We start from the raw sequence: 141,140 nt of genomic DNA on the forward strand, positions 1-141,140 counted from the left end.
TTTATTGACTGAACAAAGTATGACATTTTTTTTGTTATTTTCTCTATTTTGAAATCTTGAAAATAAACAAAATTGTGTATTTTTTATCAATTTATTAAGAGGGACAATAAATACTTCCACAAATGTCAAACTAATAATAGTAGTAAGAAGGAGTAAAAACAAATAATTGAAGTTATAGTTTAAGTAGAATTACTTCTAAAAAAAATGAAACGAAAACATTAAATTGTTATCGGTCTTTGATCAAGATAATGGTCTCGCTCTGACATCACAAAGACCAACTGAACCAGTCTAACTATTCCAGGGTTAGACAGTTAATTATGAATTAACCATAACATAACTTAACGCCTTTAAAATTGTTTTTTCAGAAATCGTGTTCTGTCATTTCCAGTTAATTTCTGACGTTTAAGGGTAAATTATATTTATACATAATATATAACAAATTTAAAATATTCAAAACATTTATTTATTCTGTTTTTTCTATATTGCACTATTTTTAACTTATTAATATTTATATTTACTGTATACTTTTATATACATTCAATCTATGCAATATTTAAAACATTTATTTATTCTGTTTATTCTATATTGCACTGTTTTTAACTTATTTATATTTATATTCATACTTATATACATTCACTCTATGCTGTGTTTCTTTAACGGTTGCCAAGCAACGAAATTCCTTTGCTAGTTTCACTGCCGTGTTTTTTCTGTGCAATGACGATTAAAGAAAGTCTAAAGTAAATGTTGAAAATCAATAGTTAAAGTAGTGATTTAGGGAATTTAAAATGGCGCATCTTATCTACATTCGAATAACACAAGTTATTCGGCCTTTTGTGGGCAACAAAGTATTATTGATTTTAATTAATATACAGTAAAAGGCGACCTCAGGTGGTGATACTAGTAACTGCATTGTCGTGGAACAACGCATTGTTTCTGCTCGATTCATATTATGTCTGGTTTTATGTACAAACATGTTTATTAGGATTATTAGGAATTGTTATTATTATTTATTCTAATGTCGCTAATTTGACGATGGCTTCAGCGGAACTGTTTTTCTCCGCCATTTATGCTACCGGAAGTATAAAAGTGTAACACAGGCGGAAATAGTGGGACAAAGACGAAAAAAAATTGAGCTTCGTTTCCAAAACATCATCATCGAGTCTCGTCTCTGGATCTGAGGCGGATCCACGTCCGATGGAGAGTCAGGACGAGTCTGACGGTCAGAGTGAAGTCCTGGATCCGGACGTGAAGACGGAACACAAAGGTCCAGAACTAACGTTCCTGCTCTTGGACGAAAATCATTAATGTCAGATAGTTTTTACTTTTAGTTTGAGTTTAATCTTCTTTTTTTCTCCAGTATCTGAGGTTTTAATCCACGTGGACTGAATGTCACGTTCATTTTTAAACATGAATACGATTTTTTTTAAAGGTTTTCTCTGATTTTTAAAAAGGTTTTCTCTGATTTTTTTCAATTATTAAAAGCAAACATGAGCCTCTTAAAGTTCAACAAAAAAAACACACTTTCCAAAAGGTCCAGATAATGAAGAAGCTTCTAAACTAAAAACTATTTTAAACAAACGTCAAACACATTTTTAAACCGTTACATTTGCAGTATTGAATTGTTTAAATATTTAACTGTTTTTGTTAAAAATTGAATTAATAATTTGTATATTGAGAGGCCGATTTTTTGGGGTTTTTTAAATAATAAAATTCATATTGTTGAATATTTTGGATATTCTAATTACAATTATTCATTTATTACATTTTTAAATGTATTTCAAACTTTTTAAATTCAACATACAGTATTTATATATCGGTGCAAATAAATGTTATATTGAAATTAAATGGCTACTCATTTAAAAACAAAAAATGAATTTTATTTTATAATTAGAATGAGAATTTGGGTAAAAATTAATTAATTGAAATAATTCATTTCGATTTTTTGGAATATAAATTAAAAAACATAAAAACAAATGCAACTTTTCAAAATAAAAAAATAATAGTATTTAGTATTTAATTATATTAAATATAATAATAATAAATAAATAATAAAAAAAAACATCAATATTTATATTTATTAGATTTTTCAATCCCATTTATATCCAAGATCAGGACTTTGTTCATTTAATCAGTGAGTAAGTAAGTTGTGTTCGTGTCTCTGCAGATGACAAGGTTCTACTCGAGGACGAGGACAGGAGCTCCAGTCCTGACCAGGACGAGCGAGAACATGCGCACATCAAAGAAGAAGAAGAAGAGGAGGACGTCTCCAAGTTGCCCTTCAACATCGTCGTGGTGCAGTTTGACGACGAGGACCAGTCGTCGCAAAAGCAAGAAAGTGTTAAAGCGGAGACCGAAGTCAACGACTGCGAAGGAGAAAACACACCTTCTACGTTAGAGGCCGACGATCACGACGCCTGGAGAGACACCGGCGACTCTCGGTCGGGTTCTCGAGTGAACTCCGTCGGCGAGAAGAGCGACGACTCCGACGACCTGTCGTGCGACGGCTGCGGCCGGTTGTTCACCTCCAAGAGAGGCCTGACTCTGCACAAGAAAACCTGCAGCGGAGAATCTCTGTCGTGTTTGTTTTGTGGCAAATCTTTTACCCAGAGAGGGAATCTGGAAAACCACATGAGGATCCACACGGGAGAGAAACCATTCCAGTGCTCCATATGCGAGAAGTGCTTCAACCAGAGGGAACATCTGAAAGCTCATTTGCGAAGTCACGCGGGCGTGAAACCGTTTCGCTGCTCAGAATGTGGAAAGTATTTCACGGAGAACGGGAGTCTAAGGACGCACATGCGGATTCACACCGGGGAGAAACCGTTTAGCTGCAGCATATGTGGTCGATGTTTTAACCACAGAGAGCACATGAAGAGGCACATGAGAATCCACACGGGGGAAAAACCCTTCCGTTGCTCTCAGTGCGGTAAGACTTTCACCGAGAGCGGGAACCTGAAGGCCCACATGAGGATCCACACGGGCGAGAAGCCTTTCAGCTGCTCACAATGTGGTAAATGTTTCACAGAGAGCGGGAATTTGAAAGCTCACTTGAGAATTCACACGGGGGAGAAACCGTCCAGTTGCTCAGTTTGTGGTAAGGCTTTCAATCAGATAAAGAATCTGAAGAGACACGAGAAAATTCACACATCGGGGAGCGTGTCGACAGCCAAAAAGTCATAGAAAGAAGGTCCTCATATATCAGATATTATACGTCATGTGTGGTCAGTAACTATTGATGTACACGACTTTTTCAAGGTTTCCCACAATATTGCATTTGAACACTTTTTGTGTGTTTTTTGTGAGTGATTTACTTGAAGGTTTCAGTATTTTGTGGAGGCAAAATATTCATTCATACTTAAATTGTGTTCATGATAGTTTCAGATCTTGTGTCACTGTCTAACACGTTTGATGTTTTTGGCCAAACGGTGACAACAACAAAGTTTAATCTCTTCACTTTAACAGTCAATGTCGTACGAACCAAAGACATGATGTTTTGACCACAGTATCCTTGAGCTCCTTTATCAAACACTATGAATGTATTTTAAGTCTATCATCAAAACCAAAAATGGACACGATTATCGGATGAATCGGATCATCATTGAGTCGTTTAATCTCGTCGTCGAAGCCACGTGAACAAACCGGAACCTTCTGAACAAGACTGAAGGAAATACTCACACATTTCTATTTTTCAAGGCATTTAACACTTTATACATCAACTATGACTGTTTGTATTTATTAGTGCTACGTTTTACAGTTGCTACTGTCAACCAACTGTCATGAGGTGACTTTGTACTTCACTAAATAAAAACGTTTTGATGGTTTTGTTTCTCTGTCGAGAATAAGAAGCCTCTGGAAAAGTTACAGGACGATGGGAGTCACTGCAGACGTGTCAATATTATATATAAGTGTTCGATCACGGGTTGTTTGTACGTTTCTTTTGAAACGTTTCATATCATGTTCATGCATTAACTTCCTCAATAAGAAGATTTTTTAAAAACAAAGGTCAATAAACTGTTAAATATTTCACGTTTCATTCCTTTTTGGCGCTGATATAAAATGTCAGAGTCAGGATGTATAAAAAAAGAAATCAGGAACAATTTTATGGAAATATAAATTAAAATATAAATTGATAGTTGACAAACAATCTTAGTCAACTACTACTAATCTTAATATCTAGTCGAATAAGGATCACCTGCTTTAATTTAATATTAAAACTCGGTTTAGACTCTTATCGTTCCTTTCTTGCCTCAGTTAGATCCACCAGTATTACACGTCTCTTCAGAGCTGATAGGAGCAACAGTGCTTCAGGTCTCCGGTTGGTGTGGACAAAACCTACCTTCAGCATCTGCACCGTCATGTTCTTGTCGCTTCCTGCCTCTCACTTGCTCGAAATCAGTCCATAGTTGGCACCTCTGCCACCTGGACCTGCTCTTGCTTATAATAATAATAATAATAATAATCTCTAGTTATATAGCGCCTTTCTAGACCAGGGTCTTATGGAAAATATTTAATTATTGCATTAATAAAACAGCAGGATTGGGATTCTCTGAACACCCGTTCAACTACTAATATTTAACGTCAATGTTTAAGCTAACAAATGATGCATATAAATCGAAAGTTCAGTTTGCAATATATAATATTAGTTGTCATTTCTATTCTTATATTATTTAGTTTATATATTTTGTGTATTTTTGTCGTGTATTATTTAATTTATTTTATCTTTTTTCCATTTACTTTAAACGTGTATTTTAAACCAGCACCAGCAGTGTAGAAATGTTAGCCTGAATTTCACAGCTTTGTTACACTTTGATGATTAAGAAATACTGATGAAGTTATATTTGCACAATATAAACCTTCATTTTCTCTTCATAAGGTTATTTATCTCTACCTTCAACACTTCTGCACATCTTTTGCAGAACATTTTTACTCATGAATGATTTTGTAGAAACTTTATTGACTGACGCAAGAGTGAAAAACTGTTTTCACACACCAATCTTCTTTTAATGCATTTGTATTTTGTGTAAGTGTTTCCTCACATGTGAACGCACCACTAACACTGGCTCTATACATCTTTTTATTATGCTTTGAAACATTCATTTTCAGATTCTCATCCTATTTCTTCCGTGTGACTTCTCTTATGTCTCTTTAGATCTTCTCTCCGATAATAGCAATTTCCACACTTTGAGCAAGGGAACGGTTTTTCTCCCGTGTGGATCCTCATGTGACTCGTCAGATGATGCCGTTGATTAAACGTTTTTCCACATTCTGCGCAGCAAAACGGTTTCTCTCTGGTGTGGATTCCCATGTGTCTCTTTAGGCTGTTTTTCTGATTAAAACCTTTACCACATTCCGAACACACAAACGGTTTCTCGCCGGTGTAAATCCTCATGTGCGTCTTCAGGTCTCCTTTACGATTGTAACGCTTTCCACAGTTCAAGCAGCAGAACGGTTTCTCGCCCGTGTGAATCCTCACGTGGTTCTTTAAATGATTCCGCTGGACAAAACATTTGCCACATTTTGGGCAGGTGAAAGGTTTCTCCCCCGTGTGTGTTCGCAGGTGTTTTTTTAGATCTCCTTTATGATTGAAAGATTTCCCACATTCTGAACAGCGAAATGGTTTTTCTCCTGTGTGTATTTTCAAATGAGTCCGTAGATGTCCCTTCTGAGCGAAGGATTTCCCGCAAAAGACACAAGATAACGGTTTTCCATCGCAGGTTTGATTATGAAGAGTCAGTCCAGACTTGGAGGAACATTTCTTCCCACAATCAGAGCAGACGAGGGATTTGTCGTTCGTGTTATCTCCGTCTTCACTGACGGCGACTTCATGGTTTTCCAAAGCGTTCGAACCAGACTGAGCCGCGTCCCTCCAGTCGTCACTTTCATCTCTGTCCATTTCTGACAAGAGTGACCCGGAATCTAAGCTGCTCTCCGCACCTGGTTCTCCACCATCTTCTGTCTTCAGGTGTTGAATCCTGCTGCTTTGTGGAAGCTCCTCCTCTTCTTCATCATCTTCATCTCCTCCCTTCTTTACGACCACAAGACTGAAGGGAATTTTCGTGACGTCTTCCTCCTCTTCTTCGTCTTTTACCTGTGCAGGTCCGGGTTCATGCTGGTCTGGACTGCAACTCCTCTCTTGTCCTCCAGGGAAAGTCGGCCGCTGGAGGTCTGTTGAGATAAATGTGCTCACGAACATCAACGCTTGGTAACGAAGAAAAATGAATCAATAAACACAACTTTCACATTTAACATCAATCAACACTTCTTTTTATTTATTTATTTTAATTTGGATCCCTCGTTTCACATTGGAGTTTACGATGTGATATGATTTGAAATTATACAATGATCTTCCCATATTGCGGAAATTTAGTTGTCACATTAGTTCACAAAAAAATATATATAAACAAACAAAATATATTGAGACTAAAAAAATAAACAATAAAACCAGTAATAATAATACAAAAGCAATATAAATCAGAATGATAATGAAAAGCATTTAAGAACAATAATAAATTAAAAATTATATACAACAATAAACATTAGTGCACGTAAACAAGTACAGAGGTGGGGAGGGGAAGTTAAAAACTTAAAATTAAATATATTATCCTATATTATATCTCATTCCTGCAGCGATGATGAATTATTCTAGAGTTCAGTCAAATTCATTAAGCAATAATAATAATCTTTCCTTCTTCTACTTACATAAAAGTCTAGAAATACACATTTATTCCTGTGCAGATATTCTAGGAACTCAATGATATAGGAAGTAAGCAGTAAAGCATTTGTAATGTCGTTAAAATACAATATTTGTTTTTATTCCTTCACTTTATAAAGACCAGATCCCACTGTATTTATGTGGACATTTAGAAAATGCAATAAAATAAAAGTTTTAGCATATTAAACTTGATTTTATTACTTGATTTTATCCAAACTTGTCCCTCATTTTTTGCTTGATGGCCCCTCACGACTGCCACAGTATAAAATGTGGCCCCTGAGCCAATTTTATTTCCTTACAACTTGTATAAATGACAATATGAACAAGACTTCAAACAAATATATTTCGTGCGAACCTCGCCTGTCTGACTGGACTGCAGTTGTTCTTCCAGATCGTCGTCCAGTCTTTTCTTGTTCCTCCATCACTGCCACAATTTTGGGTTTAGAACCCGAGCCTCCGGGACACGGAAGCGCCGTGTGTGTGTGAGTGTTTGTTTACTTCCGCCGGTGTCACAGCGATAAGTCTCCCCTCTCCTCCTCAAATCACCGATTGCTGTTCCGGATCCATAAAAGTGTGACACCTTTAGATAAACAACATGGCGGCTCTGGAAAAAGAAGGTTCGTCTGGGCTTTTGTTCTGAATTGGTCCCAAAAAAATGTTTTAATCCTATACTTTTTTCTTAATAGTTATTCTCATTATTTATTAGTCTGCGTTTTTAAAAATAAGAGTTAATAGAACGAAGAAGACGCGAGTTGCTGGGGGTTCGGTCGGTAACTCGACCATGGGTTCGAACAAAGGCAGAAAACAGATAAAATGTCCGATCAGAATAAAGGCTGGTTCTGTAGATTTTTGTGTCGTACATGTTAAATGTTTGAAGATATTTGGTGCACTTGAAGTGATTATGTTTGGCCACTTTAAAAGCTTGTTATCACCAGGAAGTTTTTATCGTTTTGTTTCCTTAAAGGTCAAAGAAAAGATGACGGGATGGATGTTTAGTAACATGTTGTTTTCATCTACAGGAGAAAACTCTCAGCAGGGATGGAGCTCCAGTCTGGACCAGGAGGAATCAGAAGTTCTCCATATAAAAGAAGAAGATGATGATGATGATATCACCAAGTTCACCATAACTCGCGTCCTTATCAAGAGCGAAGGCGAATCGGACGAAGGCGACGCGTCACCACGGTTCGACCGGAGACGAGACGAACCTCAGACCAGCGGCTCGTCTCATTACGTGGATCCGCCGTCCGACCACGAGGAGTCGACGTCTTCAGAATCTGAATCCGACGCCGAAGAACTAGAGGCCGGCAACCAGAACCCTGAGGAAAATCCCGGAGTCTCCGTCACCGATGACAAGTCTCTGACCTGCTGCGACTGCGGGAAGATGTGTTCCTCATGGTCCGGCCTGACCAAACACAGGGAGTCCTGCAGCGGGGGTCCTCTGTCCTGCCTGGTGTGCGGGAAAGGCTTCACTCACAGAGGAACTCTGAACATCCACCTGCGCATCCACACGGGGGAGAAACCGTTTAACTGCCCCATGTGTGGGAAGTGTTTCAATCAAAGACAGCATCTGAAGAGACACATACGGACGCACAGCGGAGAGAAACCGTACTACTGCTCACTGTGCGGGAAGCAGTTTATGGAGAGAAGAAGTCTGAAGGCTCACATAATAAGCCACAGCAGGGAGAAACCGCTCGATTACTCGCAATATGGTAAATGGTTATGTTTTATTTTCTTGCTTTCATGGTTATGAGTATAGGTTTTGGCAAGAATATAATATATTACAACAAAATTATATATTGCTAAACTGGGGGAAAAAGGATATATTTGTAGTATTTTCGAGTACTTGACTCTGGTGTTGCAGAATTTACAGACCACATGACTCTTGATGAATTCTTAACTGCTTTTATTTGTTTTGAAACCAAAATATGTCCAAACATCAGCTTTAAAAGCTCCTTAAGGCAAATGTATCCTCTCGTCCTTAGTCACCCCAAGTATCTTATTGGATTTCATTGTTCCTTTAACTGCTGAGGACCTACAAACACCGTGAATATTTGCATGTTAATTGTAAATGTAAAAAAATGATAATTTTGTTGAAATTTTAACCATTAAACAACTATGATAAATATACAATCATATGGAAGTAAAAACAAAGTTTTATATCGATCAAGTGCTGTTGAAAATCATTGTTGAAAATGATTGTGATGTTTAAGTTTTGCTCCCCTAATGTGAAGCATGTCTATGTATCCCTTGGTTTTTCAAACCTCTCGTTTGTCCCACAGATGTCCAGCAGATGCTGATCACAGAAGGTGCGTCACCCGAGCAGGAGGACTCCAGTGTCGACCAGGAGGAACCAGAAGCTCTACACATCAAAGAAGAGGGCGATGTCTCCCCGCTTTCTTTCAGTCCTGTCCGTGTGAAAAGTGAAGACGATGAAGATGGGTCCTTACAAGTTCATGATGGAGAGGAGGAGGAAGATCTCAAAATAGAAGATGGTAAAGCCAACAGTGGGGGACCGACTCCGTCCAGCTACTTGGATCGGGATCAACATTTTGAGCAGCAGAGGTCACGCTCCTCTGAATGTGACACAGATAACAGCGAGTCGGCCTCCAACTCCCTGGACAACCCAGACGGTGACGAGAAGACCGACGAGGACAAGTCCCTGACCTGCTCAGGATGTGGGCGACAATGCTCCTCCAAGTCTGGTCTGACCGGACACAAGAAAACGTGCAGCGGAGAAAAGTATTTCACCTGCCCGGTTTGCGGAAAGTTCTTCACAAAGAAGGATAACTTGAAGGCGCACATGAGGATTCACACCGGCGAGAGACCGTTTATCTGCGCACAGTGTGGCAAATGTTTCAATCAACGAGAACACATGGTTCGACACATGCGGATCCACACGGGGGAGAAGCCGTACGGCTGCTCACAGTGCGACAAGAGTTTCATCCAGAGAGAGGATCTGAAGAGACACGAGAGGATCCACACCAGGGAGAAACCGTACCCTTGCTTGGATTGTGGGAAATGCTTCACCTCTACAGGCAGTCTGAAGAAGCACACTCGAATCCACACGGGAGAAAAACCGTTCAGCTGCCCTCAGTGTGGCAAATTCTTTAATCAGAGTCAACATTTGAAAAGACACATCCGGATTCACATGGCAGAGAGAGAGTACCCGTGCATAGATTGTGGGAAAAGTTTCACCACGGTTGCTAATCTGAACACGCACAGAATGAGCCATGCAGCTGCGAGTGCAACTATGAATCATTAAGGTTTTTTTCCAGGAGAGGAGGAAGGTTTTGGTTCTTCTCCCACCGACCCAAGACTCTACAATTGCTGCAGTGTTTAATTATTGAGACATGATTTTAGCAGCAACGAACTTCAGTGATAAACCATCCCTACAATTATGTCATCGTTTGGATGAAGGGAATAAAAACGTGGTGGAGTCTGAGCCGCATGTGAATCGTCATGGTCGGTCAATTCAATATATAACATTGTTGGTCTTTGATGTCGATATTCTGGACATGTTCATAGCAGTGAGCTCCCAGGAAGAGAAGCTTGTGTTAAACTGCATGTAGTGATGAATCTTGAAGAGAGAGCTGATGTGAATATTATTTAGACTGAAATAAAACCTTGGACTAAAACGTGTGCCTAAGTATTAAATAAGGTTTAACAGCTGGTGATGAAGTAGAACATTTATTACACTCAAACACAGGATAACATGAGATCCGTGGATACGACGCCATGCGGGACCAGCGTCCACAGGTCGGTGTTACATGAGAAGTCACGAGAGGAATCCATACTAAGATTAATCGACAACGAACAGATTGAAGATGACAGTTAAGGCATAGATATACAGGTTTGGTCTTCACACACGCGTTCTCTCACGCACGACACGACACAAAGCGAAAATAATGTGATTGACACTTTTTCTTTTTATGGCGAAATACAACAAAGCTAGTTAAAAAAAAAAGAAGAAAATCTTCAGTGTTACTTTCTGGCCTTTTTTTTTAATAATGTTTATTAAATCATTCTTTTCTTAGTGCATAGTGAAATAAATCTTTCTATAGCTGCTTAGAGAAAAATACACTTCTAGTTTTACTGACTGGCTGAAGATCAACAGAGATGAGGAACAATTTAGTAGCGAGTATGGTTTTCCTGAATTCTCACGGAACCCTCTCAGCATCCTGGAACTTTTCTAAACTTTAAAGACTTTCAAGAAAAAAGACTGATTGTAACAGATGGAATTGAGGTGAATAAAAACGTTCTCTTCTCGTTCCGAACCATCCACGTACTGTAGGGATCCCACTCAACAAGACAAAATCAAGCAGATGTTTCAAAAAATCGACTCGAAAGCCGACTCGAACGGCTAGTTTGTCACGTAAAAACGATAAAACACGTATAAAAGTGGTAAAACATTCAAACTGGCATCCGAGAGAGCAAACGGTTAAAGCTCTGACCCTGAGCGAGAAGCTCTGAGGAAGTCCCGCGTCATATTCTTAAGGCTAACGTTTGTGTGACTCTGTTTTTTTTTATACTTTCTGAGTGTTATACTTCAAAACATGCACGAAGAGTGACAGAACATTCCTGTTAGTACGACGGCCACGACGGTTAATAGCTGGAGATTTATATCGTTCTCGTCTACGTCACACAGTGATATATATATATATATCTATATATTCATTCTCTCTCGGAGGAAAACTAACCCATCGTCCTACAGGATTGGGCACTTGAGTGGTGAACAGGCACTGCACATGGAGACGAGAAGCAACAGAACCGGAGGATGTAAAAGCTCTTCACGATCATATAAAGCAGAGAATACAGAAGGTCGTCCAACTTTCAGGCTGATAAACAGATGGACCCTGATGTTTTTAGAGTAAAAACCTCTCCTCGGGGTTGAAGGTGTCGTAAAAAGAAATCATAGAAATTGAACATGTAGTCTGGTCCTTCAGGATTTCTTGTCGAGTAGTAGTGGTCCGGGTGTGGTGGTGGGGTTGAGGCAGAGTGTGTTTAGACGGCGACCTGGCTCTGTTGACCCACCATCTTCTGTAGCAGAGGGATCTGGGACGAGGGAAAGGAACCACAAAAAAGTGATGAGTCATAAACAGACACATTTAAAGTTTATCTCTAAATGGTTTCGAACCAGCAGTCGGGGAGAGAGTTGATATGTTTCAATATTGAAGTATTTTTGTATCAATATTCAAGAACAATGTATTGTTTGTGTTGCAATTAAACTCATGGTCAGTAATTACACTGCAATAGGAACAATGAGATCCAGAGAGATCACATGATAACTGAGGACGAGAGGATACAGTGACTCCAGCAGCTTGTAAAGCTGATGTTTGGACATATTTTGGTTTCAAAACAAACGAAAGCAGTTACGACTTCGTCAAGAGTCATGTGATCTGTAAATACTGCAACATAAGAGTAGAGTACTCAAAGATTACTACAAATATATCCTTGTTAATACAGTATCACTATATATTGTAATATATTGTATCATTGCCCTATTACTGTTATGGGTGTTCTTTTACCAGATTGTTGCCAATACACACTTCTACAAATAACACAATGTTAATTTCTACAGAGACATTTAAGTACATTTTTTATTTGTTTGTTTTTTTTATCACAGAGGACGAGAGGATACAGTGACTCCAGCAGCTTTTAAAGCTGATGTTTGGACATATTTTGGTTTCAAAACAAATGAAAGCAGTTACAACTTCGTCAAGAGTCATGTGGTCTGAAAATTCTTCACCACCAGAGTCAAGTACTCGACGATACTACACATATATCCTCGTTACTACAGTGTCACTATATATAGTACTTATAATAAAGTAATATATTGTATCGTTATCCCTGTATTTTGATCAAGATTCTTGCCGACTAGTCGAGGGTCAAACCAAATATTGACCCCACAGGGACATAATAGTCTGATTTTCATGTTGCCCTTTTTATTGAAGCTCAATTTATCTTAATTATCTCAAACAAAGTCCAGTTTAACTCTTATCCATCATCTCTGCTACTTAACTTAAACACTGACCTCTTTACAGGTCAACATATCAACACATAAGAATCTTTATGTAAATTAAAACCTTTTAATTTGTGCTTTTTCTTAAATTTCTTGTTGCTGTTGAGTTTGTGTCCATGTTGTCTTGACTTTTTAAATTATATATTTTTTACTGTGTATTGTTTTCAATTGTTAAAACGCTTTGTGACCCTGGTCTTAGAAAAATCTTTACTAATAATAATTACTTTCTGGCCATTTTAATAGAACCATTTGGCCACATAAAAGAAACTGGCGGGTCAGATTCAGGCCCCTAAAGACCGAAGACCATGATGGAGTCTTACCTTGGTCAGGTCGACACCCGTCAGGGCGTTCACAGACACGGGCAGCTCAGCCAGGAGTCGGTTCACCTCTCCGGTGACGCGGCTTCCTTCTCCGCTCAGGATCACGATCTCATTGGTCCTGGCCAGCGGCGCCGCCACCTTGCCTGCGATCTGAAACAAGACTCTGAGATTAGAAAAACTTCCGACAAAAGATACATTAATTGACTAGTTTTTACACATTGAGGTTTGTATGTTTATGTCGTCGTGTTACTGCCGTGTTACCGTACCTTGGGCAGAGCCTCCAGCACCAGAGCGGTCTTGGCGGCCTCGCCGTACTGCATGTACGCGTCGGCCTTCAGCCTCATCTTCTCGGCCTCGGCTTTGCCCACGGCCTCGATGGAGGCGGCCTCGGCTTCACCGATGCAGCGGATCTTCTCGGCCTCGGCCTGCGCCGTCAGCACCTTCTTGATCCTGGGAGGAGAAACCACGGTGAAGCTCTTCATCGCGCCCTCGAGATGTTTGTCATCCAGACCCGACACTCACTTATGGCCCTCGGCCAGCTGCTGCATCTTGTAGGCTTCGGCCTCGGCGGGTCTCTTCACCGTCGCGATCAGCACCTTGTCGGTTCGGTCGATCTCCTTCTCCTCGATGGTGATCTGCTTCTTCCTCTGCACCACCTCGATCTCGATCTCCTCCAGTCGAATCTTCTGCTGCTCCTTGGCCGCCTGCAGCTCGTACGCCAGCTGAGCTTCTGCTTTCTAGAGAGAGAGAGAAAAACACTTTCTAGCAGAAGCTCGACTTGTTGCTGAAGCTGATCTGAAGCTTTCATTCACCTTGGTGTTCACTTCCTGGTTGAAGGAGGCTTTTTGCATTTCTAATTCACGCTTGGAGTCGGCCATCTTTGTGTCAGCGAGGAACTTCACGTCCATCATTTCTTTCTTGCACTCGGCCTCCTGTGAAAGTACTTGAGTTACTCACAACATAAGCTGCACTAGATTACTTTAGGGCATAAGAAAAATAAAATGAAAACAATTCTACCCAGTTCAGTATATCAGCGCCATCAGAATATTGCATTCTTGAATTCAACATTTAAAATGTTGAAACTATGATTTTTTTTAAAGAAATTAATTATTTTTCAAACAATTGAATTCAACAAGTTACTCTTTGAATTTTTAATTATAGAGTTTGATTATTAAATTTGAATATTTGAAAAAGAATGTCTCTAAATTGAATATTAAATACAAAAATATTGGTGTAATAGTCCAAGCAGATGATACAAGCAAAACATACATTTCAATTAAGTTGCTCTGAACTTCTTTTGTAACTCAAATTATTGTCAAGTCATTTATACATACATTAATACAATAAAATCAACACGAGCCTTTCAATATCGATTTTTTTTAATTAAATTATTCCAAAATATATGTATATGTCACAACATTATGCTTAATAGTTATTAGTAGTAATACATTTCTATTACATAATTAATTTTTAAATAAGGTTTTCTATTTGAGATCAAAGTTTGTGTCAAGGTTTTCATTGTAGTTTATTGTGAAAATAAGAATAATTAATAAGCTCCAGCACTCATTTATCTATACTTTTTTATTTAACCATTGTCGTCATTAAATCAGTCGAATATATGTTATATGAACAACAAATGCAGAAAAAGTTGATGATTCATAATCATGAGCAGCAAAAAGTAGACATTTCGATTGCTCTGAAATCTTCTATTTCATCACGTGAGAAGGCAGCCAAGCAGCATCTAAGCAGGGTACGAGGATCTACATTTGATTCCATTCATTTTTTGTATTAAAATACATTATGACCAATAATATGATCTATAATATGATCTAAAATAGGACCGAAAGTCTCCATGGCTGGTTTTCCTGATTAGTTATCGAGATCTATAATACATTAACAGAGTCTTCCTTAGAGGCAGGAATTCCTTTTTAAATTGTGAACCTACCCTAATGCCAGCATCTCTCTCGGCCTCAGCCACACCGATGTCTGCGTCTCTCTGCACGGCGGCGGTCTGCGTCTTCCCCAGCGAGCTCAGGTACTCCACTTTATCGTACACGTCCTGTCAGGCACAAACACGAAGATTAAATATTAAACACGATTTTCCACTTTGCATTCGGAATCATCGGAGCTTCGTTCCGTCTCACCTTGATGGTGAAGCTGAGGATCTCGATGCCCATGCGACCCACGTCCGGTGAGGCCACTTCTCGCACAAGAGTGGCGAACTTATCTCTGTCCTGGTATATCTGTTCCACCGTCAGTGTGCCTTGAAAATGAAAGTTGATCAATAAAATGAACTGAAACAAACACTTACATTATAACTCTAAATCTGTTTAAGCTTTTGTTTGCTGAATGCATGAAAAAAAACAAAAATGGCAGAATATATTATATAAAAGTTATTGATCTTTTATTGATCTGTGATTACCATTTTCTTAAATGATGACAATTGTTTACATTATTACAGATCATAAGATAATGAAATGTATTTATCCAACCTTCAAGCTCAATCGAACAAGGGGCCAAAACAAGTCATGGACAGAAGAAGATGTAATGTATTTCAATCGAGGAGATTTCGATTGTTTTTATTCTTTAGAATAAAATCATTTAATTATCTTTGCGTCTTTTTCTTCACAAAAAATAATATATTTTCTTCATCATCAGTTGTACTTTGATCTCCTTGCCCATAAACTTATCTTTAAACATTTTTATAGGTCAACAATTTACTGAAATGCCTATTTATCTACTTATTTAAAGCCAAACATCTGTCGGCAACCACATAAAATGATCAAAATGGGAATTAAAAAATGAAATAATATGACTTAAAAGTTGGTAATATATTGAACACTGTGTTATCTACGGGTCAAGGTGACCCAGTGGCCCTACAACTAATGTGTTTGTGGTATCCCTCGTGTTGTCTCTGGGTAAATGTGAACATAAAGGCTTCCATAAATACATGGTGGAGGTAAGGTAAGGTAAGGTAAAACTTTATTGATCCTGAATAAAGAAATTGGTTCAACAACACAAGGGTTAACTAATGTAAACAAAAGCAGGACATGGAGAAATAATAAACACCTGCATAAAGAACAATGAATAAAATGAATCAATGTATTTTCCTTGACCCACCGAGGATGGCGCGAAGGTGACCCTCGAGCGTCTGGAGGATCACACTCTTGATCTCTACGACCGTCTTTCCGAGGAACTGCTCGCAGGCGTAACCCAGCAGCTCGTTCTCCGTCATCACCTTGACCTGGCGTCGGAGCGGACAGACGAGATCAGATGAACACACACCCGGGTAACGTGGAACAAACAACAACATCCTGACTGTCTAAACTAGTGAGTATATTCCACAAACGTCTACTGATCGGTTAAAAATGAATCCGAAAAAAGGAATTGTAGTTTTTAAATGTTGTGTGTAAAAAGGAAAAAACAAAACCTAATAGCATCATCATTACCGGACATTAACATCAACAGCGATGTCGCTCCCTATGGTCGGCCTCAAGTGAATTATGAAGCGATTTGGAAAAGGACCAGATACATTTAATCAGCCTCTTATTCAATGGGCAGCAGGAAATATTATCCTCACAGACTCTGCCGTCTTAACCCGATTATATATTCAAGAAAAAGATAGTGGTCTTGTGATGTTGAAAACTGTCGGTTACTGCAATAATTAACCATGAATCTGCCTTCATTGAAGGAGTTTTAGTCAATTGAAAATGATAATAACATACGTTTGCCTTTATTTTCCTTTAAAAACTGAAGTTTTTCACAATGATATTGCAATTCAAAGTGGTCCAAGAAAGAAATGCTGCGTTCAACCGTAACATCCACAAATGGATAAAAAGGGTTAACGCTGTAACTGCCGCGCCAACAGGTGGTTCCTAATATTAACCGGGGAATGTCACTCCAACCACATTCCCAGTAATTGTGCGATTAGAGCGTCTGGCAGAACGAAGCACTGCTACTTGACTGTTTGCCATTTTTAGACCAGAACAAACTGCTTTTAAACTAGACACGAGCAGATCCACCTTCTTTCTTTGAACCACTTTTGGTTGCATCAAACTTTAAGATCTTGCAATTATAGAAAACAAACTTTATTATAAACTTTATTCCCACAAATCCTGGCTTAAGTTAATCTAAAATTAAAACGAATGTTAAAAATAAAATGTTAATTTTGCAACAATGATGGCCATAAGAAAGGCAATATTTAGAGAACTGAAGATAACGTAGATCATTTTAGAATCCGATCCTTTTCCAAAGTAAACAGAACAGAAACCAGTAACCATTAAGAGACGAGATTCTGAACAGAATTCAATTGGGGCTGAAGGAGAAGAGGTGAGCTGGGTCCTCAGGCGAGTGGTCACACAGTTTATTGCAACATGCACTCCAGGATGGAAAACAACAAAAGAAAATCGTCAAAGGAAGATGGAAGTCATTCCCACGAAACGTGTCGACAAACGGAAGACGATGCAAGCCAGACAATCAAGCAGCAGACGGTGAGACAACAGCTGCCACTCCTGACCTAAATAATCCTGTCTCACTCCACCTTTTCCTCATCTCTGATACTATGAAGTAAATGATACTATTGGAAAACGTCAAGCGTTCCAAATTCCTTGCATTTCAGTAGAGAGAAAAAAACATTAGAGCGAGAGATGGAAGAAACAAAAAGAGAGAGACGAGAAGAAAGAGTTGAAGAGAGACAGAGAGAAAAGAAAGGGGGTAGGTGAAAAAGGGAGAAAAAATAAGAGAAAGGGGAAGAAAGAGCGAGAGGAAGAGACGGATCAAGAGTAGAAGAAAAGAAAAAATAAGAGCGAGATAAAGAGAGGGAGAGAGAAACAGGAAGTGAGAGAAAGAGATACAGGCCGAGTAAGAGAGACAGAGAAAATAAAAGAGAATGAAAGGGATAGAGAGAGATAGAAAAAAAGAGGGGGATGAAGAGAAGAATTTGAGACACCTCCAGGGCCCCTCTCCTCTTTCTTAGCTCTATTCAGGGAATGTGTAGGATTAAATAAATGCATGACTAATTACTCTTGCAGAAGATTTGTACACATGTTTTAAATCATGACGACTTCTGCAAGAATCCTGACTGTTTTTTTAACAAGTTGTTGGTCGTTTGGACACAAAAGATCCACAACATCTTTTCCAAAAAAGAAAAAAAAAGGGGCGCCTGAGAACTCTTTACTGTGAGAGTGAGCAGCTCGTCCAAACACTGGGCCCATTGTCAACATGCGTGGAGGGGAAACACGGACAGAAACAAACACGGTCACTAGTAACAGTGCAGCCTCGTGGGAAGATAAAAGGACATGCAAAGGGTAAATTAGTACATTTAAAATAAGAAGAATTAAAGCTTTGGTCCGTTTAAAACTAACTGTAATGTTACAAAGTATAAATGTCTGAGTGCAAACATATGTTTGTTTTATTAAATGATTAACAAGAAGGTTGAATTTAGAGTGAACGAGTGAGGAAAGCATTCCTGTCCCGATCAATGCTACACTGTATAGACAACTTGCTGTTCTCAGTTACAGTCGACTTCATTTAAATCCTCCAAAAAAAATGGTTGCTGCTGCAATAATAAGTATTTCTTATTGTCACGTTACTTCTGGCCATTATATTGTCTGCTTTCAATTCCAGCATTTTAGCAGCTTCCACCTGCTCTTCACTGACCATGAGAGGTATTTTACTTAAGTTTATAATAAAAATAACTGAAGGGTTCAAGGATATCAGTTGCTAAAGCCTTTGAGTTTATTAAAAAACGGTGCAGGCCTCGACTGTAATACAAATGTGCTGGTTTGTAAGAACATCCGAGAGGCAAAGGCTTGAATAAACAGAGTTGTTTGGATTTATATGAAGCGTAGAATGGATCGATATCTATATCTATATCTAGATATAGATATCGATAGATCTTTCATTCAGGTAATGAATCGTATTTTTGATGGTCTACCATAGAATGTGTTTACATGGATTTTAAAAGTTTGATTTATGTCAAATCTAAGCTTATAATTGGAGTTTTTACAATAGAGTTAAATAGCAAATACCTCTTAAAAGGCAATGTGTGAGTAGAGACTTGTAATAAACATGTTCTGTTTCTTACCAGAAGTCTGCATATAACAATGGTGTCAAGAAAATAAAAATGCCTTAAAAATCAATGACACAAGAGGCCAAAATATTTTAAGCATGCAAGTCGTGGTGCTGAACAAAATGTACGTTTTACTATTACAAACTGTCTGTATGAGTCTAATTTATTGAGTTATTTTAAGACGGAATCTAAATTAATTATCTTTGTATTTGTTCTGTCTCACCAAACAATCAAATCTCTTTCCTTTAACATCAGTTTTACTCTTACTTGAAGTATAATTTTGGACATAGATTATCCCTGTTACTTATATTTTGTTAAAAACTGCCTTCTTTTTTTTTAATAATCAGTATAAACAATAATATACTGTGATTATAAGCAAAACATGTGGTGGGCCACATAAAGGCCTGATTTTATTCTGACTTAAATCTTAAGAGTAAAATGGAGCAAGATTGAAAACAGCAGTTGTTACAGATGCATCATGGGGTGTCTATCGTCAGATCTACAGGTCAGTAAAAGGAAGAAAAAAAAGAATATTTTCCTCATCTCCCACAGAGAGTCATTGAAAAGCAAGAACGTCGGGGCAGGTTTAGGAGGGTTAGTGGAGTCTGACTGGCATTCCTTGAAAACAAAAAGGTGTGGTGATTTACCTGTGCCACCCCAGTGACAGTAATAGCTACACCCTCCGCTGTCTCTACATCATCACACTTGGGCTGCAGGGTCATAATCTCAAGCGTTATCCTGTGAAGAATGTGAAAACAAAAAATAAAAATTGACATGTTCGGAAAGGGTAAGGAAAGTAAACGGAGGGAGGGGGATCAGAACACAAGGAAAATAAACAGGACACCCATTCACCCAAGGACTCCAGAACACCTACAGAGTGAAGTCAAAACCAAGACCTACTTCTCCTGACCCAGGAAGAGTTTGTGAAATTGATTTGAGACGTCGAGTCTCACTTAATGACACCGAAAAGGTGAAACTTAAGCATGTCAGTGCGAGCGCTCTCAGGTAACATCTCCATCTCCCGCTGGAGCTGAGGCGCGACGAGGGTCTTCACAATTGAATGCATTACCTGAGCCACCCCTGTAACATCCAGGGGGACACCCTCCGAGGTTTCGATATTCTCACAGCGACACAGGATGGTCATAACTTCCAGAGACATTCTAGGCAGGCGGGCAGGATGGAGGGAGCAGCAGAAGCAAAACAGTCAGTTTGACAGCAGCTGTTAGGAATGTCAGTAACCAAGAGGAAGGCAAGGGGGGGGCACAGACACTTGATGATCAATGGTCAATTTATCTTCGCAAAAATGTCATCCTTATAAAGAGTTGAAACACTCACATCAATAACATCAAATAACCCCAAGGATGTCTTGTATATCGAGTATTAGGGTTACCGTTTTTCTTTTAACATTAAGAGATTAAAGTTGTATAATTTACGCTCATGACGACAATAAATATGAATCTTTCTTTATCTTTCTGTGTTCATCTGATCTTTTATTTCTTCTTTTAATTTCTTAAGATATTAAAGTAATAAACACAGAGTTTTCAAGGGATTAACGATGCATATAATACATTTATTGCAAGATTAAAATAGTTGAAAAGTTAAAAATTATGAGATTCATTTATTAATAAGAGATTAAAGTTGTATACATTACAGTTATTTACTTGATGTTGAAGTCGTACGTATTCCTTTTATTAAGAGATTAAAATCATATATATTCCATTTATTACGAGGCTTGAGTTTTAAATATTATGAAATCATATATAAAACATTTTTTACGAGAATAAAATTGAATGCACTACTTTTAAAGTACGTGGTTAACGTTGTATACATTATGTTTATTACAAGATTAACTCAATATGTTTATTGCAAGACTCAAGTCATGTTTATAACATATATTACAACATAAATATCTAGTAACCCCAATACTAGTAATGTACACCATAAATGCAGGGCCAAATGGTTATTTTAAGTCATTTATTCTAACCTTTAGCTCACTTAAACTATCACGTGTTGTCTGGTAACACTTAAATATTTTAACAAGATGTTTGTACCATAAGCATTATAGAAGACCTTTATTTTAAACCACTTAAGAGTTTACCGTGTGGCAGCATGTCCCACCAGAGGCGCCGGTTCTAGTTTGTTTATACACTTATATTCTGTAAGTACAGGTTTGTTTGCTTTTAAACATACGCGTTGTGTGAAATGTCAAGATTTGGATTCATGGTTTACTTCCCGAACTCATCTTGTTAAAATACTTATTTATGAAGACACTTCATAAATATTTTAATATAACATTGCAGAGAAAACAAACTCTCAATTTCTTGCTCTTTCATTATGACATGACTGGAAACACACCACGTATAGTGAGAATTATCTAAATAAAACAGTGAATAACAAAGCTGTACCTCATCTGTACCTTATTTTCTAATGTAATTTCTGCCATGAGTTACCGGCAGGAAATAACTCTCACTGGGCGTCTCTTAAAGGGAAACATGGCTGTAGATTTGTTTCCTCTGTGACTCCGTCAGATTTCAATGTTTGAGATCAAACAAAACCTTTAAACAATCTTTACACTTCAGTTGAAAGGCAGTCTGGCGGGTTTGTTTACGGGGATAAACGACAAGGGTGAACATCCCACAGGTGTTTTATTACAGTAAACAGGGGCCTGTAACAGTTTTCTTACCAAAAAAACACACTTCTTTAAAAAAAATAACAGCCATGCCTGGATTAGTCTCCTCCGCCTTTTACACAAGAGGATCAATAAGTCACCGGATATTTACATAAAAGCTGCATCACTGGTGGGAAGCTTCCAGTCCGTCTCTCTCTAAGAGCATCAAATGGAATGTAGTTAAATACTCATTTCTAAGTGGATTAAATCCATTCCAAAAAATGACATGACGTGGCCAAGACAGACTCTCTTTTATCCTGCTCTGTATTCTGCATCATGATGTGTGTTATATAATTTCCAAGAAAACGGTTATTTATCTCTGACGTATCACAGATATAAACACAAGTCCATTTTTCCACTCACACCCCGAAGGTCACAGCTACAAACATAAACGCCCCTCAGATCCTGTTCTGGAGTCTTTCTAGTTTGAGAATGTTTAATTCACTCGTGTGTCAAATCGACTATACACATACATCAACCATTATCGTTTCCTTGCAACCAATGGCTAAGAAGTGAACTTAATTGGAAATGTGTAACCCGATACACGGAGGGTGGACGGCGGCGAAGCAGGCTGGTCACGCCAGAAGAATGAAGCAGTCAAACATTGACGGATAGATAGACACATTGGAGATGGTGAGTTTAGTTAGAGAGAGAAAATTGAAATGTTTAACAGCAAGTCTCTTCTAACTATTTAATCATTGCCAAGAATTTTAAGTATTTATATACATTTATAATTACTTTTAGTTTGGCATTTATCCTCATGTTGGACTGAGTCAAAACCAGCAAAATGGTCCATAATTTCTATCAAACGTTTAGAATTACAGAGGCTTGAGGAGCCTTAAGATTTAAATGACTGAAACTCTAATAAATCTCTAACAGTCTGATTTAAACGACCTCTACTGGTTCAGTTTAGTAAAGTTATTTTTTTTAACTTTAGTTTACGTATTGGAGGAAAGGTTTACATAAAGAAGATTAACCTCAAATATGACAATGTACTTTTTAAAATACATCCCCTCCTTGTTTCCTGGAGCACATTAAAAACCCACACATTTGTAACGTCACTTCTACACACATTAAACCACATTCATAGATAGTCTGCAAATGTTTTGTGATAGGAAAATACACAGAAAAGCAATGTTTGTCATCCAAGAATGTTGACTTAGATTCATAATTTTTGTTGAAGTGTTTGCAGCTTAAATCAGAAACAGCTTTATCATCAGTAATGTACGAACAAAAGAGGATTTTTTGAAGCAGTGAAAAAAGCAAGCCAATCATCAATAAAACCACATTATAAACAATAATTATAATACATAATGTTTATAATACCAAAAATAAAATCATGGAGTAATTATTATTTTACAATAAGCATCATAAAATCCTAGTGTGTGTATGTATTTACACTCATCGTTTTTCTTTTGTCGTATAATAGTTGTGTCTGTTTGTGTTGCGTACGAGTGCGACTGTTAGATGAAAGCCACTAGATCTTACCTCTGGATGTCAGAGATGAGCCACCAGGCCCAGGACCAGCCACCCACCACATACGTCTTCTGGTCAGAACCACAGCAGCCACCTGAAGCACAATATACCATGAAGTCAACAGTTCTAGTACTGAAAGAATGTAATCAATGACATAGAATATATTGATTAAAACGTCAGTATTTCATTGAACCGATCCACAGATTTCTAACACATTTAAGGAACAGTTTAACGGTGGGTTTGTGGTCATTCTTATATATCAGACATGTTATAATGGCAAAACAATGAGGTGGCCATTTGGAAAAGGGGTCCAACTGTGACCTCCAGCCGAACGCCATTGTCAACTCAGACTCAAGACCTACAGAAGGGATAAGCGCAGCACCCCCTCTTCTTGCAGTCGAAGCTTAGCACCGGAATTACTGGCATTCCTGACAGCACTAGAAAGAGGAGGGGCTTGATTCCGCAAAACCAGAGCTGACACAAGTGTGACGCTGGTTCCTTTATACGTTTCATAAACATTCCTAATTCCGCTTTAATAACCACTTCTCTAGAAGCCAAGCCTACTGTTCACTTAGTGTTGGGGCGACGTGACTAATACAAGCATGATTTGAGAAGTTGGACTTTTATTTCTTCCCTCTAACAGAAACAGAGGGATCAATAAAGTTTATCTATTTCTTTCAAATACTTGGACGTTGAATCACAATACATTACAGAGGCTTGAGGAGCTACAAAAGAAAAACGATGAGTGTATATGTATATATATATATATATATATATATATATATATATAGTAAAAATGTTTAAAATACTATCTATATATATATATAATACTACATGATTTTTTTTCTATAATTTTAAAACGTTAAATTAAAAAAAAAACATGAATTGGGGTGCACTGTTGTAATTGATATTTTGAATAATCCTGTATGTTTGAAGCTCATTTTATGTGTTAATTTTTACGTCAATAGAATTGCTAATGTTGCTAGCTAGCGCTAGCACAGCTGTTGGATCTTTATTTTGCACCAAATTAACAGGTCAAAGTTGATTAATACCCGGATGAACATAATCATTTTAAACGAAAGTAAACAATGAAAGCATGCGTTGTTTAGAACATAGAAACCCGACTGAAAATGAAAAAGAAATTAGGTATAAACATATAGTTTCGGAGGCGTTAAGTCAATCTAATGGGGGGTTGGGGGATGTTAGCTACAGGCGGCTAACAGAACACAAAATGGGGGCAAAAAAAAATCCCCAAAACATCGTACCTGAAACCACCAGCGCCTCGTTCGGTCCAACTGTGTGACAGTTTCCCATTTTCAGTTCGCGAACGACAGTTTTCTCGCAATATAACGTCGTTTTAAATCGTGTATTTACTCGTTTTTCCTTTGCGTAAGCAGACGCGCTCCCCACATCAGCTCTCCACGCCCCTGTCAATACACAGCACACAGCGGTTGGAGTCTCAATGTGTTTCCGGGAAAACAAACATTTATCAGAATAAAAGCACAGCGATACCGGGAGAGTAAAAGCTCAATTGTGGTTTATTTTGTGTAGATTTGTGCCAAACAATTTAATTTGTTGTGAAATTTAGACCATTGTATTCTCTATAAACCAGTGTATTCGCTATAAATCATTAAACCAGGTAGAAACCTTCACACATGTTGGGGGTTTGTTATCATTGCGGGTCTTTCCCAGCAAGCACTGCAACACAGTGCTCTCTAATCTCTGGTCTATATAAACTCGTAGTATACATACAACAATATAGTTATTTCTATGGTTTTAATATCATAATTACATACAGTAGATCAAAGCAAAAAAAGTTAAATAAATATTCAAAATGTATGATTTGTGTCTGTTGTTAATATTGTTGTATTGCTGTTAGTCATGATTTCATTATTATTGTTTATTTATTTCTAAAAATGGTTTATGGTGTAGTTGACGTTAATCTTTTTTTTTTTTATTGTTTTTTATGAAGTATATATAATTGTTTATCATTCTTAAGATCTGCTTGTTATCTTTCTGCTTGTAATAATCATTGTTAGTATAATGACATTTCTCTTTAGGCCATAAATGCGTTAAAAGGTCGCGGGGGTCAAACTCGAAAATGAATGGGAAACTTACTGAGCCTTGACGTTTGCCCCTCATGACTTCTCGTTATCCATCTTATTCTAGCTCATAATGATAAGAATTAAAGACACGTATACAGTTTGAGGTCATTATTACACACGTCTCACGTGTGAGAAGATATAAAAATGTTTTTTAAGATGTTTTTTTGATTTGTTAATAACACTTTAGTTGGATGTAATCTATCACCAGATCTTCTACCAGATATAATTAACCGACAGATAAGGTCTTCACGTTGTTTTCCTCCTCAGCTAATCATTAATCGTAGTAAAAAAAAACGAGCTTATATCACAGGCGGTCGCTGGAGTTTGGGTCCAGGTGAGCAGCAGGAATGACTCAAGGAGATCAGCCGAAGAGGGCAACATGGAGCCGGCAGCTGGAGTTCACCCTGGCTGGAATGGGGTACGCAGTGGGGTTGGGTAACGTCTGGAGGTTCCCATACCTGTGCTACAGGAGTGGAGGAGGTGAGAGACATCATATCGTCTGATAAGAAAACAAAAGGAATCAATGGTGGAAACTTTATGAAATCTATTCAATTTCTCTACTTACAACAGTTAAAACTTTATTTTGCTGTAATTATTTGCTTGAATTCCGAAGATTAATGTAAAAAAAAAAACTACTTAGGACTCAGTACTTCCTGGTACGTGATACAGAACATATGCAAATGAATCCAAATCTGCCAAGAAAAACATTCAAGACGAAGAGAAATTTATATTTTTCCAGGATTAATTAGAAATGTTGCCAGATTTTTTTTGTATATTTGATACATTCTAAAACAATGTTTAAACAATGATGTTGTAACTCCTTTGTGAGGGGTTTCAGGAAAAAAAAACATGGAATGACTAAAAGCAAAGTTTTGGTGTCAAAACTATTAATGTAAGAACTTTTGTTTATGATTTTTATCAAGAAAAACATGTAAAAAATCTCTGAATATCAGCTCTTGAATGAAATATAAAGGCTATTTATTCTTATTATTATTTTGTTTGTCCTAACAAATTTGCCTTTAGTTGTACCAGACTTAAAATCAACCATGAATTTAAGCAAACAAACTGAAACTGTATTTAATTTCAGTTTGACAAAAAATAATTGGCGAAAGCTTCTTATATGCTGAACATTTATAAAAAATACGGTCAAATATCAAAATGTTTTGTTGGTTCTGTGAAAACACGATATGCAATTAAATAAACTGCAATATATTATCGGGTTAATTAAATATAATGAGGGACCCATAAGTACACATAAGTAATTAAAGACGCTCAAAGGTCAACTGATGTGAAACTCCTGAGTCACTCTCATGTTGTAAATGTTATCCAAGACGCAGTAAGTCTCTCATCATGACCAGGTTTTCAACTTTTTACTTTTCTAATGTCAATATTTCAATGAAAAGAGAGTTTTGTACAAACACACACTGATGATACAATAGAGGTCCGAGATGTTATAACTGAGTTGTTCAAAATGTTTTTTTTTTACAGATTTGATGAGGAGGAACTCGTAAACAATGAGATTTATTTATTTTATATTCATTAGTTTTATTCAGTGAACTCTTCCTGGGACAGAAAATACTTTTTTTTAACATCTTTTCATCAGGTGCTTTCCTGGTGCCGTACCTGTTGATGCTGGTGCTGCTCGGAATCCCGCTGCTCTACCTGGAGCTGATCATCGGTCAGTACATGAAGAAAGGACCCGTCCACGCTCTGGCTATTATCTGTCCTCTATTGAAAGGTAACGCATGTTCAGATGGAAATGCAGGTCAAGAAAGATGTTCTTCATCCGTGTGTGTGTGTCCCTCAGGTGTGGGAGTGGCATCGGTAGCCATCTCCTTCATCATGTGCACCTACTACAACGTGGTTATTACGTGGGCCCTTTACTATCTCTTCAGCTCCTTCCAGGATCCGTTGCCTTGGCTCGGCTGCAACAACACATGGAACACGCTCAACTGCAGCGTCGGCGGCAACATCAGCAGCTACACCTACACACCCAGCCAAGAGTTCTTCAAGTGAGTGTGTGTTTTAATATGCACTCATTTAAAACCATTGAATAGGCTTGTTTTCTTTAATTTCTTGATGACTTTAACACAACTAAAGGTACATTTGTTTAGAAAAATATAAGTATAATAATAAATAAATTTAATCTTGTACTGAAAAAGGCATTCAAAGTTTTCTTGTTTGTCTGTTAGTCACATGATGCACAAAGAAGTATACACTTGATTGAACTTGATTTGAAGAAAACATTAGCAGACTAATGTTTACTTTTTTTACATCAAAATCAGAAAACTATTATTTCCATTTTATTTTGGGGTTGCAACATAAAATTACGAAACAATTGTGAAAAGAAATAAAAGAAAATTAACTTTATTCAATTGAATTAAATAATATTCATGATCTAGATATGACTTTATATATAAATAAAAGAACAGAAAACGTTTATTGCCTGTAATGTAAAAAGAAAAGTACTTTTTCTTTGTGTGGTGATCTAGAAATAACAATATAAAATAAAATGAATGTAATAAAATACAATGAAATAGAATGAGATCAATAAAATTAAAAGTATAAATATGGAAGTATATCTGTGTCATCAGAATATTGAATTGTTGATTTTAACATTTTAAATGTTACTATGATTTTTTAAATTGAAACTGTATATATATATATATATACATTTTTAAAGCATTTATTAAAGCATTTGTTTAAACAATTGAATTCCAAAATTGAATTACATTTTCTTTACAATTATAGTTTGATATTCTATTTACAATTATTCTATAAATCAATTTCCAAATGCAATATTGTTTTCATTTGTAGCCTTTAAAATCCAACATAAAGATTGTTGGTATAATAGTGTCATCTTAACTAGACTAATGCAACCGAGCACTGAGCCACTCACTTTTACTCCTCATTTTAAATAATCATGACTCGCAATGATAAAAAAAAAAACTCTGTATTCTTTTGGTATTGTCTGGTACCAACATTATCATATTGAACTTAAAAGGCTTCAAGTGAAAAAATATTGAATTTACAAAATCTATTTTAAAATAATTGGAATTATCAGATCAAACTCTATGAGTAAAAAAAATATTTTCAAAATTTCGAATGTTTAAATAACATTACTTTAATTACTTTTAACCTTTTAATATAAAAAATATTTAATTCAAATATTCAGTAAAATAAATGACACATTTAAAAATAACTATTTAAACCTCATTTTAAACTTAATTTTTGTTGAAAACTAAATGTTTTTCTATTAAAGACAAAAACTATCGAGTGTATCTTTGAAGGCACAGGATGTTGGAGCAGACCGATGGAGTCGAGGAAGCAGGAACGTTACGCTGGCAGCTGTTCCTCATCCTGGCTCTGGCCTGGATCATCATCTACTTTTGCATCTTCAAAGGCGTGAAGTCGACAGGCAAGGTAAATGAAAGTGATCATTCAAAGCGTTCATTCAAAAAGTGTCGATCAATCCATTAAAAAAAGATGACTACGGTGAATAAATACAACAACTAACATATGCCATGTTGTTGTTTAGGTTGTGTACTTCACTGCTTTGTTCCCGTACGTGATCCTGATCGCCTTCCTGATCAACAACACGCAACTACCTGGAGCCATAGATGGAATTTATTTCTTTATCGTGCCCGACTGGCAGAAACTTCTCTCAGTGGAGGTGAGAGTTATTATGGTCCACAATTTCACAAGTTCATCGATAACTGTTTTTTTATTGGAATTATATCAGAATATTTTGAATGGATCAATTCAAGACTTCAAATTTGATTGAAATTCTGTTTTTTTTAAGTCATTAAATATTATCATTATTTGAATAATTGAGTTCAATAATTGCTATATGAAAAGGTTTAATTTGTTTAAAAAATATACCAAAAATACACCAAAAGATTATTGAATAACATATAGAGTTTCATATTATAATTACAAAGAAACATCTTAAGACGTTTTTATTTGTTCAGGCTTTTCCTTGATTTTCTGGAACTCCTGTTGTGTTATCAGTTTTATCTTGATCTTTAAAGTATATACTTTATTGAATATTGTTTTGATTGTTAAAGCGCTTTATGACCGTGGTCTGGAAAAGCGCTATACAAATACAAATTACTTACTTACCTACTTAATTATTAAAAAATAAAACGTCTAAATTCAACGTGTTTTAATTAAAAGCCCTTTAAATTCAGTATAAAAAAAAAATGCAGCCAGACAATACCAAAAGAGCACCGAGCTACTTGATAGTACTTTCAGCCAATCACGTGACACCCAGACGATCATGTGACAAAGTAGATGCTCAAGTATTATAGTATTATACCAACATTTTTGATATTGAATTAATATGACTACCAATTGAAAGATTTAATATATACAACATTTATTCAGGAATTATTGGAATAAGAATCTCAAACTGTATGTGTAAAAAGATTAATACATTTTGAAAAAAAAAAAAATTCAAATAGAAAGAAAAAAAGTGTCTGTTTCGTTTGAGCCTCCAAACATTTGGTTAGTTTTCTCAAGGTGTGGGTGAACGCCGCCGCCCAGATCTTCAACTCCATCGGCATCGGCTTCGGTTCCCTCATCGCCATGTCCAGCTACAACTCCTTCAACAACAACATCTTAAAGTAAACCAGTTAGAGTTAAAATCTCTTTTGAAACGAGAGACGATTGAAGCATGTTCTCCATCTTCAGGGACACGCTGACCATCGGCATCATCAACTCGCTGACCAGCATCTTGTCTGGATTCGTCATCTTCTCCGCTTTCGGGTACATGTCCTACCTGCAGGGGGTTCCGGTCAGTGACCTGGCGGTAGATGGTACGATTTATTTATTTGCAAAAGGAACATGATGCGACAATTTCTAATCACGCTGGGTTTTGTGTGTCAAGGCCCGGGTCTCGTTTACGTGGTTTACCCACAAGCCTTTGCCAACATGCCGTTGCCTCAGCTGTGGGCCGTGCTCTTCTTCTTCATGCTGCTGTGTCTGGGCCTGGACAGCGAGGTAAGTCTGTCAGGTGGTGTATCTTCAGCGGCTGAAGCTGACCTTCTCTTCTGTCCGACACCAGTTTGCGATGGTGGAGGTTCTGATCACCAGCCTCATGGATCAATACGAACAGTATCTGTTGGCCGTCTTCAAGAGGAAGGAGCTGTTTGTTCTGTTCATCTGCGCTGTCGCCTGTCTCTTCGGGATTCCTTGTGTCATGCAGGTAAAGTCGCTTTCAATTTCAGAACTTGATGCTCATGGAAACGACTACTATAGCAGCCTTTATGGAAGAATATCAGCAGAATATTGAGTGGTTGAATATAAATATATAAATATAAATATATAGTATTACAATTATTGGATTTAAAACCTGAAATTTGTTTTTTAAATTAATGTTATTCGAAGCATTGATTTTTTTAAATAATTAAATTCAATAATATCGAAAGATTGAATTAGTTTTTATTTATATAACTTTATCAAATAATCTGTGTATTGAATTAGTTGTTTCTAGATAATTGAACAAAAGAAATGGAATATTTTCAATTAATCTTTATTACATATAGAGTTTGATATTCTAATTCCAATAATTCAAAAATGATATGTCTAAATGTAATATTTTCTAATTTGTTGACTTTTCAATTCAATATGAAAATGTTTGCACAATAGAGTCACCAGAAAAATACCAGAAATACACAAATACACAAAAAATAATTGAATTTAAAGAAAAAATCGTTTTAGACATAGAGTTTGATATTATAATTCCAATTATTAAAAAATATAATTTTAAATTCAATATGTTTTTTATAAATAATCTTTTAAATTCAATAAAAAAAATGCAGCCAGACAATACCAATAGAGCACCGAGCTACTTGATCGAACTTCCAGCCAATCACGCGAAGCGAGGAAAGATCACGTGATGACGCAGGAAATAAGTCGGTTTTGCACTAGCATAATAGCACTATTATGCTAGCATTTTTATATTGAATTCAAAAGGCTACAAATAAAAAAATTAAAAAAATGTAGAAGATGTATCTTTGAATGATTGGAATAAAATATAAAGCGTTGTGTAAAAGAAAATTGATTAATTTTGAAAATGTTGGAATTTCTTTATTAATTATTAAAAACACTAACTCAACCTTTAAATATAGAAATGATTGAATATAATAACTGGGAAAAATAATTGTTTTTGTGAGTACATTGTCATAGTTATTAATATTAAGTGGTTATTATTAAAAGGGACATGTCTAGATATAAACTTGAATAAAACACTTGTGAGCTATTTTTGTTTTTATCACATTTATCCAAACAATTGAACCTCTAGTTTGTCCCACACATTATTCTCAACGAGAATTGAATCAATTGAATAAAGTCCTATAATCATTATTCTACGTGTCCAGGTGGGGATCTATGTCTTCCAGCTGATGGATCACTACACCGCCATCGTGTCCATCATTTTCCTGGTGTTCTTCGAGATCATAGCCATTTGCTGGAGCTACGGTGAGTTCATTCCAAAGATCACAAAACAAAAACACCACTCGTGACATCATCGTGTGTTCGCAGGCGTGACCCGACTTTCCGACAACCTGCAGGAGATGACTGGGAAAAGGGCGAACATATTCTTCAAAGTGTGCTGGCTGGTAGTCGATCCTGCTCTGGTCGCCGTGAGTCAACGCACGTCTTCACTTTAGGGTTCTCAGGGGGGTAACGAACTACAGTTTTAACTACCGTTTTAAGTAATAATTAAAATGACTTTGGAAGAACCTGCAAGTAAAGAAACAATGAATGATCTACTTTCTGTCAGAATAACCCGGTTATCTATATAACCACGGTTCTACGATTTTATACAACATTCTCTACAGGCTGTTGCTATTTCATGCTCTGCCTCGTCACTGACAAAGAAATCGATGAACTCGCCAGCCATCAGGGGCCACCCCCTTATTTAAGGCATTACCCCCCCCCCCCCCCCCCACACACAAAATAAAGTATTTGACACCCAGGGAGGGCGGCTGGTGGGCCACCGACCCACCTCAGACAGCCGGCATACAAAGTAACTTTTCGTCAAAGCTGAGTGAAGAATTATTTTGAGAGAGGTGAGGCCTTAAATAGGGGCGGCCGACTTCTAAAGGCAACCATCCAGCCTACTGAAAACTGATTCTTCGCAGTGACTGGGGCAGAGCCTCGAGGTAACCCATAGTGATAGCCTGTAGACGGCAAACACGAATGAAGTAGAACTTGTAGTTACTTTTGTTTTTGTAGAATATTACTTGCGTTCGGGCGTCATAGCTCAGATGGTAGGGTGGTTGGCTTCTGGCCTGATAAGTAGTAGGTTCAATCCCAGTTCCTGATGGTTTAGCTGGGGTCCTAGCCTTACTCTCACAAGTGTGTGATTGTTTGTGTGAACGGGTCGATGCAAAAATGTTGTCTGTCTCAAACAAGGTGCCGAAATCGTATCGCAATTTAGGGTAGGGTCCGTAAAGAATGTATATTTACCAAGCTAACTATAACAGGAAGTATGCGTCTATACTAACTTTTTCTGTGTCTCAAATCGGGCACTTCTCTAAGTGCACTGCTTCACAGTACACTGTAAGACAGTGCACTTACTTGCGCAGTGCTCAAATTTGACTCAATTTCGTCACGTTTACTTAAAAAAAACAAAAAACGTAACAGATTCAACCTTTCACTACACAAACTACTGAATTAAATTATTAAATTGGAATCAAAAACAAGTGTTAAATATTGAAATTATTGATTTATAATACAACGCTTAATACATTTCCATTAAAAAAAAGAAAATCAACATTTAACCGTTGAATATTCTGAATGAACTGATATGCTTCCATAGTTCTTACAATATATTCGTTTTTTTATGAAATATTTATTGATGTATTTTATCAGTAATACACAGTTTTAAAATGATCAATTATTTCTGTTGTTTTTTTTAAACCATCATACAACCAGGACAAAATGGTATTAATATGATTAAATGTCACCAAGATGGCGACCGTTGAGGGTGAAAAGTGTTCATAGATCCACACTTAATCCAATTGAGTGCTCATTGCGCACTATATGTTCAATGTGAATGCACTTGTGCACTCAAAATATTGTCAGATATAAGTGCAGAAGTTCATGATTTGAGACACACGGCATCTTTGCCTTTTACCAAATGAATCAATTCCTTTCCTTCAAAATAATCTTTACTGTTTTTTACTGTTTACATCGTTAATCGGTTACTTATCTTGACTTAACGTGATTGATTTGAGAGACAATCGTCTGGTGGGCCACTAAAAATTACTTGGCAGGCTGGATTTGGCCATGAGTTGGACTTGGATACCAGCTAACGTATTCGTCTGTAATTCTTTTGCAGGTCATTCTGGTGTTTTCCATCATTCAGTTCAAGCCTGCTCGGTACGGGGACTACGTCTTCCCCGGCTGGGCTCAGGGGGTGGGCTGGATGATCGCTCTGGCCTCCATCATTTGGATCCCTCTGGGGGCCCTTCATACGTTGTTCGTTCTCCCCGGTTCGATCGTGCAGGTGAGCCACAATGTTTTCCAGGCGTTTCGTCGTCATCGATCGTGAGCCTAACGGTTTGATTCTACTCTCAAAATGGCAGAAGCTGAAGCTGTCCATCAAGCCGTACTCGCTGAACGAGAAATCGAATCAAGATAAAACCACGGCGATGTTCGTCATCGGCACCAACGATCCACGGGTGGAAAAATCATCTTCTCAGACACATTTCTGATGTACCAGTTATTCTCTGATCAACTGTAAATAGAAGATTTGACTGATGATACGTTTATGTTTTGATACGTCTATTCAAACATCAATAAAGTTTGTTTTTAAAGAAACAATTTTTTTCAACACTTGTTATTGTACTTTTCTAGGGAAGTACATCATTCTGTTTTTCTATATCACGATATTTAATGGTTGAATTACGTTAAAACTTTAATTTTGTTCTGTAAATGTTATTTAGCACTTAAATTAAACCTTTATTTTTTAATTAAATATTTTCTATATTGAAAGGTTTTATTTATTTGTTATTATTTTTGTAATGGAGGATTCAATTTGGTTTTTTTAGATATAGTTTTATATGATCTAAATTCAATATTCACATTGTATATATTTCATGTTTCAGCCTTTAAAATTTAATATAAATGTTGGTTTTTTAATTAAAAAAGAAGTAAATCTTGTCATTTAATGACCGATTTATTGTCGCGTCATTTTGTTAAGACAAGCTAGTTAGCAAGGCTAGCATAGCTGTTTATTAAGTTTCAAAAAATCATTTATTTTATATAATTTCTGGATTCAGTGTCACAACGTTTAATATAATTGTATTTTTGTTGTTTTAGTATCATAAATATAACAGTAGAGTTAACGGCAATAGTTAGCATGGCGGTTTTGATAACACGAGAAAGCAGCTAACCGCTAAGCCACCAACATTGTACTAGTATTTCTTATTCGTTTAAAACTCAAATATACTGTATTATAGTAGTCAACATAAGCCACTGAAAATGTTCTAGTAGTACTTAATATTGTTTTTTAACTTGATATATAACAGTTAGTGGTTTTGGCTAATATGAAAAGCTAGCTAACTGTTAGCCACCGACAATTTACTACCATTTTAAACCTATAAATTAATTTATAGGTAGAAAATGTCACTTCGAATTATTGGAAATACTATACAAAACTATATGTAAAAATAATTATAATTAAATATTTTCAATATAAAAATATAATCAATTATTTATAAATAATAATTCAATAACGAAAAAGACATTTCAATAATAAAAAACAATGTTAAATTCAAACATTAAACATTTTGACGTCACTAATACTCCTCAGCCCTTTTTAATCAGATAAAAAAACTCGTAACCATTTCATTTTTTTTATGATTAATTTATTGGGCCAAAAGCGACAGAACATTGCCAATAAAAGTGATATGCTGATGGTTAAAAGATATTAACAGACAGGGCACGGTGACCCAGGCCATGTGACCTTCAACCTCCTCAGCAATGTTTAACTGGCAGACATTTACATAAATTCATTTTTCCCGCGTCATCTTCGTATATATCGCGCACTTTTGTTTCATTGAGCTCCTGCGGATGTAAAGTGCAGGGTTGAAATTTTTAATGGAGTCGACCAAAATGTAATAAGATAATAATGAAAGAAAAACAAGGAAAAAAAAAAAGAAAAAAGGTTCTTAAACTTATTCTATTAACTCAAATATATCATTTGTGGTAGAACAGTTAACGGACGAGTGGTTAGGTGAGCAGAGTGAGACAGAATCTACGGTTAGCTTTCTTTTATCCATCTATGAACCAAGTGGCGACATTTTTATAAAAGTTTAAAAATGTGAATACGAACTGAAATTCAATTCCAGTCTACGAAGACATTTAAACCTACAAAAAAAAACAAAACAGAGACAGTGAAGACATGCGGTGGATGGCATACACACTTCAATCTGAAGTGAGGGCCACCACGGAGGAGAGCAGGTGACACACATTTACCGTCTCCTTATGCTTTTTGTTCCCATCGTAGTTTATGACAGTTGGCTCAGTTTAAACTGCTCTGAACAATTGACAACAAAAAACAAACAAAAAAAAAAGAAAAATCAAGAACAATTCAGTAGTGTTTCCAGTATTTTCAGAGTGGTGTTCAAAATCCACTTTATTTTCCTAAACTTGGTCGTCAAAGATCAACTAAATATAGCTATAGTTGACTTCCTTTAAGCTCGTCTCTCTCGCCACCAGCAGAGGTCGCTAAGGTGTCGCTGTAGTAGTAGCTGCAGCTGTAGAATCTTCTCTCCTATGACATCTGCTCCACGGGCCTCATCTGCACGTCTCCGATCTACAGCACAAACCTTAGTTAAAAACACTAACAAACATCGTCGCTCCACTTAAGGAAAGAGGTGGGAAACCTGAACGTGGGCCGGGGCGCTGAGGACGTAAGTGACGGCACTCGCCACGTCTTCAGCCTTCAAGCACTGGGACCACAAAGAAAGACCATCAAGAAAATGTAGATGGACCGTCCAGTCGGAGACTCACTTTGATGCTCTCGTACACGGCGGCCGCTTTCTCAGGGTCGTTTTTGTGGAGGCGGAATGCAAACTCAGTTTCCACGATCCCGGGAGATATACACTAGAGAGAGGAGGAGATGGCCGACGCATCAAAGGTCACATTTTGGAAAATAATTTATTCATGTTTTATTCACCACAAGAAAAGTACAGTTTAGTTCTTTTCAGAAGCAGAAAACGTTTATTTTTCAGAATCGTAGAAACGACACAGGAATCGTTATTTCTTGCAGAAAATGTATTTTCTATAAAATTGTTTAATTTTTTATAGTTTGAGTCAAATACAGTTATTTCACATATTTAAACATTCCATTGTATTTTTTTTCATGTTGTTTTTAGTTGATTCTTGTCTAGTATTTATTGTTAAATGTGTTAATATTTTATAATATTATTACCATTTTATCCTTGTTGTTTGATGGTTAAAAAAAGTAAGTAAGTAAGTAATATTTATTTATATAGCGCTTTTCGAGACCAGGGTCACAAAGCGCTTAAACAATCAAAACAATACTCAAAAAAGTACATACTTTAAAGATCAAGATAATACTGAGAACAACACAGGAGTTTGAGAAATTCAAGGAAAAGCCTGAACAAATAGAAACGTCTTAAGATGTTTCTTAAAGGAGTCAGTGGATGATTTTAAAACTGTGAATGTCTGACATAATACATAAATAAATATACTGTAAAAACGAAAATATCGCAAGAACTATGGAAGCATATCAGTTCCATCAGAATATCCAATGGTTTAATTTTAATTTTCTTTTTTATTAAATTGAAATGTATTTAGCATTGTATTATAAAATCAATAATTTCAATATTTAACAATTGTTTTTGATTTTATTGAATAATTTAACTCAGTAGTTTGTGTAGTGAAAGGTTGAATCTGACGAGTCACATGATCATCTGTGCGGCACATGATTGGTTGAAAGTTTGATTCAGTAGCTCGGTACTCTATTGGTATTGTCTGATGGCACCATTATTCCAACGTTTTTATAATGAATTTAAAATGCTGCGAAACGAATAAATATTTTTCTTTAAATTTAATTCTTGGAGCCCCATTTCAAAGAGCCCCTGGACATGAGCGGAAAGGGGCCCCTATGACGCCGCTAGAGACTCACCGTGGCTCTGATGTGCGTCTTTGCTTCTTGCAGCTCTTGTCGTAGTCCCTCAGTCAGAGCCGTCACAGCGTATTTAGTGGCACAGTAGAAATGCAGGTCAGAGTTCGGGACGACTCGATGTCCACACATGCTGTGGAGAACACAGTGTTGAGGATCACGTAACAAAACAACAACACTTCTGACTCACAAACTCACCTGTTAATATTGATAATGTGACCGTCGTCCACGTTCCTCTCCCTCATGGATTTGTACGCCTCGCGGGTGCAGATGGAGAGAGCTAGAACGTTAACCTGCAGAGAAAGAGACGCACAGATCAAACCGGGGTCGCCTTCTGGCGTCGACCCTGCAACCTCCTGTCATTAGCATGTGACGCCGACTGCTATTCACGTGCTGCCGACACACTGGGTCGCCGTGTCGGAGCACCTGGACCTGTTGAACTGTCCAGCTTGTGGCCTCGTAAGCCATCAGCAACACTGATTAAATGGCTATAAATACACGAGAGCAAGGGTGTCGGCCTCACTCACACAATGGGCCAAAATCTTTAAACAGTACAAACTAAATGCATTTTTCCTACGACAGGAAGTTGGATTTTTGACATTTTCTTTCCATTCTTTGACACAAAAGTTATCATAATTAACTTGTGTTCTTGACATCCATCATCCCTTTCCCTTATCTTTCTTTGAACACATCCTTATAGGTCAACATATCAACAAGAACATTGATCTACTTTGATTTGAAACTAATGAATTTAAAAATATCTAATATTTTCAAGCTACATATTTTTATTTTACTTTTATTAAATTAATATATATTTTTAACACATTTTTATTTTCCAATTTCTTTTTAATTTTCTTTTATAATACAATTTTTTTTACGTAGCCTAATAAATTCAATTTTAAAATGTTGATCTGCTGAATCCAAACAAGAATTTTAATGATATGCTTGACCATCGTCATGTGATCGCCTGTGTGTCGTATGATTGGCGGAAAGTACGATCAATTATCTATGTACTCTATTAGTATTGTCTGGCAGTATTATCCCAACATTTTCAAATTGAATATAAAAGGCTAAAAATTTAAGAAAATGTATTTTTAAATTATTGGAATTAAAGATAAATAATGAATATAATAAAAATAAAAACAAAAAATATGTATATTTAAAATTAAATAAAAACGATATTAAACAAAAAACACTGCCTTTTCAATATGGAAAGTATTTAAAATAAATAACCCTGACCCTAACCACAAAAAAGTCTATAAAAAAAATCAATAAATGCTACACTAAACCATTCAATATTCTGTTGGCACTGATGTACTTCCATAAGGGAGGGCCTGAGCATATGTCGTCCACCCACGTTTATCATGTCCCGCCAGCCTTCGGCTTTCCCGGTCAGCAGGGGCTCGGTGTGCGCCAGGCCAGCGTTGTTGATGCAGACGTCCACGCCCTTCTGTAATGTCTTGATGGCCGAGAACATGGACAGGATCTCGTCCTCGTTGGAGAGGTCGCACTTGTGGGGGATCAGCTTGCCTTTGTAGCCGGCGCTCTCACACTCCGCGGCCAGTTTCTGCACAACAACACAAACAAAACAAGCTTCGTTCAGAGGGAAGCTATTTGAGGATAAGAAAGACGAGCTGTGAGAACACAGGCTGGAATTACACATAATTATCAGTGTTTGTAATGAATGAACCGCTGACAGTGGGGGTTTGTCTTTTGCCTGATCTTTTTCTCTGAGGCTTGTCGATTTGACCTCTGACCTTTTATGAAGAGGCATGCATCGATTCGAATTTTATCTTTGGCTTTGAATACCAACTGATTGTTAGAATATTAACTTTCTTGCAATATTGCGAGATAACACTGATCATGCTTTAATAAAAAGCCAAAGATGACGGAATTAAAAAAGTTGATATTCATATAAATAAAGTGGTTCACTGTCAACCACTACGAGCGGTAACAGTGCCACCAAGAAAACATAAAGAAAATAAAATGTAAACTTTGTTTACACTTTTTTTTTAGAATACAAACATGGGATAAAAATGTCGTGTGACTGGCATTGTGTCCAAAATTATCACACAAAATATCATCATTATCGCGGTGTTGTGGCAAAATGCTCACGAGATGTTCAAAAGTACTTAAACACGCTGAAATCATTTGTATAGTAAAATATTCAGACGTTTAGAACAAAACATTTTTTGTAAACAAGTCAAATAAAAGCAAACGTATAGTCTTTCGTGCTTCAAAAATAAACAAAGAAGCACAATTAAATATAGTCGTAATGACGAAAAACAAACATGATTTAACAATCCAAATAAACCAGTCTGACGCGAAGGACCTGTGGACGACTTTCAGTCATGATTGTGGTTTTAAACGCATCTTTTTCCATCGATACGTGGTGGTGGTAAAGAAAGACACAGTCCCAGGAATGAGTTTAAGAGAAAATGCTCGTTCAGTGAAATATGCAAAAGTCAGAGACACAACTCGCATGATCATGGACGTTTAGCGAAGCGGAAATCTATCGCAGATGTCTTCAAGTGCCGAGCGCAAAGTTCCAACGAAATGGCAGATCCTTTATAGTATGAATATTCCGAGGAAAACGCCTGTAGTCATTTGTGCATGTATGATTGCTCAGATACACTTCTAAGATGGCCGTGCCACATGTTGGTTGTGGAAAGTTACCGCAGTCTTAAGAGAGAATCTGTTCATCAGTTGACTTACGCAGATGTTTGTCCTTGGGAGACTAGCTGGCACCATCGAGAGATTGTTTTGTGTCTTTCAGTGCGAGTGTCGACTTGACATGTACTGAAGAATAGCTCAGCACGTGGATTCTGAAGCGAGGCAATGATTATTTGATACGAATTAAATATGAAAGATTATCAGTTAATCAAGCGATTATTTAAAATTTGTGTTAAATCGAGATGATCGGTCACAGTAAAGTCGTCATATCCTTACAGTTGGTAATGTTTTAATGCCAAAAACCTTACTTTTGTCATGTATTTTCGTGTATTACTCATCATCGATCGCCCTGGAGTTGTTTGATTGAGCGCAGCCTCAACTGACACTCTGGAACCTTCTCTTGTCTCGGTAGAACATCGATTCTTCGATCTGTTCACATTCTTTGTCGCGATGCTTCTTTAGATGCTTAATAAGTAAGTCATCCGCACGACGCCACACAGCAGCAGAGCACAGGCGCGTGATGCGAGCACGAACATAGCATCACAAACCACATACTTGTATTTTCCTATGTTTTTAGAATAGTGTCAGAAATGTGGCCCGGGAGGCAAATCTGGAAACATATTTCCCACTGAATGTTTGGCTATAATGTTAAGTACATTATTGTTCATGAAAATATGTTGATCTAATTTTTAAGACGAGATAAGACGAGATAAGAAGCAGAGATTATGGACGTTAACTATTACACGTGAACGTCCATTAAGTCAAAGAAAAGGAATTTGAAGGGAGTGTTTGGTGAAGGAGGACAAACACAGAGATCATTTCGATGGACCGACTCAAAAATCAGACTCATACTGCGAGTACTCATTTCTGTTACAGACAATTTGAAAAAATGTACATTTTGTTTTGGCCCCATATGTGTTTGAGTTTGACACCCCGGGGTAAGTACTCGTAGTTCCTTTTTGGAGTTACAACAATGTATATTCATTTTAATGCAGCGACTGGCGCCCCGGGGAAAAACTTAATCTAAAAAAGACAGTAAAAGACATCAAAATACCTCGATACTGCTCGTCTGTCACGTCCCTCTTGTATTGACAAACCAGAAGTACTCCTTAAGTACTCGGTTAGTAAATATCCTGAGCGCTTCCAGTGTAGACAGTGGACTGTGTGCGCTCACGATCTGCCACAAACTAGTGTTAAATATAGACTTCTTTTTTGGGTGAACTAACCCTTTAATATTTACTATTGCACTGTGGGACCTCGATAAACATGATTCAAATTCTTCCTTAAATCATTTGACAGTTTGAGTCCGAGGAAAAATAGCATATTTACATATTTCATCTTTACTTCCCTTCGACGCCAGTTACTCTTATCGTTGTATACTCTCTAGAATTCTTGACATTCAAAGTCTCTGCTCCGGATCTTATCTTAAACACTGGCACCTTTACAGGTCATCATCTCAACATGAACATTAATCTACTTAGATTTCAATAAATCATCCTGCAGGCCACATAAAAAGACCTGCCAGGCCAGATTTGGAAAGCAAGAGAAATTGCTCACATATTATAACAGTGTTCCACCAACCTTTGGAGCAGCTTCTGTTTGTTTATAGTTGTATTATTTTTATTTTATTTTGTTCATATTCTGTTACTTCATTTGTCTTTCGAGATTTAAAATTGTACTAGAATAAAAAAAAAAAAAATGTTGGGTTCATTCATTCTTCATGCAGCAGAGTCACTTCAGCGAGGTCAACTAGAAGTCTTTTTTGCTTCTGCCTGAGTCATCCTGAGTGTGCAGTCAAAGGTGAAAGGAGGCTGTATAATAGGATTCCAGGAGAGTGGGAGTGACATTTCTGCCATTATCATCTGCACACACATGCACACAACATGTCTTAAAAGGTTCCAAAGGTTGAACTGCGTTGGTTTTTACAGCACTTCCTTTGGTAACGTCCAATTATGATGGCAAGATAAGACGAATAAATACAAAGCTTTGTTAGCGACGGACACAATATCTAACTCGGGGAATACTATCTGCACATACTTGGGTCGCTTTAACGGAATATATAGACCAAAATAAGTACTTGGTTCAAAACACTCAAATACCTCATCAAGGTAATGAAATACACGACTGACAGTCATAAAGAAAATCATAAATACTCATCTTCTTACGATCAGACATGTTTGGACATAACATCCATATACTTGTACTTAAAATGTAATGAGTAGGTTGTGGTTTAGTGTAGAAATATTGACTTCACCTGCAGTTGATGAAGAAGGGAGTATACAAGGTGTGTCGTGCATACTATTTCCTGATTGACAGTAGTACAAATCCAACAAGAAACAACATCGAATTTCTTTTAAATCCAAGTATTTTTGCCAAGCATGCACTTAATAACTTGTTTTGTAGTAAATGTCAGGTCACGGTATCTCTGGGACACAAGGTACGATTGAACAAAATGTTCCTTTACAGTAGAAGTACAGATATTTCTCTACTTCAGTGTTATCAGTTTGTTAAATGTTATTAAATTAGTACTGGAATTTGACGTTTCACAGACTAGCAAAAGCTTTCCAGTGAACAACTTCCAGATCGCATACTTTAAATAATCTAAAATAGTTTATTAACTTTAATTTGATGTTTTATTATACACTCTAATGAGTAAAAACTCAAGCATGGAAGAGGAACTTTGAGATATTATGATGATTTCAGTTCATATTCCATTAGTTTTTCTATTGTCCACAGTAAAAGAAATGGTGGATCTAATCTCCAAAACGTATTTTGACCCCTGTAGTATCAGGATTGATTACAGACAATTTCAACACAACAATGAATGACTATTCGGCTCAAATCCTTTGATCGTGCGCCGTAGACCAGGGGGTCTCGTTTCACTGCTTCATGTCATTTAGTTAAGCATTTGTTTGGGATAAGTGGGAGCAGGAAAAAAAACTACTTTCAGTCAGGGTGCCCTTATGGAAGAACTTTGGAAATGTCGATGCGGCTAAAATGAAGTAGCCCGAGCATTGATGCGCTCTCTGGAGGTTCGAAACCCATGAAGGCGTGACAGATTACGAGTATGAACCACCTGGAAAACGTGAACTCAGTGGAAAAAAAGTTGTTGATGCGTAAGCTGCTGGTTAAAAAAAACAGGATGAACCCATTACTGGATGTGGGAAGTACAGCACCAACGAAAACGTTGTAACAAGAACTCAAGTTGGGAGTTTTAACAAATATGCTGTAATAGCGAACAACTAGTTGGTCATACGGTTAAAAAAATATGTATTGAAAAAGGAAAACAATTAGGAATATATATGTGTATATATACATAGATGACCCTGTTTCAACGTTGCACAATTAGGCCATTACTAGATGTTAACTATTGACCAAAGAGGCCACAAGAACAGTGTCTGGATTGAGCTGCCTTATCTATTGTGCAACTGACAATTTGTAAATGCATGGGTGTGTTTGAAGGTGTGGGTGATGCTTGCACTCACAAAAAAGACAAGAAAACATATATATATATATACTTGTGTATGTGTGTGTGTGTGTGTGTGTGCACTAAATGGTTAAATAGTTGTTTAACCCAAACTTTGGGAACAGGTTTTTTTTTTTCTTTAGCGTAAACAGAGATTTTACAGATTAACAAACAATGTGACATATGGAAACAAATATGTCTTCAACACACACTGTTAAAAAGAGATTTGATATTTTTAAAGATTTATACGAGTATTTGAGTTAACCATAAATATACGATTCGAGTTGAATAACACAATAAAACGGCTAAACTGTTGATGGCAGTTATAAAACAACACGTCTGTTGTCTACATAACACGTTTTTAAACCGTAAATATTTGAGTAAAGGTCATCTTGAGGGGGTTTTATATTCCTTTATTCCATTCCTAACTGGTTTTAAGTGCAATATACGTCAGGAAGGATAAGGAAGTGACCACTTATTTACACTTTTAAATTGTGAACCGTTAAGCTTTTGCATAATATTATAAAAACTACTTCTAAATGTGTTTTAAAAACATTAAAAAAAAGGGCAACATATTCAGTCAGAAAAAAATAGACTTAAATTAATAGATATATGTAGGAAATCGTTCAGGTCATTGCCTGATAATAGTCAACATTAGCATCAAGTTAGCTAACGGTTGCTAGCGTGTGCTAGTGGAACCGCCTGTAGCCGTTTTTCGACCATTTTAATACAAAAAATGTTTAAAATAAAAAACAAACTCACCTCTATCTTGTCGACATTCTTCGCGCAGCCCACCACCTTCATGCCCTGCTGGACCAGAGCCCTGGCGATAGCGGCGCCGATGCCCACCGAGGCTCCGGTCACCAGGGCCACTCTGCCTCTCCAGCGCTCCATCTGAAGCCGCGGTTCCTCGCCGGCGACGAACACCGACCTGAAGCTCCGGCACCGGCCGCGATCATACACGCCGTGACCCGCTGGAGGAAGAGGAAGAGACACCGGTTCAGGCGGAGGAAGGCTGTGGTGAGATAGATGTTGTGAGCGGAGGCCTCTCTCTGGAGCTGTGCAGCATCTAGATGTGCTCAGAGAAACACATATTCAAGTGCAGCTCCATGACACGATCGCCGCCTACTTCCTTTTTTTTTTTTTTACAGCGTCTGGGTGTCATTCGAAGGTTTTAGCGCCGCCTACTGGACAGGCTGTAAGGCTGGAGATGATGACGTATGTGCGCGTCCATTCATTAAAACAAATGTATAAATATAACGTATTGTTTCCGAAGCTGGTCAATTGTAGAGAAAACTGACAAAATAACAATGTTTTTATTCTTAAATATATATAATCAGTTATATCTCTTTTCAAACCACATTTACTACCTTAAATGTTTTCCACTACTATTATCTACACTTTCACATGAAATATATATTTTTAATTTTTATAAATTGTTTAATTAATAATAGTAATTATTATTTTAATGTAATTTTACTTTTTAAATATCTATCTATCCATCCATCCATCCATCCATCCATCTATCTATCTATCTATCTATCTATCTATCTATATATATATTATAGTATTTTGAAGAGAAAACTAAAGAATAACAATGTTGTTATTCTTAAATGTATATAATTGTATCAGTTAAATCTCATTTCAAACCAAATATTATTTACCATTTACTTTCACATGAAACTTTTTTTTATTTTATTGGTTATAAAGTTTATAAAATGTATTTAATTACATTTGGTTAATTAATAATAATAATTATTTTAATGTAATTTTACTTTTCTAAAGTCTATCTATCTATCTATCTATCTATCTATCTATCTATCTATCTATCTATCTGTCTGTCTGTCTGTCTGTCTGTCTGTCTGTCTGTCTGTCTGTCTGTCTGTCTGTCTGTCTGTCTGTCTGTCTGTCTGTCTGTCCGTCCGTCCGTCCGTCCGTCCGTCCGTCCGTCCGTCCATCCATCCATCCATCCATCCATCCATCCATCCATCCATCTATCTATCTATCTATATATATTATAGTTTTTTATTCATCTCATCTTGTTTCATTCATTTGTGTTCACTTCATCACCATAAATAATAATAATAATTAAAAAAAACCTTATGTTGTGTTTACAATACTAGCAATAAACTTGCTCTGATTCTGATTATTTACACTTTCATGTCCTTATCATATTCTTTTCTTCCCCAAAATAATTGGGGGATACAAATTGTTGTTTGAACTAAACAATTAATGGTTGATATGATAAAACGAAGGAATACGTCTCCATAACTTATTTGTAACTCACAAAGGGTTTTAGTTAATATTTGTATATACTGTTATTTTGTATTTCATGCACATCTTTCTTAAATTTTACTTGACTTTAGAGTTATAAGTATTCATTAAATTCTTTAAAAAATATATATATATATATTTCAGATTCATAATTTCTGAATTTTCTGTTAAATTAATTAATTCGATTTTATATACCTTTATTCTTCCCTCATTGGAGAATTTAAAACAGTATTAACAGTTCACAAAAATAGAATACACTTATTTAATTAATTAATTAATTAAGACATATAGTGCACATGTTAAAAATCAACAAATACATTTAATAAAACGATGACAACAATAATAATAAATAAACAACAAGTATTATAGAACTGAAATAAAATATTATTGTATTGTTTAATAAACAATGATATGATGATGAGTGTCTTAACGCAGTTATTTAAATTGAAACTCGCCGAGACTTGCAACAGTTTGATGGAGAATTTTGTCCCGAGTGTGTTGCCGTCGTACAGATTACAAAATGGCCGACAGCTCGCGCATGCGTAAACAAGAGGTTTAAGCGGAGCGTGATAGCGAGTGTTGAGCGTCAGAGTTACAACCAAAATACTAAACAGCTGCTGCTGGTCCAGGATCAGGATCACTGAGGCTCAGGATCACTGAGGAGGATCGATCCAGGATATCTGACGAGATGTTCGGACATCGTCGCGACCTGAACAATAAATGTGAGAAGATTTAGTAACGACTTGATCTCGTGTTTCTTCTACTGTAACCAGTCATACAAGTTTGCTGTCTTGGACTCCGTGTTTATTTACTTTTTAAAGGTCAATTCGTGTGTTTTTTAAAATGGAAAATAGAACGAAAATACTAGTCTGTGCTCGAAAAAAGTCAAAACAAATCGAACACAGAATAACCGATTTTTTTTTAAATTGTTTTTACCTATAACAGTTAAACTATTTTTATTTGGAGTATAAACATGTTGTTACTGATTTTGGGAATGTTTATATAAAAAAATCTATAAAATAAATTATAAAGTCACTGATATTATGGGTAAGTTTGGTCAGGAAGGTGGTCAGTGTGTCAATAATATCATTCCCCTGAAAACACAAACACAGAACAATTCTTAAATGTCTGGATAATATTCAAGTGTAATTTCTACAATTGCCTTTTATTTGATGAATGTAAATAAATAAACGAGATCAATAAAATACTGTTAAATCAAACAAGAGATTCGTACATTATATTAAGTCAATGAAACACAATATTTTTTGTGTGTGGTGTTAACGCTATAAAATATAATGAATTAAATTAATGTAAATAAATGCGATGGATTAATAAAATATTATACAAAGTAATAAGGGACTCTTGCTTTAGAGTGAGCATGTTAAAAGGTTATAATTAAATTCAAATAAATACTTATTATTAAAATAAAACCTCATTTTTGGTGATGTTTATGACAAAGAAAAGAATTAATAAAATAAACGTAAACAAATAAAATAAGATATAATATTCAGTAGATTTTGTAGTATAGAATATAATGCATGAAATAAATGTAAATGAATAAAATTAGTTTAATAAAATAGACTCTTAGATTAAAGTGATCTTACAAAAACGATAATTAAATTAAATACTTAATTTAATATTTGAAGTGTTTCTGAACCGTACGACAGACTGGTAGAACAGGTCCTTGAACCATGATTTCCTGGTCTGGATCATATTTCATTTCTCAAACCCATGTTTTAATTTGCCGTCGTGTAACACTGGGACTGTTTTCGTTATTTCAGTGCATCCTGAAGATCTTCATCTGCTGGTGAGTCCAAGTGTTTGTGCTGAACATCAGGACCAAGAGGAGCAGAACATTCGCATCGTCAAGGAAGAGGAGGAAGAACTTTGGTGCAGACAGGACAGCGAGAGATTGGACGAGTCCGACGAATACAAAGTACCTTTTACAATTGTCACCGTCAAGACCGAAGATGAGGAAGACGATGCTCAGTACTCGCAGCCTTATTCTACCGAGGAGAGCCCGGATCCGAACGCCAGCAACTCGAGTCAACTGAAGGAAGAGGGAGACGACCGTGGACAACCGGATAGAAACTCCGTCCACACTGACGAGACGACACAATCTTCAGGTTGTGAAACCGAAGACAGCGAGGAATGGAACAAATCCGCTGATCCTCTGCTAGACTCTGTGCTGATAACTAAAGTAAAGCACAGTTGCAACGAATGTGGGCGACTGTTCAAATCGAAAAGCCATCTGATCGAACACGCCAGAGTCCACACGGGAGAGAAGCCATTCAGCTGCTCGATTTGCAACAAGGCTTTTTCCCGCCATGACACGTTACTTAACCACATGGGAACGCACACGGGAGAGAAGAAGTACAGCTGTAACGTTTGCGAAAGGAGATTCACTTGGCCTACACAGTTGACAAACCACCAGTGTGTTGATGTGAACAATCCCACTGTCAAAAAGGGCTTTGATTGCTCCGAGTGTGGGAAAGTTTACAGCTCCCAGCAAACTCTGCATACGCACAAGAAAATCCACAGCGGAGAAAAACCTTTTATTTGTTCCGAATGTGGGAAACGATTCGGGTTCAAGGGGGATCTGACAAAACACCTTCTCATTCATTCAGAGCCACAACACGTTTGTTCTGTTTGTAACAAAAGATTTACCTTAAAGGTGGCTTGTGATCGTCATTTCAGAAGAGTTCACAACCAGGAGAAACCATTCAACTGCTCGGTTTGTGACAAAAACTTTGTGGACCACAGCTCGTTAAGATGCCACATGAGAACACACACCGGGGAGAAACCGTTCACTTGCTCTGTTTGCTCCCAGAATTTCCGAATCGTAGCCGATCTCAAGAACCACATGCGGAAACACACCGGAGAGAAACCTTATTCTTGTTCTTTTTGTCAAAAGTGTTTCAGGTTGAGATCGGATCTTATTGTACATGTGAGAATTCATACCGGAGAGAAACCTTATGTTTGCTCAGTGTGCAACAAGGCATTCACTGCGAGTGGAAACTTAAACAGTCACAAGAAAAAATGCTACGAAAAATCTGTTTAAGTCTGTGAAAGGAATAAAACCAATTCTTGTTGGCTAAAGTGCTTCCTTTCTTGCAAAAAGTGACACAATAGAATGTAGAAAAGCATCAACTACACTTGTGCCATTAAGGCTCAAAGTATCTGTAATTATGACCTTTTTTTTTGCTTTGTAACAGCTTGACAGGAAATAAAAAGAAAAAGTGTCATGTCTTATTTTGTTGACAATAATGACTTTTTTTTGCGTACACAGTAACCGAAAATAAATTCCAATATAAACTTCTATCTGCTATAGCAAACTATTTCACAAATTGACTCGTCAATCCAGAGCACCTGCTGCTATATTTCTACAACTGACGTCCTTTGTTTCGATGCATACTATACAGAAGTGTTGCTTACACTTCAGAGGGACAGCTTTTTGAACTCAACTTTTCTCAAGAATCCTTCAGGCTATACATCTACGGACAGTAAGTTGGTGTACATGGGTCCAAATAGCTTCTGGCAGTTCTAAGCTGATGGAACGGCTGGATAAGTTTCCTTGGTACCGCATTTACAATTTTCAATGTTGTATGTCTCTCTAGATTACCTAAAATAATATTCTGTTTAAATATTTACAGATGTTCCTATGAGTTCATAAATCACCTTCATTATAAATCTAATTATTTATTAATGAACAAAGTGAATTGTTATATAAATACAATTCAATTTTTAAAAAACATATTGATCAGATATATTTTGAAAAGGTTATGAGATGAATAAACATGTCATTTTACAGTAAAGACAATAATAAAAGATTGAGTATCTCAGTTTGTTTCTGCACCTTATTTATTCATGTAACACATTTTCAGTGCATGTCCATCAACTTTGTACAGCTGCCGTATAAAAAACAGGCTTTTTAGATCCTGGAGGTAATTGACGAGACAACGAAACACTCAACATTATTTTCTCTATCAAATATCCAAGTGTGAGTCTACACAAAATATGTAACAAAATATTTACTTCATGAAGTGTACATGAGCAGTAATTGAAAGTAGCACTTTGTGATCTAGGACAAAAATACTAGAAGTGGAAAATATTTGAATCTCAGACACATTTGGCTGATACAAAATGCGGCAGTTTGATCAAGGAAATTACACAATTTAGTTGTGTTTCCATATATGTAACATATTGTTTATAAATGGAAATTAATCTTAAAATATATTCAAAGGACATTTAAGTGCATACGGTCTACTCTTACATACATTGAAATTGAATAAAAAACATTTCTTCATCATCACCTGAAATTTTTGGAATGTTTTTGAATTGGCAGTTTACTTAAACGAACAAGTTTTTTTTAGATGTTGCATGCGATGTTACAGAGAAAAAAATGGAGGATGTTCAGTGCTTTATCTTTTAGTAAGACTCAACTTTTAAAGTGAATCTTGTATAACTCATGGAGAAAATATGTTGTGAATTAAATAGTGCTTCATCAGGTTACGCTCAGCTGTAAAACACATTCCACATTCAGAGCACAAAAAAGGTTTCTCTCCAGTATGAATTTTCTTGTGGATTTCGAGATTTTGCTTTGAGGTATAGCTTTTTCCACAATCGGAGCAGGAAAAACATCTTTTCAGAGCAGGATTTTTATCATTAGGACAAAAGTGTTTTTTAAGTTGTGCCGGCCAGACGAACGACCGCTCACAAACACCACAGTTGTACTTCTTCTCTCCTGTGTGAGTCCCCATGTGGTTTACCAAAGTATTACGACGTGTAAACTTCTTACTGCAAACTGCGCAGCTAAATGGTTTCTCCCCAGAGTGCGTGGCCATGTGTGACTTCACTTGGTCCCTCCTTGAGAAATGTTTGTCGCACTGAGGGCAGCTAAATGGTTTCTCTGTCGTGTGAGTGACCATGTGGGTTTTGAGGTTGCTTTTCCGCGTGAAACCCTTTTCACACACGGGGCAACCGAAGGGTTTGTCTCCCGTGTGAGTGCCCAGGTGTGATTTGAGTTGGTCTTTTCTCAAGAAGGATTTGCTACATTGAAAGCAGCTAAATGATTTCTCCACTGCTTGAGGATCCGTTTTGTTCCAGTCGTCACTGTAGTCAGTGTCAGAGTCAGCAGACCGTGACAGGTCATGGTCATTATCCAAGTGAATCTGTGGAATAGAGAAGGTCTCAGCTGCTGATCCACCACAATAATCATCATCTTCTTCTTCTTCTTCTTCTTTCAGGTGTGGATTTGGGCTAATGCTGTGAGAATCTGGGTTCTGCGTGTGATAAAAGTGCAAGTACAAATCTTCATCCTCATCTTCAGTCTTCACGGGAACAGGAGTAAACATCACTTTGGATTCATCAGTCTCTTGCTGCTCTTGAAGCAGCTCTTCATCCTGACTGCTCCAGAGTTCCTCTTCCTCTTTAATAAAAGCCGTCTCTGCTTCTCTGTGGTCATTGGAAGCAAAATCTGGACTCACCAAGCGCTGCAAAGCATCTGCAGAGCTCACTGAAAGAGAAGAATTGAATTCATATTTTACAAGATATTTTATCCATCACCTGCAATACCAATGTTTAACAATAATAGCAAAATATTAAGTGTCAAAAAACAAAAATTGCACTGTGAATTAATGATATTTTGGTTATGATTAATTTCTCTTCTCATTTCTTTTTTAATATATACTCATGCATTCATTTTTTAAAAATGTAATTCATACATTTTATTGAATTCAATTGCCTTTATTCTAAAATTAATTTTACCCTATTGTGTACAGTATTGTTTGTTGCCAGTATTTCATTGTACAGTAATGTCCAAACCGTTCTTTGAAAATAACGAGATTCTATTTTATTAATTTGTTAAAAAATGCAACAAACCAAGTTGTTTAGTTACGAGGGTGTTTGCTTTTATAAGATGTTTTCTTCTTTATACCATCCATTGTTTGACATGATACAATTTTACAGTCAAAATGACAATTCGGTCACTGCGTATTTATACTTAAAATGAGCAAATAAATCATTGAACCTTCTTCGATTTGGACTGTTTGATATTTATACCAACAAGCAACTAACGTGTCCTGGCAATAAAACATAGTTTACATATCAAAGCTTCTTAGAATTCTTCCAGAATCGTGACAACAATCTGCTCGAGTCGTCTCTCACAAAAGGAAGGACATTATTCGGTTAAAGTCGTCGCAGATCGATTCTCTCACCGCTTCTGTGTTGTTCGAACATCACGCCTGAGTCCAGAGACTTCACTTCACTAGTTGCTGCAGCAGATGCTCCTGCACTGAGGTTTTACGACATTTTACGTCAACACCTACTTCTTCCTGTTATATGGCGGTTGGCGAACAATGTTTCTGAAGCCTTACCGCCATCGTGTGGTAGAGTGCGGATCTGCAGTCTCGTTGTCTTGCTCTATCTAGATTTAAGTAAAATAAATAAATAATGAGGATTAGAAACAAAACACAATTATATTCAGATTATGGGATAATGCAGTATGACGTCGTAATTTCATATATGAATTATATCTAATTTCCTATTTCCATCTTTCTTTGTCTATAATGACTTGTCTTCCACATATTTTGGAAGTGCCACCGTTTCCTAGTCTTGACAATTGTCCCCTTTGATTGATTGATTGATTGATTGATATACCTTTATTCTTCCGACATTTAGGTTGAAGCGGCAGTTCAGCAAACATATCAACCATACAAACACATTATATTGAGACATATATTACACATGTAGAAAATTACATTAGATCAAATTAGATAAATATTTATTGATCCCTCTGGAGGTCTCCTTAGGAAAATTGTTTTCCAGAACACAGCAACACAGACGATAGATTCATGAAAAGAAAGTGCAAGATGACACAATCTAAATCGAAAGATAATAAACATAGATCAAAGAAAAGATACAAAGATTGACATGGAATAACATCATCTTTTCACTCCACTTCTGCCCCCAAAACTCAGAATTAAATAATCCAATAGAACGAGGAATGAATGAGTCCCTGGGTCTATTAGTGTTGCATCATGGGAGGAGCATTCCTGCTCCATCTGCTTCTCTCTTCCCTGATGCCCGTTTTTAGAGAATTACTTTCATCCTCTGAAAATACTCACAAAAAAACAATAATATGTAAAAAATATATAATAATAACCGTTATTGTTGCTGAATCACGTTAATGTGATTCATCCTTTATTGTTCACCCAAATCCTTTTGTGTCTTTTATTTGTATATCCTCCACAGGAACGTTTTGTGTGTTTTCTTTTTTTTGAACAATATTTAACTTCCAACAAGACATTGCTTAAGATCGAACCCCATCTTGTTTTTGTCAATTATATGGTACAATTATGAGGTCATGTGTCAGTCTAAATTATTAAATGAATAAACAAATAGTACAAGGTAAATTAGAATAACGGTTCTTCTATCACGTCATAACTTCAGATTTTATAATTTAAATCCAATTACTATTTTCAATTTTCTTTATTTAAAAAAAGTTTTTTTATTATGAATATTTTTTAAGATTTAAAGATTTGTTTATCATCACAATTGATTATGTATATAAGTGACTCTGCTTTGTTGTTTAAACTCCAATCCATTAGGTGTCGCTAATGCACCTTGAAGCTGATTCTACCGTCGCCAGAAGAAGGAAGAGTTGACATTCGTGCACCATCTCCAGTGTTTCTAAAGTTTCTATGACAGCGACGCGTCTCGTCGGGAGCGCGCGAATATTTCAGCGTCTCTGTCGACCTCTTACCCATCATGCACCGCTGTCTGGTGCGTTAGGAAGTAAAAGCGTGTTTTCGACATTTCACGCGCGTGGATCTCACAAGAGCAGCAGCATGTCGAGCAGCTCGTGGACGGACAGACTGGTGTGGGTGGATCTGGAGGCAAGTCCTGGATCTTCACTTCCTAGAGGGTCACATTATGTTTTGGGTCTTTTGTCAGAGGATCTACTCAAATAAATAAATAAAAAACGCTTAGAATTTAAACCTGTAATTGTTTATTTTATTAAATATTAAAGTAAGATTAAAAAATGAAAGGAAAATGGGTCAAATTTAATGAGTAAGAATATTAAGAAGGTTAATAATTATTTAAAATGGCTAACATTGGGTTTTGATGGTGAGGTAATTGATATAATAGATATTTTTATATATAGGTCTTAAAATAAATATGGAATACAATAATACAAATATCGTGATGAAATATAGTACTTTATACATAGCTTGTTTCATTTTTTTGAACTCAACTAAAATAATTAAAATTAAAGAATAAGTCTCTTCATACAATTCCTATGTTGTGTTTAAAACACTGGCAATAAATCATTGTGATTTTGAAAATTATTTGTTTAAAAGTTGTTCGAAAATAAGATTTAAAAACAACGAAACATACAAACAATACAAAAGAATATACAATCAATATTATCACTTATATTAACAACAAATATCTTCATTGAATATTGTCAGTATTTGGTAGTAGCTGTATAATTATTAAATACACAGTAATATCATATTATAAGCTAAACAACCATTAGTAGCTTCATAGTTTCTACATGATCAGTTTTATAGTTTTACTCTGATTTCATTAGAAGATGAAGGGAGTTGAAGATGTAAAAGAGCAAATTAATATATTTATTTTTCTGTCTGCAGATGACTGGGCTGAACATCGAGAAGGATGAGATCATTGAGATGGCTTGTATCATCACAGACTCCAAGCTGAACGTCGTGGCAGAGGTAAAGTTTTCACCTTTACTTTACTTTTCATATTTCACTGTTTCCATGTCGCCAGGGACCCAACCTTATCATCAAGCAGCCGGACGAGCTCCTGGACGGGATGGACGACTGGTGTAAAGAGCATCATGGGATGGTAAACAATTGATTTTTTTGGAAGGTTTTATAATCCTGGATTCTTTTGCCATTTCCCTGATAAAGGAATCGATAACGATATTCTCCTCGCAGTCAGGTCTGACCCAGGCTGTACGGGACAGTAACATCTCGCTGGAACATGCGGAAAATGAGTTTCTGTCGTTCATCAAAAAACACACGCCTCCTGGAAAGTGTCCTCTCGCCGGTGAGTCAAGTTCACTTCTGCACTACTATCAGAAATCTAAACATTTTCCTGTACTTTATCAGAGTAATTATTTCAGAAGAATCATCTCGGAGCCTTGTTTAGTTTAGAGATTAATGTTCATGTTGAAACCACTAAAGATTCCAGTGTTTAAGATAAGATTAGGAACAGAGATTATGTATGTAAACTATTACACAGAGACTTAATAACAGTTCATTATATTAAAGGAAACTAATTTGCTTGTTCAGTGATTGATAAAGAGATCATTAATATTATGAGCCACCAAAAGATATATCAATCCGACTTGTACTTAATTGTTGATGGATGGATGGATACACTTTATTGATCCTTCTGGAGGTCTCCTTCGGGAAATTGTTTTTTCCATAGATTCATGAAACCAGAACAAAGTGCAATAAAACGGAAGTGCAAGATAACACAATTTAAATCTAAAGATGGGATCAAAGAAAAATAAAAATTATAACAATAACAAAGACAAAAAATACAAAGATTAAAATAGAATAGAATTATCTTTTCACTCCTGCCTCCAGACTCAGAATTAAACAGCCTAATAGCACAAGGAATGAATGAGTCCCTGAGTCTATTAGTGTTACATCATGGGAGGACAGATGCAACACATAATAATGTAATAGATAATGACAGATTGGTGAAGTTTAATAAAACTATAGAAAGCTTCCAAATATATTTGAACTTATTTCAATCATCTGTATCTAGTTAAACTGTAAATATATAAACCATTTAAATGTAGCCACATATGTTTACTATAAGTATGTGATGCAAATATTACACATTTCTTTTCTCTGAGTAAGAAAATCTAGGAAAAATAATCTAAATATGTTCTTGTACTTTATCAGAGTATTTATTTCAGAAGAATCAACTTTCATATTTTGTTTATAAAATGTATTTTTGCTGTAAAAAATTATATTGTTTATATATAATTGTTTCAGTTTAGGTCACGGGTGTCAAACTGTCAAAGTTTCAAATTCCTTTCCTTCATGTCTTGTTCTACTTTCAAGGAAACTCTGTTCACGAGGACAAGCGGTTCCTGATCAAGTACATGCCTCAGTTTATCGACCACCTCCACTACAGGATCATTGACGTCAGTACCATCAAGGAGCTGACCAGGTGAAGTACTTCTATGGTTTCTCCCTCCTGTCTGTCGCGAGGGTTAATGGTTGTTTGTTTCACTCCCGACTCTTCCAGGCGCTGGTTTCCAGATCAATACAAAACTGTTCCTCGAAAAAATGCCTCTCACAGGTAACTTAAATAGTCCCTTTATTGTCCCACAATTATGATGGACTTTGGAATTAATTTTTTAGACTGATTGGGAAGTAAGTTTAAAAAAATGCCATAATCCAAGTAGCCGGTGTTTTAGGGTCAACTATGAAACCTTTAGTTGCTTTATTTAACATTTGTTTTCTTGTCACAGAGCTTTAGAGGACATCAAAGAGAGCATCACGGAGATGCAGTTCTACAGGGAGAACGTCTTTAAGACCTGTTGACATCATGCAGGAAATCAATTTGGAAAATCCAATTAATCCAACAAAGTGAATAATAATTAGCACAAAATAGAGTTCCCACATTTCAGTTTCAGTGTAATAACTGTGTAATAAATAAACCTTTTTCGTTCTTCCGTGAGTCACTGATGGTGATTTATTTGGATTAATATTTAATCAATTTGACGATGACTGAATATGTGTATTACTACAGTCGAGTTTATATTCTAGCTCAGGTCTTAAAAGTATATATTTTTTAAATAATAAACTTAAGAGATGTTTCTCTACATTCAAACACGAGTTAAGAAATATACCTGTCCATCTGGTTGGGATTTCAAGGAGCGCCATTGGTCAAAACTCAATCCCACGAGGGACCGACATCTTTTAACCGCCAAGATCACGGAGCGAAGAAAATGTTTATTTATGGAAATCTGTCTTTAACAGGATGAGGATCAAGTCTGGATCTAGTTTTTGTATGTACTTAACCATATACAGTACTATGATAATCACTGTGAGAGAAAGGAACAGATCTCTGAAGATGAGTAAAGGTCACCTCTGACCTTGAGCATAAAGGTCAAGCATTTCTTTCAAGATTGTTTTTGTGGGGGAAACTTTAAAGAGTAAGATAATAAACGGCTTATGATGAAGATATAACAGAAACGTAACATCTGTGCTTCAGAAACGAGACAGACATGTAAACAAATTTGTCCGATTGCCCGAAAACCTTGACCCAGAGACAACACAAGGGATACTTTAAACACTTCTTTTTTTTTCAGGCCTCTGGGTAACTTTGACCCTGAGCTATAACGAAGGGTTAAAATAATTGTGACTTTAAAAAACTTTCCACCTCAGACTGACCCAGGTGTCCAGAAAAGTTTCTGCAATATTTTAAGATGAAAACCTGTGGGCGGAGCTCGTCTTCTCTTCTTTGACCCCTGGATTCCCTCGGATGTAGCGTGAATCATTCAGGAGATGCCCCCGGCTTACCTGCTTCACTTGATGTCGCTCCTCTGGAAGTTTTCGGCAGGAGACGGATGCACCTCCATGTCCTGGCAGCTTCCAATGGCGGGGGAGAGCAATTCTTCCGTTAATTAAAAACAAGAACAAAGTACAAACAAAGTGCAAGTATAAAAAACAAGGAATCAAAGGAAATAACGAAAGAAAAGGATACAAAGATTAACATGGAATAACAGTTTGGGAAAGTAAGGTATGAGTGTGTGTGTGAATGGTTGTCTGTCTTTGTGTGCCCTGCGACAGACTGGCGTCCTGTCCAGGGTGTCCCCTGCCTCTCGCCCAATGAAACTGGGATAGACTCCAGTCTCCCCACGACCCCGATGAGGGATAAAGCTGTAGGAAATGAATGAATGAACATCATCTTTTCACTTCACTCCTGCCCCCAAACTCGGAGTTATAAAGTCTAATAGCACGAGAGGAACAAATGAGTCCCTGAGTCTATTAGTGTTGCATCATGGGAAGAGCATTCGTGCTCGATCTGCTTCTCTGTTCACTGATGACATTGTTCAGAGGATGATTGTCATCATCCATGATGGACAGTAGTTTGTCCAGAGATCTCCTTTCAGCAACTGTCACCAGTGAGTGATGGTTGACATTCAAAAACCTCAAGGTCACCACATCAACTTGAACATGGATCTATGTGGATTTTGAGGCCCACGTAAAAGTTGGGACACGTGGATTCTCGATCGTTGATCCTGAATCATCTCTTCATTAAACCACTCGCAGACAATGATAACAGGAACTAACGTTGGTCAACCGAGCAACAGGCGGCGGTGAGTGAGCGGATCTAAAATCAGAAACGCGACACATCTGTGAAGCCTGGAGATGCAGATGAGAGGAGACAGGAGACCAGGACTCCCAGAGAGATGCTGACACCCCCCCCCACCCCCCTCGAGTAAATTAATAATGGAGGCTATTTTAAGGGTGATCAGAGGAGTCTGAGAACTCGCCAGACGTGAGCAGGCCACACAGGGTGGAATGGAAATAAAAAAATCATCCACTAATTATCCACTAATGTACAAATCAAGCTTGCAAAGATATTTTACCTCGTTTATTTTAAATCAAATTTAACGTTCATGTTGATCTAACGACCTATTTGTCAGTGTTTAAGATAAGGAACGGATGTTATGGACGTCAACAATTATACATAGACTTCCAATAATGATGTTGAAGAAAAGATTTGATAGAGGAGGACGAACACAAGATATATTGATATAATAAAAATAAACACTGAGCCTCCAAGGATAAAAACAACAATACTTACCGTGAACAAACTGATCATGTAGAAACTTTTAGACAAGCGGCCAATTAAATCTGCACTTGTATCAATAATTTACAACTTGTTTAACTCTAAATAGAACAATGTATAAATAGCCGCACATGTATAATGTATGTGATGCATATGTCACTTGTCTCCGAGTAAGATAAAGAACACCAACTCTTTACAACGAGAGAATATAATGTGTGTAACGTGAGAGCGAGTTTTTTAATTTGGGTTGGAATCAACTTGTTGAAGTTCCTGCTTAATCCGGTGCAGCACGATACGAGCTCTCAGTCGAGCGCACGCCTCACGGCGCAACTAAGACCTCTTCATTAAATTAATCATCTTGAATTGGAGTCGCCTTGTTTCTACTGCATGTTGCTGAGCCGTAATGAGGGGCCCGGGGCCCTTCTGAAGGGGGGCAGGGGAAACTACATGCTATATATGCAGCACAAATGAGATGTACAGAAAAAGTTGTGATGAATTAATTGCATACTTTTTTTTTCAAATTGTTTGGAAATACTTCAATTTCATATTAATATCAGCAAACATATTAATTAAAATGCTTTTTTATTAGCTGAAAGACAGAAACACTTTGCTTTTAATGTTTTATCTTTAGCGACTTTAAAGTGGTTCACATGTTTAAATACAGGAAAGCTGAGTCAGGAAATTACATGACCAGGTGTGACCAGATGTGACCAGATGTGACCAGGTGTGACCAGATGTGACCAGATGTGACCAGGTGTGACCAGATGTGACCAGATGTGACCAGATGTGACCAGATGTGACCAGGTGTGACCAGATGTGACCAGATGTGACCAGATGTGACCAGATGTGACCAGATGTGACCAGGTGTGACCAGATGTGACCAGGTGTGACCAGATGTGACCAGGTGTGACCAGATGTGACCAGATGTGACCAGGTGTGACCAGATGTGACCAGGTGTGACCAGATGTGACCAGGTGTGACCAGATGTGACCAGATGTGACCAGATGTGACCAGATGTGACCAGATGTGACCAGATGTGACCAGGTGTGACCAGATGTGACCAGATGTGACCAGATGTGACCAGATGTGACCAGATGTGACCAGGTGTGACCAGATGTGACCAGATGTGACCAGATGTGACCAGGTGTGACCAGATGTGACCAGATGTGACCAGATGTGACCAGATGTGACCAGATGTGACCAGATGTGACCAGGTGTGACCAGATGTGACCAGGTGTGACCAGATGTGACCAGGTGTGACCAGGTGTGACCAGATGTGACCAGATGTGACCAGATGTGACCAGGTGTGACCAGGTGTGACCAGATGTGACCAGATGTGACCAGGTGTGACCAGGTGTGACCAGGTGTGACCAGATGTGACCAGATGTGACCAGGTGTGACCAGATGTGACCAGATGTGACCAGATGTGACCAGGTGTGACCAGGTGTGACCAGATGTGACCAGATGTGACCAGATGTGACCAGATGTGACCAGATGTGACCACTCATTAGACACGGACAACGTATTAAGTTTGAGCTTTAAATGAAGGATGATATTATTGGGTAACAATCACATCATCAATGGACATGAGCTGCTTGGTAAAACACTTTTGAATATTATATTTTTGAATATAACTTTGTTTTGTTTTTTGCCCCATTTATATTGAAAAAACTTTTTTTTAATTACATTTTCACGTTTATTAATTTAACTTCTACCATAAAATTTACAGATGAAGTGCCAGACATATTAGTTGTATAACAAGACAAATTTATAACGAAATACATTTCATACAATTGTTTCAGGAAATTGTAAATTTGTTGCTATGAAAACTTGCTTCAGAAAATTGTCAAAATTCATAAAGTTAATAAATTTGTTCTTTCGAAATAATAAATTTATTTCAGTAAAATTTGTTACAGTGAATTGCGTCTGAAAATTAGTTTCAAAGTTTATAAATTTGCTTCAGAGATTGATTTATGTATCGGAAAATTTGCAGATTTGCTTCAGAGACTTGTAAATATGTTTCAGAGTTTGCAAATGTGCTTCAGAGAATTGTAAATATGTTTCAGAGTTTGTAAATGTGCTTCACAGTATTGTAAATATGTTTCAGAGAGTGTAAATGTGCTTCAGAGAATTGTAAATATGTTTCAGAGTTTGTTCATTTCCTTCAGGAAATTGCAAAGGTGTTTCAGGGTTTGTAAATGTGCTTCAGGGAATTGTGAATGTGTTTCAGAGTTTGTAAATGTGCTTCAGGAAATGGTTAATGTGTTTCAGGGTTTGTAAATGTGCTTCAGCGAATTGTAAATATGTTTCAGAGTTTGTAAATGTGCTTTAGGTACTGAAAATGTGTTTCAGGGTTTGTAAATGTGCTTCAGCAAATTGTTAATATGTTTCAGGGTTTGGCAATGTGCTTTGGGAAATTGGAAATGTGTTTCAGGGTCTGTTAATGTAATTCAGGGAATTGTAAATATGTTTCAGGGTTTGTAAATGTGCTTCACAGAATTGTAAATATGTTTCAGAGTTTGTAAATGTGCTTCACAGTATTGTAAATATGTTTCAGGGTTTGTAAATGTGCTTTAGAGAATTGTAAATATGTTTCAGAGTTTGTTCATTTGCTTCAGGAAATTGCAAATGTGTTTCAGGGTTTGTAAATGTGCTTCAGGGAATTGTGAATGTGTTTCAGAGTTTGTAAATGTGCTTCAGGAAATGGTTAATGTGTTTCAGGGTTTGTAAATGTGCTTCAGCAAATTGTAAATATGTTTCAGAGTTTGTAAATGTGCTTTAGGTACTGAAAATGTGTTTCAGGGTTTGTAAATGTGCTTCAGCAAATTGTTAATATGTTTCAGGGTTTGGAAATGTGCTTCAGGAAATTGGAAATGTGTTTCAGGGTCTGTAAATGTAATTCAGGGAATTGTAAATATGTTTCAGGGTTTGTAAATGTGCTTCACAGAATTGTAAATATGTTTCAGAGTTTGTAAATGTGCTTCACAGTATTGTAAATATGTTTCAGGGTTTGTAAATGTGCTTCAGAGAATTGTAAATATGTTTCAGAGTTTGTTCATTTGCTTCAGGAAATTGCAAATGTGTTTCAGGGTTTGTAAATGTGCTTCAGGGAATTGTGAATGTGTTTCAGAGTTTGTAAATGTGCTTCAGGAAATGGTTAATGTGTTTCAGGGTTTGTAAATGTGCTTCAGCGAATTGTAAATATGTTTCAGAGTTTGTAAATGTGCTTCACAGAATTGTAAATATGTTTCAGGGTTTGTAAATGTGCTTCAGCAAATTGTTAATATGTTTCAGGGTTTGGAAATGTGCTTCGGGAAATTGGAAATGTGTTTCAGGGTCTGTAAATGTAATTCAGGGAATTGTAAATATGTTTCAGGGTTTGTAAATGTGCTTCACAGAATTGTAAATATGTTTCAGGGTTTGTAAATGTGCTTCAGAGAATTGTAAATATGTTTCAGAGTTTGTTCATTTGCTTCAGGAAATTGCAAATGTGTTTCAGGATTTGTAAATGTGCTTCAGGGAATTGTGAATGTGTTTCAGAGTTTGTAAATGTGCTTCAGGAAATGGTTAATGTGTTTCAGGGTTTGTAAATGTGCTTCAGCAAATTGTAAATATGTTTCAGAGTTTGTAAATGTGCTTTAGGTACTGAAAATGTGTTTCAGGGTTTGTAAATGTGCTTCAGCAAATTGTTAATATGTTTCAGGGTTTGGAAATGTGCTTCGGGAAATTGGAAATGTGTTTCAGGGTCTGTAAATGTAATTCAGGGAATTGTAAATATGTTTCAGGGTTTGTAAATGTGCTTCACAGAATTGTAAATATGTTTCAGAGTTTGTAAATGTGCTTCACAGTATTGTAAATATGTTTCAGGGTTTGTAAATGTGCTTCAGAGAATTGTAAATATGTTTCAGAGTTTGTTCATTTGCTTCAGGAAATTGCAAATGTGTTTCAGGGTTTGTAAATGTGCTTCAGGGAATTGTGAATGTGTTTCAGAGTTTGTAAATGTGCTTCAGGAAATGGTTAATGTGTTTCAGGGTTTGTAAATGTACTTCAGCGAATTGTAAATATGTTTCAGAGTTTGTAAATGTGCTTTAGGTACTGAAAATGTGTTTCAGGGTTTGTAAATGTGCTTCAGCAAATTGTTAATATGTTTCAGGGTTTGGAAATGTGCTTCAGTGAATTGTAAATATGTTTCAGAGTTTGTAAATGTGCTTTAGGTACTGGAAATGTGTTTCAGGGTTTGTAAATGTGCTTCAGCAAATTGTTAATATGTTTCAGGGTTTGGAAATGTGCTTCGGGAAATTGGAAATGTGTTTCAGGGTCTGTAAATGTAATTCAGGGAATTGTAAATATGTTTCAGAGTTTGTATATTTGCTTCAGGAAATTGCAAATGTGTTTCAAGGTTTGTAAATGTGCTTCAGGGAATCGTGAATATGTTTCAGAATTTGTAAATTTGCTTCAGGAAATTGTAAATGTGTTTCAGAGTTTGTAAATGTGCTTCAGGTACTGAAAATGTGTTTCAGGGTTTGTAAATGTGTTTCAGGCTTTGTATATGTGCTTCGAGAATTGGAAATGTGTTTCAGGGTTTGTAAATGTGCTTCAGGGAATTGTGAATATGTTTCAGAGTTTGTATATTTGCTTCAGGAAATTGCAAATGTGTTTCAGAGTTTGTAAATGTGCTTCAGGTACTGAAAATGTGTTTCAGGGTTTGTAAATGTGTTTCAGGCTTTGTACATGTGCTTCGGGAATTGGAAATGTGTTTCAGGGTTTGTAAATGTGTTTCAGGGTTTATAAATGTGCTTCAGGAAATTGTAAATGTATAGATTAGTTGCAGGAAAGTTTACAGTTTGTAAATGTGCTTCAGGACACTGTCAATTTCTGTCAGGGATCATTTGTCAAGGAGAGAATATCGATTTGCACTTCTGAGCCAAAATTGACTGCATGATCGACAAAACAATAACAGAAACGTTCTTGTAAACAACAGCACAGCAACACACACACAAAAAAAATGTATATATATATATATATATATATATATATATATATATATATATATATATATAATTTTCAATTTCAAACAAACTTTCCTTCATTTTTTTGGTTAGAATCGCCTTCTCCCCCCAAAAAAAAACAAAGAAAAAAAACCTATATCCAGATGTCGTCATATATTTGGGTGCGGTCGGACAGTAACAGCATGTCCCGTACTCTACTCTAGGGGTCCCCCTCTACCTTCTAGCACCTCCTCCTCGGATCATGCGGGGAAGAAGAGGCGGCTCTCACTAAAACACACACACACACTCACACACACACACTGTCTCAGCCACGTCGCTCCATCCACACACACACACACACTCTCACACACACACTTTCCTGGACGCGTTCCTCACACACCATGCGAGGGTGAGTTCAAGGAGAACAAGCAGAAGAGGAAGAAGGAGAAGAGGAAGAAGAGGAAGAAGAAGATGCTGACGCTGTAGATTCCGTCACAGCCTCGGACAGGAAAGTCCTTCTTTTCATTTATTCATCGCGTGGATTGTGTCCATCGGCAGGGATGTCGCCGTCGTGTGTAGTTTGTCTCTTCTTGGGTAAGTTTATTCGCAGTGTGTGTGTGTGTGGAGGATGATGCTGATCCGCTGCGGCTACTTCTGTGTGTGTGTGTGTGTGTGTGTGAGAGAGAGTGTGTGTTCAACAGATACACGTTTCTGCTCGACTGTTGCTGCATGATGATGGATGTATATCAAGATCCTCTTTCAAGATCCTCTCAGTGTTTCTTATGCAGTGTTTTTCTTTCTTTCTTTTTTGTCCGCAGCATGACTGGTGTGAGTTTGAAAAAGCAACATGTTAAATTGACAATATCATGTTTACTGATCCATCATTTTCACTGGTTAATAATACATTTAAAAATCCAGAATAATTATTTTTTTAGAACATACCTGGAAGTCCCACTGGGGGGCAGTTCTCGCGAGGTGACAGAGTTCAGTTTGGGTTAAGAGGATTTAAATATTCAATACTTTTTTACTGATGGGGGGAAAAAAAGTGAATCAAAGTCAAGAACGCTGAGTAATCAAAAATGATAAATACAGAATTGATCTGTGTGAGTGTGCGTGTGTGTGTGTGTGTGTGTTTGTGTGTGTGGTTGTGTTTTTCTCTGCCCTGCGACAGACTCTAAGGGGGTCCCTCTCCATTTTCAAACAAAGTAAAAAATTGGTTGTTGAAGTAATTGATGGAAATAAAAAACACTGTTTATGGATATTTAAGAATTTAATAGTGTTATTACATCAACTGTTGAATATTAACTTTAAGGAAGCATTTAGTATCTTCAGTAACTTTTGACAACAATACGCTTATAACGTTTAACGTTAGATGTGTCTTGTTGATCTTTTAAGTATATATATTTTAACTGTGTATTGTTTGTGATTGTTAAAGCGCTTTGTGACCCTGGTCTAGAAAGGCACACTAGAAATAACTATTACTTACCATTATATCACCATTTTAAATTTTTGCCTCCATCTCCGTGTGGTCATCTGTGGTACTGCACACAATTTATTTAGTTAGTTTACGCAAAATTCGAATCTCACTCATTTTCTACTCACCCTCATGTCCACGAAGAGTTGGGATTATTTTCAGAATAATCTTTTCCCTTTTTTGGATTTATAGACAAAAGTGTTTGTTCATTTTAATGTAGCGACAGGAGCTCAGTTGTCTTTGTTATCATCTACCTGCAAAATTACACTTAAAAAACATCCATAAACCCCGTTAGAATGGACTTACATTTAATGAGATCAAAAGAAACAGATCCATTTATTTTAAACTGGCAGAGTTTAAATAGTTTACCGGATACATTTAATGTGGTGTCCCTCAAGGCTCTATATTAGGTCCTTTACCGTCCATCTTCTTTGCAGAATTTGGATTAAAACAAACCAAAAACAAAGCTATAATAGATGAAACTAACTACAAAAATAGAAACAAAATGTGGATTAAAAACTACAAAAACTTCTACAAGACTGAATGAATTCCTCACACACACAATTTACTGAAGTGAAGAATAAGAAGGGATTACTAACACATGCAAGTAACACATACACAGAAACATATCACCAAAATAAAATAGGAGGAAAATGCAACAATACAAAAAAATAACAAAAACACAAACTAACACAATCGTCGACAGTTACAACATATTAGCATTTTATAGTTGTGTGTACAGTTGCCAGATATATTTCTGAATTTGACTCAGAAAACTTTTTTTCCTTTTAAAAAAAAGAAAATCTTTGTTTCTTTTTGTTTCCACAATCAAAACATAAACACACTAATGAGGTCTATGCAGGTGCTTTAAGACATAGAGAGGTGCAGGTGGAAAAATGTAGCTTATTTTTTGAGTAAACTTGACTAAAACAAGCATCTTGATGTGTCAAGACTAACCAAAAAAAACACATTTCAGGCAGTTTTAATCAATAAAAATAATCGGTGTGTTGTCAAAATGTGCTTTATAAATAAAGTTAATATGGTAATGAATGGTATACACACCAAACTGGGGATGAATAGTGTAGATAATGTCACATCAGAGTGTGTACTTGATGTTAAAGCACAACGAAAAATCCAAGGTTCAACATCTCTGTACTAGCTCAGAATATAAATGTATGGATACTTTAAAATAAATAAATAGATGTATGGAAAAACACCAAATAAAATCAATATAAAAACTGTTGATCTTCAAGGTGGGTCTGTATAGAGATATGAGCACAGATACTGTTTTATGATCTTCACAAGTGGTCCCTTGTTTTTTTTTCTATTGATTAAAACTGCTTGAAATGTGTTTTTTTTGTTAGTCTTGACACAAGATGCTTGTTTTATTCAAGTTTACTCAAAAAATAAACCCGTGAACTGGTAAAAATGATTGAAAAATAACAAATTCTATGTGTTTTGTTTTACTTTCTTTATCTAAAGGTTACTCTCCAAACACTTCATAGTGAATTGAGAAAGTGACCCGGGACGAGATTGTTTTTCACAATCGTGGATGAATGACCAGGGTCTGGATTTGTGCAGCACATACAGATGATGAGGTTTTGGGTCCTCGGGGTGGGATGCTGGGTCTCTTGTTTCCCCCCCTTCTTCACTCTTCTCCCTTTCAACTCTATCTTTAGAATCCAGACTTTTCTAAGAGACTTTTTTTGCCTCTAGTTTCATGCAGCGGTGAAAAAATATCAAAGTGATGCGTCAAGATAGCCAGCAGCTGACATCTTCCCACATCCACCTTTTTTTTTCCATTTTTTTTTCTATCTCCCACCATCACAGAGAGACACCGAGTCGTCGTCGAGGCAGGAGATAAAGTGTCAGGAGTCGAGCTGACATACGTTTCCAGAGCCCGAGGTTATAAACTGACAGTCCGCAGTCACCGATCCCTTCAAATCTCCTTGGTTTTCATTCTCCCTCACTCGCCCTGTCTCCTCCGCTCACCTCTCCGCTGTGTGTTAATGCTCACACTGTGGACTCGCTCCAAATACTCCTTCTAAATATACCGCGTAACGAGCCGGAGACAAAACACATGTCATTACAGGAAGCAACAAATTATTATTATTATTAGTTTTAATCTCTTCAAGACTATAAGTTTAATTAAAATCGCATGTTTAAAAACAATTGTCCACTTGAAGAAGCTTTTTTGTTTTGTGTACGTCATATAATTACTATCAATCATATTTCATCCTAGACTACAGTATGTTATGGTGTATACATCATATACGTACAATGTAATGTAAGCCATAATTAGATAATAAAAAAGTGATTAGATATAGAGACATATACAGGAAATGTAAATCCCGAAGTATGTTTAAATGGATATAAATACACTCATGTATATGACTTAGTATAAATAAAATGAAACAGAGTTTAAATAAATCCATATATCCAATTTATGTTGCCCATTTCCAAAAACTCTTTCACCTGTTTGTTTATTTAAAGGTTGGTAATAAAATAATAAAACACTTTTTGGAAATTAGCAAAGTAAATTAAATGTTTGTGTTAAGTTATTTATTAAATTTCTGTCTGTATTTATTTCCCCTTAGCCATATATATGAGTGCATTTAAATCAATTTAAACTTATTCCAGTATATATTTTGCCATTTGTTTTGCCTGTGTTTCTATTTGTAATTGTTTTACCCGATTGTGTCACTCCTGGCATTCCATACAATATAGGAATAATACAATATAATAATACTAATTTTTTCAAACTAGATTGTTTTAAATTTTCAGCTGCAAATGGAAAATAATTTGAAAATGTGTATGTGTAATTTATTAAGAGCAAAATGACTAATTCCACTGATTTGTGAAAAAATGTTTTAGGTGTATATATATAGATATATATATATATCTATATATATAGAGAGAAAGAGATTTAGATACATGGATGAATAAGGATCATAAATTGTGTAAATTAATGTTTCTTAACCCTTGTTTTATCTCAGGGTCAAAGGCCTGAAAACAAATGTAATCGTTGCTTGACCCGTTGACCCTGACATAATCCAAGGGTTAAAGGGACACTAAGGTGAAAACCAAACTCTCCTGACTCACATGTTTCAATTGTTGAAGTCTTTCTCCCCAAGATGCAGTGATAAGTCTTTCATTAGACCATGTTTTGAACTTATTACTTTATAAAGTTCGTCTGAAATCTCAGCGAACGAGAGGTTACGAAAGCGGAGTCCACTCCGACCTTATAATGGCCTCACTCCTCCTCCAGCCAGCTGTAATCAAGCCCACTTTGTTTATACAACGAGTCCCTTGGAGGTCGAGACAAACCTCGATGTTTGACCAATCACAGCCGAGTGGGTGTGGTTAGGGTAAACAAGATTGAATCTCCAGAAAAACAAAGTATTTTCAGAGGGCGTATATAAAGATTTAATTGTTTGTTTAATGGGGTCATATGACCAGGCTTTACTGCATCATAATAACACAACAGAGATATTCAGCACCACGGAGAGCGTCTTTCCCACAACGGGTCGCCACTGAGAGAAATCAACACTTAAAGATAAATAACTCAATATTGTAACCAATCTCTAACCACCAAAAGATGTGTCCAAAATTGCTGCAGTTCCCCCTTTTGTTTCTTCCTCTTATGGGTTCCTGTGAATCCACGGCTCCAGCTCAGGGCTCATTGCACTGCGTCATGCAGTCGTCATGCAGCCAGAAACACACGGAGCAGTGGAGCGACGATCATCTCGATGACTCCATGCATCCCTAACATGACCAAACACCTTCATCAATGATAAAGGAGTGAACTGTGTTTGACCCGTGGCTGCTTTTCGACCCCAATGTCCAAATTTCAGTTTATAAATATAAGATTTACATTTACTTCTTGAGAGGACGGGCGACTAAAATATCATGTTTTATCTTAATTTTATTTTATATGCAGTATAAGTGTTACTAAAGTGTGTGCGTTTACTCGTTAGATAGTTTTGCTGATTCATTTGTGACTATAAACGCTGCTATCACAGTTCATCAAAACATGGTGATTGTTTACATTGAAATAAATTAAAAATACTAACGCATTTAAAAAACATCCCGAGCATTAAGAATTTTTTATATGTATATATTTATCTTTTGAAAAATATAATTAGAATAGTGATATTGTGAAGTCCCAAAAAATGTAAATCTATGGTTCTTATTATTGATAATATAATTATTATTAATTAAATAATTACATTTCTGTCATATTTATTATAACTGTCTTAAAAAAGGAGGATTTTCTCATATTAGCATTTGTGACTCTTGACACAGGAACCCCAGGCTTAAATGTCTAAAATTACTCTAAAAAAGCCGCAATATGTAAGATTAAAATAAGGTCTTTGGTCCCGCCCTAGTGTCTGAAAGGTGTAACTGCAATATTTCCAGGAACTATTTGAAGTCCTGTAATGTGTCGAGTCACTTGTCACTTCTTCAAAACTGTATTAAACATGATAGTGAAGAGTGAGTTTCCTTGGATGTTATTCATGACAAATTAATTTTAAATATAATATTAAATATTTCAAATATATAGACATAGTCTATAGAAGTATCTTTGTTGGTGTGAGAAAAAAAAAGGCTCACATTTCAACCCGAGGTCGACGGCAACATGTGCTGACCAGGCAGACGTCACATCTCTTTGGCTGTCATGCAGGGTTGTTTATCACCTGGATACACTGCAGCGCTACACACCTCTTACACACACACACACCCTAAAAAGCACACACACACACACACCCTAAAAAAAACACACAGACATACCCTAAAAAGCACACACACTAGGTGTGAATAAGGAGATTCTTTTTCTGATATGAAAATTCAACAGCACTATATTGATATTAAAAATTATAATTATATGTATATACATATATTGCTTTCAAATTACATTTTACTTTTATTGTAGTTATTTTATAGCTTATATTTCAATAAAGTGTGTATAAAATACTATTATTTTTATTTTACATGCAAATAATCACAGCGTTTGTTAATTTTTGTAAAGTATTCAAACATCTGGCGGATAGATGGCAACAGTCATTATGTCCTCTACTGCTAAAGGAACAATTAAATTGTGCGATGACTGAGGACGAGAGGATACAGTGACTCCAGCAGCTTTTAAAGCAGATGTTTGGACATATTTTGGTTTCAACACAAATGAAAGCAGTTACGACTTTGTCAAGAGTCATGTGGTCTGTAAATTCTGCAACACCAGAGTCAAGTACTGGACAATACTACATAAATATCCTTGTTACTACAGTATCACTATATTCTGTATTGTTGCACTTGTATCATGATACTGCATCGCCAAATTATAGATACTACACATCCATATTTGCGACACCTTCACAAGACACAACCTCACTGGGGAAAATAAATGTAGGTCCGGAAAAATGATTTTAGATCCATGTTAAGAAACTTTAGATATTAAAAGATTCTAGCAATGCCTGAGGACGAGAGGATACATTAACTCCAGCAGCTTTTTAAGCTGATGTTTGGACATATTTAGTTTCAAAACAAATTAAAACAGTTATGACTTCGTCAAGAGTCATGTGGTCTGTAAATTCTGCAACACCAGAGTCAAGTACTCAAAAATAATGCAAATATATACTTGTTACTAGAGTATCATTATATTCTGTATTGTTGCATTTGTATCATGATACTGCATTGCCAAATTATAGATACTAAACATCCATATCTGCGACACCATCAAAAGACAGAAACTCTCTGGGGAAAATAAATCTAGGTCCAGAAAAATTATTTTAGATCCATGTTAAAAGATTCTAGCAATGCCTGAGGACGAGAGGATACATTAACTCCAGCAGCTTTTTAAGCTGATGTTTGGACATATTTTGGTTTGAAAACAAATGAAAGCAGTTACGACTTCATCAAGAGTCATGTGGTCTGTAAATTCTGCAACACCAGAGTCAAGTACTCAACAATACTACAAATATATCCTTGTTGCTACAGTATCACAATATATATATTTTTGCCCCTGTATCGCAATACATATCAGATTATCGGCAACACACACCCTAGAAAAAACAGACACATGCACTCCTTAAGTAAAGGCTCATATTGAAAGTTGCACATGGCTCGGGGTGAAAAAGAATCACTCATGGGTCGGGACGCTCAAATTTATCGACACAGGCTCTCAGTAATAAAGAAGGGTCAGCAGGCCAAGTGGAAAATGCTGAATCTAGGAAACGGTGATTCATGAGCTCATAACTCAGGCGGCAGCGACAGATGCAGCGAGGAGGGTGTGAGGGATGTTTAGGACGGAAGCACGAGCGAGCATGAAGGCGACACATGGGAGAGAAATAATTAGGGAATACCTCCCGAATGTGGCCCGAGCGCCGAGTGGAAGATGTCAAAGAGGGTTATAGCAACAATGCTCGTCTGTGGCCACAGCTGTGGGATCTACGAAAACGGATGCTTGAAATGGAGGTTCTGCATCTGGTCAGAACACCGGCCTGTCCTCAGAGATTTTCTCTCGCCGGGTCAGGTCCGTACCTGCGAGAGCTCATTACGAAGATCTTCTTTAATGATGCACCGCTATTGCCTCTCCCCCCCACCTCGACCCCTCAATGAGGTCGATGGCCCCCTGCTGTCCCCCGAGACCCCGCAGCTCCAGTACATTTACCCTAAAACTTAATTGACAGTTTGATCCTTAAGTCTTTAAATGTTTCAGCAGCAATGAAGATGTGTCACTTTCCAACGAGCCATAAAAGAACCGAGACTAATACTATTGTAATTGTAATCTATACTTACTTCTATACTTTGATGCTGAAAAATACATTTTAAAATACCCTCAAACAATCGCTTGCAAGAGCTAAAATTAGTAGAGTAGACTAGTAGTAAATAATAGAATTTTTAAAATGTAAATTGTTTAATTTTAGGGGGGTCTTCAGCCACTATTTGTGCAACGGAAAGAGCTTAAATTGTGGAAAGAATTTATATGTATTATGTCATAAATATGGTCTTAATTCGGACGTCCTGTAATTTTCAGGGGGAGGTCTTGTAGCCCCCCCTTAAACACACGTATAATTCAGTAAGTAAGTAAATTATATTTATAGATCGCAATAAAAACAATACTCAAAATAAATAAAAAATAATACTACATTAATTTGTTAATATAAATTAATTAATTTAAAATAACAAAAGGTGCTGAAATTCTCTATACTTGATATATAAATATGGTTCAAATTCCATCAAAATTGGACATATTTAAATTTTAATGCCCCCCTTTGCGCAAGGAGCTTAAATTTCTGAACTATTTCTTATATATTATGTAATGACCATCTGGTTTAAATTCAATCAACATTGAAAGTATTTTCATTTTTAAGGAGATCTGTTGCCCCCTCTTTGCAACCCCATTCCTTTTCAAGAAGAAGCTCAAATTCTGGACACAATTTTAATGTATTATATAATAAATGTTGTTTAAATTCCATCAAAATTGATTGTATCTTAAATTCCCCTTCCTTCTTACAATTGCCAGAGGAAGCTTAAAAATCGTATGCGTTATGTAACAAATGTGGATTCAATTCCATCAAAATTGGACTTATTTGAATATTCATGGGAGTCTTTTGCTAGAAGGAGCTTAAATTCCAGAAATATTTCTTGCAAATGTTGTTAATTGTGTTTTAAATTTCATCAAAATTGGACTTATTTTCATGCGAATCTTCTGCCCCCGTCTTTTACTTAAGGAGCTGACATTCGGGAAACTTAAATATATATAAATATACTTTAAATTCCATCACAATTGGGCATATTATAATTATGTCTTATAAATAATATAATTATTTTCACTGAGATGTCAGTAGTCCAGACATCAGACACACACACACACACACACACACACACACACACACACACACACACACACACACACACACACACACACACACACACACACACACACACACACACACACACACACACACCCCCACACACACACACACACACACGCACACACACACACAGAAATTCACCACAGGAAAAACCAACATTTGATGACTAACCATTTATAACTTTGAAATATTGTGAGTAATGTGCAGAAATATTAAGTATTATTCTTCAACTTCTTGTAGATGTTTTCCTCTAAAAAAAGGAGGCGTTTATTTATTTAATTTGTGAGTCCGTCCATCAACGGGTATAAATAGAGGCACTTCCACACGTACTCATAGGGAGAGTTTTAATTGATTCATTTGAGTTTTGGAACACATTAGGCGCAGTAATGATCCGTCACCAGAGATGTTTGATGGCACCGAGGATAATGAGAGGCAGAAGGCCCGACAAGGACACCTTGCAGCCACATCATTAAGACACTTTGAGAGCAGAGTCTCTTCACGTTTGTTCGCCTGCACGTCAAGCCGCCCTTCGGACTGCACCACCCATCGCAACCCAATGTCAAACGTCTCCCCGAGCGGCTCCGTGTTCGCCCCGCGTTAAGATTATTCATGCTGACAGAGTCATGACTTGTTGGAGCGAGCACTTCTTCCCGCTCTCTAAGGTGGACTGGAGTCAGACCCGGCAACGTCTTGGCGAAGAGAGTCGAAACAAAAGCTCTGAGGTGACGGAGCTGCAGGGGGTTTTGTGAAAAAAAAAAGCTCATGCGTATGGACTTTCTCTCGTGTTCTGCTACCGGTCGGGGAGGAACTGGTGGGGATTGTGTGGATGTTGGACTGAGGAGTGATGAGGCCGTGACTAAGTCGACAGCACGAACAGGAGGAGAGGCAGCGACTGATGATGGTCGATCTCTCCGTGACACTAACACGACAGTGGAGTCTGCGTGTCAAGCCTGGCGAGAATCAACCAGCGTCGAGAACCAGGGCTGTGAGGAAGATATATATCGATACACCTCACGATACTGTGTCAATACTCGACAGCACTGTATCCATTTTTTTTATATTACATTTGGATTATATTTAGCATAGTACTATATTTTAATACAGTGTGTCTGAAGATTTTTTTTTATTATTTTTAATTACAATACGTACAACAATTCACAGCGTTTGCTTGTTTGTTTGTGTTGCAATTAAAAATCTGGCCAGTAGATGGCAGCAGTCATTACATGCTCCCAGCCATGACTCAGGACGAGAGGATACAGTCGACTCCAACAGCTTTCAAAGCTGATGTTTTGACATATTTATGTTTCAAAACAAATGAAAGCAGTTACGACTTTGTCATGTGGTCTGTAAATTCTGCAACACCAGAGTCAAGTACTCGACAATACTACACATATAATCCTTGTTACTACAGTATCTAACCATCCATCCATCCATCCATCTCTCTATTATATATCACAATATATCGTATTGTTTACCCTGTATTGTGACACGTATCACCTCAATCAAGTAAGTGAAGGATACACAGAATAGTTAGAGAAATACATTTTCTAAATATGTATATATATATTTTTTTCAGCATGCAAAAACAGTAATGAATATCATGTATATGCAGGAAGTAGGCTATGAGGATTGTAAATTCAATTTCGAAGATATTCCAACCTGACAAAAACTTTTATTTATGAAATGTATTTTTCACTTTACATCCACTAATGCATTTGTGGCATTTGTTAACTGGTTTGCACAGTAAGAAACAAATAATGAATATCATTTCTGTTCAAAGGATTATTACTGTCTGATTATTAGGTTTTTCTTCTATATTTTCTCTGGAGTAACATGAGTCTGTGACTCTTGACACATCGAGATCGAGTTCACTCATAAAATAAACCTGCAAACTAGTTAAAGTTACAAACTCTATAAGAATTATTTTTTGATAATAAAATAGTGAATATAGGAATATATATAATGCAGGTTGGGGACTCCTGTTCTATTGTACACACAAACAACCCAGCAGTCATTTTACTAAAGAGAATTTGCAAATTAATGCTTTTATTTCATTAGAAGCTACTGTTTTTATTTCTACTTTTTTAATTTCATCTTCAGATCACATCGATTTAATGATAAACGTAATCTTTAAAAATGGTCAGGGGGTCTTTCATGTTTGAGTTCACAGTGAAACAATGTTGTTTTTCTTTATATCTCGAAACTAAACAATGATATAGACTTTTTTTCCCCCATCTTCTTTACAGCTTCACTGATGTGTCCGGCTTTAGTCACGGCTTGACTGTACTTCCGTGGAGGAGACTGAGTGATGCCCCCCCCCTCTACTGTTTACCCTTCTGTGATTCTCTTGATACTGATTCATGTTGGCACTCCGAGCTCCTCCGAGCTCGCAGCCACAGATATTTAACTTTGCTCCGGAACGCTTCCTTCCAGGAGAATTGTCTTTGGAATGTCAAGGCCGGCACTATAGAACATTTAAATCTAACAAAAATATATTAGCGGGAGAATTTATTTAGACATTTTTTGTGATTGAGCTGAAGTTATGGGGAAAACGTCAAAAATAAAGGTCACTGTGTAATCATGGCATTGAAATGTATATATATATGATTTTTTCAAAATGTATTTCGGAAATGAACTGTCTTTCCCGTGGTATTAGATTTTTTTCAATGTACCTTAAACCGTCCTTTTTGCAACTGTTGATTGTTTTAATCTCGGCATTATTTTCAGTGACCAGCCTAAATTCAAATGGAACGACATGCAAAAACCGAACCTTTAGGCTGAGTCAGCAGGAGCTCTGGGCTGGTTTCTCTTTATCAAGATGGTCCCACACTTAATCACACTTATATAAGCTTATCTTTTAACAGGCTAGAAACCTAGAGCAGAACCAGACTCAGTGTTGACAGCCTCCTGCTGTGACCAGCTGGGGCGGCGGACAGGGTGATGGAGAAAAGGGAGAGGGATGGGGGGGCGGGGAGAAAAGACTCACATGCCAATATGACTTTGTGGAAAATCAAGTTAAAAACCTTTTGGACAGTTTTAACTTAAAATAAACAATTTATTGTCTCTTTCTATGTGCCCCCCTTAAAAAAAGCACCTGTGGTGGACCACTGCCTTAAATTATAAACATATCTGTCAAAAATGTTTTAAAAGCAGCAATATGTTAGATTGAAAATATTGTGTCTGGCCCCCCCCAGTGTCCGAAAAGTATAACTACAATGTTGTGGAGCCTCCAATGCTACAAACCACATATGTATTTGTTTACATAGGCTCTTGTTGTGACCTGTTCTTGGAAACTTTACAAAGTTCAACACTGTTTCTGAGTTTCCCAGCAAATACAGAAAATATAAAAAATAAATTTTATGTATTACTGGTTAAAGAAACGCTATTATGTTTTTCTATGGTTCACTGCAGTCATCCTGCTGGTCCAGCTCTCCACCTGCGGACAGACCGAGATGAAGAGGACGGTCGGAGACAACGCCACGTTACCCTGCCACCACCAGTTCTGGGTGGGCGATGATCCCACTTTGGACATCGAGTGGCTGCTCCTCAAACCCACCAATAGACAGAGAGTGGTATGTTTCCTCGGGTTATACAATTCTTTAAACTCTCTTATGTATCTTACACGTCACGTCTCAACTCGTGCCAACAGTTGATCACGTACTTCGCTGGGCGGGTTTTCGACCCGAACGAAGCGGAGCCCGGTCGCTTGGCTTTCGCCGGCGAGTACCTAAAGGGCGACGCGTCCCTGATGATCAGCGACTTGTCCCTGATAGACTCGGGAGAGTACAGCTGCAAGGTCAAGACCGGCGCACAGTATCACTGGAGCACCGTCACTCTCACGGTCCTGGGTAAGTGTCAGACAGCACTTAAACGCTCAGGATCTGTAGGGAAAGTGTACAAGTGCGTCGAGTCGACGATACATTTGTCTCTGTTCGTGACCTCAAGTGAAGCCGTCCAAGCCTCGCTGCTGGATGGAGGGGAAGCTACTGGAAGGTGGCGACGTGAAGATGAGCTGCAAGTCTACGGATGGCTCCGATCCCATCCACTACAAATGGGAGAGATTGTTAGACAAGGGGAAGTACGCAGGTAAACTTCCTCCTACAGCCCTGATGGGTAAGTGTTTCAATCTTATCTTGTCCTTAACTATTAGTTTCAGTATTTTAGACTAAAGTAAGAACCAGAATTTTAAAATAGATCCTGAAAGAAACTGCCACTGAATAGTTTTAAGGATCGGAGAAATGTGAGTTCTTCTACTAGAGCAGGTCAGAATTCTCGCTGCAGAGTTTTGTATTAACTGCAGGCGAGACACATCCTTCTTGTTAAGACATGAAAACAAACTGTTGCAATAGTCTAAACGAGACACAAACACATGGATTATAAACTCCAGACGGTGTTGTGACAACATTTTCCTAAGTTTAGAGATTTTTCTCGGTTGAAGGAAACGGTTTCTGGTTAGTTTTCTACAGTGTTGTACTAGAGACATGTCTTTGTCAAATACAACACCCAGGTTTCTCAGGCTCAGTTTGACAGACTGGCTTAAGTCACCCAAGTACTGACTCAACCCTGGAACCTCATCATCAGGAGCAATCACCAGAGTTTCAGTTCAGTCCATTTTTAAAAAACAACATTCAATTGTAACAAAACAATTTTTAGAACTATAATTAAATAATATTCAACTGTAATCAACCATTTTACGCTGATTATTTCATCAGTCACAGGAGGTCTTCTCCAGATCTTCCTCTCTAGACTGGTCCCAAATTTGAGGAAATAAGTCTCACAGAACACCTCCGCCCTATTGATATAACATTTTATATTGATTGTTTAGGTTTAATTCCTTAAAATCTTGAGCATTGAACACTTTTCTCTCTTTGAATTTCAGACTTAAAAAACCCAGAGATTGTGACACTGAGGAACCTGACCAAAGAGAGCAGTGGAGTCTATAAATGCACTGCTGCCAATGACGTGGGCGAGGACAGCTGCACCGTGGAGGTGAAGATGCACTGTAAGTGTCTCCATGATTACACCCATTTTTGCTTTTTCGCCTCGGATGAAACAGCATTTTTTCAACGCATGCTTTGATGTTTGCTCAGATGTCAGGGGTATCGGAGCGGTCGCAGGGGCTGTTGTCGGCGTGTCTTTCGGAGTCCTCCTGATCGCTCTTATTATCTGGATCGTCTTTTGCAAAAAAAAGATGAAAAAGTATGAGGAGGAGGAGACCCCTAATGAAATCAGGTGTGTGTGCATCTTATATAACGTGAATTATGTCAATTAATCAATAACATTTTAGGACGTAAAGGCCTTGAAATATTCTCTGCATATATTGAATCGTAATAATGTATGGGTTTCAAGGTGAAAGTGAGGGTAGCTCTGAAGTGGAGTGAATTTCGGAGCGAGAGGAGTATTTTGTCAACAATTTCTTCTACACGCGCAGTCAAGGTTGTGTAATCTGTAACATGCAGTTGCGCTATATAACCACTATAAGGTTCTGTCTCCATTCAAACACTTCCTAATCCCATTACAGCAAAGCCCTTCCAGTAGTTATCAGACAACCATCTTGTAGACCGACTTGCAAATCACACAACTTAATTTACTGTATATTTAAGACTATAATGTGCACAAGAGTTTTCTCAAAAATTGACTGTGAACCTTATAAGCCCTATCCAGCGCTTGAAAATCCTTCAAAAGGTTGATAAACTGTGAAGCAAAGACTGCAGAGTATGACTACTTACGTCATTGTAGTATTACTCCGCGAGGTTCCATAGTATTACTCCGGGAGAAAATGTATATTCTACAAAGCCAAACTATATTTGCGTTGTAATTTACTATCATTTTAAACCCTGTATAAGTACAAGAAACACAGATGTATGGATAAATTGTTAGACTTTTCGTACCTTTAAATAATCATTCATAAAAGCTTGTGAAGAGACATTTACCCATAACTATACCCAGGTGTCTGAGAAGAATTTGATGGGATTTTTTTGTGAATGAGTTACAAAGTTGAAGATAAAAATAAAGATCAAACCTCCAAGAGTGAAAAGATAATTTCATAATCAGACTCCTACTTCCTGGGAACAATAAACAACAACACAAACAACAATAATTGTTTTCTCTCTCATCCCAGGGAAGACGCTGAGGCCCCCAAGGCCAAGCTGATGAAGCCAAACTCCCTCTCATCGTCCCGCTCTGGTAGCTCTCGCTCAGGAACCTCTTCCACTCAGTCCATGGTCCACAACCTGGCCACACGTGGGCAGCTAGCTGGTGTTCCCGTGGCGGCATCTCGGAGGGAAAACTGCCAAACTTCCTCCGTTTCACAATCCACACCTGGCTACAATCAGACCACACACCAAAACCGCTGAGCCCGCCGGCATTCAACCCCACACCCCGAGATACACAGAACTTTATCCTCATGGAAGCCACCCCTTGTGATGATCCAAGTTGTTTAGAGGAGGCGGTGGACTTAACCAGGAGTCTCTTTGTCAATGTAAATAATCTCACCTGATGGACACGTGTAACGATTCACTGTTTTAAGATAAATCTGCAGGCAAGAGTAGGTTTCCGCTCATATGGAAGAACACATTACCAGAAGAATTACAGCCATTCACAGGTTCACTGACCATGTGACCATACTTCAACTTGCATGGTTTAATCTTCGAGACGTAAAAATACTACTGGAAAGATCGGTTTACAACAACATTTGTCATCTCACAATACAAATTCATCCTTAAATCTACTAAATGTCTCCTAGAAATGCTACAATGAGCCTCCATATGAAATGTGTATTTAACTTAAAACATGTATAAACTCCTTAATCTGTTTACATGCACGTGAGAAATGATTCAAACTAATATTTTTATGTATCAAGCATGTGTGGAATGTACGGTTTAATCAGAAATAATCAACAGCTAGATAATTATTTTGTCATACTTAACAGCTCTTTTTTTTAAATATACATTTTTTCTCATTTCATTGTTGTTTTTATTGGAAAGTATACTTTTTTTTTTTTTTTTTAACATGATGTAGTTTTAGAAAAGGTGTCCAAACATGTTCCATAAACACATTATCATTGAACAGATAAACCTTTTATTTCCACAAACTGAACATGATCGGCTTTGCAAGCACAAAACACCCTCCAGGTCACACTCAGGTTCTCCCTCATCAGATCTGTTTGTTTATCTATTTCCCTCCATCCTCGCGTTCAAACTCGACCCTCGTCGGAGGAGCCCTCCAGCACTTCCTGTGTCCTGCACAGCCAGGACCGGGAATGACGGGGTGGTCTATGCTTCCTCTCGAACAAGCGCCCTCAAGCCCAAAACTGCTCTATGTCCACAAATATCTCTTAGGTCCTATTATTATTATTATTTTCCCGTGGAGACAATCCTGCTGTGCTCAGCTGCCTGTGGAGTTGGACCTCATCACCAAAACAACATCTTAACTGCAGCTATGTTCCTGTGGCGGAGGGTTAAAAATTCAGGATGACACAATTATAGTCCGAGACATACTCCGACAAGGACTTAAAACGCTAATTATATTTATTCCATTTTTTCGAATTATAATGCTAATTAACAATTAAATAAAACCCATCTATTTTGACCACAGAATTTTTCCCCTACGCGAGTAGCAATTCTTCAAAAATGTGCCACAACAATAAACAATTATCTTAAACACTTAAATCAAAAAGATATGTAGACATATAGGCTCTTTTAAAAACTTTCCAAAGCTTTAAGAAAACACATAAAAGTTACACAAGCACTAGACACAGCCATAAGCATCGATAGACATGTTAGCAAACACACAGCGAAAAAAGATATTTAAAAGTCAGTTAAACTTGTATGTGTAAGTTCACCTGCTGCCTTAAAAAATGCATGTTAACTTAAATTGAGGTTCTGTTTCAATAATGTTTCAATAAAGTTGATACTACACTGTTGTACAGTAGCTGACTCAACTTTGTCGGTGAAATTTAAAAAGATCGAGTTGATGTTTTGATAGTTTTATAGTCTCCTTTTACAAACTGTTAAAGAGCAACTAAACCCAACTTTCCTGACTACCATGTTTCAAATGTTGAATCTTCCTCTCCAAGATGCAGTAAGTTCCTCATCATGACCATGTTTTGAACTTATTACTTGACAAAGTTCTCCCCTGTCTTCAATCTGGACAAACGAGAGGTTACAAGAGTCCACTATGAAGTAATAATGGCTTGACTCCTCCTCCAGCCACCTCTAATCATGCCCCGCTTTGTTTGTACAACCAGTCCCTTAGAGGCGGAGACTTCCGGGATGGAAGACGCACGGTGACAAACCTCCATGTTTGACCAATCACAGCAGAGTGGGTATGATCAACAAGATTTGATCTCCAGAAAAATAAAGAGTTTTCAGTGGGCGGGTCTTAAGATCATTTTCAAATGTCAATATTTCAATGAAAATAGTTTTGTACAAACACACGCACACTGATGATACAATAGAGTCCGAGATCTATTTAAGACACACTTAAATCAACACATTAGTTTCCCTTTAAAACAAATTGGCCATAATAAGTAAATAATTCATATTCATTTCAAAATAATGCACTGCATTTTTGTCCAGGATAGTGCATTTATTTTGGTAAATGTATGATGATAGTATGTATATAAAAAGGCCCTGTATATAGGACATGTGGTAATGAATAGTAAAAAAAAAAGTGAAAGGTCAGATCACAGAAGAAGAATTTGCTCAGGTTATTTCAGATGTTGTTCTTTGCAAGAACAGAAAGGTCATGTTTAGTTTGAAAATATTGTGCAGAAGCAGAGAAAATGGATCATAAATAAACCAGCTATGTAACACTATCCTCCAGGATAAACTGGAGAAAAATATGTTAAAAAAAATATATTGTATAGATATTTTTCATAGGGTTTGTCTACTTTCTACAAAGTAGTACTTAAAGTTAATTAAATCAAATTGACAAGTCATTTAAATACGAGCGATTTTAGTCGCTTCATTGCATTTCAAAACTAGTACGCCAGAGGGAGCTATTCGCATTCTATCCACGTGGCATGCGGTCTTCTACATCCAATCGAATTAAAATAAAGTCACCATTAACTTTATATATCTTGATATTTTTTAAAAAGGTTGATGATCACATTTCGAGCAGTTTAACTAAAGTGTGCTCTCTGCCTGGTCCCCAAAAATAGGGGCTTGTTCCCCTTTAAGGATTGGTCCGTTTGTAATTGTTTTCACTAGTTTCCTATGAAATTAAACGAAAATAAAGTTGGAGTGGGCTGGTGGGGAGGGGGACTGTGGTGTGATCTTAGCAGCTGCTGTCCTGTTGAGAATGAGCAGCCACAGGGAGAGGAGGGGGAGCGCAAATGCCACTCCAGAATTCCAACAAAGAAAACTATTCATTCACTATAACTTATCGGGGAATTAACTATGTCTTCACAGGAGTTTTCTGGCTCCTTCGCGGGGATTTTCCCGTCTTTCTCGGCGCCCATGAAAGTGGAGCGCAGCAGGAACAAGGAGCGTCTGGAGGCGAGTCTGGCCGGACTGTGCGAGCTGGAGTCGCTGAAGCAGCGGCAGGAGAGCCGCGTCCTGGCCGCTCTCTGCCTCGGAGACGCCCCGGAGCCAGCGCGCCGAGTCTGGGGGGCTCTGGTGGCGGACAGTGGTTGTCAGGACCCCCTCAAAGACGACACATCGCATGTGTTTGACCATCAGAGTCCATCTGTAAGTTATTTTTGTTTTTTGCTAATAGATGTTGACACAAAGCATCATTAAAAATGGTTTAAAAATAAGAAAAGACTAAGGTATGCGCTAAATATAAACCTCTGCTTAGTTAAGTTTCCTTAAAAGTAAATTGGTGGGTTGGAGATCAATTTAACAGATTGAAGTCATGATGGGAGAAAAGCATGACCTTTTTTGGGAATTGTGGGTAAACCGTGTCACAATGAAAACAATTCATCCCCCCCCTCTCTCTCCAGACTAAAAAATGTTTGCTCGGTGAAACAAACTGACCAAAGTATGCATAAGGAAGACGAAAAGTATGAGAGGCATCTTTGCAACACAAACCCCCAGTTGTGTCACCAAATATGGGTCAAGGTTAGATTAGATTCCGAGAAAACCGCAGATACACAAGTAGCACCGGGACAGAAATAGTTCCCCCAAATTCACAATAACAAAATTGTGGGCCCTAATGTTTGAGTTTAAAAGTGAGATGGATCTTATGTATAAACTGAGAGTGAGCTTTTATTGATACAGATCTTTTTTTCCTTAATTAACTACACAGCGGTAAAAGTTTAAACAGCTGCTTAATCCTAACATGGGCCCCTTCCTCAGGGAGTCCTCCTTGCTCCGGGTGTGTGTTTGTGTATACACTAGTGTGCCAGTAATATTTTACAGTGAGTCGAATGTGCTTTTGTTATTGAAATATATGCTTTCTATATTTCAGAGCGATCTCCATTGCAACACCATGACCGCCCTGGAGCAGCAGGTATCAGTGCTGAAGGTCCAGAGTGAACCCGGTGTCACATCAGAACAGGAGTCCTCAGTCAACTTGGCCCTCAGTTCAGGTGAAAGCACATCTGTTTTGACGTAGCATCCACTGATATGCCTTTGTTTTGTTTTTTTAATACTTTGCCCAAGCCTTTTTGGGGCCCAGGGCAGAATTTCAAATGGGGCCTCAACTTAACTTCCACTGAAGACTTTGATTTATTGTTGTGGGCAGCGGTGACAAGAAGTTAAACCTGATGTAGTCTATTCCGTGGTTTTTGGCATCGCCGGTAGCCACGAGATGTCTATGTGCAGCTGTGGTTGGTATTTACATAAAAAATGCCATTTAAATTGACACAGGATTGGGTGACTCAAGTGCCGCTACCTATTTGGTGACCAAACACGCACAAAGAATCAGTTAGCATGGAGGATAAAGTATTTAGTGAGCAATACAACAGTTGGTTATCAGACAAGGTAGCTTTGGGTGCCCAGGATGTTCCAGTGGTCACTTCCATGCGTGCAGGAGAACACTGACTTCAAGAAAAGAACTGCAAAAACATATCTTACCAATAAATGGATGCAGACACATTCTAAGTCTTTTTAAGACACGCACGCAAACAAACACGCATAGCATGATCGCTTTGATTTCAGGGCGTTGCAAAAAACTATTTGTTTTGTTCTTGTCGTTGCCAGGGGAGGCTTGCAGAACTCTGCAAGATACGTTATCTGACTTTCAAGAGGAGCCAGCATTGACATCAGACTCGTGGCTATCCAACCTGACGAGATGGGAACTTCCAAATGACGCCTCAAATTTGGAAGCCTATCTATGTCAGGAAACTCAGCAGGTGACTAACGTAGAGGCGTATATCACCAGGCTGATCAAGAGTAGACCCAGACCGGCGAGACCCTTCACGAACCCCACCAACCTTCCGCACGATGTCAGTGCGGCGAGGCAAAGCCACATGTGTTTCAAGGCGGAGGAAGAAGTGTCCGCCCTGTGCCCGGGCTGCAGTTCTTTTCAGAAACCGAAACACAAATGTAGCGCAAAAACAGAGACACCTGCCAACCACATACACGCAAAACAAAGCATTCAGGATCAACAAGACATTTACTCCAAACCAGGTAATCCTTTCCACTCATACCCGCTAGACTACACAACAAGTCAAGCGCTTCAAAACAACGAAGAGGACTGCAACAGTGAACCCGATTCAACACTTAGGTCCCACCAATATCACCCTCTTAAAAAAGATCATCAAGCGGATGAAGCTCTGGTCAGTGCCGAGTACACACCTGGACAGTCGTGCCGAGCCTCTACCCGAGCGTACCCCCATCAGCACTCCACCCCTCAGAAAGTAATGGGGGCAGCTAAACATAATAGGAGCATATTAGTGGAAAGACATTATCACCACGAGCAACCGTTGCCCAAATCGCAGAGTCAGAGGGCGAGTCGAGCAGTGCAGAAGAAATGTCGCTCCGAGGACAAGAGCAGTGGAAGCAAGAGGCCGGGCAAGAAAACATACAGGTCGCAGTCAGAAAACAGCCTTCAAAGAGTTCAGGAGCGAAAGCACAACACAGTGGAGAAGGAATGTGGTGGAGCCGCCATGGGAAAGGGGGGTCGGCCCTGTCAATCAAAGAGCAAGAAGCCACCGCAAGCAAATGGGAGTTGTCGGCGGTGGCAGTCCACCTTAGAGTTTAGCCAAGATGAAGCCGATCCACAGCAAACCCCGAGTCCCAGCTCCTCGGCGTCAAACCAAAGAGACAATTGCGCCAGACAGACGCGGAAAAGCCGACCCGCACACGCATCGTACATTCACCCCGTCTCGGATCTTCATCACCGGCACGTTCACCACGCCCAGGAGTACCGACTGGAGAGGAACACGGTGGCCCTGTGTCAGCAGAGCGGAGAGTACCCTCAGTGTGACACGGAGTCCAGCATGAGCGAGGCAGAATCTCTCGATTCCAGCACTTTATCCAGTGACACGGATGAGAGCGGGGGACTGGTGTGGCCCCAGCAATTACCCCCACGACTCTCTCCTCCATTCCCCCCCGCAGCAGCATCTGGGAATCCTCTGCAGCCCAAAGCTTTCGTCAAGATTAAAGCTTCCCATGCTCTTAAGAAAAAGATCATGCGCTTCCGCACCGGCTCGCTAAAGGTTATAACAACTGTATGATGAGTTAGTGAAGCGGACGGCAGAATGTCCTCAAGTTTTCTTTTGATGTGTGAAATGGCCTTAAGATTCATCGCAACAAAATGGAGCGGGCAGGTTTCAACAAGTCGTCACAACAAAGTTTTCCGAACTTGCTTTAATTCCTTATTTAAAGGGACTGCAAAGTGCAATTGTTCTCCAAAATGGCTATGAGCTTCTTTTTTTTTGGAGGACGCACTGTTTTTTTTAAACTAACTAGTGTTCAATCACCGTAAGAATGAAACAAGTATTTAATCATTATTTAATTAAGATGGCGACGAGGAACAGGGCAGACCTGCACCTATGGAAGACAGCTGGCGCGTTAAATGTTTACAATAACGTGGCTGATATGTTATTTGACATCCAGCATTTCCCCCCTTGAGGGTATCACAGAAAATCAGCCCTTCCAACTGGACCCTTGTATCCATGAACATTATTGTTTTGTCTTCTACGTCTTCTTTTAAGGGTAACCACCATTCAAAACATCTTCATCCATACATGTCTCCAGTCTCTTCTCCATGTGTACAAACCAGAGTCTACCCTCACTACCTTCCTCTCCAAATGTCTAAGGATGTGTCGAGCCATTGTTATATTAATTTTGAATGTATTAAGAATGTCATAAAATGAAGTAATTAAAAAGTTCTAACATTCAATTATTTTCTATTGCTGATTTCCTCATTGGGGTTGCCGGAGCCTGTTACAGCTCTTTTGGGGGCGAGAGGCGGGGGACAACCTGAACAGGTCGCTAGGTCGCACAGAAACACACAACTTCAAACAAATACTTACAACAATATGTACAATTAAGAGTGCTTAATCAACTGGAATACCCAGAGTAAACACAAGCGAGCACTGTGAGAACAAACAAACTCCACGCAAAAAGGCCTCACTCTATCGAAAAACTATCCACAAATCTATTGAGAGATATTAACTGAGCTTCTTGTTGCCTCGGGGAGAAAGCTTCGAGCGCCAAGGTGGTCATGAGGGGATTGTTTGTCTTGGGGATCTCCAGACTCAGGAGGGGATCAGGAAAGAGGGTCTGCCGACTCAGATTCCAATTTTCTGCCTGCGTATTGGTTGAGAACGATTCTCTTGGCAGTTTTTGTTTTCAGAGCTCCAGTGCTCTGCCCAAACCAGCCTGTTATGCAGATCCTCAGTTAAGATCCACCCGCTGGGGTTTTTTGAGAACTCTGGCTTTGCTTTAGGGACTAACCCTGATGCTTCTTCTTAGTTAACCCGATTAAATCAGAGGCTCTCTTCACGGTCACGCCCGACGCCAACCAGAGAAACAATAACCAGTAAAACCCTTAAAGCAGATTAAACACAAAAACTGAAGACAATATATATTACAAATGAACAACAAGGCAATAGAAAACTAATCAAAAGCTTCTACCCCCTTCATCAAACAAAAACATTTGCATCACTCAATCAGTCTGGAGTTCATCCCAACTATTCCTGCATACAATACCTCTTCTACATGCTTCAGTCCTCCATCTGTTAATGGTTAAAGTAACAGGCTTCCTCGAGGGCCTGGACCCTGGAGTATTTCCTGCTCTGCAGAAAGCATAAGGAGAGAGGAGGAAGTTGAATGAGGGACTCGTCTGCGAACATCTGGCTTTGGTTAGTGCTCAGATAGAGAGCTTGATAGAAAGAGCAAGAGAAGACAGAGGAGCTTTTATATCTGGCTCTTTAGAAATATGCATTGACTGACCTATTTTCTGTTCCCCAGTGTTTTTCCATACCTTGGTTTTCCATCTCACACTTCTGAGAGCTGGTCTGGTATACGTTGATACGCCTCACTCACTTATCTCAGTTTCTCTTCTATATGGAGTGAAGAATTATATTGATTAATTTAAAGACATCTATGAGGAATTCACAAAAATGTCAGAACGAGTATTATGTATACATAAATAAACTAAAACGTCTTCTTTCAAACATGAGGTCATTATTGTGTTATCATGCTGCCCCCTGTAGTATGTTCTGTGTAAAGCAGAGGCAGGATATGCATTCCAGGATGGGTTTCTCACTGCTGACCAGCAAACATTCAACCGTAGCGTTTGAAGACAGATGGTTATTAAAAAGTGAGTTCAGACATCTGAAGGGGAGACTTAACCTCCTCAAGAAGACTGTGACACTAACCTGGTCAAATCAACGGTACTTGTTGTTGCTTGTTAAAAGTAATATAAAACTTCTATTATTTTCCTTTCATCTCTGAAATGTCTTTGTTTTTATACAGCAGGGAGTTTGAATTGTTATTTTTATTTGGAAAATAAAGCATTACAATATTCACATTTTCAAACAACTTTTGTTTCAGCGAACAATAAATAAAGCAGAGATTGAATGAAAGCTTTATTTTTTAACAACACAAACTATAATATTATCACAATCTATCTGCACCAGATCACCCTAACAGTCTCAGAAATCCATGATTGAAAGTGTTGGACATTCCGGGCCATTTGTTCCAGCCTCATATCTGCCTCCAGCTGTCCTGACTCCGGTTCATTGTTTCCTCTTCATGGATCAAGTCCAAACCTGGAGAAGGAGAATCTGTATTTTACAAGTGTTTTTTTTATGTGTGTGGGTACTTAGAACTTTTACTCCACTACTAAAGATTGCAGTTAATTTTGTCGTTTCTTACCGGCAATGAAAAGCTCTTGAGATAAAGTATTATCTCTCCCGAGGTAAAGCTGGATCCATGGTTGGCGTTGGTTTATTTCATTGGTGAGCTTTTTGCTTCGGCCATAACAAGCCTGGTTTTCTTTTTACATTTCATCTGTAAATATAGACATTGATCAGTGGACTGCTATAAAGTGAAAACGTGTAAAAAGAACCAACACTCACCCTTCCACCAGTGCCTGGAGTGACGTCATGGCCAAATCTTTGACGTTATTCCACTGGTCTGTGACCTTGAGAAGTGCCCAATTCAGCCAAACACTGCCACTGATTCCATTCAAAGCCACTGTTGTTGTCGCTTAGTTGTTTCTCTGCCACCAGTATCTAGCATTTCCTCAACTAGTCTTTGCCTCAGAGAACAATCATGTTGGCCCCTTTGTCTTACTGTGTGACACCTGCCATTACACAGGACAGGCCGCTTCCGCACAGCATGCTATTACCTCGCAAAAACATGTATGATAATCGGCCCATTTAGTTGAGATGCAGCAGAGTTACATGCCCATAAAGACGAAAACAAGCAATGAAGAACCATAGAACACAGGTGCAGTAGAGAAGGACTATACTGCATATCTCCCATTTGGCCTGCAGACAACTCAGGAGGATCTTGATAGTGATAAAACTCTGGGCCTCTTTGTGATCCCATTTAAAGAGGTGAAAGGTTGATGGATGGATGAGTTGATAATATGTTTATATCAAAACGTCACCTTAAGCTAATATGTCATTGGAAGGATGACTATAATAATAAAAGTCCTAAAGGTTCTATTTCTCTTTTAAATAGAGGCAAAAAATTCCAACTTTTTCAAGCTGAAAGATGATCAGAAGGCAAAGCTTGTAAACCTTACTGATCCAAAGCGAAGCAGTTTATACACATATGGCTGATATAAATACATTTTGGTTGTTTTCAGCCTAGTCATTTCTTTGACAGCAGGCACACGAGCCACACAAGCAGTTGCAATAACGTTGAAGCTGGCACAGAAGTCGTCTGGATGTGTTTGTAGCTGCATCTTCATCCTCCATCACTTCAGTCACGGTTGATGTTTGAACTGTTTGGTTAACTTTGGTTTTCAATTCACTTGAAGATTCTTGCATATGCAGTTTTTCAATTTCACCAATCATCCAGGCCTTAAGTTCTCGCAGCTCCTCCATCAATGTTTGGTTTTCCTTTGACACGTGTTCATGAGAGTCACTCAGGGAAACTTCCGCCTCAGTGTGTCGATGAGCTCTTTCCAAAACATGATTTAAAATCTTCTGTTTGCTTTCCAAGCTGATTTTAATATGTTTACTCTCATGTTGCAGACGCTCAATTACCTTCCTCTCCTCAATTGTTTCCTTCCATAATTTCTGGAGGTCACCTCGATGAATCGAGTGTTGCGGTAACTCCTGTCCTTGTCCCATCTCTGCTGTTGGAGTGTTGGACTGCACTGTCATTATCTGCCCTGATTGATCAGCCTGGATCAATGAAATATTATCCCTTTGTCTTGTCAAATGATCTTGTTGAAAATCACTTTCAAAGTCTGTTTGAATGCTCTTGTCTGTAAAATCCTTGTTGTTGACATTTCGAGGAACTGAAGTAAACTTCCTTTTCCAAAAACCTTTTACGATGTCTGGATTGTCCTTGTTTATGGTTTTATTAATTACTTTTCTTTCTTTGGATTGATTTTCTCTCCTTTTTAAATAATTATTGGCCTCATTCACACTTTCACTTTCAATAGAAATGCTTTGTCTTTCTGTCCTGACATCTTCTTTTACACCCTGCTCCTTTGGTTCAAGTGTAAAATCAGCCATGGTCCTATCAATTGTCGGATCTTTAGTAACATTTTTCCTCTGTCTATTGATGTTAGAGAAAAAGTTTCTTGTTTTGTACTTAACAGTCTGAAGTGAACTCGGTGACCTGTCAAGTTGCTTTTGTTTAATCTGTTGCTTGGTTGGCATTTCTTTCTCTATGTCTTCAGAAGTCATCTTTGAGTCCAGCCAGTGTTTGTCAATCATTTCACTCTCTGTTTTCAGTTGCTGTCTCACTTTTCCCAACTCTGTCTCCTTCACAACTTCCTGTTCTACCTCGCAGAGCTTAATGTCTTCCTGTGTCTCCTTCATCTCTTTGGCCTTATTTTCCACACCTTCCATGATGCTGAGGTTGGTTATCATTTCACCCTCTCTCATATTCAGCTCAGACTGAAGTCTTTCTACGTCAGTACCAAGTGTTGTAAGTGTTTCTCTTTCATGACTGAACATTTTCACAATTTCTTCAAAGGATTCAATCCTCAATTTAAGGTTGTCTTTCAAAGTTTTTAATTCTTCTCTTGCTGCCTGGACAATATCAGTGGTGTTTTTTAGTTCCTGTATTTGTCTTGTTGCAAAAACTCCCCTTAGACATAGTTCATCTCTTTGGAAGTTAAACCTTTTCAAAACCTTTTTTAATCCGTCTGATCCGATCCTCAAATGCAATCTCTGAGTTTTGGATATTTGTTTCTTGTTTATTATTTCTTCCAGTAGAGAATTAACTTGTTTTTTCTTCTCAAAGAGCTCAGTTCTTGTGCTCTCCAGAAAATATTTGAACATTTGCAGATTCTTTTTGTTCAATTCCATCATCTCCAAAAAGTCTTTCTCTCTTTTCAGTATCTCAGAGTCCCGGTTTACGCTCACATCTTCTACATGTAATTTCTGAGTGAAAAAGTCTCGCAAACCACTGGCCAGAGACTCCTTGATGGTTTTCCAAGTCATGCTATCGTTCTGGGCCTGCATAGCCTCACACTTTTCACCAAATACAGTGATCACTTTTGTCACAGAGTCAGTGTTGTCTTGAACTCTGTTGATGTCCACCGTCATCATTTTCTGCATCTTTTTCATCAAGGTTTTCAGCTTTACTTCAAGAGACTCTATTGAGTTCATGTTATCCATGAACTGATCTTCTCTTATTTTAAGGTCACTCCTCAATTCTTCATCAATTTCACTTTGGACCAAAAGTCTTTCTTTTTCCGATGCAATGTCTGTCTTCATTTGACTCAGACGATCCTCCTCAATTCTCATGTTTTTGATTGAAGATTCAACTACTTCTCTGCTGTTCTTCAGATCCTTCTTCAGTTGTTCAAATTCCTCTTTCTCTTTCAGTAAAAGGTATTTTTCAGTTTCCAGCTTTTCTCGATCCCTCTGGATTCGTCCTTCTTCAACATCCTGTTCTTTTTGCACAGTTGCAAAGTCAACCATGGCTTTATAAAGTTTCTGTCTTTTAATTTGTATCTCCTTGTTCAGATCTTTGATGTCTTCCCGCTGTTTGTTGATTTCACTCAGAAAGCTGCTGGTATTATCCTTACTGGTCTGAAGTTCATTCAATGAAAGTTCGAGTTGCTCATGTTCCATTTTGAACTGTTGTTTCATTTGTTGCACAGTCAGCATTTGCTCCTCAATGTCTTTAGATGTCACCTTCAGGTTAAGCCAATCTTTATCAATTATTTCACTCTGTATTTTCAGTTTGTGTCTCTCGTTTTCCAAATCTGTCTTCTCCTTTACAACATCTTGTTCTAGCTCAAAGAGCTTCTGTTTTTGTCTCCCCATGTCCATTTTCTGTCTTTGCATGTCTGACAGCAAGTCTTTCAGATTTCCTTTTTCTTTGTGAAGTTTCTGATTGTAATGTGACAATTGTGTCTCAACTTGTTCCAGCTTTTCAATCTTCTGACTGAAAGAAAATAAAAATGTCTGTAGATCTGTTGTGTTTCCATCTAACACATCTATTTTGCTGTTGATGTCTTCTTGTGTCTTCTTCCTCAGCTCTTTGGCCTTATCTCCCAGAATTTCAATTGTGCTGATGTTGGTTATAAGTTGATCTTCTCTAGTTTTAAGCTCAGACTCACGTCTTCCCAAGTCAGTCCTCTCATTCAAGAGCATTTCCCTTTCCACAGAAATCTCTGACTTAAGTGTTGTTAGGTTTTCTTTTTCATCACTGAAGCTTTTCAACATTGTTTTAAATTCTTCTATCCTCAATTTGAGGTTGTCACCCAATTTTTGCACTTCTTCTCTTGCTGTCTGGACAATATTGTTTGTGTTCTTTAGTTCCTGTATTTGTCTTTGGGCATCAGATCCTGTTAAATATTGTCCATCTTGATTAGAGTAAAATCTTTGCACAACCTTTTTTAATCCGTCTGATCCGATCCTCAAATGCAATCTCTGAGTTTTGGATATTTGTTTCTTGTTTATTATTTCTTCCAGTAGAGAATTAACTTGTTCTTTCTTCTCAAAGAGCTCAGTTCTTGTGCTCTCCAGAAAATATTTGAACATTTGCAGATTATTTTTGTTCAATTCCATCATCTCCAAAAAGTCTTTCTCTCTTTTCAGTATCTCAGAGTCCCGGTTTACGCTCACATCTTCTACATGTAATTTCTGAGTGAAAAAGTCTCGCAAACCACTGGCCAGAGACTCCTTGATGGTTTTCCAAGTCATGCTATCGTTCTGGGCCTGCATAGCCTCACACTTTTCACCAAATACAGTGATCGCTTTTGTCACAGAGTCAGTGTTGTCTTGAACTCTGTTGATGTCCACCGTCATCATTTTCTGCATCTTTTTCATCAAGGTTTTAAGCTTTACTTCAAGAGACTCTATTGAGTTCATATTATCCATGAACTGATCTTCTCTTATTTTAAGGTCATTCCTCAATTCTTCATCAATTTCACTTTGGACCAATAGTCTTTCTTTGTCCGATGCAATGTCTGTCTTCATTTGACTCAGACGATCCTCTTCAAACCTCATGTTTTTGATTGAAGATTCAACTACTTCTCTGCTGTTTTCCAGATCCTTCTTCAGTTGTTCAAATTCCTCTTTCTCTTTCAGTAAAAGGTATTTTTCAGTTTCCAGCTTTTCTCGATCCCTCTGGATTCGTCCTTCTTCAACATCCTGTTCTTTTTGCACAGTTGCAAAGTCAACCATGGCTTTATCAAGTTTCTGTCTTTTAATTTCTATCTCCTTGTTCAGATCTTTGATGTCTTCCCGCTGTTTGTTGATTTCACTCAGAAAGCTGCTGGTATTATCCTTACTGGTCTGAAGTTCATTCAATGAAAGTTCGAGTCGCTCATGTTCCATTTTGAACTGTTGTTTCATTTGTTGCACAGTCAGCATTTGCTCCTCAATGTCTTTAGATGTCACCTTCAGGTTAAGCCAATCTTTGTCAATTATTTCACTCTGTATTTTCAGTTTGTGTCTCTCGTTTTCCAAATCTGTCTTCTCCTTTACAACATCTTGTTCTAGCTCAAAGAGCTTCTGTTTTTGTCTCCCCATGTCCATTTTCTGTCTTTGCATGTCTGACAGCAAGTCTTTCAGATTTCCTTTTTCTTTGTGAAGTTTCTGATTGTAATGTGACAATTGTGTCTCAACTTGTTCCAGCTTTTCAATCTTCTGACTGAAAGAAAATAAAAATGTCTGTAGATCTGTTGTGTTTCCATCTAACACATCTATTTTGCTGTTGATGTCTTCTTGTGTCTTCTTCCTCAGCTCTTTGGCCTTATCTCCCAGAATTTCAATTGTGCTGACGTTGGTTATAAGTTGATCTTCTCTAGTTTTAAGCTCAGACTCACGTCTTCCCAAGTCAGTCCTCTCATTCAAGAGCATTTCCCTTTCCACAGAAATCTCTGACTTAAGTGTTGTTAGGTTTTCTTTTTCATCACTGAAGCTTTTCAACATTGTTTTAAATTCTTCTATCCTCAATTTGAGGTTGTCACCCAATTTTTGCACTTCTTCTCTTGCTGTCTGGACAATATTGTTTGTGTTCTTTAGTTCCTGTATTTGTCTTTGGGCATCAGTTCCTGTTAAATATTGTCCATCTTGATTAGAGTAAAATCTTTGGACAACCTTTTTAAATCCGTCTGATCCGATCCTCAAATGCAATCTCTGAGTTTTGGATATTTGTTTCTTGTTTATTATTTCTTCCAGTAGAGAATTAACTTGTTCTTTCTTCTCAAAGAGCTCAGTTCTTGTGCTCTCCAGAAAATATTTGAACATTTGCAGATTATTTTTGTTCAATTCCATCATCTCCAAAAAGTCTTTCTCTCTTTTCAGTATCTCAGAGTCCCGGTTTACGCTCACATCTTCTACATGTAATTTCTGAGTGAAAAAGTCTCGCAAACCACTGGCCAGAGACTCCTTGATGGTTTTCCAAGTCATGCTATCGTTCTGGGCCTGCATAGCCTCACACTTTTCACCAAATACAGTGATCGCTTTTGTCACAGAGTCAGTGTTGTCTTGAACTCTGTTGATGTCCACCGTCACCATTTTCTGCATCTTTTTCATCAAGGTTTTCAGCTTTACTTCAAGAGACTCTATTGAGTTCATATTATCCATGAACTGATCTTCTCTTATTTTAAGGTCATTCCTCAATTCTTCATCAATTTCACTTTGGACCAATAGTCTTTCTTTGTCCGATGCAATGTCTGTCTTCATTTGACTCAGACGATCCTCTTCAAACCTCATGTTTTTGATTGAAGATTCAACTACTTCTCTGCTGTTTTCCAGATCCTTCTTCAGTTGTTCAAATTCCTCTTTCTCTTTCAGTAAAAGGTATTTTTCAGTTTCCAGCTTTTCTCGATCCCTCTGGATTCGTCCTTCTTCAACATCCTGTTCTTTTTGCACAGTTGCAAAGTCAACCATGGCTTTATCAAGTTTCTGTCTTTTAATTTCTATCTCCTTGTTCAGATCTTTGATGTCTTCCCGCTGTTTGTTGATTTCACTCAGAAAGCTGCTGGTATTATCCTTACTGGTCTGAAGTTCATTCAATGAAAGTTCGAGTTGCTCATGTTCCATTTTGAACTGTTGTTTCATTTGTTGCACAGTCAGCATTTGCTCCTCAATGTCTTTAGATGTCACCTTCAGGTTAAGCCAATCTTTGTCCATTATTTCACTCTGTATTTTCAGTTTGTGTCTCTCGTTTTCCAAATCTGTCTTCTCCTTTACAACATCCTGTTCTAGCTCACAGAGCTCCTGCTTTTGTCTCGCCATGTCCATTTTCTGTCTTTGCATGTCTGACAGCAAGTCTTTTAGATTTCCTTTTTCTTTGTGAAGTTTCTGATTGTAATGTGACAATTGTGTCTCAACTTGTTCCAGCTTTTCAATCTTCTGACTGAAAGAAAATAAAAATGTCTGTAGATCTGTTGTGTTTCCATCTAACACATCTATTTTGCTGTTGATGTCTTCTTGTGTCTTCTTCCTCAGCTCTTTGGCCTTATCTCCCAGAATTTCAAATAAGGTTATGTTGGTTATAAGTTGATCTTCTCTAGTTTTAAGCTCAGACTCATGTTTTCCCAAGTCAGTCCTCTCATTCAAGAGCATTTCCCTTTCCACAGAAATCTCTGACTTAAGTGTTGTTAGGTTTTCTTTTTCATGACTGAAGCTTTTCAACATTGTTTTAAATTCTTCTATCCTCAATTTGAGGTTGTCACCCAATTTTTGCACTTCTTCTCTTGCTGTCTGGACAATATTGTTTGTGTTCTTTAGTTCCTGTATTTGTCTTTGGGCATCAGTTCCTGTTAAATATTGTCCATCTTGATTAGAGTAAAATCTTTGCACAATCTTTTTTAATCCGTCTGATCCGATCCTCAAATGCAATCTCTGAGTTTTGGATATTTGTTTCTTGTTTATTATTTCTTCCAGTAGAGAATTAACTTGTTCTTTCTTCTCAAAGAGCTCAGTTCTTGTGCTCTCCAGAAAATATTTGAACATTTGCAGATTATTTTTGTTCAATTCCATCATCTCCAAAAAGTCTTTCTCTCTTTTCAGTATCTCAGAATCCCGGTTTCCGCTCACATCTTCTACATGTAATTTCTGAGTGAAAAAGTCTCGCAAACCACTGGCCAGAGACTCCTTGATGGTTTTCCAAGTCATGCTATCGTTCTGGGCCTGCATAGCCTCACACTTTTCACCAAATACAGTGATCGCTTTTGTCACAGAGTCAGTGTTGTCTTGAACTCTGTTGATGTCCACCGTCATCATTTTCTGCATCTTTTTCATCAAGGTTTTAAGCTTTACTTCAAGAGACTCTATTGAGTTCATATTATCCATGAACTGATCTTCTCTTATTTTAAGGTCATTCCTCAATTCTTCATCAATTTCACTTTGGACCAATAGTCTTTCTTTGTCCGATGCAATGTCTGTCTTCATTTGACTCAGACGATCCTCTTCAAACCTCATGTTTTTGATTGAAGATTCAACTACTTCTCTGCTGTTTTCCAGATCCTTCTTCAGTTGTTCAAATTCCTCTTTCTCTTTCAGTAAAAGGTATTTTTCAGTTTCCAGCTTTTCTCGATCCCTCTGGATTCGTCCTTCTTCAACATCCTGTTCTTTTTGCACAGTTGCAAAGTCAACCATGGCTTTATCAAGTTTCTGTCTTTTAATTTCTATCTCCTTGTTCAGATCTTTGATGTCTTCCCGCTGTTTGTTGATTTCACTCAGAAAGCTGCTGGTATTATCCTTACTGGTCTGAAGTTCATTCAATGAAAGTTCGAGTTGCTCATGTTCCATTTTGAACTGTTGTTTCATTTGTTGCACAGTCAGCATTTGCTCCTCAATGTCTTTAGATGTCACCTTCAGGTTAAGCCAATCTTTGTCAATTATTTCACTCTGTATTTTCAGTTTGTGTCTCTCGTTTTCCAAATCTGTCTTCTCCTTTACAACATCTTGTTCTAGCTCAAAGAGCTTCTGTTTTTGTCTCCCCATGTCCATTTTCTGTCTTTGCATGTCTGACAGCAAGTCTTTCAGATTTCCTTTTTCTTTGTGAAGTTTCTGATTGTAATGTGACAATTGTGTCTCAACTTGTTCCAGCTTTTCAATCTTCTGACTGAAAGAAAATAAAAATGTCTGTAGATCTGTTGTGTTTCCATCTAACACATCTATTTTGCTGTTGATGTCTTCTTGTGTCTTCTTCCTCAGCTCTTTGGCCTTATCTCCCAGAATTTCAATTGTGCTGATGTTGGTTATAAGTTGATCTTCTCTAGTTTTAAGCTCAGACTCACGTCTTCCCAAGTCAGTCCTCTCATTCAAGAGCATTTCCCTTTCCACAGAAATCTCTGACTTAAGTGTTGTTAGGTTTTCTTTTTCATCACTGAAGCTTTTCAACATTGTTTTAAATTCTTCTATCCTCAATTTGAGGTTGTCACCCAATTTTTGCACTTCTTCTCTTGCTGTCTGGACAATATTGTTTGTGTTCTTTAGTTCCTGTATTTGTCTTTGGGCATCAGTTCCTGTTAAATATTGTCCATCTTGATTAGAGTAAAATCTTTGCACAACCTTTTTTAATCCGTCTGATCCGATCCTCAAATGCAATCTCTGAGTTTTGGATATTTGTTTCTTGTTTATTATTTCTTCCAGTAGAGAATTAACTTGTTCTTTCTTCTCAAAGAGCTCAGTTCTTGTGCTCTCCAGAAAATATTTGAACATTTGCAGATTATTTTTGTTCAATTCCATCATCTCCAAAAAGTCTTTCTCTCTTTTCAGTATCTCAGAGTCCCGGTTTACGCTCACATCTTCTACATGTAATTTCTGAGTGAAAAAGTCTCGCAAACCACTGGCCAGAGACTCCTTGATGGTTTTCCAAGTCATGCTATCGTTCTGGGCCTGCATAGCCTCACACTTTTCACCAAATACAGTGATCGCTTTTGTCACAGAGTCAGTGTTGTCTTGAACTCTGTTGATGTCCACCGTCATCATTTTCTGCATCTTTTTCATCAAGGTTTTAAGCTTTACTTCAAGAGACTCTATTGAGTTCATATTATCCATGAACTGATCTTCTCTTATTTTAAGGTCATTCCTCAATTCTTCATCAATTTCACTTTGGACCAATAGTCTTTCTTTGTCCGATGCAATGTCTGTCTTCATTTGACTCAGACGATCCTCTTCAATCCTCATGTTTTTGATTGAAGATTCAACTACTTCTCTGCTGTTTTCCAGATCCTTCTTCAGTTGTTCAAATTCCTCTTTCTCTTTCAGTAAAAGGTATTTTTCAGTTTCCAGCTTTTCTCGATCCCTCTGGATTCGTCCTTCTTCAACATCCTGTTCTTTTTGCACAGTTGCAAAGTCAACCATGGCTTTATCAAGTTTCTGTCTTTTAATTTCTATCTCCTTGTTCAGATCTTTGATGTCTTCCCGCTGTTTGTTGATTTCACTCAGAAAGCTGCTGGTATTATCCTTACTGGTCTGAAGTTCATTCAATGAAAGTTCGAGTTGCTCATGTTCCATTTTGAACTGTTGTTTCATTTGTTGTACAATCAGCATTTGCTCCTCAATGTCTTTAGATGTCACCTTCAGGTTAAGCCAATCTTTGTCCATTATTTCACTCTGTATTTTCAGTTTGTGTCTCTCTTTTTCCAAATCTGTCTTCTCCTTTACAACATCTTGTTCTAGCTCAAAGAGCTTCTGTTTTTGTCTCCCAATGTCCATTTTCTGTCTTTGCATGTCTGACAGCAAGTCTTTTAGATTTCCTTTTTCTTTGTGAAGTTTCTGATTGTAATGTGACAATTGTGTCTCAACTTGTTCCAGCTTTTCAATCTTCTGACTGAAAGAAAATAAAAATGTCTGTAGATCTGTTGTGTTTCCATCTAACACATCTATTTTGCTGTTGATGTCTTCTTGTGTCTTCTTCCTCAGCTCTTTGGCCTTATCTCCCAGAATTTCAAATAAGGTTATGTTGGTTATAAGTTGATCTTCTCTAGTTTTAAGCTCAGACTCATGTTTTCCCAAGTCAGTCCTCTCATTCAAGAGCATTTCCCTTTCCACAGAAATCTCTGACTTAAGTGTTGTTAGGTTTTCTTTTTCATGACTGAAGCTTTTCAACATTGTTTTAAATTCTTCTATCCTCAATTTGAGGTTGTCACCCAATTTTTGCACTTCTACTCTTGCTGTCTGGACAATATTGTTTGTGTTCTTTAGTTCCTGTATTTGTCTTTGGGCATCAGTTCCTGTTAAATATTGTCCATCTTGATTAGAGTAAAATCTTTGCACAATCTTTTTTAATCCGTCTGATCCGATCCTCAAATGCAATCTCTGAGTTTTGGATATTTGTTTCTTGTTTATTATTTCTTCCAGTAGAGAATTAACTTGTTCTTTCTTCTCAAAGAGCTCAGTTCTTGTGCTCTCCAGAAAATATTTGAACATTTGCAGATTATTTTTGTTCAATTCCATCATCTCCAAAAAGTCTTTCTCTCTTTTCAGTATCTCAGAATCCCGGTTTCCGCTCACATCTTCTACATGTAATTTCTGAGTGAAAAAGTCTCGCAAACCACTGGCCAGAGACTCCTTGATGGTTTTCCAAGTCATGCTATCGTTCTGGGCCTGCATAGCCTCACACTTTTCACCAAATACAGTGATCGCTTTTGTCACAGAGTCAGTGTTGTCTTGAACTCTGTTGATGTCCACTGTCATCATTTTCTGCATCTTTTTCATCAAGGTTTTAAGCTTTACTTCAAGAGACTCTATTGAGTTCATGTTATCCATGAACTGATCTTCTCTTATTTTAAGGTCACTCCTCAATTCTTCATCAATTTCACTTTGGACCAATAGTCTTTCTTTGTCCGATGCAATGTCTGTCTTCATTTGACTCAGACGATCCTCTTCAAACCTCATGTTTTTGATTGAAGATTCAACTACTTCTCTGCTGTTTTCCAGATCCTTCTTCAGTTGTTCAAATTCCTCTTTTTCTTTCAGTAAAAGGTATTTTTCAGTTTCCAGCTTTTCTCGATCCCTCTGGATTCGTCCTTCTTCAACATCCTGTTCTTTTTGCACAGTTGCAAAGTCAACCATGGCTTTATCAAGTTTCTGTCTTTTAATTTCTATCTCCTTGTTCAGATCTTTGATGTCTTCCCGCTGTTTGTTGATTTCACTCAGAAAGCTGCTGGTATTATCCTTACTGGTCTGAAGTTCATTCAATGAAAGTTCGAGTTGCTCATGTTCCATTTTGAACTGTTGTTTCATTTGTTGCACAGTCAGCATTTGCTCCTCAATGTCTTTAGATGTCACCTTCAGGTTAAGCCAATCTTTGTCAATTATTTCACTCTGTATTTTCAGTTTGTGTCTCTCGTTTTCCAAATCTGTCTTCTCCTTTACAACATCTTGTTCTAGCTCAAAGAGCTTCTGTTTTTGTCTCCCCATGTCCATTTTCTGTCTTTGCATGTCTGACAGCAAGTCTTTCAGATTTCCTTTTTCTTTGTGAAGTTTCTGATTGTAATGTGACAATTGTGTCTCAACTTGTTCCAGCTTTTCAATCTTCTGACTGAAAGAAAATAAAAATGTCTGTAGATCTGTTGTGTTTCCATCTAACACATCTATTTTGCTGTTGATGTCTTCTTGTGTCTTCTTCCTCAGCTCTTTGGCCTTATCTCCCAGAATTTCAATTGTGCTGATGTTGGTTATAAGTTGATCTTCTCTAGTTTTAAGCTCAGACTCACGTCTTCCCAAGTCAGTCCTCTCATTCAAGAGCATTTCCCTTTCCACAGAAATCTCTGACTTAAGTGTTGTTAGGTTTTCTTTTTCATCACTGAAGCTTTTCAACATTGTTTTAAATTCTTCTATCCTCAATTTGAGGTTGTCACCCAATTTTTGCACTTCTTCTCTTGCTGTCTGGACAATATTGTTTGTGTTCTTTAGTTCCTGTATTTGTCTTTGGGCATCAGTTCCTGTTAAATATTGTCCATCTTGATTAGAGTAAAATCTTTGCACAACCTTTTTTAATCCGTCTGATCCGATCCTCAAATGCAATCTCTGAGTTTTGGATATTTGTTTCTTGTTTATTATTTCTTCCAGTAGAGAATTAACTTGTTCTTTCTTCTCAAAGAGCTCAGTTCTTGTGCTCTCCAGAAAATATTTGAACATTTGCAGATTATTTTTGTTCAATTCCATCATCTCCAAAAAGTCTTTCTCTCTTTTCAGTATCTCAGAGTCCCGGTTTACGCTCACATCTTCTACATGTAATTTCTGAGTGAAAAAGTCTCGCAAACCACTGGCCAGAGACTCCTTGATGGTTTTCCAAGTCATGCTATCGTTCTGGGCCTGCATAGCCTCACACTTTTCACCAAATACAGTGATCGCTTTTGTCACAGAGTCAGTGTTGTCTTGAACTCTGTTGATGTCCACCGTCATCATTTTCTGCATCTTTTTCATCAAGGTTTTAAGCTTTACTTCAAGAGACTCTATTGAGTTCATATTATCCATGAACTGATCTTCTCTTATTTTAAGGTCATTCCTCAATTCTTCATCAATTTCACTTTGGACCAATAGTCTTTCTTTGTCCGATGCAATGTCTGTCTTCATTTGACTCAGACGATCCTCTTCAAACCTCATGTTTTTGATTGAAGATTCAACTACTTCTCTGCTGTTTTCCAGATCCTTCTTCAGTTGTTCAAATTCCTCTTTCTCTTTCAGTAAAAGGTATTTTTCAGTTTCCAGCTTTTCTCGATCCCTCTGGATTCGTCCTTCTTCAACATCCTGTTCTTTTTGCACAGTTGCAAAGTCAACCATGGCTTTATCAAGTTTCTGTCTTTTAATTTGTATCTCCTTGTTCAGATCTTTGATGTCTTCCCGCTGTTTGTTGATTTCACTCAGAAAGCTGCTGGTATTATCCTTACTGGTCTGAAGTTCATTCAATGAAAGTTCGAGTTGCTCATGTTCCATTTTTAACTGTTGTTTCATTTGTTGCACAGTCAGCATTTGCTCCTCAATGTCTTTAGATGTCACCTTCAGGTTAAGCCAATCTTTGTCCATTATTTCACTCTGTATTTTCAGTTTGTGTCTCTCGTTTTCCAAATCTGTCTTCTCCTTTACAACATCCTGTTCTAGCTCACAGAGCTCCTGCTTTTGTCTCGCCATGTCCATTTTCTGTCTTTGCATGTCTGACAGCAAGTCTTTTAGATTTCCTTTTTCTTTGTGAAGTTTCTGATTGTAATGTGACAATTGTGTCTCAACTTGTTCCAGCTTTTCAATCTTCTGACTGAAAGAAAATAAAAATGTCTGCAGATCTGTTGTGTTTCCATCTAACACATCTATTTTGCTGTTGATGTCTTCTTGTGTCTTCTTCCTCAGCTCTTTGGCCTTATCTCCCAGAATTTCAAATAAGGTTATGTTGGTTATAAGTTGATCTTCTCTAGTTTTAAGCTCAGACTCATGTTTTCCCAAGTCAGTCCTCTCATTCAAGAGCATTTCCCTTTCCACAGAAATCTCTGACTTAAGTGTTGTTAGGTTTTCTTTTTCATGACTGAAGCTTTTCAACATTGTTTTAAATTCTTCTATCCTCAATTTGAGGTTGTCACCCAATTTTTGCACTTCTACTCTTGCTGTCTGGACAATATTGTTTGTGTTCTTTAGTTCCTGTATTTGTCTTTGGGCATCAGTTCCTGTTAAATATTGTCCATCTTGATTAGAGTAAAATCTTTGCACAATCTTTTTTAATCCGTCTGATCCGATCCTCAAATGCAATCTCTGAGTTTTGGATATTTGTTTCTTGTTTATTATTTCTTCCAGTAGAGAATTAACTTGTTCTTTCTTCTCAAAGAGCTCAGTTCTTGTGCTCTCCAGAAAATATTTGAACATTTGCAGATTCTTTTTGTTCAATTCCATCATCTCCAAAAAGTCTTTCTCTCTTTTCAGTATCTCAGAATCCCGGTTTCCGCTCACATCTTCTACATGTAGTTTCTGAGTGAAAAAGTCTCGCAAACCACTGGCCAGAGACTCCTTGATGGTTTTCCAAGTCATGCTATCGTTCTGGGCCTGCATAGCCTCACACTTTTCACCAAATACAGTGATCGCTTTTGTCACAGAGTCAGTGTTGTCTTGAACTCTGTTGATGTCCACTGTCATCATTTTCTGCATCTTTTTCATCAAGGTTTTCAGCTTTACTTCAAGAGACTCTATTGAGTTCATGTTATCCATGAACTGATCTTCTCTTATTTTAAGGTCATTCCTCAATTCTTCATCAATTTCACTTTGGACCAATAGTCCTTCTTTTTCCGATGCAATGTCTGTCTTCATTTGACTCAGACGATCCTCTTCAATCCTCATGTTTTTGATTGAAGATTCAACTACTTCTCTGCTGTTTTCCAGATCCTTCTTCAGTTTTTCAAATTCCTCTTTCTCTTTCAGTAAAAGGTATTTTTCAGTTTCCAGCTTTTCTCGATCCCTCTGGATTCGTCCTTCTTCAACATCCTGTTCTTTTTGCACAGTTGCAAAGTCAACCATGGCTTTATCAAGTTTCTGTCTTTTAATTTGTATCTCCTTGTTCAGATCTTTGATGTCTTCCCGCTGTTTGTTGATTTCACTCAGAAAGCTGCTGTTATTATCCTTACTGGTCTGAAGTTCATTCAATGAAAGTTCGAGTTGCTCATGTTCCATTTTTAACTGTTGTTTCATTTGTTGCACAGTCAGCATTTGCTCCTCAATGTCTTTAGATGTCACCTTCAGGTTAAGCCAATCTTTGTCCATTATTTCACTCTGTATTTTCAGTTTGTGTCTCTCGTTTTCCAAATCTGTCTTCTCCTTTACAACATCCTGTTCTAGCTCACAGAGCTCCTGCTTTTGTCTCGCCATGTCCATTTTCTGTCTTTGCATGTCTGACAGCAAGTCTTTTAGATTTCCTTTTTCTTTGTGAAGTTTCTGATTGTAATGTGACAATTGTGTCTCAACTTGTTCCAGCTTTTCAATCTTCTGACTGAAAGAAAATAAAAATGTCTGTAGATCTGTTGTGTTTCCATCTAACACATCTATTTTGCTGTTGATGTCTTCTTGTGTCTTCTTCCTCAGCTCTTTGGCCTTATCTCCCAGAATTTCAAATAAGGTTATGTTGGTTATAAGTTGATCTTCTCTAGCTTTAAGCTCAGACTCACGTTTTCCCAAGTCAGTCCTCTCATTCAAGAGCATTTCCCTTTCCACAGAAATCTCTGACTTAAGTGTTGTTAGGTTTTCTTTTTCATGACTGAAGCTTTTCAACATTGTTTTAAATTCTTCTATCCTCAATTTGAGGTTGTCACCCAATTTTTGCACTTCTTCTCTTGCTGTCTGGACAATATTGTTTGTGTTCTTTAGTTCCTGTATTTGTCTTTGGGCATCAGTTCCTGTTAAATATTGTCCATCTTGATTAGAGTAAAATCTTTGGACAACCTTTTTAAATCCGTCTGATCCGATCCTCAAATGCAATCTCTGAGTTTTGGATATTTGTTTCTTGTTTATTATTTCTTCCAGTAGAGAATTAACTTGTTCTTTCTTCTCAAAGAGCTCAGTTTTTGTGCTCTCCAGAAAATATTTGAACATTTGCAGATTCTTTTTGTTCAATTCCATCATCTCCAAAAAGTCTTTCTCTCTTTTCAGTATCTCAGAGTCCTGGTTTCCGCTCACATCTTCTACATGTAGTTTCTGAGTGAAAAAGTCTCGCAAACCACTGGCCAGAGACTCCTTGATGGTTTTCCAAGTCATGCTATCGTTCTGGGCCTGCATAGCCTCACACTTTTCACCAAATACAGTGATCGCTTTTGTCACAGAGTCAGTGTTGTCTTGAACTCTGTTGATGTCCACCGTCACCATTTTCTGCATCTTTTTCATCAAGGTTTTCAGCTTTACTTCAAGAGACTCTATTGAGTTCATATTATCAATGAACTGATCTTCTCTTATTTTAAGGTCATTCCTCAATTCTTCATCAATTTCACTTTGGACCAATAGTCTTTCTTTTTCCGATGCAATGTCTGTCTTCATTTGACTCAGACGATCCTCTTCAATCCTCATGTTTTTGATTGAAGATTCAACTACTTCTCTGCTGTTTTCCAGATCCTTCTTCAGTTGTTCAAATTCCTCTTTCTCTTTCAGTAAAAGGTATTTTTCAGTTTCCAGCTTTTCTCTATCCCTCTGGATTCGTCCTTCTTCAACATCCTGTTCTTTTTGCACAGTTGCAAAGTCAACCATGGCTTTATCAAGTTTCTGTCTTTTAATTTGTATCTCCTTGTTCAGATCTTTGATGTCTTCCCGCTGTTTGTTGATTTCACTCAGAAAGCTGCTGGTATTATCCTTACTGGTCTGAAGTTCATTCAATGAAAGTTCGAGTTGCTCATGTTCCATTTTTAACTGTTGTTTCATTTGTTGTACAATCAGCATTTGCTCCTCAATGTCTTTAGATGTCACCTTCAGGTTAAGCCTATCTTTGTCCATTATTTCACTCTGTATTTTCAGTTTGTGTCTCTCTTTTTCCAAATCTGTCTTCTCCTTTACAACATCTTGTTCTAGCTCAAAGAGCTTCTGTTTTTGTCTCCCAATGTCCATTTTCTGTCTTTGCATGTCTGACAGCAAGTCTTTTAGATTTCCTTTTTCTTTGTGAAGTTTCTGATTGTAATGTGACAATTGTGTCTCAACTTGTTCCAGCTTTTCAATCTTCTGACTGAAAGAAAATAAAAATGTCTGTAGATCTGTTGTGTTTCCATCTAACACATCTATTTTGCTCTTGATGTCTTCTTGTGTCTTCTTCCTCAGCTCTTTGGCCTTATCTCCCAGAATTTCAATTATGCTGATGTTGGTTATGAGTTGATCTTCTCTAGTTTTAAGCTCAGACTCACGTCTTCCCAAGTCAGTCCTCTCATTCAAGAGCATTTCCCTTTCCACAGAAATCTCTGACTTAAGTGTTGTTAGGTTTTCTTTTTCATGACTGAAGCTTTTCAACATTGTTTTAAATTCTTCTATCCTCAATTTGAGGTTGTCACCCAATTTTTGCACTTCTTCTCTTGCTGTCTGGACAATATTGTTTGTGTTCTTTAGTTCCTGTATTTGTCTTTGGGCATCAGTTCCTGTTAAATATTGTCCATCTTGATTAGAGTAAAATCTTTGGACAACCTTTTTAAATCCGTCTGATCCGATCCTCAAATGCAATCTCTGAGTTTTGGATATTTGTTTCTTGTTTATTATTTCTTCCAGTAGAGAATTAACTTGTTCTTTCTTCTCAAAGAGCTCAGTTTTTGTGCTCTCCAGAAAATATTTGAACATTTGCAGATTCTTTTTGTTCAATTCCATCATCTCCAAAAAGTCTTTCTCTCTTTTCAGTATCTCAGAGTCCTGGTTTCCGCTCACATCTTCTACATGTAGTTTCTGAGTGAAAAAGTCTCGCAAACCACTGGCCAGAGACTCCTTGATGGTTTTCCAAGTCATGCTATCGTTCTGGGCCTGCATAGCCTCACACTTTTCACCAAATACAGTGATCGCTTTTGTCACAGAGTCAGTGTTGTCTTGAACTCTGTTGATGTCCACCGTCATCATTTTCTGCATCTTTTTCATCAAGGTTTTCAGCTTTACTTCGAGAGACTCTATTGAGCTCATGTTATCAATGAACTGATCTTCTCTTATTTTAAGGTCATTCCTCAATTCTTCATCAATTTCACTTTGGACCAATAGTCTTTCTTTTTCCGATGCAATGTCTGTCTTCATTTGACTCAGACGATCCTCTTCAATCCTCATGTTCTTGATTGAAGATTCAACTACTTCTCTGCTGTTTTCCAGATCCTTCTTCAGTTGTTCAAATTCCTCTTTCTCTTTCAGTAAAAGGTATTTTTCAGTTTCCAGCTTTTCTCGATCCCTCTGGATTCGTCCTTCTTCAACATCCTGTTCTTTTTGCACAGTTGCAAAGTCAACCATGGCTTTATCAAGTTTCTGTCTTTTAATTTCTATCTCCTTGTTCAGATCTTTGATGTCTTCCCGCTGTTTGTTGATTTCACTCAGAAAGCTGCTGGTATTATCCTTACTGGTCTGAAGTTCATTCAATGAAAGTTCGAGTTGCTCATGTTCCATTTTTAACTGTTGTTTCATTTGTTGTACAATCAGCATTTGCTCCTCAATGTCTTTAGATGTCACCTTCAGGTTAAGCCAATCTTTGTCCATTATTTCACTCTGTATTTTCAGTTTGTGTCTCTCTTTTTCCAAATCTGTCTTCTCCTTTACAACATCTTGTTCTAGCTCAAAGAGCTTCTGTTTTTGTCTCCCAATGTCCATTTTCTGTATTTGCATGTCTGACAGCAAGTCTTTTAGATTTCCTTTTTCTTTGTGAAGTTTCTGATTGTAATGTGACAATTGTGTCTCAACTTGTTCCAGCTTTTCAATCTTCTGACTGAAAGAAAATAAAAATGTCTGTAGATCTGTTGTGTTTCCATCTAACACATCTATTTTGCTCTTGATGTCTTCTTGTGTCTTCTTCCTCAGCTCTTTGGCCTTATCTCCCAGAATTTCAAATAAGATTATGTTGGTTATAAGTTGATCTTCTCTAGCTTTAAGCTCAGACTCACGTTTTCCCAAGTCAGTCCTCTCATTCAAGAGCATTTCCCTTTCCACAGAAATCTCTGACTGAAGTGTTGTTAGGTTTTCTTTTTCATGACTGAAGCTTTTCAAGATTGTTTTAAATTCTTCTATCCTCAATTTGAGGTTGTCACCCAATTTTTGCACTTCTTCTCTTGCTGTCTGGACAATATTGTTTGTGTTCTTTAGTTCCTGTATTTGTCTTTGGGCATCAGTTCCTGTTAAATATTGTCCATCTTGATTAGAGTAAAATCTTTGGACAACCTTTTTAAATCCGTCTGATCCGATCCTCAAATGCAATCTCTGAGTTTTGGATATTTGTTTCTTGTTTATTATTTCTTCCAGTAGAGAATTAACTTGTTCTTTCGTCTCAAAGAGCTCAGTTTTTGTGCTCTCCAGAAAATATTTGAACATTTGCAGATTCTTTTTGTTCAATTCCATCATCTCCAAAAAGTCTTTCTCTCTTTTCAGTATCTCAGAGTCCTGGTTTCCGCTCACATCTTCTACATGTAGTTTCTGAGTGAAAAAGTCTCGCAAACCACTGGCCAGAGACTCCTTGATGGTTTTCCAAGTCATGCTATCGTTCTGGGCCTGCATAGCCTCACACTTTTCACCAAATACAGTGATCGCTTTTGTCACAGAGTCAGTGTTGTCTTGAACTCTGTTGATGTCCACCGTCATCATTTTCTGCATCTTTTTCATCAAGGTTTTCAGCTTTACTTCGAGAGACTCTATTGAGCTCATGTCATCAATGAACTGATCTTCTCTTATTTTAAGGTCATTCCTCAATTCTTCATCAATTTCACTTTGGACCAATAGTCTTTCTTTTTCCGATGCAATGTCTGTCTTCATTTGACTCAGACGATCCTCTTCAATCCTCATGTTTTTGATTGAAGATTCAACTACTTCTCTGCTGTTTTCCAGATCCTTCTTCAGTTGTTCAAATTCCTCTTTCTCTTTCAGTAAAAGGTATTTTTCAGTTTCCAGCTTTTCTCGATCCCTCTGGATTCGTCCTTCTTCAACATCCTGTTCTTTTTGCACAGTTGCAAAGTCAACCATGGCTTTATCAAGTTTCTGTCTTTTAATTTCTATCTCCTTGTTCAGATCTTTGATGTCTTCCCGCTGTTTGTTGATTTCACTCAGAAAGCTGCTGGTATTATCCTTACTGGTCTGAAGTTCATTCAATGAAAGTTCGAGTTGCTCATGTTCCATTTTGAACTGTTGTTTCATTTGTTGTACAATCAGCATTTGCTCCTCAATGTCTTTAGATGTCACCTTCAGGTTAAGCCAATCTTTGTCCATTATTTCACTCTGTATTTTCAGTTTGTGTCTCTCTTTTTCCAAATCTGTCTTCTCCTTTACAACATCTTGTTCTAGCTCAAAGAGCTTCTGTTTTTGTCTCCCAATGTCCATTTTCTGTCTTTGCATGTCTGACAGCAAGTCTTTTAGATTTCCTTTTTCTTTGTGAAGTTTCTGATTGTAATGTGACAATTGTGTCTCAACTTGTTCCAGCTTTTCAATCTTCTGACTGAAAGAAAATAAAAATGTCTGTAGATCTGTTGTGTTTCCATCTAACACATCTATTTTGCTCTTGATGTCTTCTTGTGTCTTCTTCCTCAGCTCTTTGGCCTTATCTCCCAGAATTTCAATTATGCTGATGTTGGTTATGAGTTGATCTTCTCTAGTTTTAAGCTCAGACTCACGTCTTCCCAAGTCAGTCCTCTCATTCAAGAGCATTTCCCTTTCCACAGAAATCTCTGACTGAAGTGTTGTTAGGTTTTCTTTTTCATGACTGAAGCTTTTCAACATTGTTTTAAATTCTTCTATCCTCAATTTGAGGTTGTCACCCAATTTTTGCACTTCTTCTCTTGCTGTCTGGACAATATTGTTTGTGTTCTTTAGTTCCTGTATTTGTCTTTGGGCATCAGTTCCTGTTAAATATTGTCCATCTTGATTAGAGTAAAATCTTTGGACAACCTTTTTTAATCCGTCTGATCCGATCCTCAAATGCAATCTCTGAGTTTTGGATATTTGTTTCTTGTTTATTATTTCTTCCAGTAGAGAATTAACTTGTTCTTTCGTCTCAAAGAGCTCAGTTCTTGTGCTCTCCAGAAAATATTTGAACATTTGCAGATTCTTTTTGTTCAATTCCATCATCTCCAAAAAGTCTTTCTCTCTTTTCAGTATCTCAGAGTCCCGGTTTCCGCTCACATCTTCTACATGTAGTTTCTGAGTGAAAAAGTCTCGCAAACCACTGGCCAGAGACTCCTTGATGGTTTTCCAAGTCATGCTATCGTTCTGGGCCTGCATAGCCTCACACTTTTCACCAAATACAGTGATCGCTTTTGTCACAGAGTCAGTGTTGTCTTGAACTCTGTTGATGTCCACTGTCATCATTTTCTGCATCTTTTTCATCAAGGTTTTCAGCTTTACTTCAAGAGACTCTATTGAGTTCATGTTATCCATGAACTGATCTTCTCTTATTTTAAGGTCATTCCTCAATTCTTCATCAATTTCACTTTGGACCAATAGTCTTTCTTTTTCCGATGCAATGTCTGTCTTCATTTGACTCAGACGATCCTCTTCAATCCTCATGTTTTTGATTGAAGATTCAACTACTTCTCTGCTGTTTTCCAGATCCTTCTTCAGTTTTTCAAATTCCTCTTTCTCTTTCAGTAAAATGTATTTTTCAGTTTCCAGCTTTTCTCGATCCCTCTGGATTCGTCCTTCTTCAACATCCTGTTCTTTTTGCACAGTTGCAAAGTCAACCATGGCTTTATCAAGTTTCTGTCTTTTAATTTGTATCTCCTTGTTCAGATCTTTGATGTCTTCCCGCTGTTTGTTGATTTCACTCAGAAAGCTGCTGGTATTATCCTTACTGGTCTGAAGTTCATTCAATGAAAGTTCGAGTTGCTCATGTTCCATTTTTAACTGTTGTTTCATTTGTTGCACAGTCAGCATTTGCTCCTCAATGTCTTTAGATGTCACCTCCAGGTTAAGCCAATCTTTGTCCATTATTTCACTCTGTATTTTCAGTTTGTGTCTCTCTTTTTCCAAATCTGTCTTCTCCTTTACAACATCTTGTTCTAGCTCAAAGAGCTTCTGTTTTTGTCTCCCAATGTCCATTTTCTGTCTTTGCATGTCTGACAGCAAGTCTTTTAGATTTCCTTTTTCTTTGTGAAGTTTCTGATTGTAATGTGACAATTGTGTCTCAACTTGTTCCAGCTTTTCAATCTTCTGACTGAAAGAAAATAAAAATGTCTGTAGATCTGTTGTGTTTCCATCTAACACATCTATTTTGCTGTTGATGTCTTCGTGTGTCTTCTTCCTCAGCTCTTTGGCCTTATCTCCCAGAATTTCAAATAAGGTTATGTTGGTTATAAGTTGATCTTCTCTAGCTTTAAGCTCAGACTCACGTTTTCCCAAGTCAGTCCTCTCATTCAAGAGCATTTCCCTTTCCACAGAAATCTCTGACTTAAGTGTTGTTAGGTTTTCATTTTCATGACTGAAGCTTTTCAACATTGTTTTAAATTCTTCTATCCTCAATTTGAGGTTGTCACCCAATTTTTGCACTTCTTCTCTTGCTGTCTGGACAATATTGTTTGTGTTCTTTAGTTCCTGTATTTGTCTTTGGGCATCAGTTCCTGTTAAATATTGTCCATCTTGATTAGAGTAAAATCTTTGGACAACCTTTTTAAATCCGTCTGATCCGATCCTCAAATGCAATCTCTGAGTTTTGGATATTTGTTTCTTGTTTATTATTTCTTCCAGTAGAGAATTAACTTGTTCTTTCTTCTCAAAGAGCTCAGTTTTTGTGCTCTCCAGAAAATATTTGAACATTTGCATATTCTTTTTGTTCAATTCCATCATCTCCAAAAAGTCTTTCTCTCTTTTCAGTATCTCAGAGTCCTGGTTTCCGCTCACATCTTCTACATGTAGTTTCTGAGTGAAAAAGTCTCGCAAACCACTGGCCAGAGACTCCTTGATGGTTTTCCAAGTCATGCTATCGTTCTGGGCCTGCATAGCCTCACACTTTTCACCAAATACAGTGATCGCTTTTGTCACAGAGTCAGTGTTGTCTTGAACTCTGTTGATGTCCACCGTCATCATTTTCTGCATCTTTTTCATCAAGGTTTTCAGCTTTACTTCGAGAGACTCTATTGAGCTCATGTTATCAATGAACTGATCTTCTCTTATTTTAAGGTCATTCCTCAATTCTTCATCAATTTCACTTTGGACCAATAGTCTTTCTTTTTCCGATGCAATGTCTGTCTTCATTTGACTCAGACGATCTTCTTCAATCCTCATGTTTTTGATTGAAGATTCAACTACTTCTCTGCTGTTTTCCAGATCCTTCTTCAGTTGTTCAAATTCCTCTTTCTCTTTCAGTAAAAGGTATTTTTCAGTTTCCAGCTTTTCTCGATCCCTCTGGATTCGTCCTTCTTCAACATCCTGTTCTTTTTGCACAGTTGCAAAGTCAACCATGGCTTTATCAAGTTTCTGTCTTTTAATTTCTATCTCCTTGTTCAGATCTTGGATGTCTTCCCGCTGTTTGTTGATTTCACTCAGAAAGCTGCTGGTATTATCCTTACTGGTCTGAAGTTCATTCAATGAAAGTTCGAGTCGCTCATGTTCCATTTTGAACTGTTGTTTCATTTGTTGCACAGTCAGCATTTGCTCCTCAATGTCTTTAGATGTCACCTTCAGGTTAAGCCAATCTTTGTCCATTATTTCACTCTGTATTTTCAGTTTGTGTCTCTCTTTTTCCAAATCTGTCTTCTCCTTTACAACATCTTGTTCTAGCTCAAAGAGCTTCTGTTTTTGTCTCCCAATGTCCATTTTCTGTCTTTGCATGTCTGACAGCAAGTCTTTTAGATTTCCTTTTTCTTTGTGAAGTTTCTGATTGTAATGTGACAATTGTGTCTCAACTTGTTCCAGCTTTTCAATCTTCTGACTGAAAGAAAATAAAAATGTCTGTAGATCTGTTGTGTTTCCATCTAACACATCTATTTTGCTCTTGATGTCTTCTTGTGTCTTCTTCCTCAGCTCTTTGGCCTTATCTCCCAGAATTTCAATTATGCTGATGTTGGTTATAAGTTGATCTTCTCTAGCTTTAAGCTCAGACTCACGTCTTCCCAAGTCAGTCCTCTCATTCAAGAGCATTTCCCTTTCCACAGAAATCTCTGACTTAAGTGTTGTTAGGTTTTCTTTTTCATGACTGAAGCTTTTCAACATTGTTTTAAATTCTTCTATCCTCAATTTGAGGTTGTCACCCAATTTTTGCACTTCTTCTCTTGCTGTCTGGACAATATTGTTTGTGTTCTTTAGTTCCTGTATTTGTCTTTGGGCATCAGTTCCTGTTAAATATTGTCCATCTTGATTCGAGTAAAATCTTTGGACAACCTTTTTTAATCCGTCTGATTCGATCCTCAAATGCAATCTCTGAGTTTTGGATATTTGTTTCTTGTTTATTATTTCTTCCAGTAGAGAATTAACTTGTTCTTTCTTCTCAAAGAGCTCACTTCTTGTGCTCTCCAGAAAATATTTGAACATTTGCAGATTCTTTTTGTTCAATTCCATCATCTCCAAAAAGTCTTTCTCTCTTTTCAGTATCTCAGAGTCCTGGTTTCCGCTCACATCTTCTACATGTAGTTTCTGAGTGAAAAAGTCTCGCAAACCACTGGACAGAGACTCCTTGATGGTTTTCCAAGTCATGCTATCGTTCTGGGCCTGCATAGCCTCACACTTTTCACCAAATACAGTGATCGCTTTTGTCACAGAGTCAGTGTTGTCTTGAACTCTGTTGATGTCCACCGTCATCATTTTCTGCATCTTTTTCATCAAGGTTTTTAGCTTTACTTCGAGAGACTCTATTGAGCTCATGTTATCAATGAACTGATCTTCTCTTATTTTAAGGTCATTCCTCAATTCTTCATCAATTTCACTTTGGACCAATAGTCTTTCTTTTTCCGATGCAATGTCTGTCTTCATTTGACTCAGACGATCCTCTTCAATCCTCATGTTTTTGATTGAAGATTCAACTACTTCTCTGCTGTTTTCCAGATCCTTCTTCAGTTGTTCAAATTCCTCTTTCTCTTTCAGTAAAAGGTATTTTTCAGTTTCCAGCTTTTCTCGATCCCTCTGGATTCGTCCTTCTTCAACATCCCGTTCTTTTTGCACAGTTGCAAAGTCAACCATGGCTTTATCAAGTTTCTGTCTTTTAATTTGTATCTCCTTGTTCAGATCTTTGATGTCTTCCCGCTGTTTGTTGATTTCACTCAGAAAGCTGCTGTTATTATCCTTACTGGTCTGAAGTTCATTCAATGAAAGTTCGAGTCGCTCATGTTCCATTTTTAACTGTTGTTTCATTTGTTGCACAGTCAGCATTTGCTCCTCAATGTCTTTAGATGTCACCTCCATGTTAAGCCAATCTTTGTCCATTATTTCACTCTGTATTTTCAGTTTGTGTCTCTCTTTTTCCAAATCTGTCTTCTCCTTTACAACATCTTGTTCTAGCTCAAAGAGCTTCTGTTTTTGTCTCCCAATGTCCATTTTCTGTCTTTGCATGTCTGACAGCAAGTCTTTTAGATTTCCTTTTTCTTTGTGAAGTTTCTGATTGTAATGTGACAATTGTGTCTCAACTTGTTCCAGCTTTTCAATCTTCTGACTGAAAGAAAATAAAAATGTCTGTAGATCTGTTGTGTTTCCATCTAACACATCTATTTTGCTCTTGATGTCTTCTTGTGTCTTCTTCCTCAGCTCTTTGGCCTTATCTCCCAGAATTTCAATTGTGCTGATGTTGGTTATAAGTTGATCTTCTCTAGTTTTAAGCTCAGACTCACGTCTTCCCAAGTCAGTCCTCTCATTCAAGAGCATTTCCCTTTCCACAGAAATCTCTGACTTAAGTGTTGTTAGGTTTTCTTTTTCATGACTGAAGCTTTTCAACATTGTTTTAAATTCTTCTATCCTCAATTTGAGATTGTCACCCAATTTTTGCACTTCTTCTCTTGCTGTCTGGACAATATTGTTTGTGTTCTTTAGTTCCTGTATTTGTCTTTGGGCATCAGTTCCTGTTAAATATTGTCCATCTTGATTAGAGTAAAATCTTTGGACAACCTTTTTTAATCCGTCTGATCCGATCCTCAAATGCAATCTCTGAGTTTTGGATATTTGTTTCTTGTTTATTATTTCTTCCAGTAGAGAATTAACTTGTTCTTTCTTCTCAAAGAGCTCACTTCTAGTGCTCTCCAGAAAATATTTGAACATTTGCAGATTCTTTTTGTTCAATTCCATCATCTCCAAAAAGTCTTTCTCTCTTTTCAGTATCTCAGAGTCCTGGTTTCCGCTCACATCTTCTACATGTAGTTTCTGAGTGAAAAAGTCTCGCAAACCACTGGCCAGAGACTCCTTGATGGTTTTCCAAGTCATGCTATCGTTCTGGGCCTGCATAGCCTCACACTTTTCACCAAATACAGTGATCGCTTTTGTCACAGAGTCAGTGTTGTCTTGAACTCTGTTGATGTCCACCGTCATCATTTTCTGCATCTTTTTCATCAAGGTTTTCAGCTTTACTTCGAGAGACTCTATTGAGCTCATGTTATCAATGAACTGATCTTCTCTTATTTTAAGGTCATTCCTCAATTCTTCATCAATTTCACTTTGGACCAATAGTCTTTCTTTTTCCGATGCAATGTCTGTCTTCATTTGACTCAGACGATCCTCTTCAATCCTCATGTTTTTGATTGAAGATTCAACTACTTCTCTGCTGTTTTCCAGATCCTTCTTCAGTTGTTCAAATTCCTCTTTCTCTTTCAGTAAAAGGTATTTTTCAGTTTCCAGCTTTTCTCGATCCCTCTGGATTCGTCCTTCTTCAACATCCCGTTCTTTTTGCACAGTTGCAAAGTCAACCATGGCTTTATCAAGTTTCTGTCTTTTAATTTGTATCTCCTTGTTCAGATCTTTGATGTCTTCCCGCTGTTTGTTGATTTCACTCAGAAAGCTGCTGGTATTATCCTTACTGGTCTGAAGTTCATTCAATGAAAGTTTGAGTTGATCATGTTCCATTTTTAACTGTTGTTTCATTTGTTGCACAGTCAGCATTTGCTCCTCAATGTCTTTAGATGTCACCTCCAGGTTAAGCCAATCTTTGTCCATTATTTCACTCTGTATTTTCAGTTTGTGTCTCTCTTTTTCCAAATCTGTCTTCTCCTTTACAACATCTTGTTCTAGCTCAAAAAGCTTCTGTTTTTGTCTCCCAATGTCCATTTTCTGTCTTTGCATGTCTGACAGCAAGTCTTTTAGATTTTCTTTTTCTTTGTGAAGTTTCTGATTGTAATGTGACAATTGTGTCTCAACTTGTTCCAGCTTTTCAATCTTCTGACTGAAAGAAAATAAAAATGTCTGTAGATCTGTTGTGTTTCCACCTAACACATCTATTTTGCTGTTGATGTCTTCTTGTGTCTTCTTCCTCAGCTCTTTGGCCTTATCTCCCAGAATTTCAATTGTGCTGATGTTGGTTATAAGTTGATCTTCTCTAGCTTTAAGCTCAGACTCACGTTTTCCCAAGTCAGTCCTCTCATTCAAGAGCATTTCCCTTTCCACAGAAATCTCTGACTTAAGTGTTGTTAGGTTTTCTTTTTCATGACTGAAGCTTTTCAACATTGTTTTAAATTCTTCTATCCTCAATTTGAGGTTGTCACCCAATTTTTGCACTTCTTCTCTTGCTGTCTGGACAATATTCTTTGTGTTCTTTAGTTCCTGTATTTGTCTTTGGGCATCAGTTCCTGTTAAATATTGTCCATCTTGATTAGAGTAAAATCTTTGCACAATCTTTTTTAATCCGTCTGATCCGATCCTCAAATGCAATCTCTGAGTTTTGGATATTTGTTTCTTGTTTATTATTTCTTCCAGTAGAGAATTAACTTGTTCTTTCTTCTCAAAGAGCTCAGTTCTTGTGCTCTCCAGAAAATATTTGAACATTTGCAGATTCTTTTTGTTCAATTCCATCATCTCCAAAAAGTCTTTCTCTCTTTTCAGTATCTCAGAGTCCCGGTTTACGCTCACATCTTCTACATGTAATTTCTGAGTGAAAAAGTCTCGCAAACCACTGGCTAGAGACTCCTTGATGGTTTTCCAAGTCATGCTATCGTTCTGGGCCTGCATAGACTCACACTTTTCACCAAATACAGTGATCGCTTTTGTCACAGAGTCAGTGTTGTCTTGAACTCTGTTGATGTCCACCGTCATCATTTTCTGCATCTTTTTCATCAAGGTTTTCAGCTTTACTTCGAGAGACTCTATTGAGCTCATGTTATCAATGAACTGATCTTCTCTTATTTTAAGGTCATTCCTCAATTCTTCATCAATTTCACTTTGGACCAATAGTCTTTCTTTTTCCGATGCAATGTCTGTCTTCATTTGACTCAGACGATCCTCTTCAATCCTCATGTTTTTGATTGAAGATTCAACTACTTCTCTGCTGTTTTCCAGATCCTTCTTCAGTTGTTCAAATTCCTCTTTCTCTTTCAGTAAAAGGTATTTTTCAGTTTCCAGCTTTTCGCGATCCCTCTGGATTCGTCCTTCTTCAACATCCCGTTCTTTTTGCACAGTTGCAAAGTCAACCATGGCTTTATCAAGTTTCTGTCTTTTAATTTGTATCTCCTTGTTCAGATCTTTGATGTCTTCCCGCTGTTTGTTGATTTCACTCAGAAAGCTGCTGTTATTATCCTTACTGGTCTGAAGTTCATTCAATGAAAGTTCGAGTTGCTCATGTTCCATTATTAACTGTTGTTTCTTTTGTTGCACAGTCAGCATTTGCTCCTCAATGTCTTTAGATGTCACCTTCAGGTTAAGCCAAACTTTGTCCATTATTTCACTCTGTATTTTCAGTTTGTGTCTCTCGTTTTCCAAATCTGTCTTCTCCTTTACAACATCCTGTTCTAGCTCACAGAGCTCCTGCTTTTGTCTCGCCATGTCCATTTTCTGTCTTTGCATGTCTGACAGCAAGTCTTTTAGATTTCCTTTTTCTTTGTGAAGTTTCTGATTGTAATGTGACAATTGTGTCTCAACTTGTTCCAGCTTTTCAATCTTCTGACTGAAAGAAAATAAAAATGTCTGTAGATCTGTTGTGTTTCCATCTAACACATCTATTTTGCTCTTGATGTCTTCTTGTGTCTTCTTCCCCAGCTCTTTGGCCTTATCTCCCAGAATTTCAATTATGCTGATGTTGGTTATAAGTTGATCTTCTCTAGCTTTAAGCTCAGACTCACGTCTTCCCAAGTCAGTCCTCTCATTCAAGAGAATTTCCCTTTCCACAGAAATCTCTGACTTAAGTGTTGTTAGGTTTTCATTTTCATGACTGAAGCTTTTCAACATTGTTTTAAATTCTTCTATCCTCAATTTGAGGTTGTCACCCAATTTTTGCACTTCTTCTCTTGCTGTCTGGACAATATTGTTTGTGTTCTTTAGTTCCTGTATTTGTCTTTGGGCATCAATTCCTGTTAAATATTGTCCATCTTGATTAGAGTAAAATCTTTGCACAATCTTTTTTAATCCGTCTGATCCGATCCTCAAATGCAATCTCTGAGTTTTGGATATTTGTTTCTTGTTCATTATTTCTTCCAGTAGAGAATTAACTTGTTCTTTCTTCTCAAATAGCTCAGTTCTTGTGCTCTCCAGAAAATATTTGAACATTTGCAGATTCTTTTTGTTCAATTCCATCATCTCCAAAAAGTCTTTCTCTCTTTTCAGTATCTCAGAGTCCCGGTTTACGCTCACATCTTCTACGTATAATTTCTGAGTGAAAAAGTCTCGCAAACCACTGGCCAGAGACTCCTTGATGGTTTTCCAAGTCATGCTATCGTTCTGGGCCTGCATAGCCTCACACTTTTCACCAAATACAGTGATCGCTTTTGTCACAGAGTCAGTGTTGTCTTGAACTCTGTTGATGTCCACCGTCATCATTTTCTGCATCTTTTTCATCAAGGTTTTCAGCTTTACTTCAAGAGACTCTATTGAGTTCATGTTATCCATGAACTGATCTTCTCTTATTTTAAGGTCATTCCTCAATTCTACATCAATTTCACTTTGGACCAATAGTCTTTCTTTTTCCAATGCAATGTCTGTCTTCATTTGACTCAGACGATCCTCTTCAATCCTCATGTTTTTGATTGAAGATTCAACTACTTCTCTGCTGTTTTCCAGATCCTTCTTCAGTTGTTCAAATTCCTCTTTCTCTTTCAGTAAAAGGTATTTTTCAGTTTCCAGCTTTTCTCGATCCCTCTGGATTCGTCCTTCTACAACATCCTGTTCTTTTTGCACAGTTGCAAAGTCAACCATGGCTTTATCAAGTTTCTGTCTTTTAATTTCTATCTCCTTGTTCAGATCTTGAATGGCTTCCCGCTGTTTGTTGATTTCACTCAGAAAGCTGCTGGTATTATCCTTACTGGTCTGAAGTTCATTCAATGAAAGTTCGAGTCGCTCATGTTCCATTTTTAACTGTTGTTTCATTTGTTGCACAGTCAGCATTTGCTCCTCAATGTCTTTAGATGTCACCTTCAGGTTAAGCCAATCTTTGTCCATTATTTCACTCTGTATTTTCAGTTTGTGTCTCTCGTTTTCCAAATCTGTCTTCTCCTTTACAACATCCTGTTCTAGCTCACAGAGCTCCTGCTTTTGTCTCCCCATGTCCATTTTCTGTCTTTGCATGTCTGACAGCAAGTCTTTTAGATGTCCTTTTTCTTTGTGAAGTTTCTGATTGTAATGTGACAATTGTGTCTCAACTTGTTCCAGCTTTTCAATCTTCTGACTGAAAGAAAATAAAAATGTCTGTAGATCTGTTGTGTTTCCATCTAACACGTCTATTTTGCTGGTGATGTCTTCTTGTGTCTTCTTCCTCAGCTCTTTGGCCTTATCTCCCAGAATTTCAATTATGCTGATGTTGGTTATGAGTTGATCTTCTCTAGTTTTAAGCTCAGACTCACGTCTTCCCAAGTCAGTCCTCTCATTCAAGAGCATTTCCCTTTCCACAGAAATCTCTGACTTAAGTGTTGTTAGGTTTTCTTTTTCATGACTGAAGCTTTTCAACATTGTTTTAAATTCTTCTATCCTCAATTTGAGGTTGTCACCCAATTTTTGCACTTCTTCTCTTGCTGTCTGGACAATATTGTTTGTGTTCTTTAGTTCCTGTATTTGTCTTTGGGCATCAGTTCCTGTTAAATATTGTCCATCTTGATTAGAGTAAAATCTTTGGACAACCTTTTTTAATCCGTCTGATCCGATCCTCAAATGCAATCTCTGAGTTTTGGATATTTGTTTCTTGTTTATTATTTCTTCCAGTAGAGAATTAACTTGTTCTTTCTTCTCAAAGAGCTCAGTTTTTGTGCTCTCCAGAAAATATTTGATCATTTGCAGATTCTTTTTGTTCAATTCCATCATCTCCAAAAAGTATTTCTCTCTTTTCAGTATCTCAGAGTCCTGGTTTCCGCTCACATCCTCTACATGTAGTTTCTGAGTGAAAAAGTCTCGCAAACCACTGGCCAGAGACTCCTTGATGGTTTTCCAAGTCATGCTATCGTTCTGGGCCTGCATAGCCTCACACTTTTCACCAAATACAGTGATCGCTTTTGTCACAGAGTCAGTGTTGTCTTGAACTCTGTTGATGTCCACCGTCATCATTTTCTGCATCTTTTTCATCATGGTTTTCAGCTTTACTTCGAGAGACTCTATTGAGCTCATGTTATCAATGAACTGATCTTCTCTTATTTTAAGGTCATTCCTCAATTCTTCATCAATTTCACTTTGGACCAATAGTCTTTCTTTTTCCAATGCAATGTCTTTCTTCATTTGACTCAGACGATCCTCTTCAATCCTCATGTTTTTGATTGAAGATTCAACTACTTCTCTGCTGTTTTCCAGATCCTTCTTCAGTTGTTCAAATTCCTCTTTCTCTTTCAGTAAAAGGTATTTTTCAGTTTCCAGCTTTTCTCGATCCCTATGGATTCGTCCTTCTTCAACATCCTGTTCTTTTTGCACAGTTGCAATGTCAACCATGGCTTTATCAAGTTTCTGTCTTTTAATTTGTATCTCCTTGTTCAGATCTTTGATGTCTTCCCGCTGTTTGTTGATTTCACTCAGAAAGCTGCTGGTATTATCCTTACTGGTCTGAAGTTTATTCAATGAAAGTTCGAGTCGCTCATGTTCCATTTTTAACTGTTGTTTTATTTGTTGCACAGTCAGCATTTGCTCCTCAATGTCTTTAGATGTCAACTTCAGGTTAAGCCAATCTTTGTCCATTAGTTCACTCTGTATTTTCAGTTTGTGTCTCTCGTTTTCCAAATCTGTCTTCTCCTTTACAACATCCTGTTCTAGCTCACAGAGCTCCTGCTTTTGTCTCCCCATGTCCATTTTCTGTCTTTGCATGTCTGACAGCAAGTCTTTTAGATTTCCTTTTTCTTTGTGAAGTTTCTGATTGTAATGAGACAATTGTGTCTCAACTTGTTCCAGCTTTTCAATCTTCTGACTGAAAGAAAATAAAAATGTCTGTAGATCTGTTGTGTTTCCATCTAACACATCTATTTTGCTGTTGATGTCTTCTTGTGTCTTCTTCCTCAGCTCTTTGGCCTTATCTCCCAGAATTTCAATTATGCTGATGTTGGTTATAAGTTGATCTTCTCTAGCTTTAAGCTCAGACTCACGTCTTCCCAAGTCAGTCCTCTCATTCAAGAGCATTTCCCTTTCCACAGAAATCTCTGACTTAAGTGTTGTTAGGTTTTCATTTTCATGACTGAAGCTTTTCAACATTGTTTTAAATTCTTCTATCCTCAATTTGAGGTTGTCACCCAATTTTTGCACGTCTTCTCTTGCTGTCTGGACAATATTGTTTGTGTTCTTTAGTTCCTGTATTTGTCTTTGGGCATCAGTTCCTGTTAAATTTTGTCCATCTTGATTAGAGTAAAATCTTTGCACAATCTTTTTTAATCCGTCTGATCCGATCCTCAAATGCAATCTCTGAGTTTTGGATATTTGTTTCTTGTTTTTTATTTCTTCCAGTAGAGAATTAACTTGTTCTTTCTTCTCAAAGAGCTCAGTTCTTGTGCTCTCCAGAAAATGTTTGAACATTTGCAGATTCTTTTTGTTCAATTCCATCATCTCCAAAAAGTCTTTCTCTCTTTTCAGTATCTCAGAGTCCCGGTTTACGCTCACTTCTTCTACATGTAATTTCTGAGTAAAAAAGTCTCGCAAACCACTGGCCAGAGACTCCTTGATGGTTTTCCAAGTCATGCTATCGTTCTGGGCCTGCATAGCCTCACACTTTTCACCAAATACAGTGATCGCTTTTGTCACAGAGTCAGTGTTGTCTTGAACTCTGTTGATGTCCACCGTCATCATTTTCTGCATCTTTTTCATCAAGGTTTTCAGCTTTACTTCGAGAGACTCTATTGAGCTCATGTTATCAATGAACTGATCTTCTCTTATTTTAAGGTCATTCCTCAATTCTTCATCAATTTCACTTTGGACCAATAGTCTTTCTTTTTCCGATGCAATGTCTGTCTTCATTTGACTCAGACGATCCTCTTCAATCCTCATGTTTTTGATTGAAGATTCAACTACTTCTCTGCTGTTCTTTAGATCCTTCTTCTGTTGTTCAAATTCCTCTTTCTCTTTCAGTAAAAGGTATTTTTCAGTTTCCAGCTTTTCTCGATCCCTCTGGATTCTTCCTTCTTTAACATCCTGTTCTTTTTGCACAGCTGCAAAGTCAACCATGGCTTTATCAAGTTTCTGTCTTTTAATTTGTATCTGCTTGTTCAGATCTTTTATATTTTCTCTCTGTTTGTTGATTTCACACAGAAAGCTCCTGGTATAATCCTTACTGGTCTGAAGTTCATTTAATGAAAGTTCAAGTTGCTCATGTTCCATTTTTAACTTTTGTTTCATTCCATCGCCTCTCACCATCATTTGATTCATGTCAGTTTCCTTCATACTGATTATTTTGGTCACATCTTCAACTTCTGTACCTTCGTCACTTTGTTCCATCAATAATTTTTGAAATTCTTTCCTTTCCTTCATTAGAATGCGTTTTCCCATCTTTCTCTTCTCTCTTACTATCTTGATTTTGTCTTTGTTTATCTCCATTTCTTTTTGCACAAGGTCACTCCTGGATCTATAAAATCGATTTCTTCCTGGCTGCATTTCTGTATTCAGTTCTTGAATACGTGTCCTTTGTCCGTTCATTCTTTCTTTCATAATGTTTATCTCATATTGGATTTTAGTCGCATGTTCTTTCATGATCTTCATGTCACCCAATTGTCCTTTTATGGTTTTAATGGTTTCCTCCAATGATGGAAACTTAGGAATGTTGTTTTTTATTATTTTAAGTGTTTCAAAGGTTTTTTGGATAAGTCTTGACTCTAAAGCACTTTTTCTCACTGTGGTCTGCATCATCTGCTCCGATTTCCTCTTAAGAATCTCTAATTCGTCCCTTTCTCTGTGAATTCTTTCCAATCTTTGATCCAAATCCCTTTGTTTTCTCTTCATGAGGTAGGACTGTCGAGTTTTTGTCTCAGCTTCCGTCTGTTCAACCTTTTTAAATACTTGTACATTTACACTTTCAGCAATCTCCAACTTTTCTTGAATATGTGTCCTCTGTCTGTTCATTCTTTCTTTCGTAACGTTTAACTCGTATTGGATTTTAGTCACAAGTTCTTTCATCATCTTCATGTCACTCAATTGTCCTTTTATGGTTTTAATGGTCTCCTCCAATGATGGAAACTTAGGAATGTTGTTTTTTATTATTTTAAGTGTTTCAAAGGTTTTTTGGATAAGTCTTGACTCTAAAGAACTGTTTCTCACTGTGGTCTGCATCAGCTGCTCCGATTTCCTCTTAAGAATCTCTAATTCGTCCCTTTCTCTGTGAATTCTTTCCAATCTTTGATCCAAATCCCTTTGTTTTCTCTTCATGATGTAGGACGGTCGAGTTTTTGTCTCAGCTACAGTCTGTTCTACATTTTTAAATACTTGTACATTTACACTCTCAGAAATGTCCAACTTTTCTTGAATATGTGTCCTCTGTCTGTTCATTCTTTCTTTCCTAACGTTTAACTCATATTGGATTTTAGTTGCATGTTCTTTCATCATCTTCATGTCACTCAATTGTCCTTTTATGGTTTTAATGGTTTCCTCCAATGATGGAAACTTAGGAATGTTGTTTTTTATTATTTTAAGTGTTTCAAAGGTTTTTTGGATAAGTCTTGACTCTAAAGCACTTTTTCTCACTGTGGTCTGCATCATCTGCTCAGATTTCCTCTTAAGAATCTCTAATTCGTCCCGTTCTCTGTGAATTCTTTCCAACCTTTGATCCAGATCCCTTTGTTTTCTCTTCATGAGGTAGCACGGTCGAGTTTTTGTCTCAGCTTCCGTCTGTTCTTCCTTTTTAAATACTTGTGGATTTACACTCTCAGAAATGTCATCTCGAATCTTCTTTCCATCAGTTAGTTTCTCTTGTTCAAGTATTGATAACTTCTTTATCAGTTGGTCATTCTCACGATTTTTCCGCTGCAAACTGCTTCTTGTGAAATGTAGTTCCCCTATCAGTTTGACATTTTTTGCTGCGAGTTCTGACACTTGTTTGTCCAATTCCTCCATTTCCTTACATCTGTGATCTACATTCAATGTGTGGCTTTGATCATCTGTTTCACCTACCTTAGGACGATGTTCCATCCTATTTGTTTTCATAGCAACAAGTCCCAAGTGGCATTTTGCAGCTTCAATCTTGACATTTAAATTACTAATTTCTTCAAGACTTTTTTCCGAATTGATTTTAACATTATAGCTTTTCTTAATCATCCTTGTCATCAATTCTTGAAGAGAACTTTCAATTCTCTTCATTTTTTCCACCTTATCCTTAACAAAGTCCATTGTTCGGGACATTCTAATCTTTAAAACATCCAATTCACCCCTTTCCCTCAAAGTTTTCTCTAACCTTGTGTCTAGTTGCCTTGTTTGTTTCCTTGCTGTGATTTTCTGTTTACCAACAGCCTCTATTAAATCTAACTCTTGCTGCTTCATGTTTTCCGATGTCTTTTTAAAACTCTCTTCAAGTTCCTTCAAATTCCTAACCAGACTTTTTATATCCCCCTCATCTTCATCTGCATGCATCTCGGAAATGTGAATAAGTTCACTTTGTCCTTCAGACTGTGCACTGATTTGTCTAAACATTTGTCTTGTTCTGTGAATCTCTTCTGTCAGTCTTTGGACAATGGAGTGTGCTTGGACTGTACCTTTGTTGTCCGGGTGTAAAGCTATTTTGGTCGTCAGCATTTCCTTTAAAAACAGAGAGCATAACTGTCAAGAAATATCTAACAATTTTGAGTATTTCCATCCAGGGATTAAAGTTGTTGACAGGTTCAAATGCAAAATGTACACTTTAAAATGAATTGAAAGTAAGAAACAATTTAGTTGGTGTTTAATGATCTAATTTAAAGTAATTTCACTGAATTAATAATTAAACACTTACCATGCTTTTCGTGGCATCTCCTGCCATATTCAGCTGAATTGGCTGCATCTTCTCTTGTGTCATATCTGTGGTCACCTGAGTTTGTTTGCTTTTCAGTTGGGCAGCTTCCCTTTCAAAGTCTTCCTGCTGGTGTTGCAGCTTCTTCTTAAAGATTTCCAAACTATCTCTCTCTATCGTGATCCTCTCTAGCCGCTGGTCCTGCTGTCGTCTCTTTTTTTCAGCCTCAAAATGTCTCCATTTCAGTTGTTCCTTATTGCGGCTTCTCCCAATCTGCTTGTTGTCTTTCAATAGTCGCATTACTTTGCACATTTCTTTCACTAGAATCCTCAGTCTGATAATGTGAGCATTTAAATCCCTCTCCCCTGCAAAACATCCTGTCTCATTCCTCATCTCTATTTCCTTTTTTATTTGTATGCCTATTTTAATGACTTTGGCAAGGTCCCTCTTCTTTATATCTTTCTTAGCCATGATCACTTAACAGTTATGTTGCTTCTTTAACTGGACCTCGATGAGTGATATGCTTTTCTTAAGTACTGTCTTAACTGTACAATGTTTTCTCTTCTTGGATAAGGTCATTCGATTCTGCCATTTAATTGTCCAGATGGATTTTATTGAGCATCTCTGAATTAAACTTTAACCTGCGGGACAAGACAAAGTGTTATCGATTGACTTAGAATCGAGTGTAATATCTATGTTGAGAAATGAAATCAAGGTTTTTCGGAACAATGGGGAAGAAAATGACATTTAATAAAGCTAAAAAAAAACGTTTTAACAAACATTATATTGGCTGCCTTGATATTTGCTTCTGTTTTTTTATTTTGTGTGTTATCTTATTATATTCTTTTATTCTGTACTGACACCACAAAAACCACTAGATGTCGGTAGTGAGCAAGTGTAGCCCGGTAAGTGGGGCGTAAAGAAAGATAAGAAGAAACGATACAAAAGAAAAAATAAACCAGATAAACTAGTTGAACTTTCCCCTCTTATTTATTATCCTCCTTCAATCTACGGAGCTTTAACTAAACATCACTTGTCACGGTGACAGAATATATTTTATCAAATATTTTAAAAGTTTTAAAACTTTGAAAACTTTCCTATAAATCTCAATGTGTGCCGTTTTTAAACGTGTGTAGAGAAAATAACCCTAGTTTGGCATGGCTGACACTTATTTAGACTGAAGTAGACTACCTGCAGAATAGTCTGAGGAAGTTGTAATTCTCTTGTATATATTTTGTGAATAAGAGATAAAACATCAACATTAAAACGTCCCCGTTTTGTTAGCGTTAGCCATGTCATAGCTAGCATTTTTACTAGCATATTTCAGTATTGCAGTAGTATTTAGACTTTTGTATAGTTAATTTTATGAATTCATCTCTACAAAAATAAGTAATTCCTCTCACCATTTCATCCCAAAGGTTTGCTTCTGGCTGTTGAAGTCTTGCTTGTGAGCGACAGAGAACTTTGTTGAAGATGAACAAACACTTTTTGGCTAATAGCGTCTCTTCTTCGCTGATAATTAGCAGGTGCGCTGTGATTGGTCGAGGGAGGTGATCGGCTGGGAGTTTTCTCAGCTGTTCTCAGCTGATAACAAACTGCATCACTTCGCCCAAGTGCACGTCACAAAAACACTGATTAGGCTGAATATAATATTTTTTAAAAAAGGCGACATTTGAGAGCACCCTTTACAGCATAAAACAGGTTGAAGATAAATAAAATATACTACATTTAAAAGGCTTCATATTTTTTATATTGAATTTAAAAGGCTTCTTATTTTTTAATGTTGAATTTAAAATGCTTCCAAAAAAATTATATTGAATTTAAAACGCTACAAATATTGAATAATTTAAGTTAAAATATAACAAATATTGAATATTGAAATTAATAATATAAAAAATATTAAATAGTTGAAATGAATTCAACCTTTAAATATTTGAAAAAAATAAATTCAACCATTTAATATTCTGATGGCATTGATTCACTTCCACTATTTTTACTTCTATTTGTAATTGTTAATAAGAATATACAGTTTTGTTTTTGGTGTACCTACACTCCATTATGTCTATCACAGTTGTGTTTTTTATTTTATTACTTTGTCAGCAAATATGGTCCCTTCAAACAAACTCCTTTATCCATCATGTTATTGTAGTCATCTACTGTTCTCCCCATCTCACCTCTCGGAGGAGATACAGGACATTAAAAACAAATACCATCAGACCTTAAAACTGTTTCTACCACCAGGCTTCTAAATCCATCACTCCTCTTTAAAAATGTGTCCGAAAAACTAAAATATTGTGACTGTAAATCGAAGGTATTTTGGTTGTAAATATATATATTTTTTATTTATTTCTTTAAATAGTTTCTATTTGAATTACTTGGCTTTTATTCTGAATTGTACTACATGTATTCTGTATTGTTTGCGTAGAGACGCCAAACAGAATTTTATTCCAAACAATCTTTTTTTTCTGACAATAAATATATTCCAATATCCTTGATGTAATGTCCCGATGTAAATACACGGGATAATAAGTGTCATGCGACCCTTTCTAACAAGGAAAAAGTAATCCTGTTGCAAAGTCGCATGTTCAATTCCAGCTCCAAATGTGTTGTTCTCCCATAAGAAATAAACTTTACCCTGATTGCTCCTGGTGTCGAGCTTACTCGCTGCGTCACAGCCTACTCCCATCACTTTGTATTTTACAATAAATCATGGATTGTTTCAAGCTTAATCTCATTGTTTCTATTATCATCTTTACAGAAAAGCATCTGCTAAACGTAAAGAGGAAAAAAAAACACATACAAGAATCCAGGAAGTGACCTCATGTACAAAGTACATCAGAGGTTTGCTTTTAATGGTAGTGATTGACCATATCCATAGCATCGCCAAGATATGTAGATCATGATAGAATGGTAAAAATGATCATTAAAAAAAAAAAAAAGTATTTGGGAATGAACTCTGGGTTTTCTGCTCCCAAAAAATATTCAATTTTGCACGAGATGATAGTATAACTATCTCCCCACTGATTGTTTTCATTAAAAATGGGCACACAGTCATGCACTCTTTCGCAATCTGATCTCAATTGATTTTTTTTTTTTTCTTTTTTAATCCCTTTGCTTACACGTGTAAGACATGATGCAGACAACACACGGATAACACAGTGCATGGACCAACCACATCCATCACCTGCAGTCAAACATGATTATGATGAAAAGCTCTCGACCAAATGATCTTTCTCAGATCAGACCATGGAGCAAATTAAAGTACGTCCAGGATGTTTTTTTTTTCCAGTTTGGACGAACAGTAGCAGCACTTGTATTTACCAGTCCTGGTATTTTGTTGAGATGAAGTATGAAAATCCAGTTACCTAGCCAGCAGCTGTTGAGGTCAGGTTGTGTATTGTAGACCAAACACTGCACACAGAGGCACTTAGATCCCACTGGGACCACACAAAAAAAAACAACTGAAAAACCAATAAGACTGCAAGCAATCTGTAAGAATGAGGCTGCGAAGTCAAGGCCACTTGTGTTTGTGTGTGTCGCACTGTAGGATCATCACTCTCTGATGCTTGCAGAGTAGGAGAATTGGGGGAAATGAGCCTGCTGGCCCTGATCGTCACAGTCCAGACGGTTATCTGATGACGGAGACAATTCATTCATTAGTACAAAAAAAAGGAGGTACAAAAGAACATTTATTACATACAAGTATATGGAAGATAAGGCATGATAACTGTAGATGATGAGGGAAATATATTGAATTAAATTAAATAAATTAAATTAGTATATGGTTTGTATGCATTGGGATAATGATAATGTTCTATATTCCATATGCATATATTACGGAACCACGATACTAACATTTTCAACTCAAACTCAAATAAAATATAAGATAAATTACCATTTTCTATACAACAAGGATAAAAATACCCCCAATATTTTAAGAAAAATGTTTTATTCACAAGACTATTTTTTAAAAATGACCTCTGTTACAAAATGTAACAATTACACAATCAATATTTATAATACAAAACAGTACAAAAAAGAAACACAAATATGATAACAAGTTACTGATCTGAGCTAGTGTAAATAATAAATAAACAATAACAATATATTGAGGTAGTAATCTGTGCCTTCCTAGGCTATGCTCTATATACATAACTTTAAACTTATTGTGCTTTGCATTGTATCCGGATTATAGTATCAGTACTTAGCATATATATAGTACTATATCATGTTATAGATGATATATAGATAAAACGAAATGAGACAAGATATATGTATTGCTACGAGTGTTTATAAAGTACGTGTTTCAATGGTTAATGTTAATAAGCTGAAGAATTTTTAAAAGGAGTACCGGTAGGTAATTTACTAATATTTTTGAACTACAATGTATTTGTTGTTTTCTTTTTATTTGGCTTATTTAACATTCATTTATTAAGTACAAATAATAAAGCATTTTATACATGTTAGGAAATAAATAAAAACCATGAATTTATTATTTTATTACTTGCATCCCTAATAGTAGAGCACAGTAAAACACACTTACATTTGTCTGGAGGAGTGAGTGTTATGGTCTGCGCGGTGAATTCTTCGTCAAAGTATCGAGTGTCCGTCTCTGATGTGACTTGTGGTCTAAAGAGAGGTATCAGCTGAGAAACCAAGAGAAACAGTTAGACACACAGCAGAACAGATCACTTGTTTATATCACACTGACTGGCGCCATCAAGTGTCTAAATTGAAGAACTACAACAAGGCCAGGAGTTTGATGTTGACATTTTAAATCTTTAATTACCAGGCAATAGATTAATTATAACCTGTACCATGGGTTTATGAAATCAAAAGAACCTTAATCGTACTTTGATTATTCATTATTTGTGTTTTTTTAAGCATTTGCTCAACTTCAAAAGTGCCTTAAACTCTTTTTATTTGGCCTGTAAGTGCAATTAAAATAAAAATTCAAAATTAAAGTTAAAACTAGCTATAGATATACACTAATTGAAGGTATAATAGAGATTTATAACCTATAGACAATTAGCCCAAGTTCCTACTCAATCTCTGTATGTTTAGACAGTGGGAAAAAACTGGAGTAAACTCAAAACGGGGAGAACATACAAACTACACATAAAAGTCTCAAGTCCCCTTTCACCCCCCAACCTGGAATGGAACTTGCAACCTTTTTGGAGTGAGGCGGTGTGCCACATATTCAATTTAACTAAATGTATTTAATTACTTCATTAATTTGATCAATTATTCATTTTTGTATGCTCACTTCAATACTAAACAATATTATACTATGCCACAACTATAATTCTTATTAAATTATATTAATTTAATCATTTGTATTTATGTATTTATATTTTGTCTGTACATTCAACACAAAAACACATGTAATTGGTCTCTATAGAGGATAGTCAGTTGTTGAATAGTCAACAATTATGCAGTACAATTTATTTGGCCTGTGACCCAGGTGGTGGTTAGAATTTTGGCTCGTGGTGGGTTTCAGACCCATCTCCATTCATGACTACAAAAAAGTATATTTTAGTCCTAAAGTGGGGTAACTTTAAACCTGAGGGTGTCATGTTAGCGCTTATCTAGTCCTGCTCACACCCCTCGACAATTTTTTTTAATACTTGATTTAAACTCCACATATTTTTAATATTAGTTCTCACCTTTTTCTGTATCACATCCAGCCAGTTGATGGTGATGAAAAACTTGTGACTCATCACTTCTTTGGCATCACTGGACCCACCGCCTAGTCTGGATACCAAATCACAGGCATGAGCAGACATAACAAAGAGGTATTATTCAGATATAGTACCTTTGCTTCGGGTCCTTCTTCAGAAGGCCGGCCAGCAGGGACTTGGCGTCGGGCGAGAGATTCCTGGGGAAGCGGATTTCCTCCATCAAGATGAGCTCGAACAAGCGTTCGTGGTCCTGGTTGTAGAAGGGCAGACGGCCGCACATCATCTCGTACATGACGACGCCAAGGCCCCACCAGTCAACTGCTCGGCCGTAGTCGTTATCTTCAAGAACCTGAGGTGGAGGAGGAACCATCAGTCACGACAATCTTGCTACTGTCCATCATGTCCAGAGTCCACTGTATCCTCTCATCCTCAGTTATCGCCCGGGATCTCAAAGGATTTCATTGTTACTTTACCTATGGAGGACTAAATGACTGCTGCCATCTAGCTGCCAGATGTTAAATTGCGACACAAAAATCAACAAACGTCGAGAATATTTGTGTGTTAATCGTTATTAAAATATTTTATTATTTTATTTACACATTTTATAAAAAATATAAACTACAAAGGATGTAAAATAAACATGTTGACTGTAAGTAAGTAAGTAAGAAAGTAATATTTATAGAGTGCTTTTCTAGACCAGGGTCACAAATTGCTTGAACAATCAAAACATTACTTAATAAAATATATGCTTAAAAGGTCAAGACAACACAGACAAAAACACAGGAGTCTCAGAAAATCAAGGAAAAGCCTGCACAAATAAAAGTGTCTTCAGATGTTTCTTGAAGGAGTCATTAGATCCATCAAGGGCAGCAATGTTTGATTTACCTTCATGGCGGTAAAGAATTACATCCTCTTACCTCTGGTGCCAGATATTCAGGAGTCCCACAGAAAGTCTTCATAGTGGCATCAGGAGTAATCCCCTCCTTGCAAAGGCCAAAATCTGTGATTTTTACGTGTCCATCTTTATCAAGCATAAGATTTTCCAGCTGAAAAGGTAAAATACAAACTTAAATTAGTTTTTTGTTTTTTTTTAAAGCAGGTTTAATACAAACATCAACATCCATGTTCTGGAGGGAATTTGGATGGAAGAATCTTACAATTAAGAATAAAAATAAAAGGTATTCTTGGAGAATGTAAAAGAAACAATGGGTGAACATTTTGAGGTAGATACAAAACATTAAACTCAAGACTGAAAGAAAATGTGTTGACCCAGTGATGGAAAAGTTCATTTGACACCATCACTCCTGAATGACTTTTGGATTTGAATGTAAATTGGGTCGATATCTAGCATTTGTTAAAACAAATTTGATAAAGAAATGAAATAAAAAGAAAAGTTGATATTAATTTAAATTAAAAGAACAAGTAGCTTAAATCTGAAAATACGATGTAACATAAGACTTTTCATTTATTGGCACATATGTTAAACAGGCAGCAAAAATTCGATTTTTTGAAAAGGGTGTATAGTAGTGTTAGGACATATCTATACGGAGATAAATCGAAATATTAATCAATACTCTATCAATATTTGACTTATTATTTATTTTAAAAAAAGGTTTTTTAAAACGTCAGTACGTCCTATGCAGCTAATTGAACATAAAATTCCGGAAGATCTCGATGATGACTGAGGATGAGAGGATACAGTCGACTACAGCATATTTAAAGCTGATGTTTGGACATAAAGGCAGTTGAGTCTGTAGATTCTGCAAGTATTCGGACAATACTACAAATATAACCTCGTTCCTACAATATATTGCAATACATTCTATACAATATATTGCAATATATTGTATCGTTGCCCCTGTATCGTGATTTCATATCTCCGGATTCTTTCAAATACACACTCCTAGTGTATACACGTATATTTATATGGGGGTTTTTGTGTCTTTTCATAGATGCACATATAGAATTGAAAACCATCGTGACGTCACCTTCAGATCACGATACACAACATCGTTCGAATGGAGGTACTCGAGGGCCGACACGATCTCAGCACCGTAAAAGCGGGCACGATCTTCTGTGAACACTCGTTCTCTGGACAGGTGGAAGAAGAGCTAGACAAGAGAGGAGAATGTCGTCAAGGACAGTTGCATGACCGCTACAGTCAACATTACATGTGGATGTGTGCGCTTACCTCGCCCCCGTTGGCGTATTCCATCACAAAACACAAGCGATCGTTGGTCTGGAAGGCGTATTTGAGCGTCTGCAGCATAATAATGGTTAAATTCAACACTTTGTTTAAGATTAGATGATGTGAGAATTGTAGAAATAAATGAATGTTCCAACCAAAAGACTGCGGCAGGAATGTTTGATGCATGCACCTCGCTGGTTTTCATAACTTTTATGGGGGGTTTGAGCAAAATTTAAGTAATATTTTCTAAACTTGACTGACAAATCGACAAAGTCGCCCTTTGAACGTGCCTCCATTGTAACAGACTTTGTTCTGTCAACATTACTTTGGAAATTTGGAGTCCATGACAGAGTGTATCACAGACAGGTTCATGTGCAGTGAGTTCTTTTAAAGAGGTTCATTGAATAAGGAGATTCAAAGCAAAACTTAAAGAAAAAGTCTCCATTTGAACTTGTTTTAACTTGTTAACGGGGCACCAAAGATGGATAGGAAATTAAGTACATTTTTAAAAGGCTACTGCAAAGTAGTGTGAGATTTCAAGTTTTTGTTTTTGACAATCCTGCAGTAAGTAAGTAAGTAATTTGTATTTGTATAGCACTTTTCCAGACCAGGGTCACAAAGCGCTTAAACAATCAAAACAATATTCAATAAAGTGTCAATAAAGTCACTTTAAAGGTCAAGATAAAACTGATAACACTACAGGAGTTCCAGAAAATCAAGGCAAAGCCTGAACAAATAAAAATGTCTAAATATGTTTCTTGAAGGAGTCAGTAGATCATCAAACACAGAGGAAGATGGTTCCAAAGCTTAGGAGCAACAGCCTGGAAAGATTTCTCTCCTCTGGTCCTAAACCGTGTGCGAGGAACCATCATTAGATTCTAATCCAAAGACCTCAGAGCCCGAGCTGGGTTGTAAGGCTGGATAAGATCAGTGATGTAAGGAGGATGTCACTCTCTTATTAAGTGCAAATCTGATAAAATAAAGTATACCTTAATGGCAAGACAAACATCTTAAGGTAAGCAACGGTTTATGCAACAGTCTCAGCAAAAAAGGAGGAGCTAAGAGAAGGTAGTTACCGTAAGAAAAGGATGTTTTGTGTTCTGAAGGACTCTGCTCTCCGTCACCGTGTGTGCCACCTCGTCCTGACAACACAAGCATATGATGAATGGACACTGGACTAAACAAGTCCCTTTGAATGAGACGACGCACCAACCTTGGCTATGATGACTTCTTTTCTCAATATTTTCATGGCATAATGAACTCCAGTGGACTTCTCTTTGACCAAAATCACCTTTCCAAACGTTCCTTTGCCGAGAAGCTTCAGATACTCAAAGTCGCTCATGTTCTGTGAGGGAGAGACAGATAGTGTGAGTGGATTCAACCATTCTATTGCTGCTAAAAAGGTGTTTTCATAATCCATTTTCCCAATTACTCATCTCCCTCTGTTTGTTAAAATAATAAACGTGAGGTCATCTTACTACTTTATTCCCAGTCTTGGACATGGCCACCTCCATCTCCTCCAAGCTGCTTTCAGTTGGTGATGCAAACATGTCCATGGGTTCCTCGTCCTCCTGCATCTTCAGACTGTTTGCCACAGACTGAATGGCCTGCATCCACTCCTCCCTGTCAAATATTGACATGTATATTATTACAATACAATATTTTGCTATATATTGCGATACTGTAGTAACAAGGATATATGTGTAGTATTGTCGAGTACTTGACTCTGGTGTTGTAGAATTTACAGACCACATGACTCTTGACGAAGTCGTAACTGCTTTCATTAGTTTTCAAACCAAAATATGTCAAAACATCAGCTTTACAAGCTGCTGGAGTCGACTGTATCCTCTTGTCCTCAGTCATTGGCAGAATCTTTTAATATCTAAAGTTTATTAACATGGATCTAAAATCATTTTTCTGGACCTACATTTATTTTCCCCAGAGAGTTTCTTTTTTATGAAGGTGTCGCAAATATGGATGTGTGCTACCTATAATTTGGTGATACAGTATCATGATACAAGTGCGATGATTCAGAATATAGTGATACTGTAGGAACAAGTATATATGTCTAGTATTGTCGAGTACTTGACTCTGGTGTTGCAGAATTTACAGACCACATGACTCTTGACGAAGTCGTAAGTGCTTTCATTTGTTTTGAAACCATAAGATTGTTTGTCGACTGTATCCTCTCGTCCTCAGTAATTGACGGGATTTCATGGTTCCTTTGGCCAGGGATGATTTAATAACTGCTGCCATCCAGCGGCCAAAATTTCTATTGTAACACATAAATGAATATATGCATATTAATTGTAAATATTGAATTTCAATTCAACTCAATTCAATTTGTTTAAATATAAATCCAAAACTATAATTCATATTATTTGAAAGCCAAAAATATGTATACAGTGCTGTTGAATATCGAAAGTGTATCACGAAAAAATAATTGCTATTTTATTCTTAACAGCCCTATTTGATACCGGTTCATGTCTGAGAGATTGCTGTGGGTAAATAAAATATGTTCAGTATAACCTTTCTAATGGCATGTTCCAAGGTAGAAACCTGCATTACTATTACTAATACTAGTTCCTACCTTTCTTCATTACTCTCCACATAAAAGGTGCGTTCGATGACGGTCGTCCACTGCAGACAACGGATGACAAACGTGTTGGCTCGAGGTCGTTCGGTCTTCATCAACTGACACTCTTTTTGAAGAATAAAAAGAGGTGTGATTAACAAATAATGGGTGTCTCCATTATGCAGCTGAAAAAAAACAACCAACCCGCCACTGAGAAGTTGTTGAGAGGGGTCGAGATCTGATCTTTCAAATCCGGCTTCTCTTTGTAGCCATTGAAGGACCCGTCACTCTTCAGGATGAAATACCGGGGGCGCCACGTCTTGATATACTCACCTATATCACAGTTAAACAGATATTAGTTGAATTTAAGAACAATCTATTGTCGTCCAAATCTCTTCAAGTTCACAAACAATATGATTGGCTCATGGTCATGTGATCAAAAAGGGCCGCCATCCGAGACGACGACCTATGGGAGAATAAAAACGGAAGCGATGTACATTCTTTATCTTTATTGGACAGCAACTGGCCTTGAGTTCGCACGAGACCTCACCTTTGGAGAAGCCTCTTTTATCACCTCGACATGAAGGGTTTAAAAATGATTTAAGATAATGGCGTATTTATTTTTTACTCACCCCGTTTATGAAGCCAACCTTCTCTGACGACGCCGACTTCGTTCATCGTGCTTAATGGTCGGGAAAAGAAGGAGGAGGCAGTGAAGCAAACAGAAGTTCTCTCGAGTCTCAATCACACTGACTCGGTGTGAAACAGAACCTGCGGATGAAAAATGGCGATAAATCAAAAAAATCTCTTTTTCATCTGTATTATCTAAAAAGTTAAAACATGAAAATACTTAAGAAATTAAACATTACTTTATATACTTTGAGAATGATACAGGTCTGTATACATGTAAGACAAAGTGAAAAATCTTGTGACTAATAATAATGATAATAATAATTATAGTAATTGTGAGTATTTATTGTTAACTTAGGCACAGTACAGTAAGTAAGTAAGTAAGTAATTTGTATTTATATAGCGCTTTTCAAGACCAGGGTCACAAAGCGCTTTAACAATCAAAACAATATTCAATAAAGTATATATTTTAAAAGTCAAGATAACACTGAGAACAACACAGGAGTTCCAGAAAATCAAGGAAAAGCCTGAACAAATAAAACATCTTAAGATGTTTCTTGAAAGAATTTTTAAGTTTTTAAATAGTGACCCGTGGTTTTAATAATTTCAAATTACGTTTTTTTTTGTCCATTTACATTATTTATTAATCGTTTTAAAAATATGAAGACAAAATATTAAGTGAAAACGTGTATATATAAATATTATATCCAATTAGATACAACATTGAGCGGAGCATATGTTTAACGGAAAGTCTCCAATAACGTGACCGAAGTGAATCTATATTATACAAATATTATTTTTATTTTATTGTTGTTGTTGTTTTTTTTACCAGTGAGAAAATGGAGATCGTTCGGTGAAACATTCGAAATACAGATTTTATGCTGAAGGCTGGAAAAAACGTTAGTTGTTTGTCAAAAGAAGCACCACTTGTTAAGTTGTTTTGTTCACAAAACTTACTCGTTGGTTCCTAACAACCACTTTAGATCTATTTTATTGTTAAATCGAGTTAAACACTGATTAATTCTGCACTGTTAGTTCTGCGATTATTACAACTTTATAAGATTCCACTATTTCAAACTTCAATGTAACTTCAGCATTTGTGTATGTACACGTTAAAGATCGAATACAACCCACATATCTGCAAGTTTGTCCCACGTTGTTCTAGTTTCTGTGTTGTTCTGACAGCTCTGTCAGGCTCGAGGCAGCACAGGCCGTCCACTTGTGAAAACACCACTCTCTTCTTCTTCTCGGGACACTTCTGCTGCCTTCTACGGCCACAGCGCCCCCGCGCTGTAGGTGTCGGAATCAGAAATGGAAAACAGGATTGATTTATTTTTTAATGACAGTATAAATAAATCGAACGAAATAAACATTCAGATTAATACAATGCAATAATCAAATCAGAAACATTACTTTGAAGTAGCAAATATATTAAAATGTATGATTAATAAAAATTAAATTAAAGTTCTGGTCCTGATGTTGCTTGGCACAGCCGATATATCAACTTTTAACTATAATATATATTTATATTAAATTCAAAAAACGAGCTTGGAACTTAACAACATGATATTCAACTATTTTTATTTGTTCAGGCTTTTATTTGTCTTAAGACGTTTCTATTTGTTCAGGCTTTTCCTTGATTTTCTGGAACTCCTGTAAGTAAGTAAGTAAAATTTATTTATATAGCGCTTTTCCAGACCAGGGTCAAAAAGCGCTTAAACAATCAAAACAATACTCAAAAAAGTATATACTTTAAAGGTCAAGATAAAACTGAGAACAACACAGGAGTTCCAGAAAATCAAGGAAAAGCCTGAACAAATAGAAACGTCTTAAGGTTTCTTAAAGGAGTCAGTAGACTCCATTAAGCGCAAAGAGAGAGGAAGATTGTTCCAAAGCTTAGGAGCAACAGCCTGAAAAGATTTCTCTCCTCTGGTCCTGAACCGTGTGCATGGAACCATAAGTAGATTCTGATCCACAGACCTCAGAGCCCGAGCTGGGGTGTAAGTCTGGATCAGATCACTGATGGAAGGTCTGACCATGAATAGATCTGAAAGTAAGAACCAGAATTTTAAAGTTGATCCTGAAAGAAACTGGAAGCCAGTGAAGAGTTTTAAGGATCGGAGAAATGTGAGTTCTTCTACTAGGGCGGGTTAGAATTCTCGCTGCAGAGTTCTGAATCAACTGCAGGCGAGACAGATCCTTCTTGTTAAGACATGAAAATAAACTGTTACAATAGTCCAGACGAGAAGAGACAAACGCATGGATTACAAGCTCCAGATCATGTTCCGACATCTTGACCTTTAAGGTTTATATTTTATTGAGTATTGTTTTGATTGTTTAAGCGCTTTGTGACCCTGGTCTGGAAAAGCGCTATATAAATAAAAATGACTTACTTACTTACTTAAATTCCAATATTATATAGAAATAATAGGAACATCTATTTAAACCTTGCATCCTTTGATGCAGGGACCAACAAATAAGTTTCCTCAGGGCCCATATTATACATAATTTAACTGTAATAAGTAAATTAGTAAGTAAGGGGCCTTCAAGGCAAAATAAAGAAGGCACGAACAAGAATGGAATTAATTTTTTCTTTTAATTAATATGAAATAATTAATATAAATAAATTCTAAAAAATATAGACAAAAATACATAAAATGGAAATTAAGGTGTTATTATGCCTTAAAATAAATTGTTTAATCCAATATAAAATGTAATATATATTCACAGTACTTTTAACAAGTTATATGCAAGTTGAACTAGTACTAACTATTCCATATCCATCAGAGACATTTTACATAGTTAATTTGAAAGTATTATTTTTCAGCTCATGCAGACAGCATAGATAGAGTCAGAGGATGTTTTTTTTATACAACAGTACAAACACATTAAACATCTTAATGAGCCAAAAAGGACATGTATGTATCCCTACATTTCAAACATGTCTACAACAGACATGTGTTTAGAATGTGAAACGTTTTGTGCAACATGATCTCCCTAATGTTCTTGGACTGACCTCTACAGAGATTTGAATGAGAGGTTTGGTTATGCAGAGTATATTGAAATCAGGTGCAGTTCTTTTCCTCTGACTCACATGTGCAGATAGAAAACTGTCGTTTGAAAAGACAGGACTGAGCGACCGCAGGCAGAGGAGGCTCCAGGGTTTATAACGATTAATAAATCTGAAAAAAACAAAAAACTATTAAGCTTTAAAAATACCTGAAGAAAGAAAATAGTTACTAAACATGAAAAAATGAACTAGTGGAAAATAAAAAGTGATAGCATACAATAGATAATGTAAACTACAAATTGAAAAGAAAAAACATGTTAATTGTTTAGGAATAGAATAACTACTTTTGGAGAGGATGAATGAGTGTGGAATACCACAGGGCTCAGTACTGGAACCCAAATTGTTCGTATATATTATTGATACTATTGATATCATATTTATAGATGACGAAAACTTTACTGAAGTCTGTATGTTGTTAATCTAAAACACTGAGGATACCAAAGGAAAATTAAGAAAGTTAGAAATTTGGAGGAAAGAAAAACTGATTCTAACTCAAAGTAGATAAAACCAAAAACATAGTATTTTGTAACATTTTAGTTTTGACTGCTCAATATGCCTGAGGATAAATGGGAAAAAGCTATATGAAGCGTCATTGGTGTTCTATTCTGTGTCAATATAGATAAATACAATATAGAAAAAAAAACTACACTACTACTCAGAACAGACCTAATACATGAACATATGGCTACAAATGTTTTTTTAATAGTAGGTTACAAACGTAATGCAAACAAGATTTAGGGTTGATACAGCGATTTATCGTAGTTTTTTTTTCCTCAATACTGAAATACGGCAACACTGTATCAATATTTTTTTCCATCATATATTTTAATTCATTTATGGTTTACAGTTCAGTAAAGTGTGTAAAAATAAAACTATTAGATTTTTTAAATTTACAATTAACAGGCAGATATTCTCAGCCCTTGTTAATTTTTGTGTTCTAATTAAACTTTTTCTTGATGGCCACAATTTCATCAGCTATCCCACGAGATCCTGGAAATGACTGAGGATGAGAGGAAACAAACTTTTAGCTGATGTTTGGACATATTTTGGTATCAAAACGAATGAAAGCAGACAAAACTATAAATATATATCCTTGTTCCAACATTAATTAATTAATTCATTTTCTACTTCTTTATCCATTATGAGTGTCGAGGGGAGACTGGAGCCTATCCCAGTTTCATTGGTCGAGAGGCAGGGGACACCCTGGACAGGATGCCAGTCTGTGTCAGGACACACAAAGAGACACAACCATTCACACACACACTCATACCTATGCACAATTCCCACAAGTTCTCAAACCTCTGTATGTTTTTGGACTGTGGGAGGAAACCGGAGTGGCCGGAGTAAACCCACGCAACACAAATTCTTGCAAATACACACCACTACTAAGAATACTCTATCCTACCGGTAGAAGGTGTAGAAGTAATGCATATAATATAGTCAAACCACAGCTTCCTAGAACAAATCTATCAACCACATGTAGGAACTGTGTGTATAATAATATGAATTAAATTAATAATAAACCAAACATAACTACATTTACTGAAAAATGAATGCAATAATTTATCAACAACAAATACAATACTGTTCATGAAAAAAAACAATGCTTGGAAAAGGGACAGAAAAAAACATTTATTTCAGTCTCGACTAAAAAAACATGTTATTTTTAAATGACTATGATAAGGGGATTTTACATGAAATTTGCTGAGAAAATAAATGAGATCAGGAAGTAAAATGTATTTTTTTCTTTGCTGAAATAATTAAATTTAAA

The 141,140-nt window shown here is 37.1% G+C and overlaps 12 protein-coding genes across 14 annotated transcripts; 6 read left to right on the forward strand and 6 right to left on the reverse strand.

Moving 5' to 3' along the window:
• The first annotated feature begins 1,128 nt into the window (after positions 1-1,128).
• Positions 1,129-10,304, forward strand: LOC148065946 (uncharacterized). Its single transcript, XM_087808114.1, has 8 exons — positions 1,129-1,264; positions 2,165-3,177; positions 4,252-4,315; positions 5,150-5,221; positions 5,922-6,163; positions 7,299-7,329; positions 7,732-8,421; positions 8,992-10,304. The coding sequence occupies exons 1-8, from the start codon at positions 1,195-1,197 to the stop codon at positions 9,972-9,974; spliced, it is 3,165 nt and encodes a 1,054-aa protein (XP_087664240.1). The 5' UTR covers positions 1,129-1,194; the 3' UTR covers positions 9,975-10,304.
• Positions 4,726-7,199, reverse strand: LOC148065947 (uncharacterized). The gene is made up of 2 exons (XM_087808218.1): positions 7,068-7,199; positions 4,726-6,165 (listed from the first exon to the last, which is right to left on the reverse strand). The coding sequence occupies exons 1-2, from the start codon at positions 7,132-7,134 to the stop codon at positions 5,108-5,110; spliced, it is 1,125 nt and encodes a 374-aa protein (XP_087664344.1). The 5' UTR covers positions 7,135-7,199; the 3' UTR covers positions 4,726-5,107.
• Positions 10,305-10,383: 79 nt separating the features above from the next.
• On the reverse strand, positions 10,384-24,692 carry LOC148065948 (flotillin-2a). Of its 2 annotated transcripts, none has more exons than XM_087808213.1 (11): positions 24,531-24,692; positions 23,278-23,359; positions 19,769-19,859; positions 16,172-16,295; positions 15,196-15,314; positions 14,997-15,110; positions 13,864-13,983; positions 13,574-13,788; positions 13,318-13,501; positions 13,052-13,201; positions 10,384-11,764 (listed from the first exon to the last, which is right to left on the reverse strand). In XM_087808213.1, exons 1-11 carry the CDS (start codon positions 24,577-24,579, stop codon positions 11,714-11,716), a joined length of 1,299 nt encoding a protein of 432 aa, XP_087664339.1. In that variant the 5' UTR covers positions 24,580-24,692; the 3' UTR covers positions 10,384-11,713. The 2 variants fall into 2 exon arrangements, with proteins under 2 accessions (XP_087664339.1, XP_087664340.1); XM_087808214.1 differs by lacking the exon at positions 19,769-19,859 and adding an exon at positions 20,191-20,281.
• A 1,025-nt stretch (positions 24,693-25,717) lies between these two features.
• On the forward strand, positions 25,718-34,171 carry LOC148065949 (sodium- and chloride-dependent GABA transporter ine). The gene is made up of 13 exons (XM_087808115.1): positions 25,718-25,850; positions 26,974-27,108; positions 27,178-27,382; positions 28,661-28,793; positions 28,909-29,043; positions 29,892-29,995; positions 30,063-30,187; positions 30,259-30,371; positions 30,436-30,576; positions 31,751-31,850; positions 31,914-32,014; positions 33,718-33,885; positions 33,965-34,171. The coding sequence occupies exons 1-13, from the start codon at positions 25,718-25,720 to the stop codon at positions 34,091-34,093; spliced, it is 1,722 nt and encodes a 573-aa protein (XP_087664241.1). The 3' UTR covers positions 34,094-34,171.
• Positions 34,172-35,652: 1,481 nt separating this feature from the next.
• Positions 35,653-44,819, reverse strand: dhrs11a (dehydrogenase/reductase 11a). Its single transcript, XM_087808222.1, has 7 exons — positions 44,435-44,819; positions 38,891-39,100; positions 37,732-37,826; positions 37,537-37,666; positions 36,396-36,488; positions 36,269-36,334; positions 35,653-36,198 (listed from the first exon to the last, which is right to left on the reverse strand). The coding sequence occupies exons 1-7, from the start codon at positions 44,564-44,566 to the stop codon at positions 36,157-36,159; spliced, it is 768 nt and encodes a 255-aa protein (XP_087664348.1). The 5' UTR covers positions 44,567-44,819; the 3' UTR covers positions 35,653-36,156.
• Positions 44,820-46,494: 1,675 nt separating this feature from the next.
• LOC148065951 (uncharacterized) lies at positions 46,495-49,198 on the forward strand. Its single transcript, XM_087808212.1, has 2 exons — positions 46,495-46,668; positions 47,728-49,198. The coding sequence occupies exons 1-2, from the start codon at positions 46,635-46,637 to the stop codon at positions 49,005-49,007; spliced, it is 1,314 nt and encodes a 437-aa protein (XP_087664338.1). The 5' UTR covers positions 46,495-46,634; the 3' UTR covers positions 49,008-49,198.
• A 627-nt stretch (positions 49,199-49,825) lies between these two features.
• On the reverse strand, positions 49,826-52,260 carry LOC148065952 (uncharacterized). The gene is made up of 2 exons (XM_087808219.1): positions 52,162-52,260; positions 49,826-51,461 (listed from the first exon to the last, which is right to left on the reverse strand). The coding sequence occupies exons 1-2, from the start codon at positions 52,181-52,183 to the stop codon at positions 50,413-50,415; spliced, it is 1,071 nt and encodes a 356-aa protein (XP_087664345.1). The 5' UTR covers positions 52,184-52,260; the 3' UTR covers positions 49,826-50,412.
• A 1,345-nt stretch (positions 52,261-53,605) lies between these two features.
• Positions 53,606-56,666, forward strand: rexo2 (RNA exonuclease 2). The gene is made up of 7 exons (XM_087808223.1): positions 53,606-53,841; positions 54,601-54,684; positions 54,740-54,817; positions 54,910-55,021; positions 56,053-56,161; positions 56,240-56,293; positions 56,466-56,666. The coding sequence occupies exons 1-7, from the start codon at positions 53,647-53,649 to the stop codon at positions 56,536-56,538; spliced, it is 705 nt and encodes a 234-aa protein (XP_087664349.1). The 5' UTR covers positions 53,606-53,646; the 3' UTR covers positions 56,539-56,666.
• Positions 56,667-63,879: 7,213 nt separating this feature from the next.
• clmpa (CXADR like membrane protein a) lies at positions 63,880-81,055 on the forward strand. The gene is made up of 7 exons (XM_087808220.1): positions 63,880-64,377; positions 76,543-76,703; positions 76,781-76,979; positions 77,077-77,244; positions 78,011-78,133; positions 78,222-78,363; positions 79,253-81,055. The coding sequence occupies exons 1-7, from the start codon at positions 64,344-64,346 to the stop codon at positions 79,485-79,487; spliced, it is 1,062 nt and encodes a 353-aa protein (XP_087664346.1). The 5' UTR covers positions 63,880-64,343; the 3' UTR covers positions 79,488-81,055.
• Positions 81,056-82,448: 1,393 nt separating this feature from the next.
• LOC148065955 (uncharacterized) lies at positions 82,449-86,374 on the forward strand. Its single transcript, XM_087808210.1, has 3 exons — positions 82,449-82,823; positions 83,545-83,665; positions 84,279-86,374. Exons 1-3 carry the CDS (start codon positions 82,533-82,535, stop codon positions 85,754-85,756), a joined length of 1,890 nt encoding a protein of 629 aa, XP_087664336.1. The 5' UTR covers positions 82,449-82,532; the 3' UTR covers positions 85,757-86,374.
• Positions 86,375-88,104: 1,730 nt separating this feature from the next.
• On the reverse strand, positions 88,105-106,875 carry LOC148065956 (uncharacterized). Of its 2 annotated transcripts, none has more exons than XM_087808207.1 (3): positions 88,610-106,875; positions 88,407-88,541; positions 88,105-88,300 (listed from the first exon to the last, which is right to left on the reverse strand). In XM_087808207.1, exon 1 carries the CDS (start codon positions 106,853-106,855, stop codon positions 89,348-89,350), a length of 17,508 nt encoding a protein of 5,835 aa, XP_087664333.1. In that variant the 5' UTR covers positions 106,856-106,875; the 3' UTR covers positions 88,105-88,300; positions 88,407-88,541; positions 88,610-89,347. The 2 variants fall into 2 exon arrangements, with proteins under 2 accessions (XP_087664333.1, XP_087664335.1); XM_087808209.1 differs by having other exon boundaries at positions 88,105-88,315.
• A 21,155-nt stretch (positions 106,876-128,030) lies between these two features.
• LOC148065957 (RAC-beta serine/threonine-protein kinase-like) lies at positions 128,031-137,541 on the reverse strand. The gene is made up of 14 exons (XM_087808211.1): positions 137,434-137,541; positions 136,302-136,440; positions 135,874-136,002; positions 135,685-135,796; positions 134,573-134,717; positions 134,308-134,439; positions 134,171-134,236; positions 133,098-133,166; positions 132,895-133,017; positions 131,824-131,952; positions 131,041-131,255; positions 130,892-130,979; positions 129,769-129,871; positions 128,031-128,857 (listed from the first exon to the last, which is right to left on the reverse strand). The coding sequence occupies exons 2-14, from the start codon at positions 136,345-136,347 to the stop codon at positions 128,778-128,780; spliced, it is 1,437 nt and encodes a 478-aa protein (XP_087664337.1). The 5' UTR covers positions 136,348-136,440; positions 137,434-137,541; the 3' UTR covers positions 128,031-128,777.
• Positions 137,542-141,140: the final 3,599 nt, after the last annotated feature.

This window comes from Callionymus lyra, chromosome 14, assembly GCF_982586985.1.
Source record: "Callionymus lyra chromosome 14, fCalLyr1.hap1.1, whole genome shotgun sequence".
NCBI classification, from domain to species: Eukaryota; Metazoa; Chordata; class Actinopteri; order Syngnathiformes; family Callionymidae; genus Callionymus; species Callionymus lyra.

What these genes read in the sequence shown, in the direction of transcription:
- LOC148065956 (XM_087808207.1), bottom strand. Translation starts at nt 106,855, where the DNA reads ATGAAGACAGACATTGCATCGGAAAAAGAAAGACTATTGGTCCAAAGT.
- LOC148065955 (XM_087808210.1), top strand. Translation starts at nt 82,533, where the DNA reads ATGTCTTCACAGGAGTTTTCTGGCTCCTTCGCGGGGATTTTCCCGTCT. An exon ending in TTGACCATCAGAGTCCATCT is followed by an intron (nt 82,824 to 83,544) that starts GTAAGTTATTTT and finishes TCTATATTTCAG; the next exon opens with AGCGATCTCCATTGCAACAC. An exon ending in CAACTTGGCCCTCAGTTCAG is followed by an intron (nt 83,666 to 84,278) that starts GTGAAAGCACAT and finishes TGTCGTTGCCAG; the next exon opens with GGGAGGCTTGCAGAACTCTG.
- clmpa (XM_087808220.1), top strand. Translation starts at nt 64,344, where the DNA reads ATGTCGCCGTCGTGTGTAGTTTGTCTCTTCTTGG. An exon ending in TGTAGTTTGTCTCTTCTTGG is followed by an intron (nt 64,378 to 76,542) that starts GTAAGTTTATTC and finishes GGTTCACTGCAG; the next exon opens with TCATCCTGCTGGTCCAGCTC. An exon ending in TCCTCCTACAGCCCTGATGG is followed by an intron (nt 77,245 to 78,010) that starts GTAAGTGTTTCA and finishes TTTGAATTTCAG; the next exon opens with ACTTAAAAAACCCAGAGATT.
- LOC148065951 (XM_087808212.1), top strand. Translation starts at nt 46,635, where the DNA reads ATGTTCGGACATCGTCGCGACCTGAACAATAAAT. An exon ending in TCGCGACCTGAACAATAAAT is followed by an intron (nt 46,669 to 47,727) that starts GTGAGAAGATTT and finishes TCGTTATTTCAG; the next exon opens with TGCATCCTGAAGATCTTCAT.
- dhrs11a (XM_087808222.1), bottom strand. Translation starts at nt 44,566, where the DNA reads ATGGAGCGCTGGAGAGGCAGAGTGGCCCTGGTGACCGGAGCCTCGGTG. An exon ending in GCTGGCGGGACATGATAAAC is followed by an intron (nt 37,827 to 38,890) that starts GTGGGTGGACGA and finishes CTTTCTCTGCAG; the next exon opens with GTTAACGTTCTAGCTCTCTC. An exon ending in AGACGCACATCAGAGCCACG is followed by an intron (nt 36,489 to 37,536) that starts GTGAGTCTCTAG and finishes TCCTCTCTCTAG; the next exon opens with TGTATATCTCCCGGGATCGT.
- LOC148065952 (XM_087808219.1), bottom strand. Translation starts at nt 52,183, where the DNA reads ATGTTCGAACAACACAGAAGCG. An exon ending in GTTCGAACAACACAGAAGCG is followed by an intron (nt 51,462 to 52,161) that starts GTGAGAGAATCG and finishes CTTCTCTTTCAG; the next exon opens with TGAGCTCTGCAGATGCTTTG.
- LOC148065948 (XM_087808213.1), bottom strand. Translation starts at nt 24,579, where the DNA reads ATGGGAAACTGTCACACAGTTGGACCGAACGAGGCGCTGGTGGTTTCA. An exon ending in CTGTCACTGGGGTGGCACAG is followed by an intron (nt 16,296 to 19,768) that starts GTAAATCACCAC and finishes CTCCGACGCCAG; the next exon opens with GTCAAGGTGATGACGGAGAA. An exon ending in AGAGAGATGCTGGCATTAGG is followed by an intron (nt 13,984 to 14,996) that starts GTAGGTTCACAA and finishes GTACTTTCACAG; the next exon opens with GAGGCCGAGTGCAAGAAAGA.
- LOC148065946 (XM_087808114.1), top strand. Translation starts at nt 1,195, where the DNA reads ATGGAGAGTCAGGACGAGTCTGACGGTCAGAGTGAAGTCCTGGATCCG. An exon ending in TCTCCCGTGTGGATCCTCAT is followed by an intron (nt 5,222 to 5,921) that starts GTGACTCGTCAG and finishes CCGGAATCTAAG; the next exon opens with CTGCTCTCCGCACCTGGTTC. An exon ending in GCTCGATTACTCGCAATATG is followed by an intron (nt 8,422 to 8,991) that starts GTAAATGGTTAT and finishes TTTGTCCCACAG; the next exon opens with ATGTCCAGCAGATGCTGATC.
- LOC148065957 (XM_087808211.1), bottom strand. Translation starts at nt 136,347, where the DNA reads ATGAACGAAGTCGGCGTCGTCAGAGAAGGTTGGCTTCATAAACGGG. An exon ending in GTGGAGAGTAATGAAGAAAG is followed by an intron (nt 134,718 to 135,684) that starts GTAGGAACTAGT and finishes AATATTTGACAG; the next exon opens with GGAGGAGTGGATGCAGGCCA. An exon ending in TGGATGTGATACAGAAAAAG is followed by an intron (nt 129,872 to 130,891) that starts GTGAGAACTAAT and finishes TTGGTTTCTCAG; the next exon opens with CTGATACCTCTCTTTAGACC.
- LOC148065947 (XM_087808218.1), bottom strand. Translation starts at nt 7,134, where the DNA reads ATGGAGGAACAAGAAAAGACTGGACGACGATCTGGAAGAACAACTGCA. An exon ending in AGTCCAGTCAGACAGGCGAG is followed by an intron (nt 6,166 to 7,067) that starts GTTCGCACGAAA and finishes TTATCTCAACAG; the next exon opens with ACCTCCAGCGGCCGACTTTC.
- LOC148065949 (XM_087808115.1), top strand. Translation starts at nt 25,718, where the DNA reads ATGACTCAAGGAGATCAGCCGAAGAGGGCAACATGGAGCCGGCAGCTG. An exon ending in CCCAGCCAAGAGTTCTTCAA is followed by an intron (nt 27,383 to 28,660) that starts GTGAGTGTGTGT and finishes GTATCTTTGAAG; the next exon opens with GCACAGGATGTTGGAGCAGA. An exon ending in CAGTGACCTGGCGGTAGATG is followed by an intron (nt 30,188 to 30,258) that starts GTACGATTTATT and finishes TTGTGTGTCAAG; the next exon opens with GCCCGGGTCTCGTTTACGTG.
- rexo2 (XM_087808223.1), top strand. Translation starts at nt 53,647, where the DNA reads ATGACAGCGACGCGTCTCGTCGGGAGCGCGCGAATATTTCAGCGTCTC. An exon ending in AGCTGAACGTCGTGGCAGAG is followed by an intron (nt 54,685 to 54,739) that starts GTAAAGTTTTCA and finishes CCATGTCGCCAG; the next exon opens with GGACCCAACCTTATCATCAA. An exon ending in CGAAAAAATGCCTCTCACAG is followed by an intron (nt 56,294 to 56,465) that starts GTAACTTAAATA and finishes TTCTTGTCACAG; the next exon opens with AGCTTTAGAGGACATCAAAG.